Below are 144,179 nucleotides of genomic sequence, written 5' to 3'. Positions count from 1 at the left end.
GGAATATTATTTGCTTCTGGAAAAATATGCAAATGTTCTCATAATTGTGGTCAGTTTGAAAGATGCCATGCAATTTTTAAATTGTTCAAATATAATCGCATGAAATTCATACATGAAAAATAACCTGAGAGCCAGAGATTCTCAGACTAGAATCAACAGATTTGTAAATACTCTTGGCTTCAAGACTAGCAACTGTTTACAGCTCTACATTGGCAGTGGACAATCAGTTGTTTTGTTTGGATTCATTCTTGTTTACAATAAATATGATTATTTATCCAAGCTGTACCTGAGAGAACTAATCAGCCTTGTAAATTGGAAAACTGTAATTCGGTGCTGAATCAAGATTAGGGGACCTGATATATTGCAGTAAGAGTAAATGCTTTGGTGAGGGAGAGAAGAACTGTGTCTTAGCAAAATCAAGTCATTATTTCATATCCAGCATATACTGTATATATAGTTTTGAGCAACAGGGAAAAAGTCAAGTGGGAAAATCTATTATTTTTTTAGTTGCTACACTAAAGATAGCAGATGCCCTCCACAGCAATAAGATTGGTGTCTTCACTTAGAGATCGATTTTACTATGATTTTTCTTTCAAAATGGTGAAAGGGACACCTCCAGGACACCTTTTAAATATTTTGGAACTGACACTTCCAAAATCCCAGGTCGCTATTATTAATGGCCATAGTGAATAAAAAGTTATGGAACTGTAGACCCAACATGTCTAAAAGGCCAGACAGTGGGAATGCCTGCTATCTGACTGATTGAAGTCAGTGTTTAAATGTATATGAAGATAGCCAATCAATGAATTGGTTGAATTAACTATCATGACCTTCATGCTGAACAGGAAAAAAGCCCTGATTAACTTCTTAGAAATATTATCTATAAGGAATGGTGGGATTTGGCATCTCTGTCCCATGATTAACATATTCCCTGGGGACGAATATGAAAGCAACAACAACTTCCTTGCAGGAGGTGAAATGAAGCAAAATGAAAGAAAACTAACATTTAGGAAGAGGGGAAGTAAGTGTGGCTTGAGTGGAGGGAAGCTATACACAGCAGGATGCAATGAGGGTTATGGAATATTAGTGAGGGTCACATCGCTCAGAGTCTGGTATTTGGTGAAGCTGACTCAGAAATGTCAGTCCATTTCATAGCCAATGCAACATGTAATGTTTTTGGAGCCAGAAAGGTTAAAGGAACTCCCATTTTCTTTTAAATGGTAGTATACCTGGAAAGCTAAGATGGCTTGTGTTCATTGTTAAATCATGAATATTGGTTACCATTATTTTTCTACTACGATTTTTATATCAGGTTAGTGCAGCCTTTCCTTTTTGTTTAATCTTTGGAGTCCTTCCAGCATACCTTTCAATTCTGTAATCAACATCCAGCTATGAATGTTATTTTCTTACTTTAAAGCTACTGCATTTGTACACAGGTTAACTGTAGCAAATGAGGCAGGTGATCAATCTTTTCAAGATAAAGACAAGTAAATTGCAACCTATTACCTATTAATGGAATACCTTTTAAATTTGTTCAATCAATAAACATCCAGATTGGTTGGACAAACATTCTGTTCCCTTGTCCCTTCAGACCTGATCATATGACATCTGATCATAGGTGTATTTTTAGCCAAAAAAAAGTCTATTCAGTAATTTGAAGGTGAAAGACAGTAACTGAGGTGTGAACACTTTTTACTCCTCTACTCCAAGACTTTCGTATTGCATTCTCTCATTATTTATAGAATTAAGGGCTTGTAGTTTGCAAAGTGTGATAATGGCATAAAGCACAAATTAATACTGTGCATTACATCTGAAACTCCTACGGATTATTTAAACCAGGTTTAAAAGGTTATTTTTAACAATGATTTCAGTGTACCATACGCTAGCCCTAATGGTTTTCTATATGAATACGAGCATGTGGTGACAACGGCAATTTCTAGAATGGAAATGAGCCCTACAGGCCAAGTTCCCCCCAGTAGCTTTTGATTAGCCAGTGATAATTAGATATATTGGGAAGTTTGCAAGCTGAGCTGCAAGATCCCAGCTTCCTTCTTAGAAACGAGTATATGGCATACTGCCTTCAATCTACAAGATTTTAAACAGCCATGGATGATCTAATCTTCCATAAATCTGCCTCTTTTGAAAACAGCCCAAGTAGGCTGCCAATACTACAACCGCTGACAGCAAATTACACAGTGCATAAAAGTACTACTTTCAGTTGATCCTCAATCTCTTTGGATTTGGTTTTGGTGAATGGTTCTAACACAAAAAGGGAGGACATTATTACTCTGGCCATATTATCCATACCATGCTATGTATGCATGTATGTATGTCTTTTTACTAAACTTATATGCTGCCTTTGACACACTTTGTGTTTGTTTATGTGTGTCAATCCACTCTACTCTATTACCCTCCAAGCTAAAAAATCCCAACTGTTGGAATATCTTCTCTTGGGAGCTATGTTTCAGTTCTCTTATCAACTAGATTGCCTTCTCCTCATCTTTAAAAAAAAACAATTAAAACTTTTAAAATGTTCTTTTTTTTATTCACCATATGGATTCACCATAGAGTTGTGTAAGAACATTCTTACATTCAGAATTTCTTCCCTAATTATTCAAGGGATGGACTTTGGTTTATTTACAATTGTTCTATCCTGAATTTCACCATGACTTCAAGATTCCTTTCCTCATCAGTCAACCCTAAGCACAGATCCCATTAATGGCACTATGAAGCGGTATATAAGTCTAAGCGCTGTTGCTATTGCTAATGAAGAGATGACTGTGGATTTCTGGTGCTGACTTGCATAACTTGTTTATAAATGTATATTCACCACTTTGAAGAATTTCTGCTCACCCTATATGAAGAAATCCTTTTGGATTTTACAATCCTGAATATTACAGCCAGCATGGACCCCTCATTGCTCTAACTCCAGACCATTCATATACATGCTAAAAAGCATGAGACCTAACACTAACTCCTATGACATCCCGGTTGGCCCATTTCAATGGTCTACAATTGTCCAAGTATTTCTATTTTCTTCCATTTTTTTCAACTACTGTACTTGCCAATCCAGGACAACTGCCCTGATTATCCCTTACCTTCTGAGGTTGCATAGGAACCTTGGTGAGGAACTTCCACAGCATCTTTTTGAAATTCCACAAACACAATATCTTGGTGACACTAATAAAAAAGCTTTGTCTCACTCACCAAAAAGAAAAAGGAAGAGGGGCAGGGAGTCAAAGCTTAAGCTTTGCAAGAGGCATATTTTTCAGGGCCATTCTGCTGTCTCCATTTTGAATGATGACTTGGTGCTCATCAGGAGCTGTCTTCATTTATTTTTGACTCTTCACATCTAGATTGATAAAACGCACCTGGAAGCCTTCAACCTTTGATGACTTGGCACTCAGGTACATCTGTAGAATTGATTGCTTAGCGTGCAGGTATATCTGTGGAATTGGGCAATTGTTGTGAGGTTATAAATAGATGGTAAAGTAGCAACATTCCATTGTGCAGCCCTACAAAGCAGCCATCTCTGAGTGTTCTTTTCTGGGAGCAAGGTGAATAGTTGCTAAATGTAGTATTGGTATATTATTTCTTTTCAAAGCATTATTCCTGAGGGCAGGAGTATTCCTATATCTGCCCCACCACCCAGTTATGCTGATGATATTTGGTCTTTAAAGCACAGGTGTCAAACTTGCTGCATCATGTTGCCATCATGTGACATTTCACAATGCTTTTCCCATTCGTGGAATTGGGGTGGGTGTGGCCTGCGCGTGACACATCCGCCCCACAGGCCGTCAGTTTAACACCCCTGCTTTAAAGGGAAGAATCCTTCTGACAGATGTAGTGATATGATACACAACTATTCACAACTTGTCATTCCAACCATTTAACCAAACCATTTTCTCCAATGTCCTGTTTTTGTCTCTTTTGATATAAATCCATAGGCACACTGCTTTCAGAGGGATTGTTGTGTATAACTCCTTCAGCATGGCAACTGAATTCCTATATTTGTTCAATTAATCTGTGTACTCTTAGCCCAACGTTTTATTTTATACCCTGAGATCATTTTGTAACTCTGAATTTATTCATGGAAAACGATTCTATAAAAATCTTTATTCTGAGCCAAACGCTAGTAAGGGTTGATGAGGTATCCAATTTCCCAAATGGCCATTTTCTTTCCAAATTTTGCCACAATAAGATGCAATCTCATGACTTCATTCCCATTTAATTATACTTAGTTCCCTCCTCAGCACCTGGATTGCATATTTCATTTGATTATTAGTTTAAGCAGTGCTTAAGACAGAGTCCCTCTGTGTGGGAAATGGATGGATTTAAAAATTGGATAAATAAAAATAAAAAATACATAATACTACTCTACTGCCCCATCCCTGCTGATGATAGTCAGCAGAGCTGAGCCCAACTGGAAAAAAAAAACTGTCCAATTATACAGATGATCTTTCTCCAATGCAATCCTTCCTACACATTCTAGAGCTGCCATCATCCACAGCTAGTACTGCAAGGACAATAACAAACCAGGTGAAGAAATAATCTAATTTATGGAAATCCAATGCTATGTTTCTATTGACGGTGAAGATATTCTTCTCAGAGTATACGGTCATCCAATTAGAATGAGGAGGACACAGAATAAGTTCTGATTTTTCAGGAAGCAGACAAGATGGACAAACAATGGCTTTTCAGATGCTAATATCAAACTCCCAGTTTCCCTGGGGTGGGTCTGGTTACTGCAGCATGCCTGGGAGGCTGCATGTTCCACTCTCCTCTGTTAAAACTGTATCATGTATTATTTATTTAATCAGTTTTTATATAGCTTCAGTTTTATATTTTATATGGCTTCATGAATCAAGGAAAGTGATTTGAAAATGTTTTATTTCACTCAAAAGTGCTTGGTGGGTTTTTCTCCATTCTCCCTTGTTTAGCACATTTTCAGTTTGTCCCACATTGCATTCCAGAGAGGTTAAGTGAATGTCAGTTTTCTTTAAGGATACATTCATGTTTTTTTAAAGGCGGCAATTAGTAGGCTCCATAGAGAAAGAAGAATGGGGTAAATTAACCCTATTTCCCAAAGCAGACTGCTGTGATTCAGTGACATTACCTTCATATTCTTATCCAGTTTCAGAAGAAATCTAAAAACTTTGGTAATTAATACTAGACTTAACAACTGCCTCGATCTCATCTTCTGCAATAGTTTGAATTCAATTTACGGAATACAAATTAAAGAACCCTTTTCCAACAGTGACCACAGCATGATTGACTTTTGTCTCAACATACGTCCACACAAAAATCAACACAATGATGTGATCCCCAATTACAACTTCAAAAAAGGCAACTATGATCTTATAGACAACAATCTCTCATCCCTTTATTGGCAATTTCTATTCACTGGATGCAATACTGTTGAAGACCATTACAACATACAGTATTTTTACTTGAAGTCAAAAGAGTCATCAAACTATATGGACCAATAACAACTCCAAAAACCAGAAAAAAACAGATTACCCATAACAGTAAGGAAGCTTCAATCCAAAAAGAGATCACTTTGGCGGAAAAACAAATCTGGTCACGTTGCCAACTTCAAAAGCCGATATAAAAAATTATGCCACCAGATAAAGACTGAATGCACCAATTATCACATTAAACAAGAGGAAAACCTTCTACGCACCAATTCCACCCGCGCTTTCTACAATTTTGGAAACAACAAACTAAAAGACTCAAGGTCCATCCCACCCCTGAAAGGACCTTATGGTAAAGACTGCAACGGCGACACTATTAAAGCCAACCTCTTTAACACATTCTTTGGCTCAGTATTTGTAAACAGCAATGGATCATGCCTAGTATTTCCTAGTTGAACCACAGACAACTACAATGATCTAATGCATATCGATTTTACAGTAGACAATGTTGAAAAAGCACTACGCAATCTAAAACCATCTTTATCTATTGGACGGAATATGTGCCTACTTCTTAAAAAAGCTATCCACTGCCATAGCCGAACCTCTAAGCATAATCTTTGAAAAATCTTTCAGGACCAGCTCCTTGCCAAAACTATGGTCACAAGCCACAGTCATCCCCATCTTCAAAAAGGGAGACCCCAGCCTAGTTAAAATTACAGATCAATCTCCTTATGCTGCACCACCTGTAAAGTCATGGAATCAATTATTAACCAATCCATTATCCTCCACTTAGAGACAAGCAATCTACTCTCTAATAAACAATTTGGTTTCAGAAAAAAACTATCCTGCAATCTGCAACTCTTACACTGCAAAAACATATGGACTACACAACTCGATCAAGGCAAAGCAATAGATGCAATCTACATAGACTTCAGTGGTACATGACAAACTACTCCTAAAACTAAAATCTTATGTTATCTCTGGACACCTGTATAACTGGATAGAAGCATTCCTGTCAAACAGACAAAAAATGGTCAAAATTGGGAGCGTCCTATCAAATTTTGTACCTGTCAACAGTGGTGTCCCCCAAGGCAGTGTTCTAGGACCAACTCTCTACATACTCTACATAAATGACCTCTGTGATCATATTAAAAGCAACTGCATTCTCTTCACTGACGATGTAAAGCTATTCAACACCACAGACAATACTGCTACACTTCAAAAAGACCTTGGCTATGTATCAGAATGGTCAAACATATGGCAACTTCAAATCTCAACAAATGAATGCTCTGTCTTACATATTGGCCAAAAAGATCAGAAAATAAAATACAGGCTGAATAGTCAAGACCTTGTTGATGATCCAAACTCTGTCAAGGATCTTGGAGTACTCATCTCTAATGATCTAAGTGCTAGAGCCCACTGTAACTACATAGCCAAAAAGGCATTAAGAGTTGTTAACCTAATCCTACGTAGCTTTTTCTCTGATAATATTACACTACTAATTAGAGCATACAAAACATTTGCTAGACCAATTCTAGAATACAGCTCATCAGTCTGGAACCCACATTACATATCTGATATTAATACAGTTGAGAAAGTCCAGAAATATTTCACAAGAAGAGTTCTCCAATCCTCTACTCGTTGCAGAATACCTTATGCCACCAGACTTGAAATTCTAGACCTAGAAAACCTTGAATTACGCCGTCTTCGGTCTGATCTAAATATGGTATATAAAATCATACATTGCAATGTCCTACCAGTCAATGAATACTTCAGCTTCAACCATAACAACACAAGAGCAAACAATAGATACAAACTCAAGGTAAATCGCACCAAACTTGATTGCAGGAAATATGACTTCAGCAACAGAGTGGTCAATGTCTGGAATACTCTACCTGACTCTGTGGTTTCTTCCCCAAACCCCAAAAACTTTAACCTTAAACTGTCTACTATTGACCCCACCCCTTTCCTAAGAGGTCTGTAGGGGGCGTGCATAAGCTCACCAATGTGCCCACCGTCCCTGTCCTGTTGTTTCTTTTATTTTTTATTTTTCTTATATGTATCCATGTATTCATAACTATGTTTTTACTTATACCTATTATCTTGTAAGCAATTGACAAACCAAATAAAATAAATAAAAAATAAATAAAATAAAAATTTCCCTCCTGCTCTTTATTTAACAAAGCACCTGCATACACAATAAAACAAAGGAGGCCAAATTCCATTATCTGCTGTTCCAAGGCCAAGACAGCACCAGTGAGTCAGGGCTCTCCCTTACATCTGCTGGGTTAATACACATTCCCCCAGTCCTTGAGTCAGCAGAAAAAGTATGGTGATAGGAATTGCACTGCTGGGCCGCGGAACCTTCTTGTACCTCAGGCACCGTCCCCTGATCTGCCTTTTCAGATTCAGTGCAACTCAGAGAAAATGATTGGACGAGCAGGGGGGTGAACTGGAAGACCTCCAAGGCCCCTTCCAATGCTGTTATTCTATTATCTTGATTCCTCTGGGATAATTCCTCCCAGGGAACATCAGTTGCCACTGGGTAAAACAACCACCAATCATATCTTAACATACATATTAGATGCCACAACAAATGGAAAAAGACGATACTGAATTAGTGCTAGAGTTACTGATGGTGTTAAATCTGTGTTTATAAGTAAACTGAAAAGCAATAATCAAGCTTAGGGAGGAAAAGCTGCCATGCTGCTCTGAGTAACATACCTTGTACGCTACTCAGCATAATACAACAATGGTAAAACATGTATGATGAGAATGAGAGCTCTTTTCTTATAAAAGGAGTGTATTGGATAGAACAGGTTGACATGTCAGACCAACTCATAATGTTTGTTCTGCCTCAGGTGGAGGAGGAGGAGGAGTGTTAAGTCGCGGGAAAAGAGATTCGAGACCAGGGTGACTGTTCAGCTCTTTATTTCAATATACCGATCTGTGCTGGACTTGCGAGCCGCGGCAGCTCTTCATATAGGGATTGCCGGCAGCTCGCAACCAATGACGGCTCTTTGAATCTCCCGCGATCAGCGCGGCCAATCGCGGTTGATCCATTACGAGCCAATCACTGCTGTTCTTTCCACCAATCACAGGGTAGTCTGTTTGGGCCAATCAGGTGAGGGTATTTCAAGAATGCTAATATGGAACAAGGAGGAAGAGGAAGAGAAAGAGATGATGATTAGTCTCACCTCTTTCTAATCAATTTTACAATTGGCTCTTTCCAGACATTCTGAATGAATAAGAGATGGTTGCTCTTGAAGATTGTAGTGGCTTAAGTGAAAAAGAAGCGAAATGGTATCTGCAGCCCCACATCACAGGCCTGAGATGAAAAGGCAGAAGGGCTCAACAACATCAGCACATCTGTACACACATACGGCTAAGGACTAGCTCTTAAAAATAAGGTTTCCCACTCCTGGTTCACAAAAAGTCTGTCTAATTCCTGACCACACTCATGGACAGATAGCTCCAAATGCCCCATCTCTCCAACACCTAGGCCAAAATAGCCACCAAGATCAGTACTAGGTGACTGGAGATGAGGAGATGTGTCCCCAACAGCCTAAAATACATATAGGAGCTAGGCAGATCCTAAACCTATGACTTGCAACCAACCAGATATCCTAAATTGTCAAGCCTTATGTTTGGAGAAATTTAATACTGAAACAAATAGGGATCAATTTAGGGTAGCTCAGCAAAAGCTGGAGATGAGATGAAGCTGATAGCATGAGAATGTGTCTTTTTTAAAAGCCTAACAGGTCATCTTGCGCTGACATTAGCAGGATGTGAGGATAAGCCTCTGGGACTGATACAGCACTTTTTAAGCTATCATTGTGATTCCACTTCATATTAGTAACCTTCTAATGAGATGTAATTCTCACATTTGATTGGCTTTGCAGGGGATAAACCCTGGGATTGTAACATGCTGAAAATAAAATGTATAGTTTACTGTGTTAAACTATGGACAGATTTCAAATTAACATATTTCCTGGTAATAACTAACAATGAAGCACTGAGATGTGTGTGTGAGGAAATGCATCCTATACCCATCAAGCAAGTCCTGTGCATGTCTGTTAAAATATAGATAGCACTGTTCCCTGTATTTTGAAATGACCTATAGCACAAGTGATTCCTTATATGTGGAATGAGTTCTCGACGTACTCTGTCATTTTAAATGGAGCATGTAATATAGTTGTACAGATTATATAGATTTAATCAGGGCTTGGCAACAAATGTTGGCCTTCCTAATTGAGGTGTTATTCTAGAGTAATTGGTCATATTGATTGGAGATTTGGGGAGTTGTACTCTCAACACATATTGGCACTGTTAGGATGGAGATAGCTTTTCTGAAATGCAGTTTATAATTGCCCCAAATAGATTTGAGTCTCTAAACCTGGCTTTAATACAGATCAACAAATCTGGGGCTAGAATACATTAAATTTTGAAATTAGGAAGACTGTTAGCAATTTCATAGGGATTACAAACAGAATATTCTGTGCAAAGCCTGGATTCTTTGTAGATCTTACTAAAGCCAAAGCTGCTTTATACATTTTAATAAAGCAACATTAAAATATTACACTGTTTCATTTCTTAGGCATTCAGGACTTCACTATGAAGATGATACTAAATCAGTATTATTGGAAAATAGAAAGAAATTTATAGTCAGTAGAAATTTAGCTTTTTCCCCCTATTACTTTTGATGTCTGTCTAAAACAAGACTGGCAATTCCACTGTGTACTAATTCTATATATGAATGTTCTGGTTGGTCTTGTTTATATATTAATGCTTCTTTTCTAATATATATATATATAAATAAATATAAGCTATTTGGACCCTAGCTAATTATAGTTAATTGCTGAGAGCATACCAAAGGCAGACTGACGACATAATATTTTGCAGTAAGCCATATATACATTGAACACAACTCAGAGAAAAATTAAACCTAGTGAAGTCATTGGCAGGTAAAGCCATACAGAATAATCCTATGCTTTACATAGTAAAGAGAAACCTGTCACTCTTTACTATGTTGATACTTTTTTATTGTGTGTCATCTTGATTATCTAATTAATAGTAATAATTCTTCATCTGCTTTCTAAATTTTCCTTTTGGAAGTTCCAAACAACTAGAGCTTTCCTTATTCTGTTTATGCAAGAGAACATTGAGTGTAATTATGGAAAGATATGATATAAGATGTTCTTTTGGTTGATCTTCTCTGGCACGGTTATTACTTCAGACCATTAGTCTATAGTGTTTTTCTTCTTATCCCCAGACAAGTTTGGTTTCAGATGTGGGTATATTTGCTTCTCCATGCAGATTTATGTACACATTCTAGATAAGTCGGAGTTAATTGGCTATGCGATAGAGTTGCTCTTCTTTTAATTAGTAGGGCTCTGCCCCATCATTGAGGTATGAAGCCTTGGAGCAGCTGTTCAGATTCTGAGTAGCAATACTATTAATGGCAACAAGCTTTCCCTACTATATTTGATGCAGTTTTTATAGATTCAAACATAAAAGCATTCTATAATATTCAAACCTGTTTACCACATTTATTAAACAAATGTATATGGCCACCCAACTCACAGATGGTGACTCCAAGCAGCTTACAATATTAAAATTTCACAATGTAAGAACCCATAAACCATGTACCCATCCCCAGTGGTGGCAATCACAAATCACACCAGCTATTTTATTGGTACCATATCAGCCTGGGGTCCCCAGGCCTACTGACAGAACCACATCTTCAGCGCCTTCTGAAAAAGTATCACGGTGGAAGAGACTTATTTCTAATGGAATGGTATTCCAAGGAGAAGGAGCCATCACAACGAAGACACTTTTACTTCCTTCATAGATGTGACCCACAACATACCTTGACTTTCCACTCTGGCAAGCTACATAGATGTAACTGGGAAAAGGTGGTCCTTCAAATAATCTGGTCCCAAGCCATGTAAGGCTTAAAAGGTGATAATCAATGTCTGGAATTGCATCCAGAAGCAAATTAGTAACCACTGCAGCTCCTGCAAAAGATGTGACACAAGTGAAGAGCTTGACATGAGGACAACGATGCAGGCAACTGCATTTTGAACCAACTGAAGCTTCAAGGGCAGCCCCATGTGGAGCACATTACAACAGTCCAAATGGGAGGTGATTAGGGCATGAGTGATTATGAGGAAGTTATGTTGGTCAAGGAATTGGTATACCTGGTGCACAATATGTAGTTGTAAAAAAGGCCCTCCTGACCACAATTGCCACCTGTCTACAATTGGCATCTGGTTATGACTATCACCATAACGCTCACATATTGAATAATTGTTGAGGACTGATCATGTGCATTCATTTGCAAATGTTTCCTGTGGGATCTGAAACACCAGTTTAAGCTATTCTTATCAAGCTCTTAAAACTGGCAGGAGGGGAGTTGATATCAGATTGTGTTTGATGGTTTGGTTCACCCACTTCACTAAAATTATCACTTCTTTTTTGCGATGTCTTTCTTTTTGGTTATATTTTATTATCATTTACATATAAAAATATCAAACACAGTATGACCATCCTGGCGTTTCCTTTGCCATACACACTAAGGTAAACAGTGTCTATATTATGTATATAATGCTAGCTTTGTACAGTTATTCTTGACTAATATATTCATTTTAGTGCATATCTAGTATCACATTCCAGGTCTATTTGGCCTAGTTATTTCATGTTCCAATTCCTAGCTTTCAATTTCAACCAGTGGTAGAATCTGTTCCATGTATCGTAATATTCTTTCTCCTTTTTATTTTGTAATTATAACATTAATCTATCTGATTCTGTGCAAACCATTTTTTAAATTATCTCCCTTTCTGATGGTATATTTTTACTATGTCTTGATGACTAAGCCTCAAAGGCTTGGTTCACACAATATTCCAGGCCAAATAAATCATATTACAGCATAGCACAATGTACGGAGTTGACCTTTGATTCTGCTTCCTACAACAACCTGAAGATAGTTCTTGGCAATATCTTCCAGTATATCATCCACACCAGTCTTTCCCAGATTTGGTGCCCCCTCCTTGTTTAGGCAACATTCCCATATTCCTGGCTATGCTGAATAGGAATAAAGATTAACACCCTCCAACATATCTGGAGAACACCAGGTGCACAAGGCAAGGAAAGAAGGAAAGACTGGCTGCCCAGAGTCACTTTGCAGGGGAGATGGGTGGCATAGACATGTAATAAATAAGTAAAATTAATAAACAATGCAATGTCTTGGTTTGCAAGAACTCCGTTTCCTAAAAGGTCTGTACAATCAATCCTAAGTGCATATCTCCAGACACAATCCCAGAGCACATTCTCCAAAAAAAAAAAAATGCAACACAGAGGCAATGGGGTAATGCTACCAAGCACAGTTCAGACCTATATCACTTAAACTGGTTTTCTGGCTTCCCTGTATTTTATTGAAGATTCATTTAGACAAGTATACTTTCTCTGTCAATGCTCTGTGGTTAGAAATGTAGGATTATTCCCTTGCAAACTTCATTCCTGTCACTGTGCTTACCTAAAGTTTGATAAACTAACTTGAAAAATATTGGTGATCCCCATTATTAGAAAGGAAATTATGCTCTTTTATTTTTCAGCTTTTTCTCAGATTCTTCGCTTTACCTTTCCTACAGTTATACAATAAATTTTGAAGAGATACAAGTCATTAGCGCCCTCTGCTGGCTAGACAACATTTCAAGCTTCTAATCATAAACTTTTCCAAGCATTTACTTTCAAGTAAGAGTTTTGGTATTGAAAGAAAGAGTCCTCCTCCCCAACCCCCAAAAAGGCAAACTGTTCTGTAAAATCTTTTATTTCACAATCTATGATTTAACAGCAAATTACTTAGTTATATTCTTTCTGTGTCACCACTACCCTATGAAGCAGAAAAAGAATGATTTTTCCAAGGCCCATTAAGCCTCATCCTACACATTTACTTGGGTTACATTGCATTAAACTCAACACGTTTCTGAACTGAAATCCGTAATATTGCACTATTGATGTTATTAATGGAAAAAACAGAATTGACATTTCGATTCCCATTATCTACTATGCTTTATCATCTCTTACAATAGTACTAATGTCAGTGCAGAAGGCCAGGTATCCAACCAAGAAAAAATCTTATACTTAACCCACCATTATGGGATATGAATATAATACATCATGTTCACTCAAGTGAATATCCGAGGCCTGTGTACATTCGCAATAATTTGATATTTAGGGTTTTTTTTCGACCTGGACGGTCAAATGGATAAAGAAAACATTTAACTTCTTATCTTTTCACTGACTGTTATTCCCGACTATTAGATTAAAGGGTCTTTCCCCCAGCCATATACTTTATTTATTTATTTGATTTGATTTGTCAATCGCTTACAAGATAATAGGTATAAGTATAAACATGAGTAAGAATACAGGAAATAAGTACAAATAAATGGAGACAATAGGATAGGGACGGTAGGCACAATTGTGCACTTATGCATGCCCCTTATTTTTATTTTACTTATTTTACCCATAAAAACAACTGTGTGAGGATTAGATCTGGGGAGGTCAGAAGGAAACAGCTTGAGACCACAGCATTTTACAACAAGACACAGATGTTAACTGTTCCTTCCATAACACTGATGTGGAGGGTGGGGAGAGAGAGAAAGGTGCAAAAATTAAACCTTGTTTCTGCTGGAAATATGGCTTGTGTCTTATCCTGAGCAGTTGCTGAATTTCTTTCCTAAACTCCTCATTCTTGCAATAAATATACTTATCAAGAATTGTACACTGTGCGACATCTAGTATTGATCCAGGAACTTGATTGAAAGCAACTCTGTGACCAGCACAGACACAACATATGAGTGTTATTTACTGATCTTTTCTTCTAAAAATGAACATTAGCAGGGAGTTTATAAATTAAAAATCTTGAGATTAGATTAATGAAAAATATCTTCTTCCCTAATTTTATTTTAAAATGAAGCAGAATATTTTGATATGTTGCTGATATTTTTCTGCCTGAACAAAGATCATTCTTTTGTTCAAGCAGAACAAAATGTTTGTTTTCAAACATTCTCCATGCTTTTAAGTTTGGAGTGCACAGCTACAGGGATGGCAGCAATAACCTTATTTACCCTAATTGTATTTCATAAACTTGCTTCTGTTCATGACAACAAACCAGTTTGGAGCTACTTTGCTGATGTATCTAAACCATAATTACCTCTAAAATTAAAAAGAACTTGGGCAGAAAGGAAGACAGTTGCACTGTTTGGCTTCCTTATTTACTCATCAGTGATTGGAGAACATGCAGCTTACCGTATTTGCACCAAGTTTAACCTGAGACACTAGCTTAGATCCAGTGTGAATGACATATCTTTTTCCATCAATTTTATGAGTGACACATCCAAAGACTTTTATGAACTTACTGTATAGGGAGAGAAAGGTAATAAAGCATACATAAAGCATCTAAATGTGTTGTATAGCTAATTTCTAGTATTTGAATGCAGAAAAGTTAAGACAAAAATTCTGGCTTTGCCAAGAATCTCACTAGATAGTATGAGAAAAGTATCTTCACATTCTAACTATAATGTGTTGACCTGCTAGTATTTCTTTTTAGAGGACATAGAGTGATGGTGTGAAATTAAAAGAATTTGTTTCCCCTTTCATTGGGGCATAGCCTGAATTAGGAGCTACCAATAGTAGCTTTCTCTTACAATATTTATCAATTGCTCCCTCCCACTTCGTCTCATACTGGGTCTTGACAGCCCAGTCAGTCAGCATGGGCAATGCAATATGGGTGAAGGGAAACAGCTCCTGAGAAAGCTTTCCCTTGTTGTTTATGTCCCCACCCCCCATTACAAGTGTTGTGTTTTTAGTATAACTGAAGTTTTCACTCAGGTCCGCAGTTTAGGCAGGAAAATCTCTTGAATGTGATTGGCTGGCTCATCTGACAGCCCCTATAAAAGGGGAACTGTCAGACGGGTTCAGCCATTCTGTTCTCACTGTTAACTGAATAAACAAGTTGGGCTGTTACCTTTGGCTTTTACCTTTACCCACTACAGAAAAAACAAGTGTGATCCATTAGCCAGCTTGGCTTTGAATATGCATCTAGACCCAAGTTTAAACAAATAATGTTCTTTCTGAAGAGTTTCATCCTCAGAAATAGCCTTAGTGCAAAGAAGCTCTATGTTGTGACCTGTTGCTTGGGCAGCCTGAAAAAATGGCTAATGTCTGTATCCCAGGCACCCACCCATTTCCTTTCAACTCCAAACTGCATGTGAAAGACATCAATTGGTGTTTGCCTTTCTTGCTGGCAGATAACTCTGGATGGAAAGGGACCACAGCCAGGGGAATCCAACAATCATTGTGTCAACTAAATTGAAATTGTCAAATTATAAGGACAACACCAGTCACCAGCTTTGTCACCTAGGCAAATCACGCCAACTCAACATGTAGAAGGAATTAATGTTAACATGGAAGAAGAGTCTTCTGCGTCTATAACCAGCCTGTTATAGATTGTTGGTGGTAGTGCCATGCATGGAACTGAAGGCTCCCTGGAAAAAAGAACGAAGTTCTAGTATAATTAATGCTGATAAGTAATCAAATTCATGATCATTTTAAGGCACTCTTCTAAGTGACTGATAAGTCTAAGTGACTGTCTAAGTGACTGTCTCCCACAACTGACATAGCAGAGATGAACTGCAATGTAGCAGAAGACAAATGACAAAATAGAAATAGATCAACTTGTAATCAGATCTACTGAAATGCCACCCATCCTATACAACATACCAGGGGAAACTTCTGAAGCAGGCCTTAACTTGGAGCCAAAGTCACATCATTTCCATTTGGCTTAATCTTGGAGCCATTCAAATATAGAAAGGCAGCACCTCTGTTAGAAACGCAATGTACAAAAGGCATTCAGGCCAAAACATGGAAATTTTCTAGCCTGCAATGAGCTGAAAAAAAATCTGTTAGCAAGGAACCATATTCTCCACATGTCAATTTCTTTTAGTCAATCCTATTGCAAGAAATTAGTTTTGTATATAATCAAGATTCTTGAAATAACCCTAATTTCTATTGTCCTTGATTGCAGGACATTTTTTTTTATTCAAATTTAGGGTTGCATAAAAATGGGCACAACTCACTTAACAACTGTCTTGCTTAGCAATGGAAATGTTGGGCTCAATTACAGTTGCAAGTAAAGGACTACCTATAATTTCACAATGTGTTCACAAAGAGCTGTGGTGGTGCAGTGGTTAGAATGCAGCACTGCAAGGCTATTTCTGCTGACTGTCAGCTGCCTGCAATTTGGCAATTCAAGTCTCAGCCTTCCATCCTTCTGAGGTCAGTAAAATGAGGACCCAGATTGTTGGGGGCAATATACTGACTTTGGAAACTGCTTAGAGAGGGCTGTGAAGTGGTATATAAGTTTAGGTGCTATTGCTATGTGCATATCAGCTCAGTTACTGAATATCAGCTTATCAGTTACTGAAATTATGCATGGATTGATTTAATTATTTAAGCCACCCAGAGCTGTTTGCAGAGTGAGCTTGGTGGTATATATTGTATATTAAGCAAACGAATAAACAAGTAAATAAATATGATTGGTCAATTAATTGCATTTATTTTCAGCTTTTCTTTCAGGAACTCAAGGTGGAATACACAGAGGTTCTATTTTTTTCTCACAACAGCCCTGTGCATGAATTTTCTCACAGTCCATAAATAAGTACTAACTCAGCAACACATTTAAAATATGTTTTAACACTTCTTTGGGTTTTTTTTAAATCTGAATTTTACAGGTGGCAGGTTTCCCAACTTGGCATTGTCCATTTGCTTTGCTTAACCAGGTCCACAGATGCCAATAATTTTTTTTATCTATGCATGTATTAAGTTAATAAGGCTGCTCAGCTTCACAATGATTGACAATGTGTATTTCTTCAATTTATAAGGATACTCATTTGGGGAATGACTCCGCTGCAGGTTAAATTCTGCAGAGCCTGCACTATGGAATGGACTTTATAACCAGAGTGGTTCTCACTGAGATGTAGTTAAATTGAAAGTATTCAGTTCAGTGGTGGGATTCAAAAAGTTTTACCACTGGTTCGGTGGGTGTGGCTTGGTGGGAGCGCTTTGCACACGTGCACACACTTTGTGTGCACGTACCAAACATGCACTTTGCGCAGGCGCAGAGGCGTTCCAACTCACCTCCTGCAAGCCTGCACTCTCCCGGTTGCTTCAGCAGCTGCCGCGCAGCACTCTGCTGTGCCGCACAAAGCAGTTGCGCTTCAAATTCAGGGGATAAAGGTGAATATGGGAGCCCGGGTGGGCCCAACAGCAGAGGGGCGGAGAGAACCGGTTCTGTCTCCACTGCTCATTGACGCTACCAGCTCAGCAGAACTGGGCCGAACCAGTAGAATACCACCACCAATTCAGTTGATGTCATCATTATTGTTGTTGTTGTTATGGTTAAGGCTGCACAACTTCAAAAAAGACTACCATGTAACCAAAACATGTTTTTAAAAACAGCTAAAACAATATGACTGTACAGACGAAAACAGCATTCCCAACATTCAGAAAAAGGACTCCACAGGGGTTCCACAGACACCCTAACCTGAGGTCTGAGAGCAGAGCTGGGCCCTACTGGGACGTCCAGGACCCTTGGAGTCTGGGAGCTATACTTATAGCTGGGGAGATGTTGTTCCAAAGGACAAGGACTGTGATTGAGAAGACACGTCCTACAAGATGACATTTAATTGAGAGACCCTGGAGCATGCCCACTCAGTCTGAAGGGACTGGAGACAGACAGTCCCCCAAATAATCAGGTTCTGTGGCCATGAAGAGCTTTATAAAGTAAAATGATTAGAAGTGAAGTTAGTGCACTTAGTGTCCTTTAAAAGGCTCCACTGCAGCTATGACCCTGTTGATTAAACCTTTTGTCTCCCAGCATTCAGCCCTATGTGAGGACCAGTGTCCTGTCTTCTTCTCATGAGAAGTAGCCATCTGGAGACATGTGGGTGATCTTCTGCTCTCTCCTTGCCTGAAGAGGTTCTGAAGAACTGCATTATTCACTGGTTCTTTAGTCTTTGCCACAGTTGCGCTTTCTGAAGCACATCATGCCTTACCAAAAGTTATGTAGGATATTAATCTGTAGGCAAATTTCTCCCTTCACTGTGGCATTCTCAGATTTTTTAAAAAATGTGGTCATAAGTTGATGACTATCTGTACATGGATGACCACTCCAAGAATGCTTTTAGTTAAGTCTGGCTGAATAAGAATGTTTGAGGAAACTCAGTGCTTGAATTGGACACCAATATAATTTGTGCATGATATATCCATTTGTTTCAGTGAATCATATTTTGGTAAATGGAAAATGTGATTAGCCTGATTCAAGCAAGATCATTATCAGGGCAGTCCTGAGCTTACTCTAAAAATAGCATCACCAGGCCGTTTGACCTTCATTAATAGACTTGAGGTTTAGTTGTTCTTAAGTATGCAAAGAACTGCAGTAGTATGAGCCATGTTTGGTCTTCAACAAAATATATTTAAAATGTGTGTCTTAGCATGAAGTGTGATGCCAGCACATCCCTCTTTGCAGTGGAATTATAGAAAAAGAGAATTTCTTAATAGTGCCTGTTGTGCTGTTCCGTTGTTGGCCTGGAAATTATACTTTCTTTGGTGACAGGTTAAAAGATGCATCCTTATCAGAAGGTTTCTAGTACTTGAATACATAACTGAGAATATGAGCAATTTGCTCATATCTAAATATGAGCAATTTGCTCATATCTAAAAATCTTGTAGAAGTTAATACTCCATTGAAAAGAAATTTATTTTAAATATATTTGAGGGGCAGTGAGAAAACTACTCAGAATTCTGAAATCATCAGTTGCCACCTTAACTCCCTCAGAATTGCATGCAACAATATGCAATTCTGCAAAATTATCAGAAAGAATTTAGATTCTGAATTCTAGTTGTTATGTTTTTCTTGTATTGCTCTTGTGGCTGAACTTTCACAATATTCTGCATTTATCATATTTATATGGCCATTATTTGTGCATATGCTTGTTTAGGTTAGCCCCAATATATGTTATTTGGAAACATTTTAAGGAAATACATACTAATTTCCTCATAATTTAGATCTGGAACAGATGAAAAACAAAACTTGTACAATTAGTATGCATAATTCCTCCGCAAAATAATCAGATGTAAAAGTAGAACTGTGTTCAGTTTAACATCAACCATCAATGGATAATTAATTTGCTTCTAGCCCCTTTTAATTTTCTGTAAGTACTTCTGAATATACAACATATTCATTTGCCACTCTTTGGAAGGGTTTAGTTTGATGAAAAGAAATTTGGAATTCAAAAAACAAAGGGAGGTCAGAAAATATTTAAGCCCTTCTCCTGCCAATCCTTAGCTCCAAAATAGTGTGCCTAATGTTGGAGAAAAAATAAAACTACTGAGATGTGTTGGTTAATGACCACAGTAAAGTTAAGTAAGTAAAACTACTGAGGCTGTAATACTTATTTTCGTATAATAGCTTCATTTGCACCAGACCTTAGGCCCGGTTCACACATTGGTTCAAACATTATGTTAAACAAATGTTTGCTTAGTCAATATTTATTAAATAATCCACAATTGGCTAGATTCAAGCATCACAAGGAACTGAACGCAAGTTAAACACAATATATGAGTCTTATGCTTTTCCTGCAATTGCACTCTTTAGCTGCCTACTTACCTCATGTTGGAAGTTAAAACCCACCCCTCTCCTAGAAAAATGAAATATTTTAGGATATATTAAAAAGGCAGTATATTTCCCCTAAAAGAAAAGTAGAAACTCAGAGAGGCAGAAACTCGGGGCTCTCCCTCTCACCTTTCTTAATGGGCCATCAAGGCCTGGGCCAGTCTATTCTACATAACAAAGTTTTACCTCCTTCAGGCAGAGCCATTTAATTGCCCTTCATTTCATCACCCAGCAAGTTTCAACCAAACTTAGTACACAACCTACAAAGTTACCCTTGCATGGCCCTATGGGAGTCTGACAACCAATCAGGATACATTACTTGCCACAGGAACGGGAAGCAAGTTCAAAGCCCAACAGAGGATATAAATATATCTCACTAGGGGTGGGATACGACAGGGTTAACTACCTGTTTGGGATTTACGAGCTTCCCTGCATGCTGTGAGCCGCATGCCTGTAAATTGTCATCAGCAGCTGCCTGCAGAGAAGCAGCCTTTGAAACAGCCCTCTTTTCCTGCTTTTTTAACTGCAGCTGTGCCTCTTTTGGCAGCTGAAGTTGAAAAATCAGGAAATAAAGATCAGATAAGAGCCCGGGTGGCTGGGTGGGCAAAAACATCAGCAGACATAGAATCGCTTCAGAGCTACCAGTTCTACAGAGGTGGACAGAACCAGTAGAAACCCACCCCTGTATCTCACTCTCCACTCCATGTGGTCAGCTACCCAGAATCACATGTGCTTGGTGGTTCTGCTTCACCATTAAACCATCTTTCCAATCACCCTCCATGTTTCCAGTGTCTTTCTTCTCACTTGGAACTGAACCCAGATGGACATTTCTTCCAACACTCATTTGCCTGATGTTGCTGCAGAAGGTGTGGAGCACTGGAAGCAGCAGAAGATGAGGGATCAGATCCAGGACTTTTTCCAGTCCTAAGGCATGTTGGGCTGAGCAAACAGCAGCACAAAGGAAGCCTGCATGCCTCTTTCCAAGCAAGGGGTTCCCACCAGAAATCACTTGCACCAAGTGGGGACTCTATTTTAGAACCACCAGCACATATTTTTGCTACAATGTCAATCAGACTGATGGGCCTACAATTACTTGTATCCATTTTATTGCTTTTGTATATGGGGACAACTTTTGTCATCTTCCACCCAGCTGGAATATTTCACTACAATTTCATTTTAAATTGTTTTTATAGGATTTTGTTAATCATTTGTGCTTGGAACTCTGTATTTTGATATGGCCTGTGGGCTAATCAATAAACTAAACTAACTAACCACTGCTAACAAATAATTCCTCATTGGGGACAACTGCTCTGTCTAAATTCCTGCTTGTGGAAACACTGTTCTTTGGGACCAGACCTGTGGCAGATTTACCAATGTCACTTCTGCCACTGCTTTGAACTTGCCTACTGGGAACTTGCTTGAGACTGTCTATGCAACTGTATGCACACCCTGCCTGCCACTCCTATAATTAATCTAATATAGACTAATTATAGTCTATAGCCTTTTGAACTGTGTGCATGTGTGTGTATGTGTCTAGGTGCTGGGACAGGACAATGAACTTGTTAAAAAAAAAGACACTCATACTTCCACTGGTGGACTTGTAAAACAATACAGCTGTAGAAGGCAATAATCAGTGCCCAGAGGGAGGAGGTTCTCTCCTAGCAGGCAATAGCCAATTAGAGTGGAGTTATTTGCCACCAGTGAAATTAAGTCCAGTAAATGCTTGAGCCAGCATAGGTCAGAAATGCCACCTGTGATGTGTAGCAGAAAAAGATTGGTGCAAATTGCCTTCCACATGGGCTATATGCAGGTAAATAACAATAGTGTGTATTGTTCCTATTCCTGAGAAATTTGTCACTGGCCTGTACTTGTGCAGGAGAAAGTCAGTCATCAATCTCTTTTCTATAGTTCTACCATTTGTCAAATATGATTCAACTCAGCTAATGTAATGGTATGTGGGAGCGAGTTTGGGAGACAGAGCAATCAGAAGGGAATAGCTGGATAAAAGGCAGTTTAGCCCACAGCAGGAATGTAGGCAGGGCAAAAGGCTCAGAAGTGATCCTCCCTACTTTTAATTGAGCTGTAAAGGGGCCAGAAGTACTTTCACACTTGCAAGATTCTGTTAACATAACCTTATAATGAAGTAGAGTTAGCTTATCTGGTCATGTTCCCTACTTGATCTACCCAGTAAGGCTGACAAGCTTGAAGACCTCGATTTTACATTATTTTTCACGGAGGTTATAACCTCTAGTCTCATAATCCTAACTGTTTGACTACTAATCTACTTACAAATTGCTCCCAAGCATAGCATAGCAGTATATCTATTATTGCCCACATTCCTAGAGTGACTGTACTGAAACCTAACAACGTCCTCTCTCTTTAAAAACTCAGATGTTAGCTCCTATCACTGCATTAAATTTCTAAATTGCCCTTTGCTGCCATCCAGTGAATAGAAAAGAATTTAGTCAATAAAAAGGGGGCATTTGGCTGGAGCTACAGTTTGGTATAGTAACTTGATTAACTTTCCTACTTCTTGCTTTATGGGCTCATATATTTTTTGAAATTTTTTTTCTGGGTTAGTTGGAAAATTGAATATTAGGACCAAGAAAGGAACAGGACAGAGGTGCAAGTGGTAACAGCTTTTGAGAAAACAAAAAAATTACAACTTCTGTTGACAAATATGTTTATTTAAGATTTTGTTCTACATGTTGCCAGCATATCCAGCTATTGGTACTGTAGTCCATACAGTTAAGACTGGAAAGCTAGCAGGTTTCAGGGAAAGTGAGAGTTGAAATAAATAACAAGATCGTTTGGCATTTAAACTTTCCAAAGTCACTTTTACTAAATATCCATCCCAAATATGAAACAATATTTAAGATATCTGTGTTATATTTAGTTTATTGTTTTAATTCTCCTTAAAGCTAAAACCAAGAAGCATTTCTGATCCATGAAGAACATAAAATAAATCTATCTAAATTCCTGTTCTAGGTGAATCAACGCACCTTCCTAGGATTTCACAGAACTGTTAGTCATGAAGAAAGATAAAGTTTCTGTTATGGCATCATTGTCATAAGGAATTACTTTAATTGTAGGGTGGAGGAAAAGCTTAAGGTTCTCTCCCCAGCCGGCATAATTTGATCAGCTGTATCAGCAACTGTGCACTTTATGTAATGTAGGAAGTTAGCACCCACACCTCTCCTCGAAAATTGAAATATCCTAGGAAATATTAAAAAGGCAGAATATTTCCCCTAAAAAGAGTAGAAACTCAGAAGCAGAAACTCACCTCAGAAGTAGAAGTTCACCCCCACCTTTGTTAATGGGTGGGCCATTAAAGCCTAGGCCAGAATAGTTTACATAACAAAGATCTCCAGGTAAAGCTATAGCAATTGCCAAAAGCCCTTTTCAGTGCATCATCATCCAGCAAGGCTCAACCAAGCCTGGAACTCAGGACAGCCTACAGAGTTGCCCTCGCATGGCCCTATGGGAGTCTGACAACCAATCAGAATACAAGCTTCAATTCAAATCCCAACAAAGGTTATAAAACCCAGGGACTCTCAGCATCTCAGCCCTTCTTGACCCTCTCTTCTCACCTTGAAGCATGTCATCATCCATCCTTTTCACTTTGGAGCTTCAAGCCATGTGGTCCTGCTGTCCACCATTAAACCATCTTTCCTAACAGCCTCCATGTTTCCAGTGTCTTTTTCCCCACTTGAAACTGAACCGAGAAGGATATTTCTTCCAACAGTAATGTACTTACCTACCTTACCTGCCTGTAAAAAAAAACCTTAACACAGTCCTAGGCTGCATTAACAGAGGGATAGAATCAAAAGCACATGAGGTGTTAGTATCCCATTATAATTCCTTAGCAAGACCATGCTTGGAATATTGCATCCAGTTTTGGTTGCTATGATATAAAAAAGATGTCAAGGCTCTAGAAAGAGTGCAGAGGAGAGCAACAAAGATGATTAAGGGAGGGGGTTTCCGGTTTGTCGGCTTCGCGAGCGGCAGGGATTTGCGAAGCTGCGCGATCCCTGCCGCGCTAGCCGTTTTTGGGGCTCCGACCCAGACGGGTACGGAGCTAGGCTGCCCTGCAGGGGCAGCTGAAGGTAGGGGGATCCGGAGAAGGGTTTGGGGTGTTGCAGACCCCCTCCCGGCCGGCAGAACCCCTTTTCCCAGGACGGTGCAGCGGCGGTCCGTAATGGCCGCCACAAAGAAGCTGGCAGCCGGGTAAGAATGCGCAGGAGGAAGTGGGGAAAGTGCTTGAGAGGAGAAAGTTTTTCTTGGTTCCTAGGACTCTAAGACATATTTAACAAAATTCCTGAAAAGTATGACTTTCTGAATGATACCTTCGAGAAGAGGAAAAAAGCGGCAGTTTAATGGTGCTGAAAGGATAGCTTACCCTCTTTTTTTATGGAATAAAAAGTGAACATTAAGAAACCTATTTTTTTAGGTGAAAACTGGCTCTAAGCGGTGAGTGGGAAAAGAGAGGACTAAAAAAAAAATATTTGTATGCTAAGACCTTGTTGGAGGAGATGCCTTAAGGATTGAAAGACTAAAATATATTGCAATAAGATTTTAAGAAACAGATTTGGACTTTCTTTTTCTTTAATTGATACTACCCCAAGAGGAGAGAGTGGGAACTCTGTCTTGGTTTGGACTGACTGAGAACTTTGGGATTGTCTTATTTTTCCTTTGGAATATTCTGGCTGTTGTAAGAGAAAAGAAAAGAAAAGATTTATAATGGCTTCTTCTATCGAGGAACTGAGAAAAGATTATGAGCAAGCAAAACAAAATGGTAAAGCTGGTTTGAAAGAAGCCTTCCTTTTTTTAGAAATGGCGCTTATTAATTATCAACAAACATTGCAACAGATGAAGACAGCAGAAGAAGAACAAAGAGAGGAAGCCATCTTTAATAAATCTCAGAACTCGACCAAGAGGGAAGGAAGAGGAAAAAGAAGAGAAATAAAGGACTTAAGATTTAAAAAAACATTTAAGAAAGGGAAAAACAAGGTGCAAAATCAATATAAGGATGGTAAACAAAAGGGAAGAGGAATACGACAGAGAAGGGAAGCCAGTAAGGCAGAGGCTAGAAGAAGGGGGGCTAGAAAGGTTTGTTGGGGGAAGAAAGAAAGGGAAAAAGTGGAGAAAAGCTACAAAGTTTTGAAATTAAATGAGAAATTTTTGGAAAAGATAAGTATAATTTCTTCAAAGAGATTTTGCAAGGTACATAAGATGATATTGTAGTATTGTATCAGAAATAGAAAATTTAAATGGCTTGAGAGTTGATAAGAGATTAAAATGTTGGAATGTTAATAATGATTGGTTTGAAAATATAATATGAGGGGAGATTTAGAATATTAAACTTTAATTAAAGAGTTTATTAAGATTATGGTATTGATGTTATTATAAAACTTTCATTATAGTATTTTGTTTTTAATATTTAAATCTATTGCTTAACTATGTATTTAATTGTTTTAGATGTATTATTCAGTTAGAATGTACCAAGCAAAATCGGATTGGGTAGTTTAAAGATTAATTTGATTAATTTAGTGGGGAGATAGAAAGGCATCATACTCTGATTAGTGATTTCAGGAGAAATTTCTTTCTTTTTAAAAGGAATGAGACAAAGGTATAATAGAGAATGGACAAAAGATATAAATATAATGACTCAAATTAAGATGATTAATTAAGATAGAATCAAGAAGAGTGAAATATGTGGAGAAGTTAATATAGAAGACTTAGAATGGTAAATAAAATAAGTAATGATATGTAAGATGAGCCTGAATATAATTGAAGTCCATGAAAAGAGAGATACCTGGGTCCAAGTTACTTTCCAAAAAGATCTTTTTTATGTTTTGTGTGTTGTGTGATTTTTGGGGGGAAAATTAATAAAACCTTGTAGAAATATAGAATGAGAATAATGGTAACTAAGTCAGAAAGAAGTAGATGAAATAATAATAATAAAATTGAATAAGAGTGAAGAGAAATAAAGGGAAATTGGATAAGAGGTTTTTGTATGTTTATATGGAAATGGTTTAAAACAGAATTATAGTTTATCTGACTTGTTAAATTTATAATGGAAAAAGGTTTAAACATGTAATGGATAATGATGACTTGTGTGTTTTGAAAACCAATAAAACTTGTTTAAAAAAAAAAAGATGATTAAGGGATTGAGAGCTAAAACATACAAAGAGCAGCTGCAGGAATTGGGTACGTCTAGTTTATTGAAAAGGACTTGGGGGTGAATGATAGCAGTGTTTCAATATTTAAGGGGTTGCCACAAAGGGGGAACAAAACTAAGATAAATTTCCTGACAGAACAATTAATCAGTGGAATGTCTTGCCTCCATAACTAGTGGGTGCTCCAATATTGGACATTTTTGAAAAGACATTGGACAACCATTTGTCTGAAATGGGGAGAGGGTTTCCTACTTAAGCAGAGTTTGGATTAGAAAACCTCCAAGGTCCCTTCCATCTGTCTTATTCTGTTATTCTCTGCAGTTTAGTATTATTAGATCTTTCTTGGACTATATAAAGGAGATCACTGCAGAATAAATTACACAATGAAAAGTTTCCTAAATTTTATTTTTGTGGCTTTTCATCTTGATGATAGACGTGCAGAGAACCAAGTATCCCTTCAATCTATTTCCCTACTTAATGCAGGAAATCCAGAGCTTATCCAGTTGAGAGCTATCCCTTAAGATTTCCATCTTTGGAAAGCCAATTCTTGCCCAGATCCCAAGGCCGTTTACGTCATTTCTTTTTAACATTCCATTGGGTTGAAAAGAACAAAAACTCCTTTAATATTCAGTCACAGTAAACCTCTCTTACTTAAATTAGCTGCATCAAGACCTGTTCTCTGAACGGCAGTGAACTCTCTTTTTTACCCTTTACCTTTGAGAAATCAGTAGACTGCTTCTATGTTCATTTTCAGTTTATCCTTTTCAGATGACATACCAATTCCTTCAGTCTTTTTCTTAGGTATGAGGATGATTCAGCCAGTCAAATGTTTGCTGCCCATTTGCAAGAGCAATAAGATTTGCTCTATAACATCTCTTAATTGTCTCTTAAAGAAATTCATTTGCTTTTAGGACATGGCACATATCTTCCAAACTTTCAAAGTACAGTATGATGTTTCTGAGAAAATATTATTTTTCTAAGCCGGCAAGACTTTATAATTTGGAGCATCACCCCAGAACAGATTCCTGCAAATATCATGTCCCCATTGATTTCAAACAATGCTTCCCTCCTTCTTAACATCAAGCAATTGAATAACCCAAAACAATAACCTAATCAAGGAATGTGTGTGTACACGCATATATAACTACAGATAAAATGTTTTATTTTGATGTGTTTTACTATTTAGGGAACTAAAGAGCAGGTGTCAGTCGGATGCTATTTTTTAATGTAGAATTAAAGTGGTCTACTCAATATTCTGGTGAATGTCATTTGATTTTCTCTTAAAAATCTACCTGAACATGTTTATTTGAACAGAAATAAAAGATTGCTGTTTTTTTCCCCTGTAGAACAAACCAGCTTTACCTGCTTTCAGATGCCTTAAATAGATGTTTATCGGCCAATTAAATATTGATTCCATCTTCATTTTAAATTATTAGGCAGCATTTCTTATATATTTATTTTGCAAAGGAGCATGAATATGTATTCACTAAATATTTAATTGTCTTAAAAGCTGCAATATCCACTCACAAAACAGATCTGAAATCTAAGAGATTTGAATTATAGTTGTTCCATATATTTTTGGTATATTCTGCAAGCTAGCAGAACTGCACCTATATCCACAGTTATTAAAAGATGTGTAGTTTGACTTTACTTCTCAAGTTAGAAGTCAGTATAGAAAGGAAGGTCAGTGTTCTCTCCTTTCATTGTTTCCTGCAATTACTGGCCAATACTAAAGTATACAGCATAGTTTCTTCCACCAAGCACCTTACAGAATACTAAGCACACACCATCTGTGCATATGAATCTATTTCAAAGGGAGAATTCCCAAGGAGCTCAACAGCAGCCTAAGATACGTATCTCTCTATTGCATCCATCCAATTTTTGCTCCAAAGAAACCCACTAACCTATGATGCAAGGGAAAAAAGAGCATATCTACTTCGTTCACGTAGTGGCTCTGGTGCTGAATTTGGAGCAGGGACCTAGATTCAAGTTGTGACTTTGGGTTATTTGCTCTTGCACCCTAGCCAGTATTTTTCAACCTTGGCAACTTTAAGATTTATGGACTTCAACTTCCAGAATTGCTGGCTAGGGAATTTTGGGAGTTAAAGTCCACATATATTAAAATTGCCAAGACTGAGAAATAAATTCTAGTCTATCTCACAGTTCAGAGAGCACAAAGTCCAGAAACATTAACAACCCTGAGCTACAAATATTCTTCTTTATAGGGGATTTATTGTGTAGATAAACTGAGGATTGACCCACATATCTAATAACAAGAAAGGCTGGGTCGAAATAAAGACATTAAACCATAATGTAATTTGTTTGTGAATTAACAAGTTTTATGAAGCTAGTTGCTGTCATTTATAAACCTTGCCAATGGTTCAGCATGTTGCATAAATCCCAACTATTTCCTTAATCAATAAGCAAAAATTGAGCAAAACCTAGGTTTGTTCAATGTACGAACAGACATGTTCTCAGTGGCCAGCTACTTTTTAGTGACAATATAGTTAATATACATTATCTGCAAATACTAAAATTTCAAAAATAGTTTCCTATCTTTGTTCTAGAATTTTGTCCAGTCTCTACACTCAGAATATGTCTGCATCAGAGTTATGAGAACCCATGTGACTCTTTGGTACAAAAAGTTCCTTTGAATGATAAATTGAAATAGATGGGCAGATCTTTCAAATGTGTAGGTTTCGAAGACTTTTCTCCACCCCACTGTCTCAATCTGAAAACTTCTGTGCTAGGCAGTGGGAAAAGCAAGGATTTGGGAAAGATTCCCTGGCCAATGCCTCTCTACCGAGGGGTTCTTCCCCAGACCAAAATAATGGACATTGGAGTGGCTATCTTGCCAAGATAATAATCCACTAACCTTCCTGATCTTTCATCTGAGATGGCAATCTCACTCATCCACATTGGAAGACTGGTCCTGAAGGCAAAACATTTCAATATTCTTGGTACAGTAGTTTTAAAAAGAGACAAGATAATTAAAAGTAATTGTTAACTCAAGAATCTCTAGTAATGGACAGATGTGGATTATGTAATAACATTAGGTTTTATTATCTTTGTGTGTGATATGTAGTAATTAGGTCATCACACAAAAACATATTTCATGTTAATTGTGGAAGTGTTTTTAATGTAATAAGTGGTTGAATGTGTGATAGTACAACTATTCCATTTTTCTCACTATAGATTATAACTATGTCCCAAATTACTATCTGAGGGGCATTCCAGAAGCAATTTTTAAAGTTCTGTGCACAATCTTCTGGCATTATGATGTCACACTCTTCTACTGTGCTTTATTCTGTCATTTATGACTTAAAAACCACTTTCAAATTATAGCAACTGATCTTTAGACCACCGCCAACCTTTTCTACTGCAACATCTCTCAGGTGACATTGTTATGGGTATTCTTTCTATACTGAAAATAATCAAGAATGTAATTATTACATTTCTATATCACACTACATAATCTTTCTAAAATTATATAACAAAAACAAATGGCATATTGATAATGTATAATATATGTACAATCTTGGATGAATAGCTACATAAACATCAAATGTCACAAATTATTAGTTTTGCAATAATAGTATCAAAATAAATAGGGAGGCAGAATTCACTTTGGAATTTGTCACAAAATTTGGTTCCTGCATCTGCATTACTGTGGCATGATGTACTGTTGCTAATTGGTCATTGCTCAAAGTTTCGTGATAATTTTATATAAATCCAAGCCTACCATTCAGACCTGCTAGGGTGGAAATAATTGAGGATATGCTTGTACTGTTGAAGAGAAATGAAGAACTGGATTAGGTATTGTTTGATGGCAAGATGAAAACTATTCACATGCTGATCAAATTTTATAAGAGCCTCATTTTCATACTAAAGATGTGAATGTATATCATATAAAAAGGAGCATTTGAGGGACAGAAACTATGGGTTTAAGTGCCATAGCTGATTAAAAGATGTTAACCTTCACTCCAAATGTACTACTGTACTTGTGGGTGAGTACAAAGTAGTGTAGCTTAATCACTAAACAGAATTTAAAAATAACACATTAATTGGAACTGTACATTTACACTTATTTTAGCATTCAGTCAAAACACTTTCTAAATTATTGTAGCCCGATTCATCTACTGCATAATTGTTGCAGCATGCATACCGCCAAAACACTTTCACATGGTTGCAACTGCACTTCATTTCTGAAATAAGTGAGAATATAATAATATAGTCCAGTGCTCAGGGGTGAAATTCAAAAATTTTCCCTACTGGCTTGGTGGGACTCAGTCTCTAAAAGAAGACGGGCGGGCGTAGGGGTGGGACTCAATCTCTAAAAGGAAGAAGGCAGGTGGGCGTGGGCGGGGCCAACCGATTCAAAACATCCCGACCATCTTTCCTGAGGTGGTGCGAGTTGGTTAAATTTCATGCCTGGTCCAGTTCCTCTCCATCTCTTGTATACAGGACTGTATTCTATTGTATTAGTATTCTTGTATTGGTATTTTTGTTTATCAGCTATAATAGTTATCTGTACTGGCTGCTGCTTAGTTTCTGAGCCCAAAGTTATGATCAAGTCTTTAAAGCTGGAGATCAGGAATTAATAATTTTTTGGGGATTGAGGCCCATAACTGGCCTCTGAAGATATGCTATGAGCTGCACTCCAAAAGGTTGTAGGGCTAAATCTATAAATTTGATTAAATACACTTAGCATGATTTTTTTAAATGTTACATTAAACATTGGTGTGGTAACACCTTTTGGAAAGCCTGTGTGGGCCCCATTCAAGGTTAAGGGGCATTAACATATATAGCCTTGGAATTGCAAGCTGTGTTATTTCAAACAAGGATTATCTCATCAGCCTTGTAAATACTGTCAGAAGAGTAATTTGGGGTTCCATATTGAGCCAAGGTTGTGCAAGAATAAAAATGAAATCCAGACAGCTGTGAAACAGAAGAAATATTTATTCCTATAAGCAAAGAGTTTGCCTTTAGTTAAATGTCTATGGAGATTTTTAGCCATCTAGGAAAAAGTACCTAGAGTTTGCCTTTAGGGGCAGCTGCAGAGAAATGGGGAAGATAGAGTGACATAATATTATAGGGACTTTGTCCTGGGTATGGAAATGTCTGTATGCTTATTCTAGGGCAGGGGTGTCAAACTTGCGACCACACATTGTCATCACGTGACAACTTTTTCTCCCTTCACTAAACTGGGGGTGGGCGTGACCAGTGGGTTCCATCCCAAAGGCTGTGAGTTTTACACCCCTGTTCTAGGGTGACATTTGAGGGGCATGTTTGTGTAGATCAGGGCTGTCAAACTCACTTCGTCATGGAGTCATCATGTGACATATCGGGACTTTATTTCCCTTTGCTAAAATGACCAGGGGTGGGTCCAGCACGTGATGTATCCAGCCCACAGGCCATGAGTTTGACACCCTTGGTGTAGATATATCATCTACTGTGTTTATTCTTGTAAACATGCAGTTCTGCTGGAAAACCCAATTTAATTAACACTATTTGTCTTAACAGACCTTATCCTTTGATATGTGGATTAGTCTTGGTAACTTATATGGGGGTTTGAGGAAATTTGAGTGAAAGATTTCCCATTTGCTATTTTTACTTGATTAACTTCATTTCAGCTTGACTGTCAATTATCTAGTGGAGATGCTCTCAGTCCATTGTGGATTCTGTTGTTTTAATGGAAGATAGAAACAGTATAAAGAATATGTTTTTATATAAAACTTCTCACAATATTGATCACAAATTCATTAGCCAGAATGGTCAAGGGCATCTTGGTGGCCTTTTTGCTCATTCATGATCAGAGGTCGTTTTCCTCTGTATTAATTCACTCCTACTTTTGAATCATGTACAAATGTCAAAATAATGAACAAAACATCAAAATATTAAACAATTGCATTAACAAAAATAACTTGTAAAACCTGTAAAGTTTTACAGCTTTACTTTTAAGAAAAGTAGTGCTCTTTTCAATGATTCTGTTCCTAATCCAGTTTGTGGTTTCTCATACTACTTAAATGAGGCCATTTCTATTTATAGTATATAAAAGTATGCAAGGCATTACAGCAGTCTTCAACTGAGCTGGTGTAGCAGGGCTAAAATTATGTTTTGATTTAAAATTTAAGAACATTTTATAACACAAAATTGACTATGCTCAAGTTGACTAACTTTTATACCCTTCTACTGCTGCTCGAAATGTTCCTCAGATGATTCATTTCCTCATATTGCACAACCATCTCCAGCTAACTATAATTCTTTTTGAGAAAGATGCTACTTTGAGTATGCATTTTTCTTTGCAAGAACGTTTTTAACTTTAGATACAGTGTGAATAAAAGCTTTTCAGGGGCTTGAAGGGCAGTGAAACCCAGAGTCGCAGCTTTTTTCCCGCAGCTTCACATCTCAGGATTATTTTTGTTTCCTGACACCAAAAGATTCTTCATGACAAACAAGGCAGCCTCTCCAGATTCAGATCTCGGTGTCACAGAGTTCGGCAGCTTTAAATTCCGTGCCTAAGATTGAAAATACTGTGAAACGATAAAGCAAAAGAAGGCGTTTTGGACATGGGGGACGTTGTGAAAAGAATTACGAAGCACAACTGACGCCGCGTCGGCAAACCCTACTTCGAACGCGTCACTATCGTTGCCAAATGTCGTTTTCGCCGACTCAGGTGCGCCAACAGGGCGGCAGCAACCGCCTCCCAAGCGAAGAGCGGGCGCTCGCTAAGTATCGCGATAAGCCGCGCGCGGGAAAGCTAGTTGGACCCCCCCACACACTTTTTTTTTTTTACCGTCTTCGTTAATCCAAATAACAAGCCCTCCCCTCGGCTTGGAACGAAGAGTACTGGAGGATATTCCGGTAGGCGGACACCTCCCCCTTTTCCACGGTGCCGATTGGCCAGCACAACTTCTGTCGTCGATGGACTACGCGAAAACATTGGCGGGTTGCTATTGGCCCCGCGCTCGGGATAGAGCCGTGCGCAGATCGGCAGGGCGGGTGTGTGGGGTCGTGTGCAAACCGCGTGTGGCGCAGCCAGCAGGGACTCAACGGCAGCGGGTGGCTGGTCGGGTCTCGCGCGTGAGCTAAGGAGGAGGGGAGTCCTTTTGGCCCAGTCGGCCATTCCGAATCGAGCCGTCGACGGGAACGAAAGTCCGTGAAAGGTAACCGAAGCGACGGAGTGGTTTGCGAGAGTGTTCGTCGGTTAGGGGGGCCTCTGTGGGCGGAGTGAGTTGAGGGAAGGAGGGCGCTGGCTGGTTCCGGCCTACTGCGCGGGAAAAAAAAAAGCCCAGCCTTAATCCGCGTTTCTTTCCAAGTAAGCGCGGGATATCGGCCACCCATCGTGGATCGTCGGTAGGTAATCGCTCCTGGTGACCGCGGCGGGACATCCTGAAATTGCGAGGTAAAACGAGGAGGCAAGCCCCGCTCGACGCTCACCCCCCCCGCCCGGGCCTGTATGCGAGTCCAGGGCGACGGGATGTGAAGTTTTACGCGGGCCGCGGCCGCTTTTGGAGGAGAGGCCTCCTGCGGCGCGGTGTTACTGCGTGGGACTTGAAAAGAAAGCGAGGTGGGAAAACGTGGGGAGGCCGAGGCCCACATCCAACGCTTGCTTTTCGGACTCGCTCGTCTCAGGAAAGCTGGCGCTCTGGCTGGTGGCGCCGCGGCCTCCACGTGACCCTCCACGTGTTCGCCTGCCTAATTCTTAAGCGGCGTTTTCCCAGGGCATTATGGTTCGGGATTGGCGTGTTTAGTAGCCCTTTTAGCTCACCTCGCCCTTTTTAGGCGCTGATTGATATTGGTATGTTCCTGAGGGGGAGGGAGAAATACAGCACTCCCGCTTCTAAACGCCTTTGTCTCGAAGCCAGCCCGATTTGGTGGAAAAGTTCGTATACCTCTGCTGCCCTTTTTAAGGTCCAGGCCGCAGGCAGATTTTGAGAGATTTTAGCATGATTTGAGTGGCAGGCTCTCTATTCTAAAATTAAGGGTCGAATCGGGCAGAGATAAAAATTTTGTCCTAGTATCTAGGAGTCCTGGATTGGTTACTGTTTTCAAAGGAATAGAATGGAGAAGAATGTAGGTGGGTCAAGATGAATGCAGTCTGAAGAGATCGGTTTCAAAAATATTACCAGATAATAAAGTCTGAAATAGAAATCACAGTGGAGTACTAATTAATTTAGAACCTAGATAGCCACAACTGGGCAATGGAAGTAAAAATACCACATGTCCAATTTAATACTGGATAAAGACTTAAGTTGGCCTTAAAAACAGCTGGTGTTTATCTGTTTAGTAATGACTGCAGATCCTTTGATAAGAAGATGGCATACTTAGGTATGCTGGCTATAATACCTTTATGCTAGAAAATGTATCAGAATTAAACATTTGAGAATTCAATGAATTTACAAATGTGGGGTTTACTTCTTAATAAAGCAAATAATAAAAGTAAGTAACAAATTGCACCCCCCCCCCAATACATTATAATTCTTAAGATGTTTAAAATGGATCAGCTAGAAAACATTGCCTATACCACTGTTAACATATGCTACTGCTTCAGTTTGGGAAAGAGGCAAAAGTTGCTATTGATGGATAATAAGGATAATTGTTGCTGCTTTAATTATAATTGTAATTAATTATAATTATAATTATAAAGTGACCAGCTCTGATGTATTAATGTGAAGTTAACAGTGCAGTTATTTGAATAAATCCTCAATACAAAAAGCTGCCCCACAGGCTTAGCAAGTTAAACTCTACAAAAATTGAATTATTTTTAGTGGCAGTTATAATGCTTCATTGATTTCCCTAATAAATTTGTGACAAGCTGTTTTTCTTGCTGCAAAATAAGCAAAGTCCTCTATAAGGGAGACTGGATAGGTCTCAGTAGCAGTGTTGCTGTAAAAGCGGTATAAAACAATTGGTGTGCCTTTACACTGACAGCAAACATAAATTTTGTGTATATTTTGAAAATGTTGAGTATTAAAACTACCTGGGAAACGGTTGAAGAGCCTGCCTGATTTGTCAGATCTGTGCAGTTTCACCTGGGCTGGCATATTTAATAGCTGTTGCTAACAGGTAAAATTAGAGTCTGGGTGAAAAGCTTTGGAAACAATGATTTTGAAGAACTTCATACCTTTTATAAGGCAGATACTATGCTGATAGATTAGGACATTGTTATAGGTATATACATGGATATCTATGGATTCGCTGAATTGTGGGGACAGGTTTCAGCTGCAGAGAGGAAGGATTGTTTGCTAATGTGAATATTCTTGGTTGGGGACATATAGTAGCAATAACAAATCCCAAAAGTTTATAGAAGTACTATCAGTAAAAGCAAACGTCTACAATATATATATATTTCTGATTTCTCTCAAATCAGCTCATTGTTAAGGTAGTAAAATATGGTTTGGAGATTGAGAGAAAGATATTATTTGGAGGAATTATGTGGGAAGAAATGGGAGAAAAAACAATTTTATGTATTATGTAGGCCTGAGTGTTTCCAATATTGCTATAAATTAAGGTGTTTATTAATATATTATCAACAGTTTACAATATTGGAATGTTATTTGTTTTCTGAACAGAAATTTTTATTTAGCATCTAAATTATCTTAATTTCATACTTTGGATTCACACCAAAACACAAGGAAAACTTTTATGTAATAGTTATTGATGTATATCTGTATGTATTTTCTTAACTGGGTCTTGTTTTAGATACACTCCAATGAGCATCTATACTGGAAAATAATTATAAATAATTATATGAAGAAAGAAATTAGGTTAAATGAAAGTGAGGAAATAATAGGAACCAAAAATAAATGAGAATGAAGCAGCAAATAAAAAGAATGGGATGAGATGAACATTGCCAATAGTAGAAACTAAACAAAAGATAGACAGAAAAGTTATTTGAATGAGTGGTTAGTTTAAATTAACCTAACACCCTGGATTGTGCATTATTCTAGATAGCTGTCAACTGGATTACAGGCTTTTTTTTTTACCCATTGTTTCTGTTGATTGTAAAAAGGGCTTTATCTTCACTCTAAATAATTGCTCTCTAAAAGTGGGATTTAGGTAAGGATTATTTTTAAGTGTTCTTTAAGTGAAATAACTTCAATAGTAAATCAAGGCCTTTGAACACTATAAAAGTGTGAAAATATGTGTACCTATTCATATTCTAAGCCCTGCCTGTATTTTGAGAATTGACTAGAAGATACATAGCTAGTTTCATCAACCATTTGTGGGGCTTAGAGGAGACAAACCAGTTAAACAAGAATGTAATTCTTTCAAATATGAATAAATTTCAGGTTTGTGATGGTAGAAATAGACAATACACCATTTTTTAATTTATTTAATATTTGTTGCTATGGCTATTCTAGATTTAGTAATTTGGAAACTGAAAGTGGGAACTTGAATATTTTTGGATCAGTTATACTTGCAAACCATCTTGCTCCTTAGATTACATTTTAAAAATATGATTTTGGTAGTCATCTTTGAAGATTAAAAGAATGCCTAGGTGTCAATACCAGATTTTCTAATGTGGTTTTTCCCAGTCTCTGGCTCAAGTCACTGCAAAGCTTAGACTGCAGTGAGTCATATTCAAGGGAAGAATTTAGACTCCAACATTCTTTATATTTATTTTTAAGTGGGCCTCCACCTGTTTTATCTATCCATGTCCTTGCTATCTGATTTACTTTAAAATCATAGTAGTACAGCATCATGTTAAACTGACACCTGTCTATTTCAGAAATAAGAACCAATGTTAGTCAATGCAATTTGAGACGGCTTTTAAAAACTATGAAATAAGCATGATTGTAAGAATTTAAGTTTTTTTATTTAATTTGATGGACATATGTCTTCTAACACAATCTTTTGAAAATGGAAAGGGTCCTTCCCTAGAAAATCTTAGTAACAATGTGAATTGAGTTCCATGTTTCCAAATATAGCTTTTTTCAGTACAGTTGTTTTATATGCTCCTTTTTTCTACTCCTTGCATCTTCACAGAGATGATTATTTGATCTAAACATCAACAGTAATGTGTATGTCTCAGTTTTGTACTGGACTGTACTAAGCAAAAATGCAAATTTTGTTTCAGTATAAGCGGAAGGTTATGTGCTTTGAAATATATAAGATATATATCTTGACCATGTGTTTTGAAACTGGTGATAGAGGTTGGGGGGGGGATTACTAGCTAAGACATGCATTTATTTCTTAATAAATGAGACTAATTCAAAAGGATCTGCTTATAACATGGAGCAAAAAGCACATAGAGGGAATGGGGTATATGTGGTATGGATTGGAGGGTTACCACATATTTCTCAGGTTATGCTTTTTTATGATATGCTACCTGACTCTCATGAGCAAGAGCTCTCATTTTCTATTACCAAAGGTCTGGATAAAGAAACAGGTCTTCCTGGCCCCTCTAAAAATAGCAGATTGGGGATCATCCAGATCTTGGGAAAATACATGTTTTGGAATTGCATCTGTCAGTATATCTTATATGTGCTTGTATGTGTATTCTATACAATTCATTTCCCCTTTGGAAATTGCATTGTGGATTAAAAGCCCATTAATACTATATGTGGATGTGTAAAATAACAGTGTAATTTGAGATAATGAATTGTAAATAGGAAAATTCTGGAAAAAAAAAATAGAAACTTTACAGCTCGGTTTTAAAATAGTTTTAAATGATAATTGAATAATTGCACTTGTTGCAATCCCTTATTTTTGATCGACAGATTTTAACTTTAAGCATTGTTTGACATTATACATATTGTCATAAATGTGAAGTGTTATTCTCATAATCTATGTGGCAAAAATAAGCATTTTTATACAAATTGTTCTTATTAATGTTTTTCTCTTGCTTAGAGAACCTAATTGGAGCAATGAGCAGTAACGAGTGCTTCAAGTGTGGGCGTACTGGCCATTGGGCTCGAGAATGCCCCACCGGAATTGGTCGTGGCCGTGGAATGAGAAGCCGTGGCAGAGGTGAGTTTGAATCCATAGATCTAACCGTAATTGTCCTCTTCCTTTTTGCTATATGCAAGATTGAGTAGCAATAAAGTAGACTTGTAGCCTTATGGATTTAAATTAATTGAACTAATTGTCTTTCTCAACAATAGGCTTCCAATTTATGTCATCATCACTCCCAGACATCTGTTACCGCTGTGGTGAGTCTGGCCATCTTGCCAAGGACTGTGATCTTCAGGAGGATGGTAAGTATTAATAAACAATGAAGAATAAATACTTTGTAACAGTTAAAACTTCGTTAAGTACATGTCCCACAATGCTATCAAGGTTTTATAGTCTTGTTTATATTCTTTTTCTTATTGTGGAAGCCTGCTATAACTGCGGTAGAGGTGGCCATATTGCGAAGGACTGCAAGGAACCCAAGAGAGAGAGAGAGCAGTGCTGCTACAACTGTGGCAAGCCTGGCCACTTGGCTCGTGACTGTGATCATGCAGATGAGCAAAAGTGTTATTCTTGTGGGGAATTTGGACACATCCAGAAGGACTGCACCAAAGTCAAATGCTATAGGTAAATATTGGTCTTAATGCTAAGGTGGGCATTAATCCTATACTAATATTTCAGATTGAAAGGACTGATTAACACACTAATATGCAAGAGCTTTTTTCAGTTGCCTGTTCCTGCAAGCATCCCATGAGTTTAATTTTGATACTTTATTGTAACCTCTAAATTCTATCCAGAATTTTATGAATACTAAAATTGCTATGTTGTGCTTTAATGTTCAGTATGTATTAATACTGCAGATTATGGGACATTTTTTTTCTCTTGACTAGCAATATGTTTAAATCCACTTTGTCACAAATGCTTCAGAAGGTTTATGTACATATATTTTTCATGAGGCTAATGTTGGTTTTGTCTTATTTCAGGTGTGGTGAAACTGGCCATGTAGCCATCAACTGCAGCAAGACTAGTGAAGTCAACTGCTATCGTTGTGGGGAGTCAGGACACCTTGCACGGGAATGCACAATTGAGGCTACAGCTTAACTGTTTTCCTTTGTCGCCCCTCCTTTTTCTGATTGATGGTTGTATTATTTTTCTCTGAATCCTCTTCACTGGCCAAAGGTTGGCAGATAGAGGCTACTCCCAGGCCAGTGAGCTTTACTTGCCGTGTTAAAGGAGGAAAGGGGTGGAAAAATCGACTTTCTGCATTTAACTACAAAAAAATGTTTATGTTTAGTTTGGTAGAGGTGTTATGTATAATGCTTTGTTAAAGAACCCCCTTTCCGTGCCACTGGTGAATAGGGATGGATGAGTGGAAAGAGTTAAGTCAGACCAGCAAAGCCTCCCTGGGTTCCATGGAAGTGATCGCATGCAGGAGGAAATATGCTGGAAGTGTCTGAACTTCCACAGTAATTAATTCTATTACAATAATGGCCTTGGATTGTCTGACCTCAGTAACAGTTTTAACACCAAGTATTTATATCGGGCCTTACCAAAAGCATATAGCGAAGTGGAATAAACAAACAATGCACATGCCTGTTAATGGCCACAAGAGTGAGGGAGAAATTGAAGTAACCGTAATACAATAAATGAATGTCTAATGCGAGGTAACAAGGGAATGGGAAACATTAAATATTTCAAACTAAATCAAACCCAGAACATCAGTGCTTGAGCATACACAATTTGGAGCTATTCAGGACTTGAAAAGAACTGCATTTTCACAGAAATCAAGATGTTATTTTTGTATACTATATCACTTAGACAATTGTTGAGTTTCATTTGCTTGTAATCAGTTTTTAAAGTCAGATGGTAAAAGCAATTGAAGTCCTAGAATATAGAAATGTAATTTTAAACTATCAATAAAGCTGGAGGAGGAAGGGGAGTTTGACTGAAGTTTTTTTTTGTTTGGAGTTTATTTTTCAGGTACATGATAATATTACATAGATAAATGTAGAAAATGCTGAACAATTGACTATTGTACTAATGTATAAACAAAGTTAATTCCTGTATCATTTAAACTGTAGAATTTGTTAAATATATCACTTCAGAAGCAGTATTTGCATTTTTTTTTCTCTTAGGTGACAAGTGTGATATAATTAGGAGTGCTTATTTACTCCTGTAGGTAAAGTAAGCTACAGTTCAGAATGTTTAGACAAAAAAGTACATTGGGAGCATTAAAGCTTGCAGGTTTACCACTGGTGGAATGGTGGAAGGAATACTGAGATCATATAAAGGATAACACTGTTGACATAGAAAGTATCTTTACATTCTTCTCCTGCTTTTCAGTACCTAACTCACTAAAAATCAAACTGAAGCTATCACAGTCACAAAAAAATAAAACTATAACACTGAAAATATAACGTGCACCATGTAAATATTTTTTATAATTTATTGTTTCACATAGATGACTGAAATCTATCTTTTAGAACTATCTAGCAGTACTGTGACTTAATATCAGAACTTAATCTGTGACATGTTAATAGACATAAAAATTCTGATATTTGACAAACACTGAGCACCTTGAGCTAATACTGCCTTTGTTGGGAAAAGAGTGCAGAGGCTTAAGATAAACAGATTGAAGTTCATTCAGATGATCATATGTTCTCCTATAAAATGGCTGCCATCATTTGTTTTCCTCAGGATGCAGTTTTGAAAGGGCATAATGGCCTGATCAAAAGAGATCTCGACCTCAGAAAAATGGTTGTTGGGGATGATAAAGATGGCTATAAAGTCCTTGCCAAAGAATTTGGCTTCAATCAATTCGGAGTCACAAACATTAAGAGAGTGCAATACTATCACATTCTTAAAAAATGGTATGTCCAACAAAAGTTACCCGAATAAGAAACACTACTGTGGAAATTCATAACCTCGATAACAGCAAATGATTTGCATGTTATTCACATTGCCTTGTATCGGTGGTAATGAGACCAGAAAAATAGGAAAAAAAAAATAACTTGGACAACGTCAAAGTAGGAACCACTGCTCTCTAAAAAGCATATTGTCATATATGTTTGCCATAACAACCTGGGTGATGGGGCAGACTATTGGAAACTGTTCTCTGGGGACAAATAAAATGTCATGAATGACATTGTAAGTTTAGAAAAAAACTATTCCAACAAAACCCACCCCAACTTTGAGGCAATGCTCAAAGTAACAATTTTGGATTTCTTTCCGACCGCAGGACCAAGGCTGCTTGAAATCATTGAGTGTTAAATTCTACATTGCATCAGCATATTCTACAGGAGAATGTTAGGGAAGTCAATGATCTGAAGTTTAAATGACAGGGATTGCAACAGAAAGATCCAAAACAACTAAATCTTAGAAATGAATGGCTGAAGCATTCATTTTTGGAATGACCAAGTCGCCCTGACCTTTATTCAGTTTATGGTATCTGAAGCAAGCAGTTATGTGAAACAGCCCAGTACTGTAAAGAATGAGAAAACCTTCACGTGCAGGGAGAAATTTAGCTAAAGGAATTGCTAAGAGATGCCACCAGTTACTAAGTCTAAAATGTTACATACTTTTTCTAGCAAAGACATGATACAGTACTCATCTTGATTTATAGTGCTTAAATTCAGATTACATACCATATATCACAGTGCTGTACGCTTGCAGATAGTTGGAAGGATTTCTAACACATATCGCCACTATATAAGTGTCACCCAGAGTAGGACAAATACAGCACACCTAAAGGTTGAGGGCAACACCAAAATTAGATCAATGACAAGGGCGAAGAAATGAACCTGAAGGAAAATAGTGCACCTATGAGAGCAGGACCCTCAGTTTCATATCCTGCTAGTTAAAAAGCTTACAGCCAGTTATCACTGAATCTGTCTAAAAGTACTTTATTAATACAATAACTACAGCATTACTTCTATTTCAATGATCCATGATTAGAAGCTGGATTTTTAATCAGAATGACTAACGAATTCTTGGAAACCAAAAACTCGCACTTGTTTGTAAAACTTCAAGAAATAGAGTTAAAAGCAGTAACTGCATTTTATGCTGCTTTTCACATGAAAGCATCTGATTTACACAAATACAAAAGTATTACAAATAAAAAAAGTTTATAAAATACATTTAAGTTTATTTTTTAAAGGGTAAAAGAGAAACAGAAACAGATAATCCAGCCTCAGGTTTTCAGCAAGCAAAAGTTTTCCTTTTTCCTTTACTTAAAAGTTTTCTCCTAACTCCCTTTTCAGGGGGCGGATACTTCTGCAGACCTCAGCCCGCCAATTCCCCAAATTTTGGGTTTTGGCTCCGCCTGGCAATCACCGTCAGGCTTCGCTCTTAAGCGTGAGATGGCATTTAAAGGAACTGGCCGAAAAACAAATACGTTCCTGCTTGGAAAATACATCCATCGCCCCATCAGTGTTTAGAATGAGAGTCGATATCAGGGCTCTTACATAAAAGTCTGTACGCTATTAGCGATTTTGCCTATTCATGGCAGTCTACGCAAACTGCAATAGACGACCGGAAGTCGTTATAAAGGAGTACAAGACTAGAGGATCTTTGCCGCTGTCGATTACAGGTCAATCTCTTCCGGGTTATCTTGTTCTTTTTCAAGATACGTTTCCGGTTGGGCGTCAGGTTTCGGGGCAACATCGTGTTCTGCAGCGGCTGCAACCATGGTGAGTGGGTGGGAGTTCGTGTCGGATCGCAGGATCCAGCGCAGCTTCTCGCGTGCTTGATCTTCACGACTCTGGATTTTCTGCCAGTTTTTATACGGCCGGGGTTAGGCAGGCACATGTGAAGAAGGAACGCTCCTTTGGAAGTTAGGCACGGGAGAGAATCGAACAGAAGTTATCGCCCTTCGCTGTCCTATACAATTATACCACTGTATGATAGGATTAAATTTGGATATGATTCAAGGTGTATAAGAATGAGTCTGTATAGGGCGTGGAGGAAAATACAAGACTTGCAGTTGAAGATTGAGTGTAAAAAATATTGTGCAGTTCAATATAATATTTTGACCTGCCGGCAAAATAAATACATATTAAAAAAAACACTAGTTTTGTTATGAGTGCACAGTAAGTTACTAGTGTCCAGCACTATGTTTAATAATAGCCCCCGAATTATTTTTAAACAATTGTGTATAATTGGATTTTACATAGCACTTTTACATCACTTCTGTGGGTCACACACACTTGTTATTCTGTTTTCCTTTTGGAACCAGACTATTACTCTTGAAATTGTAGGAATACAACTCATTTTGAATCCTGCAATGTATCAACTCCCTTTTTTCTAGATTTTTTTTTAAAAAATAGTTCTGTCATGACTATCATAAGCACAGTCAGATGCTTGCTTTTGCATGTTAGTTTTTCATATTCCTAGTTGTTGATTTCCTGTTCTGTGGACTGTTATGTTCTGTTGGATACCTGATCATGTTGTTATTGACTGCTAGAATGGCATCAATCATTAGACCATTAGGAAGTGTCTTTAAGTATTTAGTTATTTTTATTCATTTAATTATATTCTACCCTTATTTTCAAAAATAACTCAAGGTGGTGAACATATTCCATACAGCTTCTTCCTATTTCCCCACAACTGAGATGTGTTGGGCTGACTGGCCCAAGGTCACCCAGCTGGCTTTCATGGCTCATGCAGGATTTGAACTCATGGTTTCTTGTTTTCTAGCTGGTGCCTTAGTCACTAGACCAAACTGTGAAACTCCTTAGTCAAATGTGACACTATGAATGGCTCACAACTCACAACTCAAATTAATCCTCAGTATGACCAAATCTATTTCTCAAGAGACATGTGAAATTATAATTGGAACTCTTCATATGGAAGCTATGGATTTTTCATATTGGATTGATTTAGCAGGATTTTTTATTTCTTCTTGTAAAATTTCTCCAAACTTCATGTTATTAGTATTCCTTTAAAACAAATAACAATTCTCTCTCTTCTTTAAGGCTCGAAATGCAGAAAAGGCCATGTAAGTACAATTTGAACTTAGTTTTTTAATGTGAGAAATTGTCAGCCTGTTGTTTTTTTAACAGTTGAACAATTTGCTATATTTGTTCTACATATAAAAGCATTTTAATGATTGAGAGAAATAATCACTATATATCTTAATGAAAATCCCACTTCCCTTCAAATACTAGTGGAGAAAAACAGGATATCATTCACGTGCACTGTGGTTTCAATCTCCTTTGATTAAGAAAATATGACTGGTTTGTAGACCAATATGTCTTTGTGGGGAGTTGCTTTTAATTTCCATCTCCAAAGAGAAAAATAAACTCTTACAGCATAAAAAAATACAGTTTAAAAACTTTGAATTGAAAGCTTTTTCTTCAGCTTAAATATGTTGGATAACCTAGCACCAGAAGTTTGAAAGGATTAGTCCAAAAGATTGCGGCATTCTTTCATTTTTCTATATTAATAAGGCTTAATCACGTTGTAGTTTTGTTTTTCTTTCCTCATATAATAGCATTTATTTGATAATTGTCTGATTTGTTTGTTTAGAATTTTATGTTTAAAATATTTTTAAGGAACGAACAATTTTAAAAAACTTAAAAACAATGTTCTACCTTAAAAGATGCAGACTATATTCATATTCATTTTTCTATGTTTAGTAACTAAAGTCTGTATAATTTTTCAGATAATGCATGCAAATTGCTTTACAGAAATAAGTCAGACTTTTTATTTACCCAGTACTAACCTTCTAAATGTTTGCAAATAATTTAAAAGAAAACAGATGTTGAACTAAGCTTTCTTCCTTTTAGGACTGCTTTGGCAAGGTTTCGCCAAGCTCAGCTAGAAGAAGGAAAACTTAAGGTAACAACATAGTTAAAAATATTTAAACAAATATACATTTAAATACAGAGACCACTCTCCACTGAGAAGTAAAACATACAAATGAGCTCTTAAATAACGTTAGGAATTAAGTCTATAAATGCAGACATTAATCTTGGCTGATTGATATGAGATTATTTTTTCTCAATTTCACCCCAAAAAGCTGGGACTAGCAAGATATTTTTCTGTGTAAATATCCCTTCAACATATTCACAATATACACCAAAACGTTATTGATTAAATTGCAATGATCAGTATGGTTAACATGCTAGCTGTTTGGGCAATATAAACCATTTGAAGGAACCCTTCACAAAGCAGTCCTCCCAACTTGGTCAGACTATCAAGTTGGCCATACCTCTTTAAAAGTCTCATGGTGTTGCTTTTTCCATCAGAATTATTTGTGAAATAATGTGGCTTATGCTGATACTAGTTTTGAAACTGGTTATTTAGAGACTTCTTGCTTTATTAGTATGCATATGGAGAATATTTCTGCATTGCCTGGATTAATAATGTGATGCCTGAACATCAAACTGAGTTCTAAAGTTAACTGCTATATAATGTTCTAATATACACATTTATCTTCTCTTCCCTGCTTTGTTGATGTTATATGTATTTTGCATGTGCGATTTAAATGAAAGCATCATTGCAGTTATTGATTGAAATTCAATGTAATAAATAAAAAAGGTACAAAATAAAATATTCAGGAGTTTTCATATCTAAGCAAGATTGCTTCTGCAAATAGTCATTCTGTTCATGCTGGTGATCTTCTCATGGCATATTCTTTTTGCTAAACACAAAGTAAAATTTTAGCACAAAACAGGCAAATTTAGGATTTATGTAAAATTGGTTCTAAAAAGTTCTTCAGAACAAAGAGGAGGATATACAAGGATGCTTGTGTTTTAATTGTTTTTATTTTATCTATGAGTGCATATTTCTATAGGTAGTCCTTGAGTTACAATTATTTGTTCAATGACCAAAAGAATACACTTCTTTTGTATTGTATAAACTGCTAGTTAAATTGATTGCAACTGAATAGAAATGAAAATAAATAAGATCCCGCATAAACCATAGGACAGATCTGAAATAAGTAATATAAATCTCCCTGACTATAGTATAAGATATGAACAATTTGGTTTTTTAAAACAAAACGTTCAAGTAAAAAAATTGGGAAAGATGCACAGGAAGTTTCTAATATATACTAATCTCTTGTAGAGCAGTCTTTGTTTCAGTACTATAATTGAAAGTCATGTGCTTTATAGAAATCAAGCTTCTCTGAAACACTCAACATTCTGACAAATTTTACAAAACAATTAGAGATATTCATATGTTCTCACTTGTTATCAATAAAGGATCTCTAACATTTCAGACCAATAATTTTCGTAGTGGAAAACCAGCTATTTGACATTTTGATCTGTACATAAAAAATAAAATTGAGAATCACATGGCTGTCCATTGATACAGTATGCTATCACGGGTTGAACTCCATGTCATACCCATATCATTGGATAGCCATGTGATCCTTAATTTTAACTTTTATGCAACAATGTTTTTTTTCAATTGGTTGGTAAATTAATATAGCTATTATGTTTGTATTGACCTATTGTGTATATAAGAAAGCATGTACATTAGCTATGTAAGTAAACAAAAATAAGTTGTTGGAAAGTACTGTATCTAGCTTAATGCTAGGATACTGGTAATACATTTGCTTGTTTCAATAGGAGAGAAGACCTTTCCTTGCATCAGAATGCAATGAATTGCCCAAAGCTGAGAAATGGAGACGACAGGTTTGTTTGTTTTTGAGATTATGTATCAAATTTAAATCTGTAAATGAAGTTTGATTGCATATTTCTATAGGTAGTCTTTGAGTTACGATTATTTGTTCAATGACCATTCAAAGTTATGCTGCTACTGAATGAAAAGACTTACAGTACAATTAGTCCTCAAAGTTCTGGCTGTTGTAGCATCCCTGTGGTTACATGAGCAAAATTCAAGCATTTGTCAATTAGCTTGCCCTTGTGATTGGTTGCAGCCTTCCATGGGGTAGCTGGCAGAGAAGATTGCAAGTAGCTCAGTTAAGTCTTCCCCTACAGCCAGGTTTCACTTACATCACCATGCCTTCCCCCACCCCTTTGCTCGCCCTTACTCTGGGCCTTCTTTCTTCAGCCTTCCTTGCTTGCAGACACATATGCACGCATGTCTCATTCTCTTTCTCCAGCTTTCCTGAGCTCGCATGGACCTCTCACATTCTTTCTTTGGATTCCCTGTGCTCACGCACACCCCATGCTGTCTTGCCCCAGCCTCCTTGAGCTTGCACGTGCCCTGCACTCCCTTCCTCTGGGCTCTGCTCTCACTTTTCCCAGCCTCTCTACCCTCACATGCACACGTGTCTCCTGTGCTCTCTTTCTCCAGCCTTCCTGAGAGTACATCACACTGTAGCACTCCCTGTTGCCTGTGCTGAGCTTCCTAGGCCTCCCCCATCCACTTGTAGCACCTTTGCCCTCTTTGCCTTGAGACTCCTTCCACTTCCCACTTAACAGCCCATTTGTCTGAGTTAGGATGACAATCAGGACTCCCTAGATCAGCGGTCGCCAACTGGTGGGGTGCGAGAAAATTTTGGTGGTCCGCAGAGAAATGTCCCCCCCAAAGCAATTAATCCAGGCCATCCACATGGCCCGTGAGAGCCCTCCCTGCCCACTCACTCCTTACCTGGCAAACTTGCCTGCTAAGTTCCTATTTTTCCTTTTTTTTTTCATGACCATCAGCTGTTCTGCTGTGCTGGGAGATTTAGATTAGCTAGAAAGCAGGAAATCATTGCATTTCTTGCTTTCTACCTAGTCTTTAGATCTTCCTTAGGACTGAACCTTCCTTAGGACTGAAGCTTCTATTATTCAGTGCAAACTCACGGCAAGCAAATTTTATGTGACAGACTCAGGTAGCCGATGGCAGATAGATCTCCGAATGATTCTGTGAGCAACTCAATCTGTCTGCCTGCTTTGTCTGATTTTGGGTAAAAGTTGCTCTTTTTTAATAAAAAATCAATATGTATATACACGATGTGTTGTGAGTTACTTTTGTGAGTTTGCTTTCTCTCTCTCTCTCTCTCTCTCTCTCTCTCTCTCTCTCTCTCTCTCTCTCTCTCTCTCTCCCCCAAAAAGTTAGTTATGTCACTTACTTTGATGTACGAAACTGCCATATTGCAGGGCATTATTGGAAGGTGAAAAAGATGTAAGTATTTAAATATCATTAGGTCCAAGGTCATCTATTCTGTGTACACAAATTTGTTAGAGGTCAGAATGAGAAGAGCAAGAATCAATTAGAATCAAAATAAGCTGGAAGGGACCTTGGAGGTCTTCTAGCCCAGCCCCCTGCTAAGGCAAGAGACCCTATACCATTTCAGACAAATGACTATGCAGTCCCTTCTTAAAAACCTCCAGTGATGAAGCTTCTATAACTTCTGAAGGCAAGCTATTCCACTAGTTAATTGTCCTCACTGTTAGAAAGTTTATCCTTAATTCCAGGTTGCTTCTCTCCTTAAGTAGTTTCTATTCATTGTTTCTTGTCTTGCCTTCTGGTGCTTTGGAAAATAAGTTGTGGCAGCCTCTCAAATACTGAATATTGCTAACATGTCCCCTCAGTCCTTCTTTCCCCCCCCCCCCCCCCCCCCCCCCCCCCCCCCCCCCCCCCCCCCCCCCCCCCCCCCCCCCCCCCCCCCCCCCCCCCCCCCCCCCCCCCCCCCCCCCCCCCCCCCCCCCCCCCCCCCCCCCCCCTTCCCCCCCCCCCCCCCCCCCCCCCCCCCCCCCCCCCCCCCCCCCCCCCCCCCCCCCCCCCCCCCCCCCCCCCCCCCCCCCCCCCCCCCCCCCCCCCCCCCCCCCCCCCCCCCCCCCCCCCCCCCCCCCCCCCCCCCCCCCCCCCCCCCCCCCCCCCCCCCCCCCCCCCCCCCCCCCCCCCCCCCCCCCCCCCCCCCCCCCCCCCCCCCCCCCCCCCCCCCCCCCCCCCCCCCCCCCCCCCCCCCCCCCCCCCCCCCCCCCCCCCCCCCCCCCCCCCCCCCCCCCCCCCCCCCCCCCCCCCCCCCCCCCCCCCCCCCCCCCCCCCCCCCCCCCCCCCCCCCCCCCCCCCCCCCCCCCCCCCCCCCCCCCCCCCCCCCCCCCCCCCCCCCCCCCCCCCCCCCCCCCCCCCCCCCCCCCCCCCCCCCCCCCCCCCCCCCCCCCCCCCCCCCCCCCCCCCCCCCCCCCCCCCCCCCCCCCCCCCCCCCCCCCCCCCCCCCCCCCCCCCCCCCCCCCCCCCCCCCCCCCCCCCCCCCCCCCCCCCCCCCCCCCCCCCCCCCCCCCCCCCCCCCCCCCCCCCCCCCCCCCCCCCCCCCCCCCCCCCCCCCCCCCCCCCCCCCCCCCCCCCCCCCCCCCCCCCCCCCCCCCCCCCCCCCCCCCCCCCCCCCCCCCCCCTCTAGACTAGCCAAACCCAAATCCTGCAATTGTTTTTTTGCAGCTGCAGAATTTGAAGCCTTATATAATATTATCTGTAGCTCCGTGTTTGCAGTGTTCCTGATTTAATGAGCTGTACTAATTGCCTTGGCCCTCAGCTCAACCATTGGAAGACTTTACAGAACAGATGCTTCAGTGATGTAAGAAAACCATGTTCTTTTATACATAGGGAAGATGAGCAGATTTTATGAATTAAAGAACTTTATGGGAGACAGTGGTCTTACGGCCAAAGTACAGTGAGATAAGGGACATATTAGGCAGTTATAGTAACAACAAAAAATATTAAAGTCTGACAAATGGCATAAGCTTTTATGAGCAATTGCTTGATCAATTAGGTAAAATACAGGTATTTTGTTTATCAAAGAAAATCAGAATAATTATTAAAAGACAGTGGCTTTGATCTAGAACTGGTTTTTTTATTTTATATAAATAAATTGGATTCTATTAACATGAATTGTGTTGCATTCTTGGACATATATAAGTATTTATTAAGTACTTAATTATTAAGATACAAGTGTCACCTAGCTGTTCAAGAACACTAAAAGCACAAATGGCTAAAACGAAGATTAATGTGATATTAAAGGTATTGTTTATTCTTTCAGCCAATTCTTTTTCAGAGATTCAAATGGAGCAACACAATTAAAATATAAAGATATACTTTTTGTACAGTGAGTGCTTTAAACTAGGCAGTATAAATCAGTTGGGGAAATATTTTGAATATTTAATATTTACAATCATCCCATTTGGGAGTTTTGCACATGGTCGCCAAAATAATTGGTCTCCCATCCATCAACCAAGCAAGACTTTAACAAAGTAGAGTATGGTGCAAATGTTAACTAGTATAGAAGGAAAACTATGTCGATGATATCTTATTATAGTGCATCTGATGAAATAAGCTACAGCTCACAAATAAAATTTTAATAACATTTGCTACTTGGAAAAGATGTTACCAAGCTCAGATGTTAACCAAAAATCTTACATTTCTAAACACGAGATGTCATAGTGTAAAACAGGCTACTTTTTCAAAGAAAAGAACTAACCATTGTATATTGTTTCTTTTCAAAAGATTATTGGTGAAATTTCCAAGAAAGTGGCTCAAATTCAAAATGGTAAGTTCTTAATGATGGGAGTAATCTCAATATCCTTCTGTAACTGCAAAATTTAGTTTTCAATAATATTTAGTTTTCAATATTATTTAAATCTGCACCTTTTCCTAGTTGATAATTAAGGAATATGGTACCAAATTTATGAGGAAAATTGATGCCAGTATTCAAAAACATCTGTAAAATGCGCTCTTTTATCCTTTTCTCTCTCTACCCTCCTTGGCCTGTTACAGTTCTTGTGTTCTGCAAACCTATATAAATGTTTAAGTTATAATCGTATGAGAGGATTTGCCTTTTTTATTTAAAACATACTATTTTTTTAATAATTTGAAGGCTATTAAAGTTATCCAGAAGCAAAAAGAAGGAGAAAAGCAATATGAGAGATCTTTTATAATTTCCATGAATTTTCAGGATAGAAAAAGTATTGTTTCAATTTAAAAAGATCACATGATAAACTGTATTTTCTTTTTTTTTAAATAGCTGGTTTAGGTGAATTCAGAATTCGTGATTTGAATGATGAAATTAACAAACTCCTAAGAGAGAAGGGCCATTGGGAGGTCCGTATAAAGGAGCTAGGAGGACCTGATTATGGAGTGAGTATGCAGTAATATTTGTAAGAAAATGCAAAAGTATAAGTGTATTATTCCTAAGTTGTTAATAAAATATTTGATGAAGGAAAACATCCGTATACATAAATTGCTAGTTCAAATATTTTAGTCTCTCTATTGAAATAATCTCTTTGAATACTTCCTGCACAATTTGGGCAGATCCTGGTCACACCAGTTGGTTAAAAATATCTGAAGTCATGTGAAATTTTGTTTACAGAGATAAAAACAAATACTTTTAAACTTAGGGCTCATCTCCCTTAAAAAACATTTTATAGAGAATTGGCCCTAAAATGCTTGACCATGAAGGAAAAGAAGTTCCAGGAAACAGAGGTTATAAATACTTTGGAGCAGCTAAAGACCTACCCGGCGTTCGAGAGCTTTTTGAAAAAGAGCGTAAGTATTTGCACGTTGATTGGACTATTACTGTAATCAATTGCATGTAAATGTGTGTATGTGTGTGTATGTTAAAGTTATTTTAAGATAAAATGATATTTTTGTTCTGTTTTTTGATCTTGTGAAACCAGAGTTGTTTTGGGGTTGGGTGCAGGCAGTCCCTGCGTTAAAAAAGTCAGACTTACAAGACAGCCCATACTTCTGAACATGCCTGTTGCTAAAAATGTCAGGCAGTGTTCTTACTCGAGCTGATGAGCCATTGAAGCTGCACAATGTTTTCATTTGTTTTTGTTTTGTTTTTGCATTTCTGAACTGCCTATCTGCCTCAAAGAGAAACTATACAATAAAATGTCAAAATATAAAAATATTAAGCTAGAATTAAAATTTCAAAATTAAAATTTTTAGAAGGAGGCAAGAATAATTAAGTCCTGTTAAAAGTTAATTTAAAAATTAATTTAAAAGATGAAGGGAGGATTCTCAGGGTACCAAACAGCCCTGTGGCTGTATGTTCCTTTGGGATTCCCATATTAGGCCACAGAGGCATGTTTTAACTCTTTTTTGGAAGTCCAGGAAAGAGGAGCCCTGTCTCATCTCCAATGGAAGAGAATATTATTCCACAGGACAGGAGCAATGGCAGAGAAGTTTCTTTTCCTAGACCCCACCAGTTGGAGTGTGTTAACTGATGGGATCTGCAACATAACCTTCCCTGTCTTACTTGCTGGGGTGGGCTGATATGTTGAGATGAAGCCTGTCCCTTAAATAGCCTGGCCTTGAGCCATGTAGGGCTTGATAGGTTAAAACCCAACATGTTAAATTGGACACAGAAGCAAACTGGCACCTAATGCCGTTTGTGGAACAGAAGTGTGACATGTGCCCTTCTCTGGGCATCAAGTATAGCTTGTGCAGCTGCATTCTGCACCACCTGGAGATTCTGGGTACTTTTCTTTTTCTTTTCTTTTTTTTTAAACAAATTTTATTAGTTTTTACAAAACAATACACAAACAAAGCATAGAATATAATAACATGAAAGATCTTTTCTGAAAAAACCAATAGAACATCTTATTTAGAGACAGAATAATTCCAAATTATCACATTTCCATACAAGCACAATTTAATATATATATTTACGTTATCTGTTCAACTTCATATCTTATCCCAACTTCTCTTTATTTCTCCCTTTCATTCTATTATTCAAATTATATTTCTTGTTAATAAAATTTTTATTGCTTTTCAAGGACAATACACAAACAAACAAAACATAAAAACATAAAACATCTTTTCTGAAAGTTGCTTGGTCCCGGGTTAAAACTCTTCGTACAGACACAAATTCAAAAATCATATTCATTTTATATACCATTCCATATCTTATTACCATTTTCAATTTTCTATATAGCTTCTCCCCTCTTTTAACTTTCTTAGTTTTATTTTATTTATCTCATCTCAGTTCAAATCATAATACTTATCATTCTTTGTCTTCTATTTCCAGCTATCCATTCATCTTTTCTCTTTAAACAAAACTTCTCCTGTACACTGATTGAAGCCTTTAACTCTTTCCCCTAACTTAATAATACTTAATATAACACATAACTTGTATTGGGATTCTGTTTAGTACATTCTAAAGTTACACAATGTATTTTATAAGGAAAACAACAACAACAAAGGAACAAATTTATAGGTATATAATGTAGTTAAGACCACTATCAATGCCATTAAAAAACTAATCATAGATATTAGTACTCATTTATATCTTAAGCATTTTATTCTAAATACACATATAAAAACACAATCTTATGTACCTTTACAGAATCCCCTTTTCAATTAAATTTACCCATTGTCTCTAAATTAATTTTGTTTCTTTACATCTTGCTTCCCACCATTGAGGCTTCTCATCCCATCCTTTCTCCCTTGCTTATTCTTCTCCTTGCCCTTTTTACCCCTTTGTCTCTCCACCTCCCTTTTCTTCTTCTGCTTTCCCCCTTTCTGTTGTTTTCTAACCTTGTATCCACCTTTCACCTCATTTTTCTCTTTTTTGGTTGTTTTTTCAAGTCTTAAAGTCCCCTTTTTCTTTTCCTCTTTCTCCTCCTCCCCAAATAGAATCACTTGTTCATCAAAGATGGCTTCTTCTTTATCCCAGTCGTCCTGCTGCGCAGTCAGTTTTTCATAAGTACATACCGCCATTTCTAGAAATTGAAAAAGAGTGCCCAAAGTATCTTTCCCTTCTTGTTTTTCTTTTTTGTATTTTTGATATTCAATTTTTAGTTCATCCACAAGTGATGCCATTGTAAAGAGAAAAAAAATTTCCAAAACAACCACCCAAGTGCTTTTAATCAAGAATAATTCCCAAGAGTTCCACAGTCATCAAACAATCCAGATAAGCTATTTCTTTTAGTACTTTTTTCTTTCTTCCATTTCTCTTTCTGGGGTTGCTCCAATGCGGGTTTTCCGATTTCTCTTAAAGTTCTATCGCTGTCACGTTCGGAAGGAGAGTGAAAAGAAAAAAAGCTTTTCCTTTAACTTCCATTCGCCGCTTAACACACTCTGGAAACGATGTATCTTTAGTAAATTTTAAGTTCCAGGGTACTTTCACTGTTACTTTGTCCCGGTCAGCAAAGATCACTTTCACTTCTTCACAGCTCCTCCTGCACTTTCTTTTTCCGGCTGAGCTCTTCTATGTGGCGGCCATTGCTGACCGCCGTTCAGCTGCCTTTGGAAAAGGGGGTTTAGCTGGCTAGGGAAGAGAGGTGCGATATCTCTCGACCCTGCCAGACCCCCCCTGTCTTCGCCACCTTCTACGGAGGTGGCTTAGCCCCGAAGCCGAATGGCTCGGGGCACTCGGGCAGTGAACACAGGCAGAAACCGCATACGGTCGCGGATTCCTGCCTGCCCCGAAGCGCTACAAACCGGAAATCCCCAGATTCTGGGTACTTTTCAAGGGTAGCCCCATGAATGACTTGAGTCTCCCCTATCCAGAAAAGGATGTAACTGACATATATCACAGAGTTTGTGGATATTAGAAATGGACAGTTTTAGTGGTTCATACAAATCTTACACGACTTCAGCTGTTCAACAACTCAAAAAATGAGAATGTTATTCATCATTTTTAGTAATATATTGTCTGTTCATAGGTACAAATTCCAACTTATGTACAAATCTGAGTTAAAAACAGAGTTGGGAATGGAATATATTCTTAACCTAAGGAATGCCTGTAATGTTATCTTTGATTCTTATTATTTCTTCTATATATAAATATATAAATTACATATTAAATAATTAATTGGTACATTTCTTGATTATTTCAAAATGATCATAACCATATTTGTCCTATGGTTATGTGGAGATCCTCAATCATTCAGGTCTCGGTTGTCCCAAAGGTGCTTTTCAAAAGGCAACTGGAATTTCTTGTTTTTTTTTCCTTGAAAACATTTCATTTCTCATCCAGTAGCTTCTTCAGTTCAGTTTTTCAGTTCTTCAATTTAACAAATATGGGGCAATTGAATATTAACCTCACTGTGCATTTAAAAATTAGAATGTTTCTATGAAATAGCATGGATGGTGCAACATCTTAATTTTTTTTTTAGATATGTTCAGGTTATAATAAAATGGCAGAACATTTGAAATCTATGTAACAGTAGCAAACAAAGCAGCTGCAGTTTTCAAGTCATCCAAAAAGAAGAGAGTTTGATTATATCTTGAAAAGAGACTGAAGTAAAAATAAATTCTCATAGGATGTACTCTGTTCAAGAAGTCCTTTAGCTTGATTAGGTTGATTATGAGCACTAGTAAAGGTTTAATTGAACTTGTGACCTAAAATCTGATCCTTTATGCTTCTATTTTATTTTTTGAAAATGATTTAATTTATTCTATTAGCCCTTCCTCCTCCACGGAAAACTCGAGCTGAACTCATGAAAGCTATTGATGCAGAATACTATGGCTACAGAGATGAGGATGATGGTGTCCTGGAACCGCTGGAACAGGAACATGAAAAGAAAGGTATAGGAAATAACTGTTGGCTTTCTGAAGTGCCATTTACAGAAAATTATTTGTAATTCAAATCAATATAATTTACTTTAACAGTAGCCAGAAATGGATTTTCAGACGGTACAGAATATTAAAAACAAGCACAAATTAGGCTGAAAAACAGCTTCTATCCCAGGGCAGTAGCTCTTTTGAATTCTACTGTATAGTGCAGTGTTGGTGCGGTGTTGCGGGTTTTCAGTTCAATGTGTGGAGTGTGAAGGATGTGTGTTTGTGTTTATTTTCATGGTCATGATGTGCACTGAAGATGGTGTTTGATTTCATTGTATGAGGTGCGATGACAATAAAGTAAACTAATTTTGGTAGCCCACAATGGCTTGTATTAAATATTCCAGTTCTTGAATATGAACTTACAACTCTATTCTATGAGATTCACCCTTCATCTTACTCCACGGTACTCCAAGGATCTCTTCTGTTACTTAACTACCTGGAGGACCCTAGTTATCAAGTAATGGTCAGATGGGAGTAAACATATCAAGAGCTTTGGTTGCTTTTCTGTTCCAGATTCATAACAAAGTTGCTACCAAATCGTTGTATTTTCTATTGCAGGTTGCCAATAACTTTCTAAAAAATTATAATTGCTAGGAATTTAACCTCAAAACTCCTGCATTTAAAGTATGCACAACTATGTCCCATTCCAAAAAGTAAAGTACTATTGGAATCTGTTGAAGCTCTTGATAATTTATAAATCAGACAATTCATATATTTTGTATAATCATGTTACCCACTGTCTAGCTTGTACTGGCATCTTGAAGTAAGACTTGCATTAGCCTGAAGCCAGTGATAGCACTAATCTGCAACTGCTAGGTAACTTTAGCAAGATGTCAAAGCATAGGTGGTTCCTAACTCCCATGTATGAACAGAATATTCCATTCCACAAATAAATGGGGCTCCCAGTGTAGTAGCAGAAAAATCCTTAGAACGTTCAGTTCAGTCTTCAGTGAGCTGAAATTCTTAATGGAGCCTTCTATTTTCAGTTTGTCACGGGAATGATTTATCTGTGAGAGCATTCTGTCAACTCCTAAACAAAAATTTATCTTGATAACCAAAAATTAGATTGAGAGTACACTTCCAAAACATTCTGGAAATGGTTAAATCTCCAACTGCTCCTGTTGATAAGTCACCAACATTAGATGTCCTCCTAATACATTAAATTTATAATTAAGACACTGTAAACGCAATCAGCTTAAAGGTCACTTCAGAAACACCAGGAAGAGTTGGGTAATAGATAGTAGTACATGAGCAGAATCTAACGTCTTAATGGCTTATCACAAATGTGTATGTCCAGATTTTCAAATACAATTTTTCAGTAGAGATATACAGTACATTCCTAAAGTTTGCTACTACTTCACTAAATGGATACCAAGGAAAGAAATTGTTTCTTTATTTCGTAAATATTGTTCCCAAAGATCCAACACGAAGTTGGCATCTTATCTGAAGGTCAACTCCCCCACTAATACAATCCACAGTGTAGTGGTTAAGGTGTCAGATTAGGAGTGAGAAAATTCAGCTTGTGGTCTGCGTTTAGCCATGGAATTCACTGAGTGACTTTGAGACTTTCTCTTAGCTCAATCTATTTCACAGAATTTTTGGTATGGGGAAAAAACAATTTATGTATGCATTTATATATTTATTTCCCGCCTTCTATTATTATTACAAAAAAACTCAAGGTGGTGAACACACCCATCACACCTTCCTACTCCTATTTTCCCCACAACAACCACCTGTGAGATGGGTTGAACTGAGAGTGACTGGCCCAAGGTCACCCAACTGGCTTTCATGGCTAAGTCAGGACTTGAATTCATAGTCTTTTGCTTTCCTAGCCTGGTGCCTTACCCAGTAGACCGAACTGCAAACTCTACATTTGCATTTAGTTTTAAAGCATAACCTCCTGTACCAAACATTTTCAGTACCATGGCTGATAAGCGAGATTGGAAGCTTAACGACTCTTATTTTCCAGCCTAATGCCTATATCGTACAGCCTTTTTCTGAGAAGCAATCGGATGTTTTTATTCCTACTATTTAAGGGAATTCAGTAAATGCTGCTACCATTTATTGGTAAGCCTGACTGAATCTATTTTCATGGTAATTAACTCCAGAACATGGATCCTATTTATCACATGGGTACAGAGGAAATTAATGCATGTGTTTTAGAAATGAATGGACCTAAATAAAACTAGATGAACGAAAATAAGGAAATAACTAAATTGCCTCTTTTAATTTTGTTAAATTTCTGTAAGTGAATGTGAGTGATCTCCCAGTAGAACTTATTTCTTGTCAACAAGAGTGCCTTGCTGTGTTGCTTTTGAATTCACAATACTGTTGTGTTTCAAAGATTTACACAAATAATAAGATGAGATAGATTTAAAGAATTGTGAACTTGGAAAGGACTCCCAGGTAGTCCTTGAGCTGTGACTTAACGACCATTCAAAGTTTTGATGGACTTTTACTCATGAACCATCCTCAAGTTATGACTGATGCACCACCTCCACCATCACATGATTTTAGACACGTGGCAACTGGCTCGATTTTATGACTGACTGCAACATCCTGGAGTCACATGATCACATTTGGCAAAAAACACCCTTTGGATAAGTTAGATTCAAATTTACAGCCATATGATTCACTTAGCGATGGTGGCAGCAGCCTTAACAACAATTATAGTTTAACAATTATAAAAACAATAATAGAATAGAATCCAGTCAGTTTCGCCTGCAGCAACTTACAACGAAAATTCAAGTTGCAATTGTGGTTGTAAATTGAGGGCTAGCTGCATTTAATCCGGTCCCCTGCTCAATGTAGGTATCCAAGTTAAAGTATCTCCAACGAATACAGTAAATGCAGTGGCTAGACTCTACATAGACCGTTTGAACACATCAAGTGAAAAAGAGCTTACTTCTCTTTTGATACTAATTTCATTTTCAATCTACTTTTCATGTTAGGAATTTTCTGCCAAAAACTATGTTCCTACATCTTATATATCCATAATTCTATATTTTGACCTTTGGATTGGTGGAGAGACATCGTTTCTGGTTCCTGGATCATGCTTGTCTTTCAGTCTAGTCCTTCATAGTATGCAGCATAAAAATTCATCTTGCAATTAACAACTATTCTAAGTTCTTTTCACACCTACAGAAATACCTCTGTATGTATATGTATTAACCTCTGTATGTATATGTATTCTTCAGCAAAGAAACTGGCATTTGTCTTTATTAAATTTCATCTAATTTCCTGCAATCGATTTATTTAAACTCATCAGTACTGTTGAGATAGAAGGTCAAGGACTGAACTTGACTTGACTCACTACAGTATGATGAAGAAACATTGGGAAGCACCGAGTACAGTTTTCACTCCAGCTATGAATATTACTTCATGCCATCCAGCCCAGTATAACCATGTCATTAATTATGGTGTCAGAGGATACTTTGTTAAATGTTCTGCTGAAATCAAGAAACTATGTCTGTGGCTTTTGCACAGTTTACTGAGGAAGTTACCTGATCAGAACATGAGATAAGACTAATCCGGTAAGACTTGTTTAAGACAAATCCAAGATTGCTTCTTTTCAAGATGCATATGGGTCAGTATCTTTATGATTCGTACAAGAGTTTTCAGAGGTCCTCTTTCAGACTGACTGATTCATAATTCCGTGAATCTCCTCTCTTCCCTCCCCCACCCCCCAGGCATTTCTTTCTGTTTTTTAAAAAGAGGAACGTGTTCTGTCTTCTAAACCAGACATTAGCAATCAGAAGTGTTATTTGGAGGAAACGCAGATTCAACCTGTTATTATGTTTCAGTATCGCTGAATCTAGCACATTTTGCCTAGAAGAAAGAGCAAAAAGATTCTAATGGCTGTCTGCAACTCCTCAAAGCAGCAGCACCTTTTCCTAGGACCACATGGTTGCCCTCCTTTATCTGCTATATGATCTTAACCAATGGCCTATTTGACCTGAGGAATTTAAAAATGGTGCTACATTCATCTTCCCACAATCTTTTTGTCTTCAACTTTAAATGCTTTAAGCCTATATAGCAGGGGTGGGCAAACTTTTTGGCTCGGGGGCCTCATTGACTTTTAAAATTTGACAGACGGGCCGCCACCTGGTGTCAAAATGCCTGTCATTACAAGTCAAAATCAAATGAATGCAATCATTCAATCATTCACATCAAACCTTAATTCTGTACCAATCTTCGGCGGGCGGATTAAAAGACCAACGGGCCGGATGTGGCCAGCGGGCCGTGGTTGCCCACCCCTGCTATATAGGCATTCCTTCACTAATTTTAACCAGATGCATTGTACTGTATCATCAGGTTAATTAATTTGGATTTCCAAGCAGAAGGGTATTTTAATATTCAGTGCATTTCCTCCATTTCTGCTGATTCTCTTTTGAAAAAAAAAGGTACATTATGTCCTCTTGAACTGTTACTTTATTGAGTCTTGATTATGCCTAATAAATCAATATTTGGCTTCTTTTACTAAAAGTTCTTGTTCATTTGGTATATTATTTTCTTTCAGATTTTCACTGTTTACTATTTGTTTGGGATATATATATGCCACCCAGAATCAATGTTGAATTGAGCATCCATATAAGTATTGATTACAAATAAAATTATAAACATCTCCCCATCTTTTTTACAGCTTCCAAATGTCTGTTTCTCCAGTGACCACAGTATTGATTGTTTCCCTTTTATAAGTTCTGAGTTGCATAATTAAGTTGCTTGTATTTTATATAAAATATAAAAGTAAACAACACTGACCACTGGGTCATCTTTTAAGGCAGTCAAACTGGCGGTTCGCGGGCCATGCCTGCCCCAGCTCTGCAAAGGCAAAAAACACGCGTTGCGATACATCATGTGACATGATCCAGTTTGACACCCATGTTTTAATGTTTTAATGTAAAGATGGTGCAGTCGGATATGACCAGAGTGAATACTAAATGTTCCTGTGATCATCTAAGTATATCATAAATAGAAAAATAAATAGAAAAATAATTATAGTGGCAAACAAACTTCAATAATAAGTCAATATTTACATATCCTAAAGGGAGTGTCCACTATAACAAGGAGTAGTTGCTGTATCTTAGTAGTTTGCAGATTTCGATACAACTTTCAAATGTGGCGGTTTTGCTTTCCCAGTTATTGCAGAAGCAGTGGAAAGGTGGAAGGTAGAGAAAGAAGCATATCTTGCAAGAGGTGACAAGGAAGAGGAGGAGGAGGAAGAAAACATCTATGCAGTAAATGACAATGAGGTAGTGTATCTTTTTCCAACCTTATGCTATATATTATATAATAAACTAGCATACTCCATCATGACTGATAAAAACATAAATAATAAATATGCAGCTACAGTACATATTCACAAGTTGATAGACCTGCATTTTTCAATGCTGTCTTATACAAAAAGAATATAATTAATTCTTGATTTCTAGCCAGACTCTGGCTGAAATGCAATCAGGAGAGTAAGGAATTATTCTGTTTATTTTGAGGTGAAGTTCTAATGATGTGCTAAGCAAACTTAGAATTCAACATTTTCTCAATGCTTTGCAGTCTGATGAAGAAAATGGAACGAAAACAGATGGTGAGGATAGTCAGCAGAAGTTTATTGCTCATGTCCCAGTACCATCACAACAGGAGGTAAGGACTCACACATGAAGGAAATACAGGAAGCATAACTTGAAAGATGGGGGAGGGTAGGGAGGAAGGAAGAAAAAAGGAAAGGAAAGGATGAAGAAAGAGGGAGGAATTAGGGAGGGAGGGAAGGAAGGATATACAAGAAGCTTAACTTTCAAAGAAGTAGATTTGTGCACTTGTTGCAGCAAAACAATTAGTATATTTCAAAGTAAGTAGATTTCCTCAGAATACACTGCAATAGGCTATTACTGTTGATAGCTGGGTGTTCACATGTGCACAGAAATAAAGGGAGGGATGGTAAAAGTGCCACTGAAAGAATTTCTATTGAGATTATCAGTCATCCAGGTCATGGTTGTCCCAAAGGTGCTTTTTCAAGAGGCAAGTGGACTTTCTGGTTTTTCTTTGAAGATGTTTTACTTCTCATCCAAGGAGCTTCTTCAGCTCTGACTGGATGGTGGGGAATGGAAGGATTTATACTCCTTGCAGACAGCTGAAGTTTGCATTCTTTTAAAGGGGTTGTTAAGGTCACCTGGAGGTTTATCTTTGTCATCAGGGTCACCTGAGTGGTTTAAATTGATGTGGAACCTTCTTGGAATGGTTGGAAGGACCATGTTGAGACTGGAGATAGATGAAATCTCTCCCCCTCTGTTGAGAGAGAGCTGTTCAATTTTGACATAAATGGCCTGAAAAAAAGCACCCTTGGGACACTGAAAGAATTATTTTTCTCATTAGGTATTTTAATTCATTACTAGACAACCTCTGCCCTGTTGTGTCATTGTTTGAAAGATATTTTTTTTAAAACATAGAAAACAGAATGACCACAGGAGCAAAATCAACTTCTGACTTCCTATCAGCTTCCCCATTGAGTTTCTTTTCCCTTCCTTGTCATTATATTCCTCCTTTCCTTCCCTCCCTCCTTCCCTCCCTTTCATTCCCTTCCACCTTTCCTTTGCTATGAAAAGCTGGTTTGCCATTGTAAGGATAGTTATGTGTAATCTCTAGGCTCACTACTGTATTAGTGAGGAGGAAATTAGAACCTTTAAAATGTATTGATACAATGCAAACAATTAAAATGTTATGTAATTGACAAGTTATGTTTTGATTGTTTGCATTGTATGAATGATTTTTGTAAGTGTTTGCAAGGTGTTGCAGTTGAACAATTTATCCATTTTCATACCCATTTCTGAAAAATAGTGTTGTAACTTGTGCATTGTTTTTATTAAATGAGGTACCAGGTTCTATAGCCGAAGTAATTTTTGATCTGGTCAATTCTGTTATGGTCATTTTCTGAAGTTACTTTTACTGAAGAATTTTCCATTTGCAAGTTTTCAAATTGAATGTTGCTCACTTAACAGATTGAGGAAGCTCTTGTCCGAAGAAAGAAGATGGAACTTCTTCAAAAATATGCCAGTGAAGCTCTTCTGGCTCAAAGTGAAGAGGCTAAAAGACTTTTAGGATTATAGTAATTGCTCCTTCTATTTTTATAATCTATCTTGATTCAGTATCTTATTGATTCTATAGAAATAAGACTTCACAAGTTCTAGAATGAAGCAGGTTATTTTTTCCATAATTTGTTTTATTACACATTTTTCACTCTATCCTAACTTATGAAAGTTTATTCATTTTCCGTTTCCATCTTCAAGCTCTAAATAGCTAGCCTGCTTTGAATTTATCTTTGTTACACCTATTTTCCTCTTTGTTAATTTTGTCTATCATGTGTAAATTTGCAATTGTCAGACATTTCTACATCTGTGGAATGTTATTTAATTTTGAGTTTTCAAGAGAACTGAAATGTTCTATATAATTAATATGGAACTATATATTATGCTATCGGAAAAAACACTCACTTGACTGGGTTTTTGAAATGCTGAATATTTCAGCAAGTAAAATTGTAAATACTTTTTTATAAAATCTCTCAGTTTTTAAATAAAACTTTATCAGATTTAATTGTTCATTGCTTTTGTTAAAAATACTAAAATTTCTCAGCTATGAATATAGTAATTTATAAATGATATGAATTCTAGGAATATATAAGTATCAACAAAATGAAAAAAAAATCACACATTCTATGTAAAATTTTGTGTGTTTGTGTGCATGTGTGTGTGTACAAAAAATTAATTTTCCAGGAACCGTTTGGAGTTTTATGACTGTTTTTATCATAGGCTTTTTACAATGATATTCAAATACAGTACATAATTATACAATTAGTCCATCATACAGCAACATGAAGTTTCTATAATGTGACCCATTTTTCCACTAGCAAACTAACCAGTGTGGATGCTAATATTTAGCAATTGTAAGACAGAACAAAATATTTTTAAAGTATTAGTCAAATCAATCTTCATATACTGTATATTGTATTGTGTTGACGAGTGGAATCTTTAAATACATTTTATAAAATCATAGCATAGTATACCAGCTATATATAAACTTGGAACAAAATTTCAATACCTGGAATAAGAAAAATAATATAAGATTATAGATTTGATGCAGATGCACCCATTACTGGCAAAGTAGACATTATTGGCAAAGCCAATTCTTTAAAGTTTCCCACTATGGTAAGTGAAATTGGTACTAGAGATTTGGATACACTTGAGGGGTTGGACATTGCAAAATCACCAGAGCTTTCGAGCAAACAGTTGCATTTCTCTGAAAATGTAGTTTTGTAATTTGGAGAGTGTTTCTGAACCAGAAATTTTGGGGGGTATATCTGGGGGAACAGTGATTGCCAAAATACTGTTTTGAAAATAAATGTATTCTACCCATAACCAGGATTCCTAAAAATAAAACGTGCAGAACAGCCCAGTGCACGTATTTTGGAGAGAGAAAGGTTTCCTGATGATGGATTCCAGCGTGAACCCAAAAACTTGGAAGAATAAACCTTTGGTCCCAATGGCCAGCTCAGATTGGATTCTGCAATGTTGTTTTTTTCTTAAAGAAACAAAAGTCAGCCTTTGCATGTTCTTGTTATCTTCTTCAGGATAGCAGTTATACTGGTTATATGGCTTTAAAGGATGTCTACATCTCACCAAGTACTTAGCTCAACTTGGCTTAGCTGGGAGACTGCCACATTCAGATTTTTCATTTTAAAAAATCCTGATCATAAAAAGGCCTCCAGAATATGTGCTAGAGCACTATACATACCCCTGGGTGCAGGCAATAGTTAATGGCTTACAAAGTAGCCTCTAAATTAGAGGTCCTAGAGTGCGTAGAAAATAGTATGCTTGGGTTTGAGTTACACTTACAGCATTCTAGCAAAATGGGTCCAAACCAATCATATAGTCCTTAGCAGGGACCACTGAATTGGCACAGGTGTGACTATCGTATTGCATGTAAACTTGAGTTGGGCAATCAAAGTCACCATATACAGCCCATGTAATTATAACAATGGCATATATTGTAGAAGGTAGTGATTTGAAATGTAAAAGGAGTAAATGGTAAAGAGTATAAATTTAAAGAAAGAACAGTAAGTATGTTGTGTATCTCTGAAACTAAGGAAAGGGGAAAAGATGTAATTGATTAGAATACAGGGACTCTGAACTGTGCTACTGATGGATCACATACTGAATTAGGAATGATATATAAGATATTTCAGTATGCATTCATGTCATGTAGTTTCTTATGTGGTGGATATAAAAGTAGGAATTTATGAGGTGATAGGATTTTATTTTCTAGTGTGAATTGTGATAATGGAAGAACCAGGTGTAAGTTTTGGGGAAAACTGCTATATTCTAAATAAATGCAATTCAGAGATGCAATTCATTATACTACTAGTTGAAATGAATGGATGGATGAAACAGGTACAAAAGAAAAGGGTTATTTGGAGACTGAAAAATAAAAGAAAATGTAGTTGATTGTGCAGAGTTATAATGAAATGAGCAGTTTGTGGTTGTTTGCTAAATATAATAACAAGAACATGATATAAGTATGTGGGTTGAATACAAAAGTGAGCTACCTCTGCACCAAAGAAGTATGCTGAGTTGTTACATGCATAGAATGAATGAAGATTGAGTCACAAAACTCAAGAAGTTTGTGTATGAAAGTATGAAGGAAGAATGGGTAAACTGAGAGGAGGAAAAGACTTGAGAAAGTTGCGGTTGGAAGAAGTTTATCAGAACCTTAGAAAGAAGTATAAAGTACGAAAAGTGGTGGAACTCAGAATGCACTGCAATGAGAGAATGTTATGCAGGTAAAGTAAATGGCATTTTTACAATATTTATTCATTTATTTGATTTGTCAATCGCTTACAAGATAATAGGTATAAGTATAAACATGAATACATTAAATGGACACATAAGAAAAATAAAAAGAATCAATAGGACAGGGACGGTAGGCACATTGGTGCGCTTTTGCACACTCCCTACAGACCTCTTAGGAAAGGGGTGAGGTCAATAGTAGACAGTCTAAGGTTAAAGTTTTTGGGATTTGGGGAAGAAACCACAGGGTCAGGTAGAGCAGTGATCCCCAACCTTTTTGACGCCGCGGCCCGGTACCGGCATCAGCTGGCGCCGCCATCTTTTTGATGTAAAAGTGCTTCCGGTAACCTCACCGGAAGCACGCGTTTTCATCAAAAGATGGCGGTGTTAGCGCTTCGTGAGCTTTTCCGGCAGAAATGGCTTTCTACCCGGAAAGCTCACCGAGCGCTATGCCGCCGCTTATCTTTTTGATGAAACGCGCTTCCGTGAGCTTTCTACCCGGAAAAGCTCACCGGAAGCACTTTTTCATCAAAGATGGCGGCGCCCAGCAAGCCAGCTGCCCGGTAGGAGTTGTTCCGCGGACCGGTGGTTGGGGACCCCTGAGGTAGAGTATTCCAGACATTGACCACTCTTGCTGAAGTCGTATTTCCTGCAATCAAGTTTGGTGTGGTTAACCTTGAGTTTGTATCTATTGTGTGCTGTTGTATTGTTATGGTTGAAGCTGAAGTATTCATTGACAGGTAGGACATTGCAATGTATGATTTTATATACTATACTTAGATCGGACCAAAGGTGGCGTAGTTCTAGGTTTTCTAGGTCTAGAATTTCAAGTCTGGTGGCATAAGGTATTCTGCAACAAGTAGAGGAGTAGAAGACTTTCTCAACTGTGTTAATATCAGATACGTAATGTGGGTTCCAGACTGATGAGCTGTATTCGAGTATTGGTCTAGCAAAAGTTTTGTATGCTCTAGTTAGTAGTGTAATATTACAGAGAAAAAGCTATGTAGGATTAGGTTAACAACTCTTAATGCCTTTTTGGCTATGTAGTTACAGTGGACTCTAGCACTTAGATCATTAGAGGTGAGTACTCCAAGATCCTTGACAGAGTTTGGATCATCAACAAGATCTTGACTATTCAGCTTGTATTTTATTTTCTGATTTTTTTTGCCAATATGTAAGACAGAGCATTTATTTGTTGAGATTTGAAGTTGCCATTTGTTTGACCATTCTGATACATAGTGGAGGTCTTTTTGAAGGGTAGCAGTATTGTCTGTGGTATTGAAAGACAAGCCCCCTAGGCAAACTGTCCACCCCACCACCCACCCTACCCCCAAAAAAGAAAGGCGAATAAGAACTTGAGTTGGCTAACTGTCGGCAAAGCGAAGCGGGCGAAGAGCTCGACGGTCGCCCCGCCGATTTCTCTCGTCAGGATCTCCGCAGAAACGCGACGAAGGGCGACCCTAAGCGGTGAAAGGGCCTGTCCGTGCCTGGCAGGCTCCACCTCTTGGGCGACGTAGAGGCAAAAGGGGGCTGGGCCGGAGAAAAGCATTAGAGAGAAGCCGGCGTCGGCTTTCTGGCCGTGGAGGCGATGCAGCTGAGGCGCTCGTTGCTCTTTTGAGAGCCCTCGGGCAGGAGGGCTGCCTGGGTCCCTGGCGAGCCCGCGCAAAGGACGGGCGCTATGCGGGGCCTGCTGCCCCTCCTCTGCCGGCGTCTTCAGAGAGCCCCGGCTGCGGGAGATCCGGGGAGGCTCCGGCTTTGCCACGAGGCTCCGGCTCCCGCAGCTTCCGGAGGGAGCAAAGGCAGCGCCCAGGTAAAGAGAGGCTTGCCCGCTTTTTCTCGCCCCGGGATGCTGAGGGCGGGGGGGCCGGGAGCGATTTGGGAAGCCCCGTTCTCCCTGTCGCTCCCTTGAGCCCCGCACGTCCCCGACCCGAGCAAGCCCCGAGAGCGTAAGGTGTACACGGAGCTCTTTCTCTCCGTGCCGGGGTGGCATTTCTTTCAAACGAGAGCAGAAGGAGAAGGGAAGAAAAGCCTGGCGCCATCTGCTTTCGGAAGACCTACGCGGGAAAGCGCTCCTTTTATTTTTTATTTTTTTGGGGGGGTGGGGGGAAGGCTTCGCGCTTTCGTGGGTCTGAATGCCGATTTTGTTTTTTTGAGGGGGGTGGGGAAGCAAACACCGAAGGTCTTCCCGGTTAAGAGAACTTTTCTTCTCGTTTTCATTTCACTCTTACTGCCACTTTCCCCACTTTGGAGGAAACTGGTCAGCGAAGGAAGGCAGAATTTGTTATTTTCCAGCCGTGGCTTTCTCAGAAAAGAGCTATGCCGGGGCTTTACCCCTTTTTCAAGCAGCCAGCAATGAGTTTGGGGGACTCGGTTTTTTGTTTTACTCTTTTTGCTCAGGAGCAGCTAGCTATTCGGTTCCTGTCAAATTGGTTCATGGTGATTGCTTCTGCTGCTGTCAATTTTTTGGTTTTTTTTAAACTGTTGTCCCTTCAGCATCGGCTGGCTGGACTTTTTGCTGCAGAAGAAGTCTGAATTCCTGACCAAATACATGGGATAGTACTCCTGGGTAGTTGTGAAACTTACATTTCATGAGTTCTTGAGAAGTTGCACCGAACTGTTAACGTGCATGTCAGATTTGAGTGATCAAGGATTTGTATTCCAAAATATTTGCTGTACATTCTCTGTTCATTTTAAGCTGGGTTATCTTGTTTGAAACAATTCATACAGAGGAGAGTTTGTTTTAAATGATAAAGATTGCTGATGTTTTCTTAATCACCCTGGTTTTCAAACATGTGCTTTTTTAAAGTCATCCCTGAGTTAACCAAACATAGGAATTCTGTATTGTTTGCTAGTTGGAGAACACCTTTAGGCTAGGAGTTGTATATAAAGCACCTTTCAAATTTAAGCAGGGTTATTTGGGCTCAAGTAACCTGTCTGAACTAGTAGTGCTCCTTTTGTAATCATCATCATACTGCTGTAGTTCCTTAAGCCAGGAACTGTGTACTGGGTTCCTCCACATAGGTGGGGGAAAGAGTACATAAATTAGTATTACCTTTATGTTTAGAGGATTATATTCAGAGTTAACAATGTGCTAAATATTAAGATTCATAAACTAGCATTAATCTTTGTATTCATATATGAGAAGGAGTTAGATGAGAACGATCAGTCAATAAATGTTTTCTGCAAAAACTAGAATAAAGACAAACTCAGAAGAATGTGCAGAATGTGGAAATCATTTAAACCCTTTTCGAGGCAGTGGTCATTGGAAACACGTTTTAACCTCTCAGTAACAAAATGACATGCTTGCATCGCTGTTTCTGCTCTCAGTATATAGGAACAGTGCAGGTTGCATATGCTGCTCCTTTGAGTCGCATGATGGGCAGATTAGAATGAACAGTAGGCAGCATTAGAAGCTGCTGCCCTAGTGCTTCTATAGGGAAACACTAATTTTTTTCTGTGGCCCTGATCCTCCCCATTTTTAATGTTCTTTTTGTTTTGCCAACTTCACTACCACATTTGGTATCATTCTGTCTTTATGGAGTTATCCTGCTGACGATCAGAGAGGATCCTGGTCCCTTTTGCATATCTTTTCCTGGATTATTTTGATTCCAGGGATGTTTATGTTTCTTTAGAGAAAGTCAGCGTACATGAAAAATACAGTAATGTTTGAAATAAGACACTATTCTCCTGTTGAAAGGCAAGCACAAATAACAGCAAATCAACTTGGGCTGCAACTTTGATATTAATGAAGATGATGGGTTGCAATATTGTAAAAGGCATGAACTTTCAGCTTTTTTCAGAAACATTGTTTGAATTATTAGTCATAATAAGGTACAGGCTCAAGTTTGACAGCCTTCCACCCTCCTAAGGTTAGTAAAATGAGGATCCAGATTGTTGGGGGCAATATGTGAGACTGTAAACCACTTAGAGAACACTGTAAACTGTAAAGCATTGTGAAGTGGTATATAAGTCTAAGTGCTATTGCTATATGAGGTGGCTATATGGTTTGCTTTTGCAATGGGTTTATTTTGCAATAGCCATTTGTTTATTCAGTTTGTTTTCATGTGCAAAGAGTAATCCCAAAGGTAAAATGTGGGATTGTGTTTATACTTGCAGCCATGTACAAATCTCAGCCATCACTACTAGCACATTCAAGCTGACTACTTAAAAATTAGATTGCTGGACTTGTTATATTCTTTTATTTTCCTTTTTGATTTTACTTATTTTAGCAATATGTTTCTATCTTTCAAAAGATCAAAATTGTGCAGGCAATTTTTTTTTTCTGATGCACTTGACAGAAGTTTGACTTCGAAGAAACAGGATAGGAAGTGTACAGTACTGACACTTTTCAAATTTGGTGTTGGAGAAAAACTGAGAATACCAAGACAAGAAACAAATAGATCATCAAACAAATCAAAACAGAGATGGCACAAATGAGCAGACTGAAATGATCATACTATGGACACATGTTAAGACCTACTTATCTGGAGAAATCAGTAATGCTGGGAAAGGTGGAAATAAAGAGCAGAAGGTGATGGATTCATTGATAGCAGTAATAGGTGTGTCATTGAAAGCCTGAAGAACAGGTTGCGGACATATTCTCCTGGAGATAATCTATCTACAGTACCTGGTTTTGCTACCGTCTTGATACATAATCAATTCTACCTTTCAAACTACTGTTTATTTTTTTCCCCATCAGTGCTATGGCAAATGGAATGCAGACATTATGCCAACAGTTTCTTTCTGGTTTCTGGGCAAAGCCAAACTAAAATGACTAATATGTTATTACGATCTCCATACTCCTTGGGGGCAAATATGTAGTGCAATTATGTAGTAATTGGGCATATAAGTGCCAGTATCTAACTTGGCATAAATTTTTAATTCTCTAAACTACTTAAATATCTAATCATGTAAAAATACTGTTGTAAATACAGTAGGAAGACTCAGCTTTTATATGTAAATACAGATAATGTACACTGGAAATTATGATTTTAATGATAATCTTGACCATGTGCCTGTATGACCATGTGCCTGTATGACCATGTGCCTGTATAAATTTTTAATTCTCTAAACTACTTAAATATCTAATCATGTAAAAATACTGTTGTAAATACAGTAGGAAGACTCAGCTTTTATATGTAAATACAGATAATGTACACTGGAAATTATGATTTTAATGATAATCTTGACCATGTGCCTGTATGCATGGAGAGGTTTGCTCAGTAGAAGTTTGTAATTGTTTATTATTTGTGAACTGTTATACACTGGGAAAAAATCTAATATGACTCTTATTTTAGCTATGCCATAAGCTTCCAGTTGGAAAATTATACATTCATGTTTTCTAAAACATATGTAGCAATAGCACTTAGACTTGTATACCATTTCACAATGCTTTTACAGCCCTATCTAAGCGGTTTACAGAGTCAACACATTGCCCCCAACAATCTGGGTTCTCATTTTACAGACCTCAGAAGGATGGACGGTTGAGTCAACCTTGAGCCTGGTGAGATTTGAACTGCCAAATTGTAGGCAGCCAGCCAGCAGTCAGCAAAAGTAGCTGCAGTACTGCACTCTGACCATTGTGCCACCATGGCTCATGTATTTTCAGACGTTTTAAATGTTTTTATTTTTCTCTGAATTAATATATTTCTTTTAAGTAAAGTAAGAGTTTTGTAAGTTAAAACAAGCCAAAACGTTAATATAATCCAATCCCTAATAAGACTTACTGTGTAGAAATAATGGTTTAACAAATATCTGAGTCAAAAATGTAAGAAGTGAGTTTAGTTTTTCCAGTTGCTAAAATTCCTCTCTACATGATCCCTTTTTCTAATCTAGTTATTTAGTTAATATCTTATGTCTCATGATAGACAATCTTGGATGGATAGTTGGAAATAACATTAACTTTCTCAATATAAAAAAATTATTTACTTTTCTTGTCAAGTTATATTAGATTAATATAGGTAAAATTGTGCCTTCCAAATCTGACATGTCTATACCCTATTGCCTCTACAAGTTTGCTGTCTGAAGCTCAGAAAAACTTAATGACCTTGGCACTTTACATTTTATAGCCTTGCATTCATTGTCATTGTATAGATACCCAACAAAGGAATGTGGGAATTACAGTATAATATTTTTTATGAAAAAAAATCCCAAAAGTCCATCTTGACATGCTGCTTATGAACCAAGTTTTTTTTAAAGTTTCAGTGCCACACTTAATTTGTAATATTAATAATAATTTGTAATATGGCAATGTGTTGATGATCTTGGTGTGAATATAAAATGTACAAGTGCCAAAATGAGTTTCCTGGAATAGTAGAACTAAAATCCTAATTCTGTTATAAATGTCAGCTTTGGAAGCCATATTGAGATCAGATGCTCCCACGCTGCCACACTGGGAAAGTGGGAGGGAGGAATTTATTGGACAAAATAACATGCTTTTTCTGATTCAAGGTCAGGTTGTGTTACACATAACTGAGAGGAAGTCTTAACTTGGGACGGATGGTGATTGGGCCATTTGATGTGATGGTGGGTGCAGAGGATGGAGTTTGTAGTTTTTGTAAGGAAGCCTGGAACTTTCAGATTCAGGTTTCCACAGTTGTGCCAGTTACTATCCAAATAAAAAGGAACTTTTGAGAAGATGTTTGTCTCAGAGTTATTGGGTGGAATGGAGGGTTGCTGGAACACTGACAATAAAGCTCACTATATAGCCTTGAGCCGAGCAAAGTCCTTAGTTGTAAACACCCTTACAGAGTTAAGATAATACTAGCCACTTCTAGCAAATTCACATGATTGTTGTGAACGTATAGTGAAAGGGAGGAGAAACTATGTATTTATATGAAGTTGCTTGAAGCAAAGAAGAGTAACCCTCTGTACGTGCATTTTATGAATTTAAGCTACATGATGTCTGGTTGATAAGATTTTTCTTTCTGTTGTTTCTCTCTTCCATTTCAGCTAGGTATACAACCTACCTTTGGCATTCTGTTTGATATTGATGGAGTATTGGTACGAGGAAGGACCCCAATTCCTGCTGCCCGAAAAGCCTTTCAAAAACTACTTAATTCTCAGGGACAACTTTTGGTGCCTGTAGTATTTGTTACTAATGCAGGAAACTGTCTGTGTCAGAAGAAAGCAGACCAGCTGTCCCATCTTCTTGAAGTCCCAGTAAGTAACTTTATCCCATCTATTGGAATGCTTGTCATTTTCTTTCTTCTCTACAGTACACGAATTGGAATTGTCATATATTTATCTACAGCTTAGAATTTTGTCTTCAACTGATAGAGGCAGCTTCTTAAGCTTCATTACAAATCTTGCCATTTTTTAATTAAAATAGTTTTACATTTTACATTTTCTTTTGGAAGCAATTTAGGGAATGAGGCTTCCAAAGCACCACAAGAGTGGCCTACATTCTCTCAAGCCTTCGGAAGCCTTATTCTCCAAATCATGCAGTTTGGGGGATGAAGCTTCTGAAGCATCATGATAATGAAATGTCAGCTTGAAGAATGGTACAAGGCGGCTTTGGGAAGAAGACCTGGCACAGCCAGCATCTATGCCACATAGGCTGGATATGCCTGTCAGCAGCTGGAGAAAAACAACAAAAGTAGGGTGTGGTGTAGCAGGTCCTATCGAGCACATGGTAGCAGAGGGAATTGGGTCTTCATGGAATGGTGCTGACATGTTAGGGCGTGGTTTGGGGTTTTAGGTGGCAGATAGCTGACATTGCTGAAGACTTCAGGACTCACCTTTGGCCCCAGCACTGCTGCCACTGTACTCCTGTGCAGGGTGGCCAAAAGAGCATAGACCAGGAGGATTGAGACAAGTGGGGTAATCGCAGCACCCCTGTGTTCATAAGTGTGGACAGGCTGCCAAGTATCTGAATTTTGAGCACGTGGCGGCAAGGGTGGTGCAATAGTTATAACTTTTGGCATGGGTTGAAAATCCATCTTTTTCAGCACCAGTATAATTTCAGTCACTGAACAAATAGTCATAATTCAAATGCTAAAACAGATTATCCACTTTTTCTCTCTCCTAGATTTCCAAAGATCAAGTTGTGATGTCCCACAGTCCTTTGCGAATGTTTAGGCGTTACCATGACAAATGTGTTCTTGTATCAGGACAAGGCCCACTCCTTGACATTGCTAAGCAGTATCCTTGGAAATGCTGGGTTTATTCTGCATTTTGGGCCGAAGATGCATGATAGGGGAATGTGCTAGAGTTAAGCATGTGGTGTGTATTGTTTTTTTCCCCAAGATTCAAAGATACGTTTTGTAGAGAAAGCAGAAAATGTCTCCTATCAACTCCATGAATTTAGGAAATCTCAAATGGGATGATACAGAATGCAAAAAAAAAAAAAAAAAGACAAACTAAGAAGGGGGAGGAGATCTCCTTTGCCTCTTGACTCCTTGAATCAATTCCACTAATTCAAAATTCCTCTTTCTTTGAGCAGAGTTAAAGATTTTCAAAGCAAAGTTCCTAGAAATCAGTTTGAAGCCATTTATTAGGAACTCGCATAAATGTTTCAGATTGGAATGTACCGTAAAATTATAATGAGTTAATAAGAAACTTGTTCTTGGACATTGTTGTACTTCTGAATAAAAATTAGCTTTCATAAGAATCCTAAACATAAAGGTCTGAATGAACCAATGAACAAAGATTGTGTTTATCTCTCTCCTGTATTGTGTATATTCTCCTGGAGGATATGGAAACATTTCCTGTAATTAGAATATGTCTGTCACTGCCATTTAAAATGTATTATTTGTTTGGGGAATGCAAAACAAATATGCCTTTCATTAAAACATAGATGCATTGCTATCCATAACCAATATGTCATTAGTCTTGGATTTTGTCGGCCTATTACAATTGACATGTTGCGAGAAACCTATCCCTTATTGGACATGGTGGATCATGACAGAAGACCTAAAGTTTTGGTAAGTGTACTGTACTTTACTGCTTTTTCTCTTCAATAACTCCTTTCACATTTTTTACATTGTAATTACAGTAGTCTATTGGGCTGCTTGTCATGTAAATCAGGGGTCCCCAATCCCCGGCCGGTGGATCAGACCATGGCTTGTTAGGAACTGGGCTGCCCTGGCAGGCAAGCAAGCTAAGCTTCATCTGCTTGTGCAGGATCTGGATCTGTGCGAAACCATCCCCACAAATCCGTGAAAAAATTGTCTTCCACAAAACCAGCCCTGCTGCTAGAAAGGTTGGGGACTGCTGATGTAAACGATGTTCTTTCCAAGGATGAATAAGGCTTATGTTGATTCTTTTTGGTCTCGTGGCTGAGGCACCAGGTTAGAAAGCAGGAGATCATGAGTTGCAAGACCTCCTTAGCCATGATAGCCAGCTGAGTACTTTTGGCTAGTCACATACCAACCCACCTCACAGAGTGGTTGTTGTGGAGTGAAAATAGGAGAAGTGAGCTGTGTTGGATATGTTTACCACCTTATTTCTAAAAAATGTAATTAATAAAAAGTCAATAAAATTTTATAGAAAAGTTATTCCTAAAAAATAAACCCAAACAGATAGATTCAAACCTAGAGGATTCCAAAATTTTGGAACTGGATATACTGAGTGTCACATGAACAATTGTGATGGCCAGGCATGAAATATTGGGAGTATCACTTCCTCTATCTTTGGACCTCACCATTCTACAAATCAAAGGAAGTAATATACTGCCTGGCAAAGCTGTTTCAGTCCCTTCTCTTCTAATAAACCCCTTTGTCCCTCTGACCCAGCATTCCATTCCAAGGCTGCTTCCACTCTCACCTAGATGGTGCCAGTTCCTATTCCTTCCCTATTCCTACTTAGTAGCAGAGCAATAAGCAGAGCAATAGGTGAGCTGGATGATAGGAGAAACAGGAACACAAAATGGACAATACCACATGACTGTGATTCAGACTTCTTTATCTGTTCCCAACCAAACCAGAAATGCTTGAAAATCTTTAACCAGTTTTGAAGATGGGGCTTGAGTCTGACAGAAAAAAATAGTGACCTTTCAAGTGCTAAATACCTTTCTGAACAGATTTTAGAAAGTGGCAGTATCACTTACCTTTTCTAGACTCAGGAAGTAAATAGTGTCAGTTCAGATTACTAACTGGGTAAAAAATGATTGGGAATTACCAGTAATGTAATCCAGACCAGGAAGTTGAAAAACACCAGGAAGATTTAGCAACAACACTCTTTCCCTGTTGTTAAGAAAACTACCTGGATACATCAATTGTCAATAGTCAAGCTTGACTAAAAGAATTAACTCTACCTAGGCAGATGACCTTTTACACAGTGGTATGGAGTACAATAAAATAAGTGTAAATCAATATAAAACTATATTCAATAAAAACAAAACATGTATTAAAATGTGCTGAAGGATATATTTCCAACATTCGTACCCGGAACAGGTGGGAGTTGAAGTTCTATGTTATAAATAAATGAACTCTTTGACATCTTGTTACCAGTTCTCTTTTGTGCCAGTAGCAACATAATGAAAGTATATTTTAATTTGGGTTATAACATAAAGTGGATAAATATTTCCCCATATGCACAAATTAAAAACAGTAATGTAGTGGTGAAAGTCTGATTGCTCAAGTCTTATTGTTTCCTTGATGCAACATGTACTGCTAATTTGATTGTCAAATATTATGCACTATGTACACAAAGGATGCATTTAAAGTATCTTTCTTGACATCATTCGTAACATTTAAAAGATTGCACTCTTTGTTCTTAGAGTTTCTCAATGTTGACTGATTATTATAGAACAGATTTGATAGCAGCTGACAGAGCAACTGAGGAAATGCTACCGATGACTAATAACACAAAGGCTCAAGTATTGTAGTAGGAAAGAGGGTAAAAAGAGCCAGCAGCATTGGACTGATCCAGCTTTGTTCAATTGAGTCTCTCCTGACATCTGGAGTTCAGGTCAATGTATAGTTAGCTCTCTAATTAGCTATGCAGGCTTGCTTGTTTTGCAGAAAGGAGTGGTTATGGTTTGTTATTTTGTGATTCAGTTGTTTTGTTCCTTTTCTTTGCTCTTTTACTATATACTGGTAAGCACACTACGAGATAGATGTTGCTGGTATACCATTTTGCAGCAAACACATGTGCAGCTAAAGGAAAGAGAAATCAGAGAAAAACAATTTAATAATAAGAACTTTCAGATGATCACAGCTGGAGAGTCAGAAGAGTGGAGGAAAAAGCCTTGGTGATATGTTGAATTAGGCTTAAGAAGATAAGTGATATGTTAGAGGGGATTTCTGTGTTATAAACACAGGAGTCGTTTCTAAAACACATTGGCAATTATATGGACTTCTTTTACAGCAAGATTATGGGATAAAACATTAAAGATCAAGTGTGCAAGTTATATAAATGGGAAGTATCTCGTCTCCTTATGTTTGTGATGGCAGCTTTTAAGTTTTTTAGAGGTGCTGGGAATTTAATCCGAACATGGGCTGTGCCCATAAACGTTCAGAGGATTGCTTACTTTGTTTCTTCTTTGTGCTAATAAAGGAAACTTTTTCTTAGTTAATGTAACTTGTTTTTAATTTGTAGCACTTACCCACAATGGATTTCCCCAAGATTGAAGGTCAGTGTGTCTAGATGTTTATGTTTAATTCTGAAATTTACTCCAAGTAAAATGGGCTGCCTAGTGATAGCTTTGAAAGCATTTTGCTGTTTTTTTGCTAGCTGCTGTGATATATCTAAATAAGAAAGTGATAGTCAGCATATACAATGTGTCATTTTACAATGATATTGACTGGTGGTTCATTTTTATTTGTTTCTTTTATTTTTCTAGTATCTACATTCTTTATAAATCTACCATTGATGTTAAGCTGTGAAACTTCTAGTTCTTTACCAAACCTCATTCTTACAGTTTTAATTTCATGAGGTTTAAAAACTAATGAAAAAACTAGTAACATGAATTTTCAAGTAGTATTTTCATCATTATTCTATGTTCATTCATTTTACAGAAGTTCTGTTGAGGTTTGTAATTATTGGCAGTGAATCATCCATGTTTGCATAAATAATTGATTTTTGTACAGTTTGATTTTTTTCTTGTTTTTTTCTCTATTTCTAAAAAGAAAAAGGACTGAAGTACTTTAAATACAAAGTAATTATTTGCTTTTAAATATCAGTGGACACACCAATGTACTGCTATCCCAGGTGATTTTTGTGATACTTAAAAAAAAGATTTTTGCATTTTAAGATGTGCTCATTTTTATGTATTTATTGCTAAATTTTAATGGCATGATCACAGCAGCCTTTCTGAGCTGATTAAAAATAGGTTCAATGATTAAATGCAACCTGGGCCCGTGGTTTGCCTATTCTTGTTATAGTGTGCATGAAAGATAGAAGGTGGTGTGTTTGTTATTTTGCATTAGGAAATAGCTTATAATCACACACATGTAACACATTGATATTGTGCTTATATTACAGCAGTTATTTTGTTTGGTGAGCCAGTGAGGTGGGAAACCAACTTACAGTTGATAATAGATGTTCTTTTGACAAGTGGCTATCCTGGAAATCCTTATCAACGAACGTATCCACATATTCCTGTATTGGCTTGCAATATGGACTTGATGTGGGCAGCTGAAGCTCAATCCCCAAGGTAAGGCAAAGATACTTGTTGTTCTGAGTATTTTTCTTTAAGTTCTAACATAGATTCTCAGCTACTACCGTAGTCAAAGATCTGTGGTATCATAATTGTTTGATTTGATTTGATAATTGGTGACTCTTCAGTGAATGTAATCAAAGCTTGAATTAATATTTGGGTCAGTGACAACATCTTTCCTCCCATTTAAACTGCACTTTTTGCTTTGTTGGCCACTTGAAAGAACGTAGAAATCCATTTTATATGTATAATGTCATATTGGCATGTCCAATGATAACTGATGCTTAGGATACTATCATGCTAAATCCTGGAAGAAGAGGTAAAAGGGAGGTCTTTCATAAGAACAGTAATTTGATGGAAAGGAAGCACTACTTCCAGATGCATTATTAGTATCATTGGAAACACATGAATTCTAGTTTTTAGGTGCAAGTATACATAGAATAAAGTTAATTGCTTTATTTATAGTAAACTAGCCAATAACCCGGCGTTGCCCAGGTATTTATTTATCCCAATCCTGTATTAGACAGGAAAATCCTGTAGTCGGGACTCATGCTATTGTACTGTCTGTTGCGCAGCATTGCAATTCTTCTATTCCTCCACAAGTGGGAGCGATGAAGCCGTTACCATGGCAGAAGCCATTTTAAGGCACATACCCCTCCCCAAGGGGTGTTAGGGGTGTCTTACCCCACACAGTATTTGTTTCCAGAGGGTAAGTCATCTGTGTACCAGGTTTGGTTGAAATTGCTTGAGGCGTTCCAGAGTTATGCTGGAACATACATTAAATAAATATAATATTAATTATTAATTAAATTACCAAATTAAGAATGATAATATAATATATAATTTATATATTATAATAAAATAATAATAAATAAAAATATATAAATATAAAATAACAATAATATAATAACTATGTGATGACCCAGAGTGTAACACAAACATAACAAAACGTAAATAAATACCCTTTAATGCCTCCAACTTGGCCCCACCGTTCAATAATACTCAGTTGGAGATAAAATGTACTCAGAAATAGTCTTCAAAAGAAAGCAAAACAGTCCGAACTTAATAAGCAGATAGAGGTGAAATAAAAAACCAAACGAACTACAATGATGAAATTTCCACAATGGAACAGGAGAAGTATTTACCAAATTCAAGGAGATAATACGGCACAGTCTGTTGGAAGGACGCCAACCAAGATAACTTCAGACCAAAATAAAACACGCTTTGTTTCCAGCATTTGCCAGTAAGCAGGTCCAAACTCTTAGGCAGTTGTCACACCTGCAGCCCATAAAAGAGGATCAAGGCCCTCTCCTCCTGAGTAGGCCACGTCTCTCCCTTATCCTCTTTTCCCTGCGTGCCTTAGGATGGATAGGGGATGGGCCTGGGTCCTCCTCTGCCTGCTCAGCCAGCCTCTGCCCTTCCCCAACCTCCTCCACAACCTCCAGAGCCACACTTCCACTCCCTGTTGGCTGTTCTTCCTCTCCCTCAGAGTCAGTCTCTACCAGGAGCATGACAAACTAATTAAAAATAAATAATATTATATATATATATATATATATATATATGTATGTATGTATGTATGTATGTATGTATGTATGTATGTATAGATAGATATTAGAAAGAATAGAATAGAATAGAATAGAATAGAATAGAATAGAATAGAATAGAATAGAATAGAATAGAATAGAATAGATGGAGATTGATAGATGAATAGCTCGGTTTGTCAATTGAATTGCCAATTAGATTACTGTTGTAGTAGTTGACTGCTAATATATGTAACTTGTGCTTCTGAATTAATGTCTTTCTCTCCTGAAATTAAACTATTATTTTTGTCTGATTCTGATCATAGCATTATTGTTTTTTTTTTTTTTTTTGTGGTCCTGCCAAAAGCATAAAGATAATCTCACAGTAAACTTAATTAATTCAGCCTTGTAAATGTTTTGTGGAGGCTATCTTGCCCAGATGGGGTTTTTTCCCACACCATTAAAAATGTTTTGCCATGTTTCTTCAACTTTAAGTGATTGCCAGGAATTATGCAGGCAGAATAAAAAGTGAGTCAAAGCAATCTTGCCTTATAATTCACAGCTAAGGATTTGGATAAATAGTATATATAAAATTCTTCCCTTTGATGTAATAAGTTGTTTTTATCCTACCAGCAACTTAACTTTATTGACCAAATTTTATTTCTGTGTTTCAGGTTTGGGCATGGAACATTTATGGTTTGTTTGGAAAATATTTATAAGAAGATCACTGGCAAAGAATTGAAATATGAAGCATTGATGGGGAAGCCTAGTGAAGTGACTTATCACTATGCAGAGTACCTCATTAGGACTCAAGCATCTGCAAAGCAGTGGAAGAGCCCTATTCAAACGTTGTATGCCATTGGGTAGGAGATTTCTTTTCTTCCCTCTCATTTGCTATCTGGAAAAAAAAAGTTAAATTTCAGGCAAGCTACTCTTAAATGCAGGTAGACAATTGAAAAGAGTAGTTAGATAGCCCCCTGAAAACGTGTTCATCCCTAAACTAATTGTTTTTGCAGGGTGTCAATTCACTCTTGCTCTTTGAGACAGAAAGTCAATAACAAAATCTGCCCCGTACTTCTACATATCACTACCCAATCTGCCATTTGAAACCCTCTTTTAAGATCTCAAGCTGCCTCTAGCAAAGATATAACTTGCTCGTGTGTGCTTAAGTACTACAGTCATGTTTTCTTAATGGATTGATTGGTCTCCAGCACCAACTAAGGTTGTCTTGTAGTTCATGGATATCATGCTTGAGATTTCAGTTCAAACACTACAGATTTCACTATGGAAGAGCTATATGTGAAAACATTTGAATAATTGGTTACTCGTGTAATTGTACAATTTCAGCTAAGCTTCAAATTGATTTTGAAAATAATTCAATTGCAATATAATCCTGCCTATTGTAAACTGAGATTATTTAGCATGAAATGCCATTGCATGGCTGCCAATAAAAAGGCAGCCTAAGAGTGCTAAAATGATCCAGCAGCTTCCTTCAACTTCCATTTCTCTATCCCAGCTTACTGAGAATTTGGAGAGCTATAATAATCGCAGCATGATGAGTTAAAGAAGCTTGCCCTGTGCCTTATCCTGCTTATGCATTTCAGATTTTATTCATGCTTGCGAGAAACAGTTTTAAAAAACCTTTTCAATTGAAAGTTAACATTCTGAGAAGTCAGGTTTTTTAATTTAGTTGTCATCTGTATGTTTTGGCAGTCTTGAGTGTGTCAACTTGACATTGGGATATGCATGAAATGGTTGCACTGTGAGAACACTAGCGAGGCTGTAACATGCTCATCTTCAAAATAACATTTTCTGCTTTCATTGAACTATAGTTTCTGTTATTCCCCTATTGAGGAAATTGGAAGATGAGCTCAAAGACATTCCACTGGCAGCAGTGTAGAAAAGGTTCACACTTGCAATCTTAAAAAAATTACAAGTTTTTAAAATTTATTATTTTAAATACTTAAAATAATACAGGCAATTCTCAGTTAACTGTCACTTGTTCAGCAACTATTCAAAGTTGTGACAGGGGCTTATAACCAGTCTTCATTGTTCTGGCCATCACAGCACCCCGAGTCACATGATTGCTATTATAATGTTTGGCAACCAGCTCACTCATATGACAGTTGCAGCATCGCAGTCATGTGACTGCAGTAATCTGATCACCATTTGCAATCTTTCCTATTAGCTTCCCACAAGTAAAGTCAATGAGAAGCTGACATGGAAAGGCACAAATTGCTCCTTTAAGTCAATTCTGCCACTTTTCTCCTGAGGAGCCTGTTATATCAAGAGCCATGGTGGTACAGTGGTTAGAATGCAGTACTGCAGACTACTTCTGCTGACTGCCAGCTGACTGCAATTTGGCAGTTCGAATCTCACCAGCTCAAGGTTGACTCAGCCTTCCATCCTTCCGAGGTTGATAAAATGACCCAGATTGTTGGGGGTAATATACTGACTCTGTAAACTGCTTAGAGACCTGTAAACCACTGTGAAGCGGTATACAAGTCTAAGTGCTATTGCTATTACTACAGAGCTCTCATAGCACATGCCCACCTGCAGCACCCCCTACCCACAGTCCCAATTACTACCATTATCCAATGACTATCTGTACTGTTTAAATATTCCATTAAACTTTATTTGTCCAAAAGAATAAGAAGCCCAGTGCAATGCCATGCAGTAGGATTTGAGTTTACTAAGCTGCTGGATCAAGAGTAAAATTCCCACAAAGGGAACTTTAACACATATAGTTTCCCATGAAGAGGGGATGGCACATTATGCAGAGAGTAGTCTATGTCTCATTCCAAGCAGCAGCGGTTAGACAAATGACTGAAATTGAAAATAAAATGAACTCTGCTCCCTAATTTAATAAAATGAAATCTGATGCCCTAATAATTATACATATAGCTCCTATATTTTGGTTCTGATGGAATTTTCCTGGGTTTCTAGGGACAACCTGATGACAGATATTTATGGTGCTAATCTTTACAACCGCTACCTTGAAGAGAAGATCTCAAGAAGAAGTTCTAAGGCTCATGTCCAGGCCAAAGCGCTGGGGGGCACAAGATCTGCCACCGTTTCTCAGGAAGAGGAGCTTGAGAATTCTTGGGAAAATGAACTTGCATCAGCTACTGCCACAAGATGTACATCTGTTCTTGTTTGCACCGGAGTTTATAACCCTCACACAGAGGTGCCTTCTGATACAAGGGAGAACATCACTGAGACTGTCTTTCATGGGCACAGAGATTTCAGATTTGATCCTGCTTTAGTAGAACCAAACCACATAGTGTCAGATGTTGAAGCTGCTGTTGATCTCATATTTCAACTGGAAACCTTTGTACCACATGAAAAATGCAGGACTTCCTAATGACTTTGTGATGCTGTTATAGTCCTTTTCCTTCTGAAAAACTAAGAGGGGTACTTAATATCAAACAGTCTTTAACATACCAATGTTTTTATGTAACATTTCTAGGACATTTCCAAAAAAAAACCCAAAACAGAACAGTACATCCCATATATTTCTTTTCTGTGCCGGTTTATTTTAAACACCAAAACTGTTACAAATTGTACTTTTTAATAAATTTTCTTCTACATATTGACTTCACTACATATTGATTCAGAGATCAATCCAGATTTGATTATTAATGTCAAACATTAGGTGCATTTGGCAGTCAAAATTGTAAAACAAGCACGCTATTAAACTCCATACATTGCACTTAATTCCCAAGGAATTAAAATGTGCCCATCTATAGTATCCAACTTTTTCTTTATTCCATTACCTTCCCTTGGATCAATGCTCTGTATGAACCACAAAAGCTGCATGTTGATGCTTTTCTTTTGTATTCAATTTGAGATTGAATGAGAGAATTCATAAGTGAACAGAAGGGCTTTGCCGAGGTAGGTATATGCAGAATCCATTAAAATGAATGGGGTTTGCAGGACAGCAAATACTATTTTGCTCAAATCCCACTTTGAATAAGCTGCCTAAAGTTGTTTCTGTCAGACTTTGCCCTTTGGGTTTTATTATTAATCATTCTGGTGTTTTTGCTGCACTGAACAACAGAATTTAGTAGTTTCTTGAGCTTTTAGTTTTAACTTGAAACTCCGCAAGGGCAATCAGGTAGTGATAAGATAATGTTTTATCTTCCTTTTGCTACTAAATGTTACATGTTTAATTTTTAAGAACTATGTATTCATAAATGTAAACTGTAAATTTTATGTCTTATTTTATGAAACTTTGTTAACTGTAGCAGTCTGCCCAGTAAAATATTTTCTATTTTAGAAAGCACAAATTTTTGTTCAGTGTTCTAATCCCTCTTTAAGGTTTTTTTAGTTGGGAGCTATCCATTATCTGTAATTTCTTCATTTTGTTCTTGGGACAATTAAAGTCCCTTTTTTATCCTGTTTAGTTTTTGTTATGAATCTGTGGCAAGAAACTTTATCAAAACTTTGATAGTGCAAGCAAGTATTGTCTTTTCACCCAAGCATTTTTATATGTGTCACTCTTAATACATTTTAATAGGAAAGCCTGCTAATCCCTTTTCTGCATTTTTTTCTTCTGCACATTTTCCATCAGCATGGCCTCAGTCCCTATAATTTCTTAGCTTCCACACTTCAAATGTTTATATTTTGTTGTTAAAATGGCCTTTGTCCACTTATTAAATATGAAGAGCAAACACAGAACTAATTCAATATTTTTTGTTACAGCAGTCATTTTCTCTTTCATGCAAATCTTTATTTACTGAATATTATCAGTATTTAATCAATTTATACATTGCTTTGCATAGCAAGGAATATAACTTTTTCAGCAATTCCCTACTGAAGATTTGTGTTTTGCTAAAAACACAGATACAAAGAATTTCATTTGGACTTCATGTTTCTCCTCTTCACACATTTATCTAATCTATTTCAGACATTCCCCCAATTTTCTGGGGATTTTAAGGCATAAATGGAGCTGTTTGTATGCTTTTCAGATTAGTTTCTTTTCTTTTTTCTTTCCTTTGTCAAAGCTTCAGGTCCTTTTTGTTTCCCTTGAGTAAGACTTAGCTTTAAAAAAAAGAATCCTGCTTTCCATGCTGGCATAGTTTTCCTGACTTACAGCATGTATACTATCTGAGTTTGCAGTATGGAAAATACTCAGGCATTCTGGGGAAACTGAACTTTCAATTTTTCTATTAACCTTTCTTAACCCTTACTTTTTCATTAAAAACAAAATGGGGAAATGCTTATACAGATGTCTAAATTTTTCAAAATCTTGTTAAAAAATAAAAAAAAATCAATGTTTTAATTGGCAGCTGAAATTACTACTACTCGACGGCCTCCATATGAGCAACCTTATGAAAGGTATTATGTTCTCCCAAAAAGCAACCAGGTCTGTTGCAGACTACTGCCACAAACTATTGCATTAACCAGTAGCATGTTCACATGACTACAAGGAAAAGATTATCTAATCACTTGGTCAATCATTACTGTTCTGATGATTAAACTTTACAAAACTCTGAGTCTGTGGAGTCCTAGACTAAATAATGCTATCGGACAAAAATTGATCTGAATATACTTCATTCCAGTTCAACACTCACCTCTTATCTGTTTTACCTAACTATATCTGTAGAGTTAGATATAGAGTTCTGGGAGTTAGATAACTCCCAGAATTTTCAGAAATTGGCATGCTGATTTGGAAGATCTGGGAGTTGGAAATAGTGGTACACAGAAGAGACAGGGATGGTGCGTCTTGTGTGCAGGAACACAGAACTAACCAAGTGGAGAACCTGATGGTATCGGATATCAACGAAGTAAGACTGGTGGTTTCTGGCAATAAAAAAAAGACTACATTTTAAAAAAAACTGGATGCGTACAAACCTTGATGGACACAGGGCTAAGAAATAAGAACTGTGAGCAATCACAGACTATATACATAACAGTACATCTAGAGGGAATAGAAAAGCTTTGGGCCTTCAGAACTTCTGAGACCAAATAAGATTGATGAGGGATGATGATGATGAGATGATGATGATGACCAAAAAAGGAAGAGAAGGAAATGCAACCTGAATGTAGCTAAGTTTGCTACCTTCCTGTATTTGTTAGTTGGCACTTGACTCTACCACGTACCTGGATAATCAAGTGCCTAGAAATAACTGGAATAAGCAGTCATATCAGAGGCTTTATGCAAAGATCAATGGAACAATGAAAGACACACTTGCTGGCTAGTCTGGAAGAGGTTAACATCAAGAGAGGAATCTTTCAAGGAGACTTTCATTACTACTGTTTGTCATTAATCACAAACAAGTCATTGGTCACAAACCCAGCTCTGTGAGCATCATATTTAGGATTAAATTTGGTGTGAAACAATAAGAGAGAAAGAAACCTACCTCCTATCATTTATAGAATTTTTATTCAACTAACATTTTTCAAGGTGTTTGCCCTTCTTTTTGAATGAACAAGATAAATGGATCATTTTTCTTATGAACCAACAAGACAATTTAAGAAAATGAGTATCACTGGGGAAAGCATTGAAATACAGTAGATATCCTGACCTAGTGCTAGATCAGGTTGTATGATCAGCTAAGCAATTCCTGTGATGACTTGGGGCATGGCACAAAGGCAACACAGTCAGATAATCAATAGGAATCCCTTTATTAGCTCCAACTTTACCCCCAATGTCCTGGTTATTTCTGGCTGGAGAAAAACTCTCCCAGGAATAGCCTTGGTTGCAGAGAATCAAGTCCAAAACGTGGTCAACAAAAACTGTAACTATAAGTCCAATCAAGGCAAAATGAGATAATTGGTCTGACAGGGCAGGAGCAAGAATTCCAGACATGAAGGCACAGCAATAACTCCACACGGTTGGGAAGATGCCAGGAACACAGATAAGCAAAGTCAACACAAGATACATTCATGTTTGTTTCCAACAGCTGCTGCACTCAGCATCCATTTCTTTTAAACTCATTCCCAGGTGTGGCTAATGAAGGGAATCAGGGCCCTTTCCTCCTCCGTAAGCCACACAACCCACGTTGCTCTCTTCATTCCTCCCCGTGTGCCCTAGGATGAAGAGGAGGTGGGCCTGGGGTCTTTCTCTGAACTCCCTCTCCTTTGTTCTATCTCTCTCCTGCTCTCCCCAGCCAACTTTGCCCTTTCCCAGTTTTTTCCACAGCCAACAGAGCCACATTCCCACTCAGCTGTTTGTCTTGCGCCTTGGATTCAGACTCCAACAGGGGCATGATCATTCCTGAATCTGTGATCTGAACTAAAAACCAAAAATGAACCCAAACGTAAGGGACAACTGATGCCCAATTATAATGATAATGATTATATAGTGATTTAGAATTTAATGTATTTAATGTGACTTAATTGCACAGTAATTATGCATAAAATGGGAAATTTTTTGAAGGGGGGGCGATGTCCACATTTAACTTTTGAGTAGACAATGGCTATAGAAGTGAGGAAATGACACAATGTTCTATTTTTAAGGGATTTTAACAAAATTAAGCATATTTTAGTCTTTAAAAAATTATTATAGGTAAACAGGAACAAACAGGGCTATTTCTAGTCTTGCAAGAATATTTCACACTTTCTAGAAATTAACAGAACTCTAAAGGAAAAATACACAACATTTTAAAACAATGGTTGGAAACTAATCAAAGAGAGAAGCAACCTAGAATTAAGGAGAAACTTCTTAACAGTGAGGACAATTAACCAGTGGAACAGCTTGCCTTCAGAAATCGTGGACACTCCTTCACTGGAGAATTTTAAGAAGACACCAGAAGTCACTTATCTGAAATAGTATAGGTTCTCCTGCTTGAGCAAGGGGCTGGACTAGAAGCCCTCCAAGGTTCCCTCCAGCTCTATTCTATAATTCTAAACTCGCAAGCATGATTTCATCATTAATTGCATCCTTTCCAGGAAAATGGTGACAAGTATGGCAAAACTTTGTACAGGTTGTTGAAGGCCATAGTGTCTTATAGTCATGGTAAATAAAGGTAAAGGTTCCCCTCGCAATATATGCTAGTTGTTTCCAGCTCTATTAAGTTTGCCTATTTTTCTACTTGCATTTTTACATGCTTTCGAACTGCTAGGTTGGCAGAAGCTCGGACAAGTAACGGGAGCTCACTACGTTATGTGGGGCTAGGGATTGAAACCACCAAACTGCCAACCTTTCTGATCGACAAGCTCAGCATCTTAGCCACTGAGCCACCACGTCCCTATAGTCACCGTAGCAATGTGGAATTCATACAATTGTCACTAAATATTAAGGGCTCCGTGGCTGAAGAGGCCCACTGCCAGCAAGCTACTTTAGTATGTGAGAGATTTATCGTTATAAGCATTGGTTGAATGCTTGGACTTTTTAAAAACAATGCTTTTATATTAGAAACTTGCTTTTAGTGTGCATTAGTTTATTACATTAATTGATTGATTAAGGGCCGTCAGGATGGTGTTGATCATTAGAGGCCAACATTGGTAGATTCTTTATAGAATGATCTGTCTTCACCTCAGCCTTTTGGACTTCTCTGTTGGGTACTCATTGCTCTCATAATTGAATCCATCCTTCTTGCTCTAGTCCTCTTCACTCCATTCTTCCATCCATTGTAGATTTCTCAAGGAACTGGGTTTCCACATAGGGTAAACTGAACCCAGCTGCAAATAGTTGTCAAGAACAGCACACAGCAATTGTCAGTCAGCTCCAGTGTTCTAAAGCTTGAGATTCAGCTACCGCTATAAAAAGCAATTGACCCACAATGTCAGATGCATGAAGTACAAATATTTAAGTTTAGAGACATCACCCCATCCTTCTGAGCTCCTGGTTCCATTACTGAATTTAAAGTTGTGACTGTTGAAAACTGGCAGCAATTTTCCAGTATAAGAAAGGACATGTACCAAGACTGTATATTATAAATTGTAGAATAGTTTTGATTATATGCCATCCAGTTGGTATCGATTCTTAGTGACCACATTAAATAGATTTTCTCCAGGGGGGAATCTCGCTCCAGTCTGATTCTTCCAGTCTTTCAACTGTGCATTGATTTTTGTTATAATTGAATCCAGCCACCTTGTTGCTGCCCTCCCTTTTCTTTTCTGTGTTATAGACTCCTGCAGAAAGCTACGTTTTTGCACAATATGTTGAGGCAAGTTCTCTGGGTCAGTGGTCGGGGACCACTGGTGGTCCGTGAGAAAAATTTGGTGCTCCGCAAAGAAATGTCACCCCCAAAGCAATTAATCCAGGCCGCGTGGGTACACAAGGCTGTGCCGCCCACATGGCCTGCATTGTGAACAGCACGAGGTAGTGAGGGGAGAGGAGAAAGGGCGGAGGGGGGGACTTGCCCCACTCGCCCCACATGCCTGGCCTGGCCACCGGGCTACCTCTTTCCGCTTCTTTCTTCTTCTGCTTTTGGCTGCACACAAGGAAAGCAGCAAAAGTCTTACTTTCTCTCCCCGAAACTCCACCAGGAGAGAAAGACTTCTGCTGCTTCTGCTGCTTTCCTTGCATGAAGCCAAAAGTCTCTCTCTTTTTCTCTCCCCCTGAGAACGGAGCTGGAGATGGTATCCTGTGATCCCAAATAAAGAATGATCGATCGGTAGGAAAACGGGGTGGGGAATTTTCCTGCAGACTTTTTCAGGGGATTTTCCCAGGGTCTCTGGTCCGCGGGATTTAAAATTATGAGTTTGGTGCTCCATGAGGTCCAATACATTGGCAACCCCTGTTCTGGGTTGATCGGTTTGACGAGCCATTTATTTTCTTGGCTATGCATGGGATGGTCAGGAGTCTTTTCGAGTAGTAAAGCTCAAAAATGTTAATATTCATTCTAACCTCTTTCTTCAAAGTCCTACTTTTGCATCCATAGAATGTCACAAGGAAAACTACTGCCTGTTTCATTCTGAACTTTATAATATAGACACTTCATGAACAACTTTTCCAAGGTCTTCATTGCTATTCAACCAAGTGCTAGTCCATGGCGTATTTCTTGACTGCTTGTTCCTTTACTGCTGAAAATCACATTACTACTGTTAAAATAAAACATAAAAGTGCTGTACAAAATGTGGCTTCTGTCTTCCTCCAAATTATTAAATATTAAGTGCAGATCTCAGCTGTGATCCTTGGCTGAGTATAATGTGTGAATACAGTAATTATTGCTGAAATCAGCTGGAAACTGATGAAAGTATCACAGTGGCCATAGCTTGATCCATTCTCTTTCCCAATCGACAGAGGGGTTTTTTTGGGAGTTGGGGTTAGAATTCACGTAATTCTTTTTTCAATATTTATTTGCTTTCCTGACTGAACTGAATAACGTGAGGTGTCAGTTAATTAAGAAACACACAGTGTAATAGCCAAATGCTCATTTTAATTATAGACAGTACAATGTATTTGCTACAGATTTTGCTATCTTTTACCAAAAAAAGTAATTCCATAGTTTTTAAAAATAAACTTTTTTTAATAAATCCATAAATAGGTGCCAGTAAAAAGTCAACATTGATACTCTGTTCCCTTGTTATGTTGTTTTCACCTCTTCTAGTAAACTCTATGTAAGGGAAAACAAGACAGATGGGCCTCTATGTCTGTTCCCAGAAGCCTTATTACAAGCAATAAAACTGTTTTCAAAAAATGGAGAACAATTCAATAACATCAGAATTCTTCAAACCCTTTGGAAATGAAGTAGTGAATTCAATATGAATTGGTGCTTTCTCTTACTAAGTGTATGAACCAGCTAGTAGAAAAGCTGCCTGTCCTTAGGACAAGAGATTTTAAAAGTCAGGCGATACCAGTTAGTTAGGCACGATTACTGCACAGAGCATATGAAGAACCTATGTTAGCCCACACCACTAAAAAAATCTGTCTAAAAAACAGCCCTCACTTCAAAAATTGTGCAGGTGCTCTTATCAGATTTCAGACAATGCTATATTTACTGACACAAATCATTGCAACCCTGCCTAGAAATACTTGCCCCTGTCCTATTACACCTTTCCACAGATTCTGCCATCGGGTTATAGCTAAGCTTAAAAGCAATGAGGTGATAACACATACATAAATGCTGAAATCTTATTTTTAGTAAAACAACCAACCTCAACATGTTTCCAAATCATATTTTCAAAAGTGCGAAAGCAATTCAGAAAGGAAAAGTATCTCAGAGCAGAGAGACAGCAAGATAAACCAGTTACTTTCTTCCTCTCCTTTATCACTCATCGATTCTGACAGCATGAGAAGTCATATTAGCCAGGGTATGTAAACTAGGCGTGCTACTAGGATTGCCCCAGTCATGCCAGTACTTTATTTTAAACATGCATAATACTAATCTTAAAGAACTTGTATCTTATTGATCATGGCAGAAATCAATTAATTGAAAACAATGTGTCCAATCGTTGTTAAACTCAGCCTCTCCGTGTAGCTATGCAAAAAATGTATATTTTACATCTGGCATTTCATTTTTAGGCAGAACCATTTCTAAGGCACAAACTCTCTATTTAAAATAAAGCTCACTCTATTTCTCCACACATCACAAATTTGCATTTTTGAATTACATATACTATATTGGCCAGATTTAAAAAAAATGCCGACAGTCTACATATCCCATCCCTAATTAAGAGACAGATGTGTCCTCTCATGTCTGAGAGTAGATGGAGATATGTTTTTTTATCTGCACTGCAAAATCACTTTCAACATTCATCTCTATGAAGGTGCACATTTGGTCATGAAATTCTCCATGTGGCTCGTGATTCAACAAACAAATCTGTGAAATCCAGCCATACATCTAATTTACGGAATTTAGGGTAGGGGTTATCCTCAGGTGATGATTATTTATTAACTGAAACAAGAAACCTAACAATTTGAGAACTTGAGAAAATAGGCAATCTTAAAAACCCAACATCACTCAAACATCATTTTTGGGAGAAGAAATAGGACGAGTTTCTCTACACTTCATTCATCACAATTCAAATACCTGAAAATCCCATGTTAAAATTTTAGTGCAGCCATTTGCTATAATCAATATAACAAAAGCATGCTTGTGAATTATGCATGCACTTCATTTCCCAAAATGCAATGAAAGGAGGTAAGTTATGATCTAATAAGCATTTTATGTAACCATAAATATCTCAGATTGCCTCACTATTTATGACACCCTGAAAATGTATATCCTAGCTATACAGATAAATTGGAATTTAGGGTTTCAAGCACCATGAGGCGGCAGATATATTCTTATATTTTGTTATATTCACAGAAAAGATTTACAAAGGAACTGATCTTCAAGTCTGAAACTCAGAAAAAAGGATGATGTCACCTCTCTGATTATGTAAGCTAGAAATCAATGCACAAAATTATCATAATTGGATCAGAAAATCCAAGGATGAAGTAGAGAGGTTGAAGGGAGTCAGACATAAATTCTGCTGTTGCTTGGTTTTAAAAGGAAAAGACTTCAGAGAAACTGGTGCATAATCTGGCTATATTTACATTTTTAAATCTTTGTCAAAGATGTGAAAAGACATCATACATTAGAAAAGGGGAAATAGGACAAAGTTCTTTCTTTTTCTTTGCTCCATGAGCATACAATTTCTTTCAACATTTTACAGGTGTGCAAAGAGAGATGTGCAAAGTCTCTTCTACATGCTTATATGTAACATAAAAACTGAGATTGCATAATTGGTTGCATGCAGATTAGATCATCTGCTATGCCATCTGATGCTCTCTTTTAATCTGTTGCAGTAGTGATGTTGCAGACATAACTAGACATATGTGCCTATGTACTTCTGACATTTCTCAATTCCAGACATTTTCTAAAGGCCAAAGGGAAGAGGCTAAATGAAATACATTTTTCAAATTTCAACATTTTTGCATAGACTATGAATTAAAATAAACATTGTACAGTATGGTAAGTAAATACATAGAGCAACCATCCTTTTTAAAATGCAGGCTTTTTAAAATTAATTGAAATTTTAATATTTTTATAAATGGGTTATCTGCCATAGAACAAAAAAACCCAATACCTGTTAATTGTATTTTTTTTCTGTATTGCCAAGTCTAAATGTCATCCTACAAACAATGCAATTAAGAAATCAGTGTACATTTTCTGTAATATGCATTTCCTCCTGACTTTGTGATGGTGGAGTGGGGGTATAGTCCAAGGAGGATGATTGAAGAACACTGGGGTGGGTGCCAAGAGCAGATACGCCCAGCAGAGTAATTCAATCAAGGCATGAAGGCCACCCAACTGTCCAGCTAATGAGAGAAGGCACCTATATCAAGCCATAGGAAAATACTGGAAGTGGATGATCACTTTAGTGACAAGAGAATAACCAGTTTCACAATGCACAAGAGAAAGCAATGGGGAACCAGTCTTGTACTTTACCAAAGAAACCATATGGATAGACAATGTAAAGTGCTGAATGATGGTTGACTCCACAGATTGGATGGGATTTAACATATTACTGAGTCAGAGCTGTTTAGCAGTACTAATGTTTAATGGTATTTATGAAAGAATTAAAGTCTTTGGGGCATCTATTTGTAGGTGCATCTGTGCAGAAAGAGAAATTCTAAAACTGAAAAGACAGAATTACAGTAGGAATGATGGAAATAAGAAGCACGAACATAGGAAAGCTCAGCACAGTGTAAAATGAAACCAATCAATTATGCTTTAACATCTTAGGCATCAGCAAATTAAGATGGACTGCAACTGTACAGTTTTTCAGTTACTTCTGTATAATGCAATTAATGACCAAATAATATCAGTCAGATTTGTAGACACCCTTTTAAAATGACATTCAAATTATACTCCAATCACTAATGCAAAACAGGAGGGAGTTGACAGATGTTATGGTCAAGTTCAATTGTTCAATCAATTGATAGAAAATGCAAGCAAAATATGTCACTTGTAGCTGTTTCCAAAACTGGAAACAGTAAAGTGGAAAATGTAGTTGTACTATATGAGGAATATAGGAAATTGAACAAAGCAAAAAAAAAAAAAATGACTTATCAGTCAACTCAGTGATTTATTTATTGCTTACATAGTTTCTAAAACACAATGGAGGAAATATGTACATTGGAAATTGCCAAAAGGGGAAGAGAAGCAAAAGGCAAGAAATCCAAATTCTCAGGAACAAATTTAACAAAGATGTCTATGGAGATTCTCAGTCATCCAGGTCATGGTTGTCCCAGAGGTGCTTTTTCAAAAGCACCTCTTTTGTTCCTTGAAGATGTTTCGCTTCTCATCCAGTGAACTGAAAAAGCTTTTTGGATGAGAAATGTCCTCAAGGAAAAACAAAAGAAATCCAGATGGCTCTTGAAAAAGCACCTTTGGGACAACTTAACAAAGAATTTCAGAGAACCATTCAAAGAGATGAAGAGTAGCTTTACAAAGATATTGGTCAAGATACCAAAGCTGGAAGTCGAGAAATCCAAAGAATACCAAAACGAAATAAATCTGTACTTCATTGTTCATATAAAAAGGCTCTGACTTATGTCAACCATAAACTGTGTTTTTTTAAAAATGGGACCTTTAGAATATCTCGTTCTCATTAAAAAAAACCTACGTTACATGGGAAGCCACAGTCCAGACAGAATATAGTGAAGCAAGCTGTCTGTGTGTTTTTCCAAAGGAGTAATACAAGGTTGACAATTTTCTTTGTATTCATTTAGTCTAGTATGCTTCATATACAATGAGGTAGGTTGGATTTTACAATGTGATTTTAAAACTGGAGGAAGAAATCTCCCAAACCTGCTCTATGCTGATGACATTCCTCTGATAGGAAAAAATGTAAATGATCTGCAATGAAAGTCAACAAGTACACTGAAAGACATAGGAATAGTACAATATAATGGAAGCCAAACTAACGAGAACAGCTACTATAACCAGTGCTAAAATTGATCGTGAAGATAATGAAGTAGTAGCTTCTGCCTTTTAGGATTGACTATCAAGAGTATTGGAAGCAGCAGTTAAGAAATATTCTAAGACTATAGTAATATAGTAGACTATAATAGTAGAATAGCAATACACATATTTACAAAGGTAACATGACATGTCATCAGAATCTTGCAAAAAATATTTTTTTTCTGGTGATGCTCTGTGGAAGTAAAAGTTGGATGATGAAGAAGCAGAGTAGAAAGAATGTTAACCCTTTTGAATTCTGATGTTGCAGAAAACAAGAGAGAGTTAAGAAAAGAAAGTAATGGATCACAAAATAAATTTACCTGCAGTTTTCACTGGAGGGGGAAATGACCAGGCTCAATTTATCATTCTGGGGCACCTTATGAAAAGGCTGAGATCTCTTGAAAGTCCATAATTGTGGTAAAGGTGAAAGGAACAAGGAGACAGATGATGGCAAGGTGAATTGACTCAGCAAGAGTTACAGAGTTGGAAGTCCTGAAAGGCTAGGTTGGAGACCCAGGGAAGATCTATCCATTTGGTCACAAAGAGTCAACACGAATTGAATGGGGCACCTAATCTGCCAATCAATCATAGTATATTGAAAATGAAAGCATTAATTATAAATAACATTTAAAGTCTTGAACAACCTAGGTATATACTATATAATTTTCAATTCTCTTAGCAGTTGTGTTAAAGAATTTCCCTAGTATTCAGATTGTTAGAAAATTTTTACTTAAAGCCATAAAATTGTGTCTGTACATTTCTATCCTAAGACTTCAAAGGTATTATTTTGGAAAAGCTGGAACCAATTTTAGACATAATTTAGTGTACTTTATTTTTCAAACTGTCACAAAAAGCTACCTGTTCTAAACTGCATGATACATATGTAATACTAATTACAAGCATATTTCTGTAGCATATTCCCCTGCGTTTTATGCAAAAAATAGACCATAAATTTCTATCTGTGTAAGAAACGTAGTCCATCTGAAATGCTTAAAAATCTAAGAGTAGTTTTATGTAAAAGAATTAGACATTTAATATCTCAAACTGAATCTGGCATGTTTCATATGCTTCATTTTACAGCATGTACCTGAAACTTGCACATTATTTTATGCCAGACATTGCCAGATAAATATAAATATAAGGGGTGTGTGTGAAGTGTATGTATGCACACACCAATGTGTTTGTGTGTACCTGTATATTTGGAATGTAAATAGGTAGTATTTATATCGGAACAAACAACTGTGTTACTCTTAATTTGCAGTTATATTATAGTATTACATTAAAAACAGATTTAGACAAAATAATGAATCTTTATAAACATAATTAATTCTACAGATCATCTACATTATGATTAAAGGCCAATTTTCTTTGTTTTGCTGTATTATCCATCCATATGACAAAACAATGATATTTTTTTAGCATTATTGTAACAGTAAAAAAATGATCAACACTCCAGCATATAAAAGTGCTGTGAAGAGCCCTGAGTCTTTAAAGAAACAGGCATGAAGTTTAAATTCATATTTTTGCTGCAAATAAATAAATGTTTCCCACTCCTTATGATATACAACTATTTTTATATTTTACTGGAAAAATCCATTTGAAATACGACTCTTTTCCAAACAGATTTCTCCATGCAATACTTCCATTCTACTCAAAAGACTAAAGAAAACCAATGCCGTTGACTGAATTCTTCTTGCTGATAATGGGATTCCTAAATATTTTGACAATTTCGTCTTTTAAAATTTATGTTCCAAGCCTCTCCCTCTCATAGGTTCATTCTCCAGTATTTCCACTGAAGATACCCCTAAGGCTGCTACACTGTACACTACTTAAGTTCTTATTTGTCATTGCATGAAAATGATTGTCTTTTTCCTTCTACCTTTCCCAGGAGAAGATTGTAATTAATCCATATGTATAGCCTTACCCCTTGAAAAGGCATCCTGTTTAATTCCTCACATAAAGGGGGACCCAGCAGATTAACTTTTAATTGGAATTTGCAATATCATTGCCATCTTCTTCACAAAAATCTGAAAAATACAGAAAGTTTGCAGGGGGCCAGACAATCTTGCACTGTTATCAGTTTGTACTTTTACCAGAAATTCAATAGAATACAAGAGAGATTTGTAACATTCTCTAAAATTTGGAATTTAATTTTCTTGTGCTTGCAATGAACAATTGAAGCAATTATTGTATAATAATTACTTAAGTGCAGTATGTATGGAGAAAGATCTACCATGTCAGTACTATGCAACCCCAACGTAACAGCTCATAAAAATCAATTTGAGCAAAGCTATTGCCTTCCAATCTGGGAATAAATAAGCAGTTTATATCACATTATAAAACACTAAACAATCTTAGCTGCTAAAATCTGTATTAGCAATATGAAGCAGCAAGTTAATTCTGAACCAACTGTGTGCTCTCAGTTGCTTTTGGGAATGTATACCGAACTATAGTCCTACAAAACCCGTATGAAAGGAGTCTGCTCACATAACACTTGAACATATTTATATAAATAATGCAACAACCCCCCCCCCCCAAAAAAAAGACATCTGTTCACAGAATCCTTTTTTTAAAAAATCATTATTGGCACACCATTATATCAGATTGGCCTGAAATACAATAGCATCTATTCCTTAGATCATTGTTGGACCGAGGTCTTTGCAGCCCCTAGCAAGCAAAGCTTTTCTGCCTTTCTGCCACAGTGAAGAAAGAACTCGCCATTTCTAAACCAATATGTCCATTAAATCGTCCACCCAAGACTGAGTTCTTTCCCACCTGGAGTCAGACTGATATTAATCTAGTAAGTGCAGGATTCACCAAATAAACATGGTTATATCATCACAGATATTGGTCAGTGAATTTCCCTCTTTGGTAATCAGTCAGTTTTTGTCAAAGTATCTATTTGTTTTGTGGATTCTTTTTTATACTTTCTGATGATCTTGCTATGCTGAAACCCCACAGGTCTCCCCCTTCCGGGAAATAAATATTCTTAAGAATGCAAATTATGAATGATATCAAATTTTAGGCTGCATTTTATTTTAAAAGAAATTGATTTAAATTTGTTTTGATGTTTTAATAACTGGAAATAGAACTGATATAGCTCTTTTGTCTTTATTTACTGAGTTGGGTATACTCTCTCATCTAACTCTTGGAGAATCAAACTTGTCCTTCTACATATGTATAAGAGATGCAGGGACTATTCTTAAACTGCTGTCTCTAATACAGAAATGATTAAAAGGTAGAACCCATCAAGTTCCTTATGCAGGATTTTGCCAAAACCTCAGCATTTTGGAAAGGGGTTACCTATGGCTTGAAAAGTGTATGGATGTCTAATATAAAAGATACTATATGAAGAGATGAACTTAGGATCTGTGCTTGGTTCAATCAACCATGCAGAGACTATTCAGTTTCATTTTTTTTTCTTTCATTTTCATGGACTCAGCTGAAGAAACTGAAATTACATAATATTCTTAAAATATTGGATTCACAGTACAAAATCAACCACTTCTGTTTAATGCCAATGTTCTGTTAATAATCATTGTTAGTTACTGCTTAGGAATCAAAGGCTGGATACAATAAACCTGAAGAAATCTGGTATAAAATAGTATTTAGAAGCAGCATATCTCAGGCATTATTTTCTTTCTATGGAAACATAATTATAAAACTACATCTAACTGAAATTAAGGCCCCTTTCTTCTACACCTTACAAAACATTCAACTTTAAAGCTACTATTCTGAAATTGCAATAAAAACATTCATCAGGATAATCACTGGAATCAAAATTCGAGTAGCAAGGTAAATTATACAGCTAGACACTTTATACTGCAAAAATTTAAACAAGTTCAAATGTTAACTTTCTCATATTGATCTCTCTCAAACTAGTGTTATCCTAATCTCTGCTAACTTAACTGATAGTTTCCAATCAACGCTAAGTATTTTCCTAAAATAGATTAGAGAAATATATTGGGCATATTCACAAGTTTGAGAGCATATTATGTTAGTTTCACATTTGATCTTTTAAACGTAAGAATTTAAAAAAACAAACACAGATGGGTTAGAAAGCCTATGGGTATTGAGGGAGGTATTCATGGCCATAATAGTACAATTATATCAAACCCGTTTTAATATAACTGACTGCAAGGATTTCATTCAAAATCGTTGATTCTCAGACAGGCGCATAGGGCCCATTAGAAATAATGTTGGACACTGAAAAGTTGCTTGGAAGATTTGCAGTCATTATAATTATTCTTCATTTCCCAGTTTAAGGTGCTCTAAAAAGGCAATTGTCAATAATATCTGCACTTTTAAATCACTAGCCAATGTAAACAAGGATATTTATCTTAAATTAACAAAGTCAAAATAATTCAGCAGTTTTTGACTAATAGCAGACTTTTTCTACAGCATATGCTATTGATTTGTCCTGAAAAAATAATGTGAAGCTGATTTAAAGATTGTGTTGTAGCATAATGGAAGAAATCAGGGGCAGAAGGAATGGGTAAGGAGCTAACAGTGGGAAACCCAAGGCCTATGATATAAAAGAAGTATCTTATAAAATTAGCAAATATGCCTTATAATGAGAATTCCTGAGCCATTGTCTTATAAACTAAAGCAACTGTTTGATGATTTTTAGAACTCTGTACCATGAGCGGTCAGTTTAGAAAAATGATCAATTATCTCCTGCACATAATTCAACATTTACTATTTATTCAACAACTTAATATCACTGATCAGAGAAAGTTCAAAAAGAGCAACTCGATAATTGTTGAAAATACCGAAAAATTGGGGGGGGGGGGATCCTCTAGCTGGAATAATTTGTAATATCTCAATAGTAATGAAAGAAGTTAGGATTGAAGGGAAAGGTATTCAAATAAACTGCTTATCTGAAGTATGCTAAACATACTGAAATTAATGAAGATGAGAATCACCAATCTACAGTATCAACAAAGGAATCTATATCAATTGTGCAAAATTAACTATTAAATCTATCTTTACTTATAATTTTCAGCCTATTTAAAATAAAGCCCTATACATTTTCAAAGGCATTTACTTCCAAGAAAGTTCCACTGAAACCCGTGGAATATACAATGAAATGTGTTCAAGATCAAGTCTTCTGAGGTGAATATGAAATGAAACAAAACCAAACCTCTATGTATTCTACAATTGCTCAGTGTTGTATCTACTGCTTTTTCCATTTGAAAAAAAAAAAACCAAGAGAGGAAAAACGCTTGTTTTGCATGTCTTTTACCAGCAATATTAGTATCCAGGAAAGCACAATTTTATAATTTAGGAGGTTCAGCTGCTATATCCTATGTAGAAAATTGAATATTTCATACTTTAAATATCCCTACAAAATTTATGTCACCCTGTGTAGGTTTAAATACTCCCCCGGAATGTGGAGAGTTTAAACAGGCACCCTGAAAACCTGCTGTCATAAAAGCATTAAATGTCATCCAAGTTGATAAAAGTCCCCTACCGAGATTTCAGTGAATACCGGTAGTAAAATAACAGTTTTCACTCAGACCATTTTCTATGAAGATATTTTAGTAGCGTCATTCTGTGCAACTTATTGCCAAATTGCACTAACTCCTCTAAAAAAAAAATCTAGTAGAAATTGCTACGGAATGACTGCCACACAGTTTCAGTTTTACACAAGGAAGTTCCTTCATTATTAAAAACATGCTGCAAATGTTAATCCCTTAACTTACAAAACACAAAGCTTGTGCAAAGTGTCTATGTATAGAAGAGACCCAGAGTGAAGGAGAAGAGAATGTATCCTCTACATTCCAGTAACAATGAGACCAATTGAATTATCAGCAGCCACACCCCCACCCTTCTACGACATCCTTGCTGTCAAGTTTGATGCTGTCTGTGTTTTTCTCACTGAACACGGGGCCTCCATGTCTCATCATGAGCTCTGTGGCCATCTTGACAAAAGCTTCCTCTACATTGCTGGAGTCCTTTGCAGAAGTCTCTATGGCACAGATGATATCATAGTGTTCAGCCAGGTTCTGAGCCTCTTCTAGTTGAACCTCCCGAAGGTCACTTAGGTCAGACTTGTTTCCTAGAAGAAAAAAGAATTGTTGATAAGATTGGTTTTTAAATATGGATTCTGGAGATTAGGGAAAATGTTCAGTTGGGAAGGCCTAGGGAAAAAGACAAAGGCAGGGATACATAAAACTGTGGCTGAATGACCTCAAAAATGATGCAAATAACCTGGCTAGACCTCTGATACTACAGTTACCTTGGAAATGAGAAAAAAACAACTAATGAAATAACAGGATAAAGAGATAAAACTATAAAATAAATAGATAAATCTGAGCCACTGGAAAGTATAACAGTAATTTTTGGATCCTGGATTTATAATTCTACCCCACTTTGATGTTGACAAACCCTGCATTTCAACATAATACTTCAATCTCAGGGAATGAACTTTATACCCTTTCCAACCTATATGTTCCTGTATTAACAGGATATTACTTACTGTATGTTGTATTTAATTATCTCTGGAACTAATGGCAATGAATTTTTATATTTACATTTGTTCACTTTTGTTACATCAGAAACCTGCCCAAATGGGATAGAGATATCTAACAGATGAAAAAGTTCAAATTAAAAGTATCTGATATTGGTTTGCATACTAGGCAAGAGGATCTCATGCTGAATAATCTGAATGCCAATATGATGCATATTTCTCAACATCATAATACTCTGTGGGACATCATGGCATAAGCATGGAACATGTCCCAAACAGGGGTGGGATTCAACCGGTGTTACCACCGGTTCGGTGACTAGGTTTGCTGTGCGTGCGTGTAAGAAAACCTTAAGCTGTGATGCCTGGACAGCTGAAAAGCACTGCGCATGGATGCGCAGCGTTTGAAAAGCCTCTTTTTTCCTGTTTTTTTCAACCTCAGTTGTGCCGCGCAAAGCAGCTGAGGTTGAAAAAGCAGGAAATAAAGGACAGATAAGAGCCCAGGCGGGCGGGTGGCCCAAACAGCAGCAAACACAGAACCGGTTCAGTGTCTGCTGCTCTTCAGAGCTACCGGTTCTATAGAACCGGGCAGAACCAGTAGCATCCCACCCCTGGTCCCAAAAGATAGGAAAGCACAGACTCACAGAGTGGCTTGACTTGTTCAAAATATACTGTTAAATAAGGATCCTTAAAGCATGGAATATGGAGACAACAATAAAAGGCTGAAGTAAACAAAGTAAATCGTAGAAGAGTTTGAAAGTAATTTTTTTCCTGCTTTATCAATTATTATGCAGTAATTCAATCAGTAATTCAAATGAGAAAGAAATGTTTTTATTTTTGGAAATGAGGAAATGCCTTTGTAAAAGTTGCTATTGTCTCCTAATGCAGAGACATAATTCTTTTTTATTTTTGGCTTACCAAGTAGATCTTTCCACACTCACCAATTAGCAACTGTACTATATTGGAGCCTGCATATTTCCTCACATCCTCGATCCAGCGAGGAATGGACTGGAAAGAGCCTCTCTTACTAATGTCATAGGCTAGAATAGCTCCATTGGCGCTTCGATAGTAACTCTGGGTTATAGTCCGAAACCTTTCTTGACCAGCCGTGTCCCAGATCTGTAACTAAAGGAAGTAAAAAAAAAAGTAAGTTCTGTAAGTTCTTCAATCATAAGTTATTGGATGTACTTATCAGATGACATTTTCTTATGCATACTGACTGAAAAACATATAAACAGAGTACAAAATAATTCCACACCCAGTTGATATATGTTATCGCTGGGTTGCCACAGCCAACATGCCCAATCTATTTGGCAAGGTAAAGTGTAGCAGCAAGTTTAAGAGAGCAATAATGGATAAGCAGCCATGGCTCTTCCCACAAAGGCAGGAAAGTTAGGGCAATTATAACTGTGATGTACAGAGAGCTGACCTCTGACCACAAGTGCAGTTGAATTTCTTTTTTATATCACAGAACTGCTCTTCACTGCTGTAGTACTGATACCTGGAAGACACATTTGTTTTCAAAGTTGGCCACATTATGTGTGGAGGTGCACACCTCTGAAATATACTTAACTTCAAGTCCAGCAAAAGGGCATAACTTAAACAAAAATATTGCTTTAGATTTTTGTATGATTTACTTTAGGACTGGCATTAGAAAACACTGTCTTTGGTTTGTATGAATTGAGTGAAATATTTTGAAAATGCGGATTGTGTTGAAATACTGTAGAATAAGAATCAAGATTAGCAGTAATATCTTTGCCACTGGAGACACTGGATTTGTTATAGGTTTAATTGTATTTTATTGGATTATTATTATTATTATTCATATTGTATTATTGACTTATCAATGTAGAACTGGGGTGTCAAACTGGCAAACTGTGGGCCAGATGTGTCACGCGCAGGCCACACCCAACCCAAGGGGGAAAACGTTGCAAAACTTCACGTAATGGCAACATGACACCTTAAGTTTGACACTCATGATCTAGACAAGCCTCTGGAATGAATGATTTATGAAAGTTATAAAACAATAAATACATGGTGACTGTATACATTGATAACCAGTTACATTTAAAGTCTTGCTTAACATTTCTTACTAATAACGGTCCATATAATTATAAGTACTGATAGTCTTCACTTGCTGACTGCAACTGGGACAATGCCAGGCTGATGTCAGCTCTACTATGATTATTAAGCATGACATACGTGTCTGTGATTTGCAACTTCCTGCTGACTTCCCCATTGACTCTGTTTGATGGAAGCCATCTGTGAAGATCACAAATGGTGATTAAGTGATTGTGGGATGCTGTGGCAGCTGCCAGTTTGAGAACCAATTTTAAGCCTACTGTTTTAGCATTGTCGTAACTTCGAACACTCTTTGAATGAGGTAGTTGGTAAGTGAGGACCACGTGTATATAGATATTGTATATAGGTATTTCTTCCTGTATCTTCTTTTAAGGAATAAATTTTAATTACTTAAACCATAATATATTATTGAGGCAAAAATAAAGTTCTGCCCTCTGGACAGTAAGCTTTTGAAAAAAATTAATACTCCAGCTTGTTCCAATTCTTACAAGCAAACATGTGAGCAGCTTTTTCTGTATTCATAGATTTCAAAATAATAAAATATAACTGTTCTAATAGTTTTGACAAAAATCACACTACAAACTTGTATAACTTACATACGAAATCAGGCACAGATATCATATTTGAAATTATGCATATTTGAAACATTAGAGTTGCTCTATGAATTTGTATTTCTTAATGTGCTATGCAAAATAATTTTTAAATCTGCTCTATTTTACGCTGTAATAGCAAATATGGAAATATTAATGAGTTTCATCTCCTTGCTAACTATCCTAATATTATAATGCCTATTAACTTAGCTAAAAGCAAACACACAATGAGTGTGTGCAAATGCTGACATAAAAGTGTTGTGGCTGAATGTTTTGCTTTGAAACCAATTATCAAAATCAGCATGAAAAGTGCTGTAGTTCAAGAGGTACTAATGATAAGTCCATAGAGCAGGGCAATCTGACTTATTTTCTTCTTAGAAGCTGTTTCTATAGAAGACACAAACGGCTCTCCCTATGACATTAAGTTCCAAAACTAAAAGCTTCAAGAGCAATTGTTGAATATTCCGGAGGGGCTTTTGCCACATTTCCTCAGCTTCCGGATAAAGACCCAAGATCACACTACAAACTTGTATAACTTACATACGAAATCAGGCAAAGATATCATATTTGAAATTATGCATATTTGAAACATTAGAGTTGCTCTATGATATGTATTTCTTAATGTGCTCTTGCTTAGAAAACTCTGTTTTTAGACAATTCATAATCAACAGTTGAACCCATTGAGCTTCAAATAAAGAGGTTTATATCAAATAACATTGAATGCTTATTTTAGATGTGTAGGACTAAGGTATTTCCAAGTCTGTATACAGGCACATCTTGCACTTAGTGACCATTTTAGGTTTCAAAGATGCTTAAAAAGTAACTTTACTACCAGCCTTCGTATTTATGATAGTCACAACATCCCTCTAGTCACATAACTGACATTTGGGCACTTAGGCATAACTGGTAGGCATTTATGATAATTGCAGTTGAAATGCCTCACACCCGACTTCAGGCTGAGTCAATGGAGAAGCAATTGTGATCACTATGTAAGGACTACCTGTAACCCCTTCTTGCTTAGAAAACTCTGTTTTTAGACAATTCATAATCAACAGTTGAACCCACTGAAATGTTTTTTGTATACTTTCTGGGCATGACTTTTGGGTTATATTCTGAATTTGAGTCACAGAGATGTAAGCCAAGAGCTACTCTCTATCATCCGAAAAGGTGGTACAAAAATGATGGTTTAAATTAATTACACAAAATCAGATTCTGGCTGAATACTAGGGAAAATATCCTATTGGAAATAGTTCAAAAGCAGAATTCCAAAAGATGAACTTTCCTTCAAAATATGTATTCAAGCAGATGTCATAGATATTTCAGTTTGGATTCCTGTGCAGAGCAGGGATTGGATTCAATGGTTTAAATGGGCCTTTTCAACACTGATTCTTTCAATATTTTATTATTAAATCAGTATATTTAAAGGCTTTCTTTTAAATATATGTTAATATCTATATATCTTATTACAACATTAGGATTGTAATAAAAGAGAATTAAGCAACTGCCATATGAATATAAATAACTAAATTTTAACCTACCTGGAATAATCTATACTTTAGCAATAACTAATTATAAAATATTGTACACATTGTCTTTGGAAAATTTCTTGATTACTTTCAAAAACAATGTCTGGTAAAGCATTCTATTTATTTTCCCGAACTGTGAACAGGTTTATAGCCCTCTTTGGTGTGCTGTGTCATATAATAAAGGAGTTGCACAACATGTCTGTAAAGTCAATTAAAATCTTAAAACCCTTTGACACAATGCCAATAACTTTTTCAGGTCAAATTACAAAATCCTACTGGGATATCTAAGTTCCTCCCCTTTATTTGTGTACATGAAATGTTGTTGATCCAGATTACAAAGCATGACAATTATTTTAAAAATAAAGGCATTCATGTTCTCTACAATAAAACATGTTTATTGTACTGAGGGTAAATGCTAACACTTTCCTGAAGTGTGGGCATTTTTATAAAATCTACCCTTAATAGTGAAGGGGGTGTATTTAGTGTATTCACATCTAGATGTCTACAATATATACATACATAGAGATATGAAAAAGGAAGATTTTTTTTAAAAAATTCAAATTAGCCTGATTTAAAAAAGCATTACAAAAAACTGCCTACTCCAGTTAATTTTACCGGGCTGTACAGAGCAGAGGGCTGGACTAGAGGACCTCCAAACTCCCAACTCTGTTATTCTGTTCTGGAATGATACTTAAACCAGACTGTCCATCTATGCTTTAGCACAAAAACAGAATATTTACATGAGTTACAGGCCCTGTCGTGACAAAACTACTCACACAGGGATTGCAACCTAATTTCTGTACAAAATCAACCGAATCTTTAAAGTTAGGAAATGTGGAGCCCTCTCCTAAGTTAAGTAAATAAGTTTCTCTCAAAGTTTGTCCCTAGTTTTTACTTACTATTACTCATTAGTAATAGTAAGCAAAGTGGACTCTTATCAAATGCCAAGTAGACTCTTTCATACCCAAACAGGTTCCAAGCCAAGTTCAGGAACTGCGTATGAACATACTCAATTACAAAAGAACTCCTAATCTCATCTTATTTTCAAACATTACAACAAAGCTCCTATGGGGAGTTTTATTTGAATAGGCCTGGACTATCCACCCCTGAGGTTCTCCAAGAAGCTTAAGAGGCTTTTCAAACATTTTTAAAGCACCTCCAAGAAAGGCAAAGAATATCCTTTGAGGCATTTTTACCTTGCACTACCTTTTTTCACTTTCAGAAATCAGCAAGGGGGGAGTGGGGGAGTGAGAGTGGGAGTCAAATTCTACTTCTTTGAATGGTTTAAAAAGGTATCCGAGCTGCAACCCTGCAAGCACCAAGTCTTCGGCAAATTCTGGCTTGGCGATGAATTCTCTCGGCCCAGCCAGGATGTCAGCAGGTGGGCTGGGGAAGACGTTGGGCGCCTTTGAGGTCTCCCGGGGAAAGTGACGTTGCCATGCCAGCTTCTTCTCCCGCGACCGCAGCTGTTGTTCTGTCCGCACCACCTGTTACCTGCCCGGCCCGCGCCCCGAGCGAAGGGCGATAAGACCGGGATGGCTGCGAGGCCGCTTTCCCGCCCGTCCCCACCTCCGCTTGCCTACCTTGACCCGCTTGCCCTGGATCTCCAGGCTCTTCATGGTGAAGTCCACGCCGATGGTGTTGCCCTGGCGCTCAGAGAAGGCCCCGGTCTTGAAGCGCTGCACCAGGCACGTCTTGCCCACGCTGGCATCGCCGATCAGCACCAGCTTGAAGAGGAAGTCGTAGTGCTCCTCCGGGTCCGGCCCGGGAGGCGCCGACGGGGAGCTGGGCATGACCGCGACGCTGCTCCCCTCGCGGCTGCCCGACGCAGGATCCCCGGCTCGCTCCCGTTTGGCAGCCACGGCGCCGGCCTCAGCATCCTTCCCCGCCCGCCTTCCTCTGCCAAGGCCGAACCAGTGGGCATGCGCGGCGGGAGCCTGCGTCCTTCCTCCTCCTTTTCACCCCCCACGCGCCCCCACGCGCCAGGCAAAAGTGCAGGGCCGGGTTCCCCTCGCGCTTAGTGGGCGGGCTTAGCGAAGGAAAGGGGCTGGTGGGGCGAGCTCGCCCATTACGATGTCCGGATTTGCGTGTTACGTCTGGTCGCCCTCGAAACAGGAAGCGCGCCTAGAGAAACCCCTTCCCGTTATGTACACTGTGTGTACACCCTGCAGTGCACCTTGAACCTTGATCGCTGAATTCCCTAGAATTAGACGCAAGGTCTGTTTTACATGCAATGGTTTACATATTGCCCTTTGAACGGGAACGGTTCCCAGAAAGAAGACCCGAAATAAACAAAACTGAGCTCCTTCGAGGCAAAGATAAAATATATTGGTCTTTAGGGTGCGGCAAAACTACGTAATCATAGTGAGGGTGGCCAGTCCAACGTGTGTAATGAGTGATCAAATAAGTTCTAATAGCCTGGATGAGCTCCCTGCAGCAGGAAACGTTGGCAGGAAACGCGCAACCCTGCAATTAATTGTTAAGATTCAGTTCAGTCATTTATAATTAATCTTTATTGATCGTTTTGTAATAAATAAGGAGCACATGCTTTATACAAGCTGTCCTGGCGTGCAGGAAATACTGAACGCATTTGCTTGTTTGTTCTCATACAAAGGATAGCAAGCATCCCACAAGACAGAAAAGAGGAACAGGTGGTTGAGTTAAAATGTAGAACATTTTTCCAGAGTCAGTTGAGTCCTGAGCCAGAATTTGTACCAAGAATCATAAATCTCACACAACGGAAAAACATTACATGATAATATCTGTGTTTCTCTATATGCCTCTCTATAACTAAGGCTGATAGTTAAATAATTTTACCTTCCTTTACAAGTATGTTTATTTCCAAGACTTTAATAAGGGAGTTCAGGGCTAGTCCTCTGTATCCTTGTTGACACTATGAAGGACTGTAAATGTGTCTGAAATTAGGCTCTTTCTTTGTAAAAGTCTACTGTAGTGCAGGGTTGCTAAGATTGGATCCTGGCCTAGTGGTTGTTTCTTCCAGCTTGCCACAGGATATGCCTGTGTTGCTTCAGGTTGTTTAGCTGTTCTTTTTGTCACAGAAAGACAGGCTTACAAGATTTGTGCTCTATTTGTTTGCTACTGTTGTTTATTGGGACACATCCTTCAGTATGAATAGAATAGAATAACAGAGTTGAAAGGGACATTGGAGGTCTTCTAATCCAACCCCCTGCTTAGGCAGGAAACCTTACACCACTTCAGACAATTTCTGAGGCAAGTTGTTCCACTGATTAATTGTTCTAACTGCCAGGAAATCTCTCCTTAGTTCTAAGTTGCTTCTCTCCTTGATTAGTTTCCACCTTCTTGTCCTGCCCTCAGGTGCTTTGGATAATAGCTTGACCCCCTCTTCTTTGTGGAAGCCCCTGAGATATTGGAAGACTGCTATCATGTCACCCCTAGTCCTTCTTTTCATCAAACTAGACATACCCAATTCCAGCAACCATTCTTTATATGTTTTAGCCTCCAGTCCCCTACTCATCTTTGTTGCTCTTCTCTGCACTTTTTCTAGAGTTTCGACATCTTTTTTACATTGTCGCAACCAAAATTGGATGCAGTATTCCAAGTGTGGCCTTACCAAGGCATTATAAAGTGGTGTTAACACTTCATGTGATCTTGATTCTATCCCTCTCTTTGTGCAGCCTAGAACTATGTTGGCTTTTTTTTGGCAGCTGCAGCACACTGCTGGCTCATATTTAAGTGACTGTCCACTAGGACTCCAAGATTCCTCTCATAGTCACCATTATTGAGCAAGGTACCATATATACTGTACCTGTGTATTTTGTTTTTCTTTCCTAAATGCAGAAGACCCTTACTTTTTCCACCATTGAATTTCATTTTGTTAGATGGTGCCCAATGTTCAACTCTGTCAAGATCCTTCTGTATCTTAAGCCGATCTTCTGGAGTGTTGGTTATTCCTGCTAGCTTGGTGTAGTCTGCAAATTTGATGAGTTCTCCCTCTATCCCCTCGTCCAAATTATTGATGAAGATGTTGAACAGTACTGGGCCTTAAATAGGGCCCTGGGGTACCCCACTGCATACCTCCCTCCATGTAGCTGCAGTTCCATTGAGGAAAACCATATAAGTGTGCCTGTGTATCTGCATGTTTACATATATGTGTGTGGCCATATTTGGACTACAAAACTCTGGACTACCAACTAGAAAGCAGCCAGGACTTTTCTGTATCTCTTGCATAGCTCTAGCAATAGTTTGAACTTTGAGCTCAAATACAGTATCCATGAGCTTCAAAGTTGATTAAAATACTAATTTCAGAAACAGTGCCTAGCCAAGAAAGCAAATTTGGCAATGAAAGGGAAAAATACTGATTCTGCTATGCAGTAAATTGTGCTGTAAATTATCTTACATTTTCCTTGTAAAATGACTATCCAAATCTCTAAGCCACAATAGATTACTCAGCAAAAATATATCTATGGCTGCCAATCTTTCTTGACTGGAAAGTTAGATGTATTTTTGTCAGTTTTTTTTATAGAATTATTCTTCAAATTAATCATTATTAAACAAAACAAATCTGCAGTTTTCCCTAGTGTGAACATTTGCCACTATTGTTTATGACAAATGTTTTGCAGTTAACTCTAAAAGTAAACATGAAGTATAGCTGTAGACATTAATAAATACATTCACACATTCTATTCAGTGCATGTACAATTGATCTGGTCATATAATTATGCCAGTTCCATGCACAACATTCAATTTATGCATACTGTCAATAAACTGTTGTCTTGTATGTTATGTAAGATTAGTGATTACAAATGTATAAACTCTCTTCAAGCTTTGTAAAATGGATATAAAAGAACAATGGGCTTTGGCCTGCCTTTTCAATCCTTGAGTGTTTGGTTAGTATGATTTGCAATAAGAATGTGATCATATACTGTAGTTGAATGGAATGAAAACCCTCCAAGAATTGTGATCTTAACAAATTATGAACATCTCTGATGGAAAGTCAGAAATGGTGGTGGTGCTAGGGTTTAAATCTAGATCACCTGCTCTGCATATTTAAATTATGGATTGAGGGCTATTTAACATTCTAAAATATTAAGTATTGAATGAAAATAGGTATGGGTACAGTACATATATTTATACTGGGATTTTGAGGTAATATTTGATTACTGAAGATATACCTGTCTCTGGCAGAATATTGTGATTTTTGTATTGCAGTTACAGTTCACAGCACTGATGAATGTTGCCTTTTAGACTTTATATTTCATATACACATAATTTGTCACTCTCTGGAGAATATGCAGAAAAATGCTCATATTTCCTGAAGTATTTCATTTTCAAATATTAAGTGCTTTGAGCCTATACTTTAAAAAGGGTTTAAAATACAAAAGAAAATGTAGCACATTTAAATGGATTTTAGTTGGATTGAAAAATCTGTTGACAACCAGTATATAATTAGTTTTATCTTTTTGAATAAAGCATACCTATATGCTTTACTGTGACCTCATCATAACATTTGATGGGATTGTATTGTACTAATAAGTGAAGTATTATATAATTTAACTGACAAGATCTTCCTCCCAAGCAGTGCAATCTGTTCCCTTCCTTTATTTCCTGAAGCCTTGCCAAGCATATTCATTTTTCCTCATCCATTATCTGCTTATATCACATACCCCCCCAAAGATGTGAGTTTCTGCTTGTGGATTATTGTCTCAAGGGAGCAGTCTCAAGGGAGCAGGCTGATTGACTTTTTCCCTTTTTAGCTATAGCATTCCTAATGGCCATCCCCAAATTTATAATTTGAAAGCATCTATCTTTTATCTCTCACTCTTAGTCAGTATCCAAGTTTTGCAGCCATTGCTGTAACTGGAAAGTCTATTGTTTTCATTCTTCTTCCTTTCTTTTGGTCATTGAAATGCCATTCTATTTAAACTTGGTCTAAATTGATAATTACCCACTTCCTTATGATTAGTCTTGTCTTCTTCTTTCACAACAGCTTTTGAAAATCACTGGATCTTTTCCTATTTAAAACATGTTTTATTTCCCCCCTGCTTTTCTTTTTATGAAATATTTTACCTGTAGCGTCAGTTAAATGTAGTAAATACTTTTCCTATATACATCCTATATTCTGATAGTGTTATATCCTTTAATAAGAACATCTGTCAGGGAAAGGGGGCATTTTTCTTATTTCTCAACTTCAGTTATTTCACCCAGTGAAAGGAAATAATGCATTTCTCCTTTAGCTTATATTGCATAGCCTCTGTCAAAAACACAGTTGAAGTCTGACAGCATGACTATTTAAGTGAGAAGGGCAACAGCAGTTATTTAAACCTTTAAAGATGTTTTCAGTCCTAGTGATTAAAGTCACTGTTTTCTGAATTGTATTTTCTAAATATGATTGGCATGAATTTTTTTTCCAGATGCATTGCCATATGGCATTGTTTTAATTTGCATTATATTATGAGCTTTATTTTGTATGCTGCCCAGAGTCAAGAAAGAGTTATAGTCAAAGAAGGCCTGGAGCTGTTTTCGTTACTTGACTAGGGAGTTCTATTTTGCATATGTTAATCCAGCTTTGTTTTATTTCACATACTCCTGGTACATTGCAAAATTTATTTTTGGCACAAGTTAAACTTTTCATTTGGCCTGGTGCTATAATTTGGTAAACTAAGGAATCTATCTTAGGTAAAACACTGAACTGTTAAGCAATTAATTTGATATCATTGTATTTTACTGTAGTAATTAGGGAGAAATACTAATAGGATTGTTAGATTCTGAAACAAAAACGAAAAACTGACTTTCTATTGCAGGGCTGAGTGATCGCCACCCTAATTGCGTAGAAGCATCTAATGAAAAAGTTGAATTTTAGTACAGAGAAGTGATCCATCTTTGATTTGTTATGAAAGTATACCATAAATAATAACATGCATCTCCTATTTTGGAATATAGTGTTCATCAAAGTTCGTACCCTAACATTTTGCACTGTTGCTACAGTTTTGCAATAAAATAAATGTCAGATACTAATACCAGATTTCCTGAAAATGATTTTCTCAGTTATTTTTTATGCTTTCTCCCATTTGTTGTTTCACAAAATGAGGTAATGAGATCCTTTTAGTTCTAAAAGTATACAGTGTATTTCTATAATATACATTTTGTGAGCAGCTGTTATAAAATGTATGAGCACTAAAATGTTTTCATATTTTTATTTAAAGTGATGTTGCCAGCTGGGAGACAGAAACAAAAAATTTGACAAGTAAGCACTGCTGTGGATTTGTTTATCTGTTTTTGCACATATATAGTTCTCTGGGTTAATATATCTCTCCTTTGCAGGTGCAAAAAGCTACATGAGTAGCTTTTAAGAAGCATGAGGAGCTATATAAGAAGCTATGCAATTTGAGAACAATACTACAATTTGCATGTATAATGAAATAGAGCTGAAGCTGCCTTCTCTAAGTCATTGGTTGCCCTGTGTTACTGTATATGTTAACAGTATCCAATGTGGGATTTTAAAAGTTTCTTTTATACTAACTTTGGAGGATTTTAAAAATAATTTAATTTAATGTCCAATCACAACACAATTAGGCTACATTTTTTAGTATATCCTGTGAATTGTTACTCACAACCTACCAGCTAGAAGATATATGCATGCACTGACAGATACAGGATACCAGCAAGAGGTAGATACTGAAATATGATTCAGTTAATACATTGCATGGAATATTGTGAATCTAGACATTGCAGTGTGTAATCTCCATTTGTGATTAATGCATTGTTGGAACTAAGCCAAATAGTCAATTAAACAATCATTAAAACAAGCCATGGATTATTGAAGTTTGCAAAATCACTCATAACATAATGTGACATTTATTCTGAGTCCAATATGTGAGAAGACAAGAAAAAAAAAGCATGCATGTTTACTAATTCTGAAAGTAAAAATTAATAGCTTTAAAAACTTTTAAGCCTAAAACTGTTGATGCTACAAGTTGGGGCTTCCCTACATACATTTGGAAGACAGAGGAAAATTTATATTGGTGGATTTTAAAAAGAGATGCATTAAAGTAAGATATTTCAGATATTTTAAAGCTACATAATAGAAATATATGAGATTCCACCTCAGACTTTGTGAATGGGTGGTACCACTTTTTTCTGGATAGAGAAATACAAAATGAATGTAGATAATTAATCTGGGAGACTCATTTCCCCTGCCTAATTCAACCTTTTGCCATCTTATGGACTACTGTACTAATAATTGCTGAATGATAGCTCCCATACATCTTCACAATTGGCCATGCTTGTTGGAGTTCAACTTGTCATACTCTCACAACAATTTGGATTTAATTTACTTCCCAAGGCTGAAATCACTTACTATAGAATCAGAAACTCTGTAGAAAGGAGAGATTGTGAGATTGTTGTACATATACTCCAGAGAGAAGATCTTCATGAACAAAGTGTAGAAACCAAGGGTTTTGCAGTCGACTTATGAGTTCAAATAATCGTCTGTGCTGCTGCATTCTGTACAAGCTGAAGCTTCCTGATAATCTTGAAAGGTAGCCCCATGTAACAGCAGTCCAACCTGGAAGTGACTAGGGCATGAGTGACTTTATAAAGATTCTGTTTATATTTTATAGTTATGGGAATAAGACAGCATTTGTTGTATTATAAGAGAAGGTGATCAGATAACTAAAATTGTCTACCTTTGTGATGAAGGGAAAAGTTATTTCTTAATCTTTTCTATCTTCCTATTTTTATGCACTTTCTAATTTTTCTTTTTATCCTTGTATTTTTATGTATTAGTTTTTAGCCTTTTTCAATTATAACCCTTAATAAATTTATTAAGAAAAAGGAAAATTTGAGGCATTCAATTGATAAAGGTAACTCTTCAAAATTCTCTTTGTTCCGCCCCTGTTTATGTGGTAAAAGCTGTTGAATCTCTCCAAAGAGGTAAAACATTTCTTTTTATTGTTCATACATTCCAAGGAGAGGAGATGTTTGCCTCCTTTTGTCCTTCAAGTGCTGGATAAAAGTAAAAAGACATCCCCAGATCAGATCAAAAAAATACTTGTTAATCACCTTTCCAGTTTCTCCCAGTCTGCGTACCCATGTCTAAATGTTAACTGACTAGCTTTATCTTTTATCCACGGCACACAGCTATGTAACATTGATGCTGGCCAAATAAATAACTCATCAACATTTTGAAATGAGCTGTTCACAGTTAAAAGGAAAAATCCCTGAGATCTCCTGCTATTTATATTTTAGGGGGAAAAGCAGCAACTCTGCTCATTGTTCTCCTGATCAGAATACTTAAATGGCCACTAGATGACAATGTTGATCTAGTTTAAGAACCATCATTCCTTGACAGGGATTTGAGCAAAAGTTAAGCAATTGTGTTTAAGATCTCCATATTTAATTATCAATATTTTGTCTTTCTTGAGAAATTCCAGCTGTCCTTTCCCATTTGTTTTTAAAGAGCCCATTTGTTTTCTTGTTAATCAGAATTTTGTACATTTACAATGACAGAGAATTTGCTACAAACATTTTTAGAAGGGTAAAGCCCAATAGTGTTGCAGTTGGAAAGGAGTCAAAAGACTCTTTTTATACAGTTTTCCGACCACAGACAAAGCATCACATTTTTGGAGGGCAGGGATAGCAATAGGAAATGGCAAACGAAATGGCTATGGAGATGACAGTGTAAGGGAAGGGGTTAAAGATGACAATGCCTTCCCTTTTCTCTCTTTAACCAGGACTTTAGCTTGAACGGCTATTGTTATTTTCCTCCTTTGGAGGGAATTTTTGGTGTGATCCTGCTAGGCACTTCCTTTTCAAGAACAGCTTGAAGAAAAATACCCTAGCAATGATTAGTAGCCAAACAATGAAAGTTGGACTCAGACTTATTTTATTGTATCATATTTCATAGAATCACAAACTAAGAAGGGGTAACGTGGCCATTGAATCCAATATTCTACTCACTGCCGGAATGTGAATTAAAGTACCCTTCCAACTAGCTTCCTTTTGAACCTACCTTGTGAAAGAGATTACCAATACAATGGATGGTCTTTGTCATTGTTGAACTGATCTAACTGTTAGGAAGATATTTTTCTAACAATCAATCACAATTTGTCTTCCTGTAACTGAAATCCTTTATTCCATATCTTGCACTCTGGGATAATAACGAAGGGACTGGCCATCTTTTGTGTAACGTTTTTGGAAGCTGTTGTTGTTATATCCTTCCTCGGCCTTCTCAAAAGATGAACAAATTTGTATGATCCTCTAATGAAACATCAATTCCCGTCATACTGGTGAAATCCAATCAATGGTTTATTAAAGCTCTGTCCATGCTTAAGTATACCTGCTTAGGAGTAAGCGTGATAAGAGTGCATTATAAATTATACAGACTGGGATTCTGTTAGTTGAAGAGATGCATTTAAAAAATTTGAAGCATTGTTGACATAGAATATCTTACCCTAGCATAGGGGTCAACCTATTTTCCAAAGCACCAGAAGGCAAGGCAAGAAACAATGGATGGAAACTAATCAAGGAGAGAACCAACCTGGAACTAAGGAGAAATTTCCAGAGAGTGAGAACAGTTAACCAGTGGAACGGCTTGCCTCCAGAAGTTGAGGGTACTCCATCACTGGAGGCTTTTAAAAAGAGATTGGAGCCTCTTGTCCAGAATGGCATAAAGTCTCTGTTTGAGAAGAGGGTTGGACTGGAAGACCTCCAAGGTGCCTTCCAACTCTGTTAGTCTGATATTTTCTGAAATTTTCTGTTATCTTTTTTTGAGTCCATCATAGGAATTTTGATTTGGATTTTATTCATGAGTACCAATTCTTTAGTGATTCACAGGAAATATATTTTCTAAAGAGATGAAATGAAATACTTAATTTCATTTGTTGGCCACTTGAATCCTATCAACTGTATATAATGGTCCCTTGGTGGACTGACTAACAATAAAGGGAGCAACATCTTCAAAGCTACATTTCACATGCTCTACCTTATCAAGTAATATAAAATGTTTTTTGCAGTTCTAAGTTATTTATTTAAAATGCTTTTAGATTACCTTATAATATGAAAGACATCACTGGTGGATCCCCCACCCATGGATAAATATTACTATTTTTTATTTTTCAAGAGTCAAATTTGGCTAGAGGTGATTTTTATTAATTCCATCCTCTCACTTGAAATAATTAACTAGAGGTGCAACATACTTAAGGCTACCTATGGAGAGTTTGAAAGAGCTATGAATAAAAGAAAGTAGGAACTTTTATGAAGAAACATGACACTATTCTCATAAGCAATAGAATGAATCTTCCTACAGCACATCCTAATAGTCAGCTTATAAACACAACAAAGAAAGATATTCGAATCTGACCATGTTCAAATCTCACCAGGCTCAAGGTTGACTCAGCCTTCCATCCTGAGATTGATAAAACGAGGACCTAGATTATTTGGGGCAATGTGCTGACTCTGTAGACTGCTTAGAGACGTCTGTAAAGCACTGTGAAATGGTATATAAGTCTTAAGTGCTATTGCTATATCTAAATACATACATACTGTATCACTTCTGTTTAACTAAATCAGTTACTTTCCATTTAAGTATAATAGAAATGAATTACTGTATGCTACATACATTCTGCAGTATACTTTTAGAGCAATTTAGTTTCTTGTAAAAATTTGCTTTGGATAGTGCTTATTTGTATACAGGGCAAATCCTTGGCCCAGAGAAAAAAGATAGGTAAAAATCACATTTTTCTAAAATGAGATGCAAATTAAATATGGGATATGAATTTTTCAGATATTTGGATGCCAGGTGGAAAGAAGCATAATTTCTAGTCATTTTTAGTAGCTGAAAAAAGCTCCAAGCTTTCAAATGGTTTAAACAAGATAGCCAGTTAGCCATATAATATCATCATCATAAGCTTGATTCTCAGAGACTCTCAGGATAAAATCTGTGTAATTATTGGAACTTTCTTTCCATAATGAAAAGCATATTTTCAGATTCTCAATAAACATACAAAAATAATCTTAATAGTATCATTTTTCACAAATAAAAATCTGATTAATTTTCATCTATCAAATTTATGGAAACTGAAAAGTCTGAGTTGGAGTAGACAATACTTTTTCTGTTGAGGGTTCCTATAGGAATAATCTTTCAGGAGCCATATGCCAATTATAGATAGAACTTAAATAAATCTTAATTGAAGTGGGATTTTTGCAGAATCCCACTTCTTTTTCTTATTGGCACAGTCATCTTTCTATGTGCAGCAGATCACTGGAAATAGGATGTTCTTACTTGCCACAAGTCTGAACTGATTGCTTCCAGAAAGCACTGAAATTAGTTCCATAGGCCAGAAATTACTCATAATTCTTTACACAGATTGGCAACAATTCTCCACGATTTTAGAGAGGAGTTGCCAAACATCACACTTAGGAGTTTTTGTTTCAAATCATGTACTCTACGCTGAGCTAAAATATTTTCCCCCAATCAATCCAACTCATAGCCCAAAGGATATATGTGATCTCCAAGCTGTATTGTACCTTCAAAACACCCCTGTATAACTGAACATTTATTTCTTACCATTTTGAGGAAATGTACCAAAATTGCGGTGTATGCCTACAATGATATTAAATGTAGAAACTTGAATTTGAGTCCTACTGACTTCATGATTAGTTGTTTGACGCTGGCTTCTTTTGAGATGTTTTTTCAACTTCCATGTTTAACCTAGACCTGGTTGTTTCCCATCAACTACTAATTGAGTCTTATGAACCTTATTTAGCTTTTCTGAGATCAATTAAAAAAGTCACTTTACCTAATATTTTAAAAAAACTACAGTCCACACTCAGAATGAAAAAGTGGGACTGTCTAGGTCTAAGGAACAGCATTAGTTCAACTATTGAATGCTGCAGAAAAACCTTGCTAACATATTTATTTCACAACATATGAACCAGTTGTAGATATAGCTATGGATACCATACAGAGGAACCAGCAATGGACTAGAGAAGGAAGATAAACTGAAGTTCAGCCCAAAACAATGATATTCAGTCTACTTTGTACAGGATTATGGTTTTTTTTAAATATCAATATAATAGAGAGTCAGTCTGCTGTAGTGGTTAAGGCATCGGGCTAGAAACTGGGAGACTGTAAATTCTAGGTCTAATTTTGGCATAAATCCAGCTAGGTAACTGTTTATTTTTATTTAGTTTATTTTTGCCTCGGAAGGAGGCAAGGGCAAACCTCTTCTGAAAAAATTTGCCAAGAAAACTGCAGGGAATTGTCTAGGCAATCTTCAAGAATTGGACACCACTGAATGGATGAAAAAAAACCCCACCCTGAAGGACTATTCATATTTACTGGGGACTATCATAAATTTCACGGAGTACAGTGTGATATTCTCTTATCCTAGGCCTCTGTCTGTGTCTTACATTCAGCATGGCATATGATCAGGCCAAAACTTTTATTAAACATCATATGGCAGACACAGAGCGCCAAGTGCACCCAGCAGGTACCCAACCTTTATTGCCAGTGAAATCAAACAGGCACTCTTCTTTTCCCCTCACACACTTAACCAAACTCAAAATACCTAACTATCAGAGGACCTTTCCACTGGCATGATTTCATGCCCACCCCACAGCTGTCCTAATACAGGAAAATTCCCTACCCAGAGAATTAGTGTGATTTTTGGACATGCAGAAATAATAGAGCATATGTTTTTTCAGTGCCTGTATTACAGAAACATTTGTGCTAGCCTCATTTCACCAATACTGTATAAATATCCTGGTTGCACAGAACAATTTTATATTTCTCTTCTGCTTCTAATTATATCACAACATACAATGTTTTCAAGTTCTGCTCAGCAGTGTTTAAAACTTGTCAGATGATGACCTCAAACGAATCCTAAATTGTATTAACAGAGGGATACAATCAAGATCAAGGGAAGTACTAATACCACTCTATAAATCCTTAGTAAGACCACACCTAGAGTACTGCATCCAGTTTTGCTCACCACATTATATAAAAAAAGTTGAGACTCTAGAAAAAGTACAGAGAAGAGCAACCAGGATGATTAGGGGACTGGAAGCTAAAACATACAACGAACAGTTGCAGGAACTGGGCTTGGCTACTCTGGTAAAGAGAAGGACCAGGGGAGACATGATAGCAGTCTTCCAATATTTGAGGGGCTGCCACAGGGAGGAAGAGGTCAAGCTATTTTCTAAAGCACCTGTAGGCCAGACAAGGAATAATGGATGGAAACTAAACAAGGAGAGATTTAACCTGGAAATAAGGAGAAACTTTCTGACAGTGAGAGCAATTAACCAATGGAACAGCTTTCCCTCAGAAATTGTGGGAGTGCCATCACTTGAGACTTTCAAGAAGAGATTAGACTGCCATTTGTCAGAAATGGTGTAGGGTCTCCGTTTGGGCGGGGGTTGGACTAGATACCTACAAGGTCTCTTCCAACTCTGATTATCTGTTATTTATCTGTTATTTAATTTTAATTAGATTTAAATTGTTAGTTAAGAAGGTTTTATTTGGTATTGTATTGTGATAGGCACATATTATTTTTTGTATTTATCTAATGTTTTTATCCCCTCTTATAGATTTTTTAGACTTGTTTACACAGTTGAAGTCTTTTATTCTTTTATTCTTCTGTGTCTTTATGTTTATTTCATTTCTGCCTCAACTAATCATGGGGAAACTTAAACATCAGGATGTCTAACGAATGAATTTTGATGCTAGGCATGTGTGCAGTTTGCCAATGAGCATTAAGTAGTTCTGGTTACTTAGTATTCTGTGTTATTTGTCAAGTTGGCACAATACAGAGCTAATTAAGACGGATTTCAGGACATGTTGATTCAGGGAGCACTGAGAAAAATAGTGATAAGGTGCAGGATGCAGCCTAGCTTGCTCTACAAAAGTATCTGGAGCAGATTTTCCAGTGATTACCATTACCATTTTAAGATCATAACATTGTCATTTGGTAAGGACCTTTGGGGTGATCTGTGCATATGTGGTTTAGCTAATGATGTATGATTTGGCAAATTTTGGGAATAACTTTATTTTGCACAAAACAGATGGCCTTCCCTGGGCATTTAGGCTCTAATTATGCCATGTGGCTTTTGAACCATGTGGCATTCACTGATGCAGATCCCGCCTTGAAAAGCTGCCTGTTCCATTGCTCTGATATCAGGAGTTTGCAAGTAGTTGCCCAAACAATACTCGTGCTGCTGTCTTTTCAGTGCTTTGAACCTGGCTGTGCTTTTCTATGCCATCCTGTTTCTGTGATATCATGAAGATACAACTGACCAAATTCACAACATATAATATATAATTACTTTGTCAAAATCTTAAGCAGAAGGGAGAGGCATGCATACATATATTTTAAGAGAGCCTATACTGAAATCCTTACAGATTGTCCTGACCCAAGGCAGGATTGGATTGAGTACAATCTGTTAAATGCTAATTTAATTATAACAAGAAATGAATCTATTTGTTTTTAACAATATGCAATGTTCAGTACAAAGGTTTATTTCAAAAGATGCTTTTCATATTTTCAGCAGAAAAGACTGCTGCAATGAATCTAAACATTAAAACCTTTGCTGAATACTAGTGTTAATTAAGAATCTTTCATATAGGTCTGAAAAACTCCAGATTTTTGTAGGTCAGATCTGGAAGATCATTTTCATGCCTTTCAATTCCATACTTCGTATATCTTTCTGTTTTGAAAAATAAAATAATTGATCCAGCTAAGCTAACACTTATTCAGCAGAGATTGCTGCTGTTACCTGGTTGAATTACTTTCAGTAGCAACTTAAGGTACATATGCTTATTTAATAATAAGTAACAACAAAGGACTCTATAAAAAGGACAAGCAGAATGTGGAAGCTGATTACTGACACTAGACACCAGATTTAGCAGGCACAGCTGATCCGTCCTTCCCCAGTTCCCCAGACATGTTATATTTTTATTTCAATTACACTGATATTTTTGAGTGGATACATATCATATTAGTGTATTCTTCTGCTTTAGCCTCATGCTTTTGTGGGACAAGTGGGGGACGATTCATTTCACTGTAAATCAGCAGTCCTGAAAATTTCACTAGGGTAGAAGCACTTTTTCAAGGATAGCCTCTTCTGGAAACTTTTTCACAAATAACTTGGTAGCCCTAACTTAGCCTTTGCAGATACCATGATAATAGCAATAGCAATTCCCTCTAGTGATTTAAGCACTCTGAGAGGTTTACAGAGTCAGCATATTGCCCCTAGCAATCTGGGGCTTCATTTTACCAACCTGGGAAGGATGGAAGGCTGAGTCAACCTTGAGCCCGTCAAGATCAAACTCCAGGCTGTGGGCAGAGTTAGTCTTCAATACTACATTTTATTCACTGTGCCACCACAGCTCTAGTGATATTTTGTTACACTGGTACTGCAGTGGGGGAAACCTGTCTTTCAACAGCTATAATTCATTAGTCCTGGAAAGCAATAATAACTATAGAAACAATGGTTGTCAATCACTTTTATCATTCAAATTGCTGTCTATATACTGTACACATTTCCTCCTCCCCTCCCCACATTGTCCTGCCCTGCCACTGTTACCCGTTTTACATTAAAAGGTGCTACCTAAAGACTTTATGATTCACATAAACCATATCATTATTTTGCCAGGCGCCTGTTGCCATAAAAGTGTCTTGATCTTTTACTGTTGTCTCAAGGCTTTGCTTATTTCAATATGCTTTTGGTATGCATTTTATACTGCCAAACCCCGATTGTACTATGATCTTACTTTGTTCTGGATGTTACTCTATGTCATGATTTATTTTGCAATTTGGTTTATTCCTGATTTAGTTCATATAACTGGCTGGGCTTGCATAATATAATGATAAGCTATAATTTACAGACCTTGATATTCAATTAAAGTCAAAAACCTTTTGGTTTAATGTGATATGTAAGCCTAGCCCTGTATTAGCTAAATGACAGATTCTTCTATTTCTCTTTGTTAGACTAAACTTAAAATTTCTATTTTTTTTTCAGAGTGTATATTTTATGCAATATGTTTAGGCACATTAACCACTCACATTTATCCACATTTGGTGCTTTCAATTTCATATGGCTGTTTAATGTTCTTGCTAGTCCTCAGAAATTGCCAGGGGACAAGATCTTGTAACCACAGATTATTCAGGGCTGACGTATCTTGCTGTGTAGGGGGACACATTACAATCTCAATGTTTTTCACATCTCCAAATCCTTTTGTATTCTTTCAGTATTGAAATCCCACTGAGCATAATCTTATATGTAACACGGGGTATTCTAACTCATCATCTGTTCTCTTGTATCCATGGTTTCAACAACTTGCATGATACTACGATTCCTGTTTTCTAGTCTTTGCAACTTTTAAAATAAAAATAAAAGTAACGAGGACCTTTCTTTTTCAAAAAAGATGTGCTTTCATTTCCACTCATTCAGGAGTGCTCTGAGATCAGCCAGTTCCTAAGCAGCAGGCCTAAATATTGTGATTTAAGATTGGCAACTATGTTTGAAAGAAAGAGCAAGTTTCTTAACATGATCTAAGACAGGGGTGGGCAAACTACGGCCCGCGGGCCACATCCGGCCCGTTGGTCTTTTTAATACGGCCCGCCTCTGGAAAAAAAAATTCCCCTCTGAAAAAAAAATTGGGGCCGGCCAAAAGAGACCCCACGACGCGCGCCAAAAAATCGAGCTGGTGCGGTTCTTTACTTGGGCAGCCAGACGCCCGCAGCAGCGCCTGCAGTGGCAACAGGCAGTTCCACCCGGGCTCCGCTCAGGTGTCCAGCTGGGGCTGTCAGGAGTTGCTACCGCCGGCGCAGCTCCGCGTGGCTCCAGTCCCGTGTTGCCTTGGGAAGGGAAAGGCAAAACCAGGAGCCGCTGAGCCTGAGCCTCCGGTGCTGCTGCTGCCATTGCAAAGCGCCGCCGCGGCTCTTCCTTTTTGCCTTTCCCTTCCCGAGGCAATGCGGGACTGGAGCCGCGCAGAGCCGCGCCGGCGGTAGCAACTCCTGACTCAGGGGGCCTCTGAGGGGAGGGGAGGGAGGAGAATAAGGGTAGGGGAAAGGGTGGGGGGGCGATTCCCAAAAAAATGACCCGGCCCGTCTGTCAAATTTTAAAAGTCAATGAGGCCCCCGAGCCAAAAAGTTTGCCCACCCCTGATCTAAGAGATCAACTTTGCCTATCTGGTTGTTGGCTTCTGAATTCTTTATTTCCTGCTTAATTTTTTTATTGTCTCCTTTGAATGGCATGTACTTGTGTGTAAAGTAGGCAAACAATCAAGGCAAACCAGGCAAACAATCAAGAAGAAAACAATACCCTAACCAAGTAATTACCAAAGCTAGTAGGACAAGCTACTGTCTATAAATAGGAACCTCCCCATCGCATTATTACCTAGTTGAGTAATGAAACATCTGCAAGCAAACACAGGCACAGAGCCCATCAAGGACTACATAGTTTCAGCTCTGAGCTGCATATATTCTTTTCTATTGCAAAAACCAATTAAAGAGTTGGTTAAAATTTTATAGTCCACTTTAGAGCTATCTAGGGGAGAGAAAGTTATTGTTCCATCTTTTCTACCTGAGATCTGTTACTCAGGCAGAAGAGGCTGCTTCATAGTTCATCACTGTTCCAACCAACATCAGGTCCTGATATTCTCTCCCCGTGACTTTCCAAATGTTCAGCAACTGGGTCACCTATCAGCACCTTACTTCTGGATGGCTTATCCCTATTACCAAATACTAGCCATAAAGTCTGTTCTGTGTAAGCAAGGCCTCTTTTAAGGAATAAAAGCGGGGTAATGGCAGGTAAATTCTGAAGCATATCTAAACTTACACTTTTTAAAATGTACATATAATCCAAATTTTCTTCTACATTCTAAAAACATAATTAGAACTTATCAAAATATTGTGTTACTATGTAATAATTCAATTAGAAGTCATGTTGAACTTTCTAGAGTTGTCTATGGGCATATTGATCATCAATAAATTCAGTAGTCTGGCCAATTAGTATACATATTATATCTACAGACCCTGCATTGCGTGTCAATAGATTCCCAGTGCAATCTAAAATGCTGTTTTTAAACTATAAAACCATATATGATTGAATCCCTCTGTTAATACAATTTAGGATTGCATTGGCTTTTTTTTGGCTGCTGCTGCACACTGCTGGCTCATATTTAATTGATTGTCCACTAAGACTCTAAGATCGCTCTCAAAGTTACTGTTATTAAGCCAGGTTTCACCAAATCTATATGTGAGGTAAAGGAGACTGAGGCAACAAACAGTTGTTTCTCAATTATGATATGGAAAAATCTTATCCTGGAACTAGCCTGTCCTCTTTCTGGTTGCCTTCTATAATTTGATTAAGCTGGAGAACATTTGGGGATTGATTTTTTTGCCGTCTATAATTATTATCTCTATTTTCTGTTGAACGATTGCTCCCTCCTTATTATTTTATTATACTATGACCATTGTATGGATTTTTTTTTCCTAAGCCACCATGATTTCCCCAGATAAGAAAGAGAGAGGGGGTGGGGGAGAAGAAAAAGAAGAAGAAAAAGAAGACATGTCTGGAATGGGTGGTTGAGTACTCAGGTGAGCCTTTTAGTCCCCAGGGCTTAAATGTAATGGTAGAATTAATGTTTTCCTGTCAGATACTTTCTATTACAGCTTAGAATTTGGATCTACAAACAGCGAGGGTTATACTTCCAAAGATTTATGCATGTATTCATTAACTGTATGAATTGAAGTTTTCAAGCCCTATATAGTAGACAGTAAGGCTATGATCTTGAACTGGCATATTTCCAGGCAGCCCCTAGGCAAAGGGAGCTGAAGCATTTTTTAAAATTGACAACAGCCAGATAACATTCAGAAGCAATCCAGACAGAGGCCTCCCTAACTCAATGAACTATAAGGAAGAGGGAAAGGGGGAGGGGAGGAATGGAGGAGGAATATCACAATTAGAATTGCAATATTTTGTTATCGTAGCCATTTAATACAGGTGGCTTGCCTTTTTATGGAATTGATTTCAGGTATGATCTTCCTAGTGGGGAGCTGACATATATATAGACAAATCTAGGGCCTTCATCCAGATACAAAGACCTCTGAACTAGCATATCATTATGAGTTATGGAGAGTCAAACAGTATTTGAAGCAGAGGAATAAGTGTTGCAAAGCTTTGCCACAGATACAGGCAGTTAGAGACTTGTGAGCTCTAACCTTAACCATAACCCCAAATCTAATACATGTCAGCAGAACAAAAAACCCTCCCCTCTCTCATCCTAACTTATCTCATAGGGCTGTTGTGGAGAAAATAGGAGGAGGGAGTCCTTTGAGCTTTTGACCCAAAGAAGGACTGTATAAAACAAATAAATATGTATGTACATGCACGCAGTGAGGTTTTTTTTTTTTAAACTTGGTTGTTTGTACTTAGCAAATGTATCATCATCATAGTCATCCATCTTTCCTACAGAGGAGAGGGTAGATTTTTATGGCAGAGGTTAGACTATTTATTACTACCGGTATCCAGCCGCATCATAAATGATGGTTTGGCAAACGATTAGGTAGATAATAGATACAAGTTGCCTGAGCATCTCTCCCTGTTCCTTAAATCCACAATACTTGTAGACAGCCTTAATACTCTTTGATTACATCAGCTCCACGTAAATTTCTGGAAAAGCAGACTGCCAGTAAAATTTATATATTTTGTTCCATGGTATATATGTATTAATGATAATTATACCCATCACTATATGAACCATACTGGACCTTTTGGCTTGTTAAGGTAGATATAAAATACAATAGGTCTTTGACTTACAACTGGTTGTTTAGCAACCATTCAAAGTTACAACTGATTCCCCAAAAGATGGAACCCAGTTTTGAAATTCTGACTGCCACGCTGAGGTCATGTGACCACAGTTTGGATGCTTGGCTTGGTTGTTTGCAGCATCCCATAGTCACATGACTATGATTTTACAACTTTTTTTTTTTTTTACTGAAAACAGGTTTGTTTCCAGTTTGGGGCAAAAATGCCACATAGCAAATAATTGGTTCTCTTAGCGGCCATGGCATTCACCAAATGGCTGTGGAGTTTGCTTTATGACTTTTGTATTCTCTTAACAACTGCTGCAAAAAATCATCAATCAGGTCAGTCATATGATGACCTGCTATGTGACTGTCACAACCTACAACCTTGGCTCACCTGTAATTGGAGCCTAAAATGGAGCCATGCAAGTTCAAGTGCAGATGCAAAAAGCTCCTTTTCCAAAGCAAGAACTTTGAATATTTTTTACTTCTGAGTTCGCACATGTTTTAGAATGGCTCCACATGTTGCCGATGGAGCTGTAGCTGAAGTATATGTCAGTACTGACATTTAGGCATCCATCATAGGTGCATTAAACTTGTGGTACCACAAGCTAATATGTTGAATGATAGTTATTGAGTGCAGAGTATCCATGTTCACAAACAACCGATGTTCCACAGATGTAATTCCTTTTACATGCACAAGGCAATTGGTTCGATTGCAATTATAATCAAACTATTAACCCAGCTAAAAACAGTGTGATTTTAAAATGCTTGTTTGCATTAGGAGAATATATGTTTCATTTGTTCCTGCAGTGGTTCTGATTTCTAATTCCTTTTCCCACCACGTCTCTTCTAAAGAACCTCTTTTCTCTTTCTGTCTCATGCCAAGGTCTCTGGTGGTATTTCCTTTATCATCTGCCTGTATTCTCTTAGGGAGCTCTATCTCACAAACTTAAGAACTGTGACTGTGAAAATTGCAAAGGGCTTGTCTAATTCTTTCTAGAGATCAAGGAGAAAGCGTGAAGTGGAATAAAGTGCTTCATGGTTTGCAGCTGCTCCAGGTACATAAATAATGTGGGCAGAAAAAAACACTGGCAGTAGACAACCTTTTGGCATTCCCTTTTTTCCTGAAATCTTTTTGTCAGGCTCCATTCAAGCTTTATTTCTTCTTTCAGGGACATTCACTCCAGCTTGTAGTGCAGCTTGCATCTGGATCCCTTTATAGGAAAGAGTATCTATGTTTATGCTTCTGAGATCAGAATAAGTCATTTTTATTTTTAAGAGGAGGAGCCCATCCCAAATAAAATCAAGCAGCTGAATTCCACTGATTTCAGTGGGAGAATCAAAGAAAGGCTTAAATGTGTATTTGTGAAATGTACAGTATGTGCTACATGAAGGCTACATTTGACTAATTATGTTAAAAGAGTGCAGTTAAAAGAATACAGAAAGATAGGTCTTCTTGTTTCTGTCTATTTATACTGAAATGCTTGTTTGCTGAAAGCAGATGAAAACCTTTGGGTAAAAAGTTTGTGAGACTTAACCCTAGAAGGACAGAAACAATTTAGTTCAAATGCTTTCACCAATCTACTTTGTAAATCCCATGAATTGTGTGCCAATTCATGTAGATAGATAAGCTTTTATCATGATTTATTTGGCAGTATTTGATTGATTCTTATTAGGATTCATTTCAAACTCCTTTAACCTGAAACCTTGGGTTTGAATTTTGTTATTTTGTTGAGTGAGAGTCCCATTCTTAGAGAAACCTTCTAAAGTATCATCTACAGAGTGATGCTTATTGATACTATCTTCTAATTTCATGATACTGATATTTGATGAGAAGAGTATCGTGTGACATATTCAGAATAACACTCCTTGATATGAGGAGCATTATGTTTTTAATAGTCATTATGGTAAAATTATTGTTATCCAAGGAAATAATTTATTAGATTATTTTCACTGGTTTTGTTAGTGAAAATCATTCTTACTATTGCACGTTTCTATTTGTATGTTTTGCAATCTTCTTGAATGCATGATTTTTCCTAAACTGCAAAAAAAAATTGTTCATTTAGAGCTACAATTCTCACCATCCACAGTTATTTTGGCCATGGTGATGGGAGTAATCCAAGTAATGTGGAAGTACCAGGTTGATAAAAATTATCTTAAATTCTTTTTTGTGTGTATTTGCCTTCAAGCAGTGTTGACTCATGGCAAACGCCTGGATAAATCCCCACAGTTTTCTTGGTAACAAATGGTTTGCCCCTGCCTCCTCCTTCAGATGGTTAAAGACAGTTTAAAACAATAAGTTGCTGCAGAAATATTAGAGAACAATAAGCATCTGTAAACAGGAATTTGCACATTTTTAAAAATCCAGAATACAAAGATATTAATGAAATACTTCCATGTATTGCAAGATAAACACCAAGTAAGTATTCCTGGGAAAGGAATACGGTGCATGATCCTAAAATGTTCTTTGCCTGATTGCAAACATCTTCTATCTGTGGATCATCTGGAAGACATATAATCTATAAGTAGGTTGGCACAAAGTGTTAACTTTAGAGTGTATTTTCTCAAACTAGGCTCTTTGAGGTCAGTACAATTATCTTGAATTGAATTCAGAAAAAAACAATTACGGTACTATAAACCGACACACATTTCTTTGAACTTGATAATAAGTTTCCCATGCAATCTCGGCAACAAATCACATCTGCTGCTAACTGCTTGTTGTGTTGTTGATAGATATATTAATAACAACAAAAACAGCAGCAAACATAGACCGGTACACATACAAAGGGAGCTCCACATATACTACTCACTGCATGTAAATAGAAATAGAAAATGTAAATAGAAAGACTTTAAATAATTTCTAATTGTGGCATATACTAATCAGCATCTGGAGCATCTGGACTCTGCCTGCCAAAAACTGTTTATGGATTAAATTAAAATAACCACAACCAGGACATAATCCAGGTCAACAGATAATTCAGTATATTGATTTATTAATCAAATGCCATAAGTGGCCACCTGATCTTTGACTTGAATTATAGTACAAAAATATGGGAGGTGCTTTCATCAGATGATTTCCAACATGTTATGAAAATCAAAAGTGTGCTTAAAATGAGACACTAATTCTTTGGTTTGAATTTTACCTTAGAAGCTGCAAATTATAGTTTTTGTTCAGTGTAGATATTCTTAATTAGTTTCTGTTCTTTAAAATGAATAATCTAAATAGTCATGCTTTTCAATTGACCGTTTGACTTTTAATGATAAACAGAAATAATTTGTTTGACCTTTCTCTTTGTTCTGCAACCTAATGCACAGCAGTCAGAAGCAATGATGAATGGCTCAGTAGTCTTTTCCCTGTTCTTCTTTTCAGTTGATCAGAAATAGCAGGCAGTGTTCCTGGGCCTGGGAGGGTTTTTTGGTCATAAATTCTTGTCATAAACATCCACTTTAAACTTAGTCCTTTTTGTTATCAAGAAACAGTTGATAATAAAAAGAATAAGAATAAAAAAGAAGATGAATGCATCATTGAACAAGAAATCTGAACAAAGTGTACGGGAAGTGAAACAAAACTGCAGTTCGTTCCTCTTGAGCTCAGATAGCATTTTTTTGCGAAGTGCAGGAGGAGAAAAACACCTAACTTGTTTAGAAGCTAAGCTTCCCTCTTGGTCTTCCAACCAGTTTTTCAGATACAAAATCCCACAGTCACAATGCCATGGATTCCTAGATAGATTGATGATCTTCAACACCTGAAGATGGTCAAATGCTCCTGCAGGTATAGTGGCTAGCTTATTGCCCTGGAGATACAACTCTTCTGTTTGACTTGGCAAAAGTGGAAGCACCATCATTCCCATGAAGCTACAGTTCAGTTTCAGTGGACTGTTTCCTGGTGGAGAGCATGTACAGTGATGTGGACAGTGGCTTGCAAAGGCAGCTTCAAGAAACAGAAGAATCAATAAGCCTTGACATGGGATCATTCTGAAAATTTAAACAAGGATAACCGTATAAAGAAATAAATTAGTGTAAGTTCATGAACATTTAGTTTTGCTCAACATTCTCCACAATAAACCTGCAAAATATGTTGAAATAACTCAGGGGTATCCAACCTTGGCAATTTTAAGGCTTGTGCATTTCAACTCCAATCCAACGTGGCTGGCTGGGGAATTGAAGTCCACGGGTCTTTGAACACCTCTGATGTAAATTAATATCTCATGGTTACAGTATATTTGAATAGATGATTTAATATTTTAATATTTTGTGCTGCTTATCAAAGATCCCTCTTGCAGTTGAGATTTACTTTAATATTATAGTTAAAAATATTTTTATATCAGACACAGAATGAATTTAGCTTTTGCAATATATGATAGTCTATATCTAAGTTGAATCTTCTCCTGACTGCCCCTTTCAAATAAGAAATCAATCATTTTATAAGCAGCCAGCAGGAAAGGAAAGTTAATTTTCATACAAACAATTTATTTCTCATTGTGTTAGACCATCTGTAAAGCACAAGATGAATGTTTTCCTTCAAAGGTAAGCACTGATATTTATGAAGGCTTATGCATAGAAATGTTCTTTTCAGTTCTGTATGTTCAGGTCTGAATCTTTTCATTTCCTAAATGGAATTGTGGGCACAACCTATTTATAGAGAAATGCATTAGGATGCTCAGGATGCAACATTTTTTTACAGAATAAACTAAACATATTCAGCCTTATGGGATATTGTTTTGAAATCATGGGAAAGTATATTCTAGTGGATTTTGAAGTGGAAGATCTCATCTTTTTCATGGTATCCTAAAAATAAAAACCCCAAAGTTGAGGAAAGTTGGTCTGCTATGCCTATGTAAAATTTAAAGAGTTGTGATAGAGCATTTAGACTTATACACCTCTTTACAGTGCTTTCCAGCCCTCTCTAAGCAGTTTACAGAGTCAGCATCTTGCCCCCAACAATCTGGGTCCTCATTTTACCCACCATGGAAGGATGGAAGACTGACTCAACCTTGAGCCTGATGGGATTTGAACTGCCAAATTGCAGGTAGCCGATAGTCAGCAGAAGTAGCCTGCAGTACTGCACTCTAACCACTGCACCACCAAGGCTCGGTATATAGTATAACATCAACTTATTATAATGATTTCACTTGGACAGTCATAAAAGAGTGATCTGCCAAAGGGGGAGGAATTGACAGATTATTAAATTTAATTCACATCTGTGATCAGCAGGAATGTATTGGGTAATCATGAGAAAGCCATTATCTGAACCCTTTCTCTGTTATAGAATAAGAAGAAAGTAAGTGGACATTTATTATCTCAAGGGAGGAAGGATAGGAATACCACAACAGCACCTGGTTCCAACATGTCCTGCCTCTATTTGCAGATAGTCCTCGAATTATGAACACAATTGAGCTCAAAATTGCTGTTGCTAAGTGAGACACTTGTTAAATGAGGTTTGACCCATTTTACGACCTTTTTTGCCACAACTGTTAAGTGAATCATTGCAGTTGTTAAGCTAGTCATGCAGGTGTTCAGTGAATCTGGCTTCCCCACTGACTTTGCTTCTCAGAAGGTCGTAAAAAGGGAATCCCATGACCCCGGGACACTGCAACCACCTTAAATATGAACTAAGGTTCTCAAGGTTCTGAATTTTGATCACATGATCAAAATTGCTGCAATGGCCGTGTGACAAATGGGTCATAAATCACTTTTCCAGTGCTGTTGTAACTTCAAACATTCAGTAAATGAACTGTTGTAAGTCGAGTACTACCTGCATGCTGGTGGCACTCTTTTTGAAAGGCTGAAAACATAGGTCAGTGGAATCATCTGCTTAGTCAAGGAGCAGGTAAGTGGAGCTGAATGCAGAGCAGAAAATAATCTGAAGCTGTTATCTCAGGCATTGCTCATTTCCAAGCTGGTCGGAAAGACCAAAACAATTCAGCCTCAAGCCATATAAAAAAAAAACCTACCTAGGAAAAGTTTTCCCGCTCTTACCTAGAAGTGCTCTCAGGTCTGCTCTGATCACTGAGACCCTATTGGTTGTTGTTTTCTTTGGGGGATGGTGTTATTTATTTATTGCCCTTTCTAGACATTCAGGATATTTATGGTTTTTCTTTCTGCTTTTATTCTCTTTTATAACATTAGCGGTGCAAAGTGTTCTGTCTCTAAATTTGATAAAACAAATAAAAGCAAATAACTTTGTGGCCCTTACGACTGGAGAGAAATGTATAGAATTCAAGGAACTTTAAAGAAATAGCTGAATATACCACCATGAGCTAAGTGAAGACAGCGGAGAGATGGGGGTGGGGCCCTGTTTTGGCCCTTCCCCCTTTGCAGCTGCTGCTGTTTTGCATGTAGCTCCAAATTCGGCTGTATTCTCAAAACAAGGCCAAATGCCTGTCCCTGGTAGTAAGCAGCAAAATGTGAGGCATGCAATTTTTCAAACAACCCGTACAAAAAACTTAATTATGCATCATAGGGTAAAAGCAAGTATTTAAAGCAATTAAAGCCATTCATGTAAACTTACTCTTTTATATCATTCATATATGTTCTGAAAATATAAAATGTTTATTTTTAAAAATCTATTTTCATTTTAAAAAGTAGGTCCTCTGTATTTAAGTGAGGACCTTCCAAATTCAGTTGTTCCACATGTGAATCTGCTTTTCTGTTTCTCCATATAGTTTTCACTTAATGTTCTGTAGCCCCAAGTATGCTTTTGGGGTTCCTCTCCTCTGTGGTTTTATTTCTACACATCCTTAGGTGCTCCCTATCTTGCTTTCACATATGGATAATAAGCAATAATCTGAACAATGGAAATGTTCATGATAGATTCTGCTATCTTATGATGGAAGACCACTTATTTTATTAAGTTAGCAGTAAAATAGAAACCATTTAAAAGATTTAGAAACCCTACAGTATAAAATGGAATAGTTTGGGAAAATAACAATAATTAATGTTGCAGTGCCTAGAGACAGCAGAAGAGAAGAGAAAGAACTGGAGAAAATTCCAAAATACAGAGACTTACAAATAGAATGGAATGACTATGACAAAAGAAAGTAAATATACTACCAATAGTAATAGGCACCTTGGGCCCAAAATAGCTGGAGCATCACTTGAACACCATTGGCATTGACAAAATCACCATTAGTCAATTGCAAAAGGCAGCTTACATTGGAATAGCTTACATTCTGCAATGATTCTTTTAACTCTATCAAGTGATATCTGCTTATACCATGTCCTTGGGAAATATTTGATAGACGGATAAAAATGCCAAATCCAGTCTAGACATCTGGCTGATTATTACCATCGGGGGCTTTTTTTGCAGTTTCTTGCTTTTTTTCTCTTTTAGAAATATAAAAAGACATAATAAACACTTTTGATACCAGAAAAAGGACTTACCTCAAGCCAAAGATACATGAGAACGTCTTCTGCACACATTTGTATTCTCTTAATTTTGTTTGTAAATATTTACATTGATTTTCAATATCTCAGCTTTCAACCCTGTGCATTTTTCAATACAGAAAAGATAGAGCTGATTCACAGACCACGTCACCTTTCCAAAGTTCTCCGGGAAACATTTTGCACATGATCCATTTTTGGTGGGTGGCATAATTATTCCATCTCTCTGTGGGTTGTTACAATGAGAACTGTAATCAACAGCACGCCCTATGGAAATCCATTTGATTGGCTATGTAGGAAGTGTCCCGAAGCTTATGAAAGAAATGGCCGGGGAAGATAAGCTTGTGATACTCCCTCTTTGCCATTGCAGCTTAACTCACTCTGTCTCTGGAAGAATTCCCCTGATAACAACACCCTGGTTCCTTCTGATAAGGAGAGCTCTGCTTATTAGAAAAGCTGCACTCCTTCAACAATTCTCCAAAACCTCTAAAGTTTATGTTTCCCGGAGCAACATTTTTATATTCTCTGCTATAACTAACTTCAGTTCTGATTTCTGAAAATATCTTTAAAATAAAGAAGCTCTTTTAGAATATGGAAAGTAAACATTGGTACATGTCTACATTGATATATGAATTCAATGAATAAGACTTTATTTCAGATGTTTTATAGACATTTCTCCAACTTAAAGCATAGAATGGTAGGACGCATGTCTTTCCATTTTGCCTGCTACATGAAATTGTCATATTCCTAATGAACTTTCTAGAGCAGAAAATATTTTTGTGTTAATTTTACATGAAATATAATGACCAAGCTTACCTTTGCACAAAAACCAATTATCATATAGTTAAACAGCAAAATGATGGAATTTAAACACCACACACATAATGGAGCTGCAACTCATTAATTTGTAAATGATGCAAAGCTTACAATGCAGTTACATTTCTTTGCACATCATTAGTGAAGGATTTGTTTTCATTGCTTAGGGGTTTTTCAGACAGTTATCATAAAATAGCAAATTATAATATTTTCAGCAAAGAACACTGTTCTATAAAGCAGAAGAGATTGCTTGTGGTTTTGAAGACTTAGGGGTCCAACTCCGGGGTTTCCAATAGGGAAAATCCCCCAATCCAGGCCAGTTTTCTTTGTGGAACAGCCAGTTACTAATTTCTCTACTCTTTTTCATTTTTTTTTATGAATTTGGACAATGTTGACCCCCTTTAAAAAAAAAGATCCAAAAACTAAAATTGTTGACTATCTATTTGTTCTTCCCATGTTATCTATTGATTAATATAAGTGACCTAATACTGGCTTGAAACACAGCTGCGGAGCACAAGAGTTCAAGGGCAATAGTTCCCCCTTCATTGTGAATTTCTGGATTAAGACTTCCTTGACTAATTCGCTTAGTTCTTATCTGGTATGCCAACTGTACCCTTTCCTAGGTCAGGAAGCCCTTCAGACAGCCACTTATATCCTAGTGGTACTGCATCTTGTCTACTGCAACACTATTTACATGGAGCTGCCATTGAGGATCACCCAGAAGTTTCACACAAGTCATGGGCATGGTTCCATATGACCATGTAGCACCTTTGTTTCATGAGCTACACTGGTTGCTGGTTTGCTTTCTGGTGTGATTCAAGATGTTGATTACCTGTAAAGTTCTACATGGCATAGACTTTGGTTACTAGACTTTGGTTACTTGGTTACCTGCCTCTGTATCTGCTGCAGCCAATTGGATCTGGCAGGGTTGGCATGCACTGTGTTCCTTTGATTAAAGTATTGGGATTCCTGAAGGGTGCCTTCTCTGTAGGCAGCACCTGCCCTTTGAGACAAGGTTCTCTCAGAGACCTGGATAGACCTCCACTCTTCTGTTGTTGTTTAGAACGGGGATCCCCGGACCGGTACTGGTCTGTGGATCATTTTTTACCGGGCCGCAAAGCTTGGGTGCTGCCATCTTGTTTCGACGGCGCTTCCGGGTTTTCGGTTGCTTCCAGGTTTTCGGTTGGAAAGTGCTTCCGGGTTTTCTGTTGGAAAGCGGCATTTGGGTGCTCGCGCCTTAGTTTCATCGAAGGGGGGGGGGGCGGCTTCAAACGAAGAGCCGTCCCGATGGCGGTGGAGTCTTGCGTTACTCAGGTACCGGTCCATGGAAGAATAAATAATCATGAAACCGGTCCCTGGTTCAGAAAAGGTTGGGGCCACTGGTTTAGAAGAACATCAACACCTGGCTTTTTACCCCGGCCTATGGCAAGAAAGAGTAAGACCCTTCACTTTGTTTTGCTTTTCTTGTTTTATCTTTAAGTTTTATTGATTTGATTGTAATTTCTTTGTCTTTTGTGAGCTACTTAGGGTTGTTAGGAATCAGCTAACATACAAGTTTAATAAAATTATGGTTTGTTGCAGAGTCAGGTACAGTATTACCATTCTTTATCATTAGTTAGGCTTGCAATGGCTGCTGAGAGGGCAGATCTCTGACATTTGCAAAACCAGACCCTTTCTGTAATATAGGAGGATAATAAACTTTCCCCACTGGGGATTCTATAAATATGTTGGGACTATAAGTCCCTGAGCAAACAGCTAACATTTACACAGTGATATGTTTGCTTGGGAATTCTGGCAATTGTAGTTCCTCTTACCAGTAGAGAGTCATGCTGGAAAGGACTGATATACTGCATGATTTATATCTCATATAATCCATGAGAAAAATGGCAGTATTAAGTCCAGGTTGATGAAATAAATTAAGTAAAACATTTTATCATTTGTAAAAGTGCTTAAGGAGATAATGATAATCCTTGATAAATCTGGGGTTTGCCATGCTTAGGGCAGTTTCATTTAAATTTAACTTAAATTACATATTTGCAATATGTTACAATAATGAAATTTTGATCCAATGCTAGTTAGATAATTGTAATTTCATGCAAATTCATTTATTTCTGGCATGACTTCTCTAGCATAAAAATGGATTTTTGATGAAACATCCTTAAATTCAGACATGATATCATCCATATGAGAATATAGATCATGAGGACAGGTGTCTTCTGAGCATAACTGACAACTCATCAATAATTTATTGAAGTATATTTGTGGAATTAAAAAAACCCTGAAAATTTGAAATTTTCTGTACTAGAATTAGTGGAATGTGAACTACCAACTTGCTTCATTTAAATTTTAAATGAATAAATCCAACACAATTTTCAGTGATATAGTTCTTATTAAATAATAAAAGCCATGACAGTGCATTATTCTGAAATGATTATCACACCAGTTATAGACTAGGACTACTCAGCCTATACAATCAAGACCAAAGTTGTTTGAAACAAATTGAAGTCCTTGATACTTCCATATGCTAGATAGCTCTCAACATTCATTAGCAATACGAAAACTGTGCAATTTGTCCATTTTATCTCCCTTAATTCTTCTTAGAGCAAGCAAGATGATAAATAATAAATAGATATTGGGAAATAAATAATGGGAAAATACAAAAAGATCATAAATGGAAACCATTGTTCCCCCCATATACTGTAGATATCTAGAATATAGTAGTGCAATTTCACATTAAAAGAATCACCTAAAGCAGAGCTTGGCAAAAAGCCCAAGTTGAACCCTGTGAAGGAAATATGGATGTATTTGTGACACAGACACCAAACTCACTCATCAAATTGCTGAATAATTAAGTGCCCATATAATAATAATAATAATAATAATAATAATAATAATAATAATAATAATAGTCCCTTCAGTAAATGGATTGGTAACTTCCAATTTCTAAATGGATAGGGATTTCAATGCCACAAAAATAAACTATTTTCCAATCCTAAATATTCTGACCATAAAATATTTTACTAACAAAACCATACTTTATAGAATATAACTTTCTAATTCAAATTATTTTTTGATGAAAAGAGATGAAAGCTCTAGATTCTCTGTCCTGGTATTCAGTGAATATGTGACTAACTCCATTTTTATATGAAAGAATAAACTTTATCACCACACTGAACAAAATTTGCATAACATCAGGATTATTTATTCTCTTTGTAAATGATTATACGGCTGAGTGACTGAGTGCCATAGCAACAGAGCCTATGATGCATGGAAACACATTTCAATTATGCATATTGGAGCATTAACAAGTATAGTACAATTACATAGCAAAACAACTTATATATCTGCAAGAATTATTGGCTTAATATCAATGATAGGGATTATTGACATTCACACATGGAAATGAGTGAAAAAGTGTGATATCTTCACCAAAAGAAGCCTTTAGTTGTGACTATAGATACTTTCAGTTCACAAAAATACAGTATTAGATGGGTGGTTTTATTCTTACAGCATCTTATTGCCAATTGCAGCATTTCATTTGGACTTCTGATTTTCCTGGTCATGGAACCATAGCAATGGAACTTCAGAAGAATGCTGCTTTCTGCTGGCTTGGAAAACTAACTGTTTTGAACGTTGCAAAACACATGCTGCTAAAATTAAGACAATGATTGCCAAAATAATCAGACCAAAGTCCCTCAAAAAAAAATCATGGCAACTGATTGGCAGGGGTTTCCTACATCCCTCCAGTTCATTCCCTTTCAGCTGGCTCAAGGCTTTCATATTTAGAGAAGCTGGAGTTGCACAGATAGCCTTTGCAAGAGAACTTTTATTGAAGTCTGTCAGCCACTCCTTAAGATATAAAATAGAGCAGTTACAGTGCCAAGGGTTGTTGGAAAAATTAACTTCCTCCAAGTTGGTCAAGCTATCCAGAGCACCAAGAGGAACAGTAGTCAAATTGTTGTTTTGCAGATGAAGAATTTTGATGCTCGAGTTCAGGTGGGGCATCTCCTTGAGTTCCATCAAATTGCAGTTTGCTGCCCAACCCCAGGAATGAAGAGCCTTGCAAGGACAGAGCGTGCAGATCCAAGCTTGGGTTGTGTTTAAGAACAACAACATGATTAGCCCTTTGATCATTGAGATTATTGTAGCTGTGTTGCTTGTAGCTGTGGAACAATAAAAAAAATACACAACATAATACATGTCTCTCCTGTTTAACTAGAAGATTGGAGTTATATCCAAAAACATCAGGAGGTGATAGTGGTGCTGCCCAAACTGTGTGGTTAAATTTGGGCCCAGAAGGTAATCCTTGTTAAAGCCATTTTATATTCTTAGTTAGACTTCCTAAGTCTTCTACATGGAAAGAAGTTCGATCACCAAAATGTCATGATCAGACAGTGACTGGAGAACAAATATGGATTCTCCATTGGCTATATCTCTTAGATGATCCCTTTTCCCTTCTTCCATCTTAGTTTAGATTTCTCTTTTCACCTCAATTAGCCTGCTTAACAGCCATAAGTATTCATATTTTTTGGATGCTGATGCTTTTTTATTTCAACAATAATATTTGGCCTTTGAATACATTAACCCCATATTCCAATTCCAGCCTTTCTCAGTTGAGGTTGTATGAGAGATTGTGACTGAGAAAGAAAACTTTGCATGCCACCTAATGCTAGCATTCACAGGGGTAGGAATGTTTATGCATTGCAATTCATGTTTGCTGTTTTTGTAAACATTGTAAAATGTGGACTGTGTAGGTTAGAAATGAGTTGTATTGTGGAATTTTTGTACATTTTGTTGTTTTTAGCCAAGGTTCCCTGGGACCAGGGGTGGGTTTCTACTGGTTCTGTCTACCTCTGTAGAACCGGTAGCTCTGAAGAGCAGCAGACATAGAACCAGTTCTATGTCTGCTGATGTTTTTGCCCACCCGCCCACCGGGGCTCTTACCTGATCTTTATTTCCTGATTTTTCAACTTCAGCTGCCGAACAAGCCACAGCTGCAGTTAAAAAAGCAGGAAAAGAGGGCTGTTTCAAAAGCTGCACAGCATGCTGATGACGATTTAAGACATAAGACATAAGACATAAGAATTTATTTGTCATTACACTCGCAAGCGGGTGCAACGAAATGAGGTGCTCTTCCACAAAGTAAAAACTGGACAAACACCACTAAAAAGAAAAAAATTAAACTAAACACAACCAACCATACAATCATCTCTATGCAATTTAAAAATGTAAATACCCCATTACTCTCAGTCATTTAATTCCACAAAAATCTTATGACCCTGCATTCAAACTCAAAACTGCACTTGGATAAAAACTGTTCTTAAATCTGGTCGTCCTTGTTCTTAATACCCTAAATCTCCTTCTTGATGGTAATAGTTCAAAGAGCTGATGTCCCGGATGAGAGGACATTTACAGACGTGCGGCTCACAGCATGCAGGGAAGCTCGTAAATCCCATACCGGTAGTTAATCCTGTCGTATCCCACCCCTGCCTGGGACCTGAACTAGTGGTGGGATTCAACACTTTTTACTACCGGTTCTGTGGGTGTGGCTTGGTGGGTGTGGCAGGGGAAGGATACTGTAAAATCTCCAGTCAGAGATAGTATTTGCCGGTTCTCTGAACTACTCAAACTTTCCACTACCGGTTCTCCAGAACTGGTCAGAACCTGCTGAATGCCACCTCTGACCTGAACATTATTTCAAGGGTTCCACCAGGGCAAAATAATTGAGAAAGGCTGGTCTATTCAAATGTAGTCAACTCCAGAAATGTATAAAAACTGAATATGTTTCATGCCTACCCATTCTGAGGAGTTCTGCAGAGACTATGATTGGTGGGGGAGGCCTTAAAGAGGTTCTGGAGAGTCATAAGGCCCTTGTTGCCTATATTGTTTTAACTTCTTCCTTCAGGCCAATGTTTCTCAACCTCTGCAATTTTAAGATGTGTGGACTTGCCCTCCCAGAAGTCAGGTTCATACATCTTCAAGTTGCTGTGGCTATGAAACACTGCTTTAAGTGATAACCTGTCATAGTAGTCATTTAGTAGTTTACCGCATTAGCTTTCAGAATTGATACAGATCACCCACTACATTAGGGTAGCTCTCTGTCTCTCTCTCTCCAAGGAATCACCACTGCTAAGTGATAAGGAGGACTTTTCTACCTGGCAGTAGTTTTCTATATTCACACACAGGATCACACAACTAAAAAATTAAGCTCTTTTAAAATCACATCTCTCCCCCCTCCTTTACCCTTCCCTCCTTCTCTCCCTCCCTCTTATTTTTCTGTTCTGTCTTTGATGGCTCATTCAGCTGCTCATTTTCTGAAGACTACAGCTTGCATTGTTGGGGGTGCATTATACAGTAAACATCGATAAATCATTCATATTCTTATGTTATCATAAAAGCTTTGCTTTTCAATCGAGTCAATGCATGCATTCAGTTGAGATGAAGTACTAAATAAGCCAATGACGCATAGGCGTTTGAGGCTTTGAGTTCTATGCCTCTTATGTTTGTGTTCTTTTTCTTAAGAAATGACACCCTACATAAAATAGACAGTGATCTGATGTTTTAAATGGGTCTTTGAATAGTTGTAATGGTAAGTAGATGACCAACTTTTCTAAGGCAGTACAAATAAAAGCTAATCGGATAGTTATTCTTGTATATGTCGGATGTGCGTTAACTTTTTTAAAAAAAATTATTTGATTTCTGTAGCCACCCATTTCAACATGTGACTCTGATTAGCTTTATCATTCATAAAATCACAGAACTGTGGAGTTGGAAGAGATCACAAGATTCAGATAATGCAACCTCCTGCAGTGTGCAAGAAAACCAATTAAACTGTTTTCAAGAGCCTCTTCTTAAAATCTTCTAGAAATAGAGAATCCATAATAGGCAGAATGGAAATGGCTTGAGACAGTTCCTTTGTCTTAGGGCTGAGAGAAATGACTAACCTAAGACCACACAGGTAGGCTTGTGCCTGAGAGGTCTAAAACTTATGGTTTACTGGTTTCTAGTCTAACACCTTAACAACTTTACCTGTCAATTATGAAGGGGTGTGTGTGTTAAAAATGTTCCATTCTATGTGTCAAATGTGCTAGATGTGCCACTGATCTCACAAGTGCAAATTAGAGAAGAAAAAAAGATTCTGATAGACTGTTTCTTCTAATGAAGCCTAGGATCAGTGGTGGTAGTGGCGATGAGCAGCAGAAACTGGTTCTCTCTGTCACTCTGCTGTTGGGCTCACCCGCCTTGTCAGGCTCCCATATTCACCTTTATCCTCTGCTTTTGAAGCGCAGTTGCTTTGCTCAGCACAGCAGAGTGCTGTGTGGCAGCTGCTGAAGCGACTGGGAGAGTGCAGGCTTGCAGGAGGTGAGTTAGAACACCTCTGCGCCTGCGCAAGTGCCTCTGTGCCTGCACAAAGTGCACATTTGGCGTGTGCATAGCGCGCCCACCAACCTACCCCCACCAAACCTGTGGTAAAACCTTTTGGATCCCACCACTGCCTAGGAGAAATCACCAAGGGCTTATATGTGTCATTTAAAGTACAATAACGCCCTATTACTACATTCAGTTTTATTATATAAATTGTCCCTAAGAATCTTTCAGTATAGTGTGCAGAACTTTTTAAAGCACAGAGAGATGGTGCTCAGAATGCATTTATCAGTCAGGGTAAAATGAATGATTCCCCAAAGGGAATATTTAATCCTTATCTTAGTATGAAGTGCTATTTATTAAAATGATTAGCACCGAATATAAAGTTGAGACACCCGTGTCTCTGCATTGCAGGATTACTCAGCACTTCCAATGCAGTCCTCTGCACATTTATTTGGAAGTTAAGTCTCTTGAGGTCAGTCACATTTGCCCTTAATGGATTAAACTGTTAGTCACTTTCTTATCTGGAATATAGACCAACTAACCTGCTAATTTTAAATGGTTAATGTAATGGTAAACCAATTTTCATTTGTAAAATATTTAGACCTGGGATGCCAGTTGCCTCATAGACATTTAACTGAAATTCAGAGATGTTGAATGAATAAGCAGGATGGTTTCATTAATTTTCAGGGGACAGGGGCTTCCATTTGCCTATCTAAGCCAGGGCTGAGCCACTTATGGATGATCAAAAACTACTAACAAGTTTTGGGAATGTAGACAAGGGCTACAAGAAGGCAGCTTGATGAATAGCATGCAAGTTTCCATTCCTCATGGGAGTTTGGAAGGAGTTTCAGGACTTTTTAAATAATTGCGTACATGCATTGCTCAGCTTCCCTTGGTCTTCCCAGTGGGACACTGGCATAAGGATACCAGAGGAGCAAAAAGATGCCAGAAGAGGGAAAAACAGAATTGGTGAAGAAGAAAGGGCAGCAAAAAAAGATCAGACAAGATAATGTAGTTGCAGTAGCTTTGTGAAGTAGAAAGGACTGGATGACTTCATGGGTGAATGGGGTTTCAACTCAGAACTCCATCAGCCTTGTTTACACTGCAACTAGCCTTGTCCCCAACTTGACTCTTGTGGATGCATGAAGATGGCCTGCTGGCTGGGAATTTTACCCAGTGGCTGCTTTGGTCAGTACATTCCACTGGCTCTCTAGGCCATCTTGCTTTTTATGCATGGTGGTCCATTAAGAGGAACAGTATTTACAGTAGGAAAAAGGTGGTTTGTTTTTGTGGGTGTGTTTATTCAAGAAGAAACCCTAGCATGAAATCAGGTTTCAGCTGTTTAAAGATGGATCTGCTGCTGATTACCTTCAGTAGTTTAACATGAAAAATAAGCGAGGTAAAAGAAGAAAAGAAAAGGTGCAAAAAAAAGGAAAAGAAAGGTGCAAGCTAAAAAGAGAATTCAACCATATTTCTTACCTTTTATTTTGTTTTGTTTTTTTAAATAGATGCTGTGTTCTTTTCACTGAGGCTTCTTAACTGGCACGAACGGAGCAAATGCAACAAGTGGTTTATGAAGTCAGGAAGGAAATGGGTTTAGCAAGAGCTCCCCACAGAAGACAAGTTTCCATCATTATCTCCTGAACTCAAGGGCCATTCAGATGCAGGATGGATGTTTCCTGCGGTGATGGGAGGAGGGAGAGCTTCCTTTAAGGATGCACATCTTTCTCTCTCATCCTTGCTCTATGCACTCCTCACCAACAAAGTATTCTACCCATATTGATGGTTTGTGAATGTTCGTCGGTCTAATAATGAGACATTGAGGCTGCAGGGATAGAAACAAACTTGGTTTACATGGACCACTGGTCTCACTCAATAGAATGCTGCTTCAGAGAGAATTAGGAATGACAGGAGTGATATTTGGGCCCAGTGGTTTTGGCTGTAAAACAAGATAAGTGAATTGCAGAAGTGAACAGAGGCCTAGTCTGAGACAGGTTGGTTTTTAATGGATGAGATTTGCCTATCTTTGCAGGGGCATCCACAAGGGTGGTCAAGAAAATCAGGATGGCATCTGCAGTCATGCAGTTGAAACCCCTGTTGTTGTTTTTACATGTGTTACATGCATGGGCCGCATAATAGAATCATACTGATGCAGCTGACTTTTTTTGGCTCCTTTCCCATGCCACTGCTTTTGACTAGGTTAATAAACAGCCACCAAGTCTTCATGCTTTACGATTATCATATAAAATTTTGGAACTTGCAGCCCAGCTCACCTCTCCCTCAGATTTTTATAGATATCATCCTCACATAACCATGATTCTTTAACTCACAAAGCCAGGGGTGTCGAACTCGCAGCCCATGGGCCAGATGTGTCATGCGCTGGCCACGCCCACCCCCAGTTTAGTGAAGGGAACAAAAGTTGCAATATGTCACATGATGACAACGTGTCGTCACGAGTTTGACACCCCTGCACAAAGCCTATGCAGAAGTTTAAAAATATCAAATGCAACTTTAAATAAATCACAATTTTTGTACGTTTGTAACTTGGGCTCCCTGCCTCTTAAATGATGATAAACGATTGTCTTAAAAGAAAAATGAGGATTCAAAAGAAATCTTGGCATTAAAATTATGCCATGCTCCACCACCTGTTTTGAGATTTTGTTTA

At 37.6% G+C, this 144,179-nt stretch overlaps 6 protein-coding genes across 10 annotated transcripts; 3 read left to right on the top strand and 3 right to left on the bottom strand.

Moving 5' to 3' along the window:
* Positions 1-33,358: 33,358 nt before the first annotated feature.
* Positions 33,359-40,335, top strand: CNBP (CCHC-type zinc finger nucleic acid binding protein). Of its 3 annotated transcripts, none has more exons than XM_026677048.2 (5): positions 33,359-33,493; positions 38,184-38,303; positions 38,438-38,530; positions 38,654-38,852; positions 39,209-40,335. In XM_026677048.2, exons 2-5 carry the CDS (start codon positions 38,201-38,203, stop codon positions 39,324-39,326), a joined length of 513 nt encoding a protein of 170 aa, XP_026532833.1. In that variant the 5' UTR covers positions 33,359-33,493; positions 38,184-38,200; the 3' UTR covers positions 39,327-40,335. The 3 variants fall into 3 exon arrangements, with proteins under 3 accessions (XP_026532833.1, XP_026532824.1, XP_087810964.1); XM_026677039.2 differs by having other exon boundaries at positions 38,651-38,852; XM_087954838.1 differs by having other exon boundaries at positions 33,396-33,732.
* A 2,270-nt stretch (positions 40,336-42,605) lies between these two features.
* Positions 42,606-64,227, top strand: ISY1 (ISY1 spliceosome associated protein). Of its 2 annotated transcripts, XM_087954837.1 has the most exons (12): positions 42,606-42,913; positions 44,198-44,220; positions 45,011-45,062; positions 46,799-46,864; positions 50,625-50,667; positions 51,142-51,254; positions 51,545-51,662; positions 55,530-55,652; positions 60,828-60,940; positions 61,239-61,325; positions 62,678-62,784; positions 64,095-64,227. In XM_087954837.1, coding segments are annotated over exons 1-12 (849 nt in total). In that variant the 5' UTR covers positions 42,606-42,910; the 3' UTR covers positions 64,096-64,227. The 2 variants fall into 2 exon arrangements, with proteins under 2 accessions (XP_087810963.1, XP_026532864.1); XM_026677079.2 differs by lacking the exon at positions 64,095-64,227 and having other exon boundaries at positions 62,678-63,269.
* Positions 64,228-67,044: 2,817 nt separating this feature from the next.
* Positions 67,045-83,232, top strand: LOC113418263 (haloacid dehalogenase-like hydrolase domain-containing 5). 2 transcript variants are annotated; one of them, XM_026677065.2, is made up of 8 exons: positions 67,045-67,328; positions 72,470-72,679; positions 73,548-73,660; positions 74,349-74,442; positions 77,060-77,093; positions 77,948-78,116; positions 80,317-80,505; positions 82,589-83,232. In XM_026677065.2, exons 1-8 carry the CDS (start codon positions 67,197-67,199, stop codon positions 83,004-83,006), a joined length of 1,359 nt encoding a protein of 452 aa, XP_026532850.2. In that variant the 5' UTR covers positions 67,045-67,196; the 3' UTR covers positions 83,007-83,232. The 2 variants fall into 2 exon arrangements, with proteins under 2 accessions (XP_026532850.2, XP_026532843.2); XM_026677058.2 differs by having other exon boundaries at positions 77,945-78,116.
* Positions 83,233-89,953: 6,721 nt separating this feature from the next.
* RAB43 (RAB43, member RAS oncogene family) lies at positions 89,954-107,171 on the bottom strand. The gene is made up of 3 exons (XM_026677091.2): positions 106,739-107,171; positions 101,899-102,082; positions 89,954-100,549 (listed from the first exon to the last, which is right to left on the bottom strand). Exons 1-3 carry the CDS (start codon positions 106,946-106,948, stop codon positions 100,299-100,301), a joined length of 645 nt encoding a protein of 214 aa, XP_026532876.1. The 5' UTR covers positions 106,949-107,171; the 3' UTR covers positions 89,954-100,298.
* Positions 107,172-128,923: 21,752 nt separating this feature from the next.
* LOC113418016 (platelet glycoprotein IX-like) lies at positions 128,924-132,390 on the bottom strand. The gene is given in 3 exon segments (XM_087954835.1): positions 128,924-129,371; positions 129,373-129,922; positions 131,927-132,390. Coding segments are annotated over 2 exon segments (669 nt in total). The 5' UTR covers position 129,922; positions 131,927-132,390; the 3' UTR covers positions 128,924-129,251.
* A 3,276-nt stretch (positions 132,391-135,666) lies between these two features.
* On the bottom strand, positions 135,667-138,437 carry LOC113418026 (platelet glycoprotein IX-like). Its single transcript, XM_087954075.1, has one exon. The coding sequence runs from the start codon at positions 138,344-138,346 to the stop codon at positions 137,681-137,683; it is 666 nt and encodes a 221-aa protein (XP_087810201.1). The 5' UTR covers positions 138,347-138,437; the 3' UTR covers positions 135,667-137,680.
* Positions 138,438-144,179: the final 5,742 nt, after the last annotated feature.

This window comes from Notechis scutatus, chromosome 2 (assembly GCF_049901735.1).
Source record: "Notechis scutatus isolate UNSWTSFEM ecotype Mainland chromosome 2, rNotScu1.2, whole genome shotgun sequence".
Classification (NCBI taxonomy): Eukaryota; Metazoa; Chordata; class Lepidosauria; order Squamata; family Elapidae; genus Notechis; species Notechis scutatus.
This window is presented reverse-complemented; position numbering and strand designations above follow the sequence as displayed.

What these genes read in the sequence shown, in the direction of transcription:
- CNBP (XM_026677039.2), top strand. Translation starts at nt 38,201, where the DNA reads ATGAGCAGTAACGAGTGCTTCAAGTGTGGGCGTACTGGCCATTGGGCT. An exon ending in AATGAGAAGCCGTGGCAGAG is followed by an intron (nt 38,304 to 38,437) that starts GTGAGTTTGAAT and finishes TCTCAACAATAG; the next exon opens with GCTTCCAATTTATGTCATCA. An exon ending in CTGTGATCTTCAGGAGGATG is followed by an intron (nt 38,531 to 38,650) that starts GTAAGTATTAAT and finishes TTCTTATTGTGG; the next exon opens with AAGCCTGCTATAACTGCGGT.
- ISY1 (XM_087954837.1), top strand. An exon ending in CGAAATGCAGAAAAGGCCAT is followed by an intron (nt 44,221 to 45,010) that starts GTAAGTACAATT and finishes TCTTCCTTTTAG; the next exon opens with GACTGCTTTGGCAAGGTTTC. An exon ending in TAGAAGAAGGAAAACTTAAG is followed by an intron (nt 45,063 to 46,798) that starts GTAACAACATAG and finishes TTGTTTCAATAG; the next exon opens with GAGAGAAGACCTTTCCTTGC.
- LOC113418263 (XM_026677058.2), top strand. Translation starts at nt 67,197, where the DNA reads ATGCGGGGCCTGCTGCCCCTCCTCTGCCGGCGTCTTCAGAGAGCCCCG. An exon ending in CTCCTTGACATTGCTAAGCA is followed by an intron (nt 73,661 to 74,348) that starts GTATCCTTGGAA and finishes ATATGTCATTAG; the next exon opens with TCTTGGATTTTGTCGGCCTA. An exon ending in ACAGAAGACCTAAAGTTTTG is followed by an intron (nt 74,443 to 77,059) that starts GTAAGTGTACTG and finishes TTTAATTTGTAG; the next exon opens with CACTTACCCACAATGGATTT.
- RAB43 (XM_026677091.2), bottom strand. Translation starts at nt 106,948, where the DNA reads ATGCCCAGCTCCCCGTCGGCGCCTCCCGGGCCGGACCCGGAGGAGCAC. An exon ending in TCCAGGGCAAGCGGGTCAAG is followed by an intron (nt 102,083 to 106,738) that starts GTAGGCAAGCGG and finishes TACTTCCTTTAG; the next exon opens with TTACAGATCTGGGACACGGC. An exon ending in TATAGTACAGTTGCTAATTG is followed by an intron (nt 100,550 to 101,898) that starts GTGAGTGTGGAA and finishes TTTTTCTTCTAG; the next exon opens with GAAACAAGTCTGACCTAAGT.
- LOC113418026 (XM_087954075.1), bottom strand. Translation starts at nt 138,346, where the DNA reads ATGTATTATGTTGTGTATTTTTTTTATTGTTCCACAGCTACAAGCAAC.